The sequence below is a fragment of the Manis pentadactyla genome, chromosome 6 (assembly GCF_030020395.1).
Source record: "Manis pentadactyla isolate mManPen7 chromosome 6, mManPen7.hap1, whole genome shotgun sequence".
Lineage (NCBI taxonomy): Eukaryota > Metazoa > Chordata > Mammalia > Pholidota > Manidae > Manis > Manis pentadactyla.
In genome coordinates, this window is record NC_080024.1 from 132,026,214 (window position 1) to 132,170,392 (window position 144,179).

The following is a 144,179-nucleotide window of genomic DNA, read 5'->3' on the forward strand; positions in this document are numbered from 1 at the left end:
GGCCCTAAGGCTAGGGGCTAGGTCTTACTTGTGTCTGAATTCTCTGGAGTACTTAGCACAGTGCCTCAAAGGCTCCCATTAAGAAGTGAATTGAATTGAATTGAAATGAATTGAATTGGATTACTGGCAAAGAGGTCTGAACACAGGCCCCTTTACTCCTCTTCTTCGGAGTAAAATATTTGGAGAACCCCTTCTTGAGAAGAATCTGTGAATTAACATTTAGATTTGAACTGATATGGCCATCCTCTATTTCTAGTGGAAACTGACTTTGAAGATTTCTGGAAGTAGCTTTTCCTTTAAAACTCTGAGATACAGGTGATTCAGCAGAAGGTGTCTCGGACTGGACATCAGTTATCCTGAATTCTAAATTGTCCTTCCATATGCATCACATTTATGGGTGACATTTTACTGATGCCCTTTGGGAGGTAAAAAAAATTAGAATATGATATAGTTTCTGTTGTCAAGTTTAAGACCTTGATGGAACTCAGTGGTAGGAGGACTCAGGTATGTTTTCTTTGCCATAGATCCACAGACGATGAAAAGTATAAGTGCACAATACATTTTTATCAAGTGAATCTGGTGGAAGGATGATAGTTGACCAAAGGTCTGATTAAATTAAAATCCAAGGTAGCAAATGATCAAATAAAAAACAGGAGATAGAAAAATGGCTGCTTCCTATTAATCTTTGAATTCCCCACCTTACCCTCTCTGCTACTTAGAGCCTAACATGGTGCCTAGAACAACTCTGATGGACATGTTAGAGATGGGACAGCCACAGGTGTCATGGGATACATCTTGCACCGGCTACAGGATCTGCTCTCAAGGGTCCTTGACAAAATACCTTCCAGGTCCTGCTTAAATGCCCTCAAAAACAGTTAAGCTTGGTGACATCTACAGTGTTGGACAGCTCTCCCTGCTAAAAAGACAATTCCTATGTTGAGCCAAAGGCTGGCTTGTAAATTCCACCCACTGGTCCTAATTCTGTCTCCAAAGTGACATAATGAAGAAAGTCTATTTTCTCTTCCATGTGATGGCCTTTCCCATGGCTGAAAATAGCTATCATTTCTCCACCCTATGAACTATTCTGCAAGCTAACTGCCCCTGTCCCATTCTCTCCACCATCCTTCCTATGACCTGGTTTCAAAGCCATTCTTCTGCAAGTAACCACTGATCCTCTAACAAGTGATTCCCAGACCTGAGCAAAATGCCTTATTTATGCTTTATCTGAACTGTTACCTTCTAAAATCTGAGCCCCATGCACCTCTTAATGGGGCCTAAGAATACACTGAATGTGTTTTTATCAAAACTTCATTTTTATTTGCTTATACTAAATCTACGATTATGTTAACACTTCATGCCCATTTTAGATAAAATCCTGCCCCACCAAATCTCCCATCCTCTAATTTTGTAGTTATCACAGAACTTGACTATGGCCAGAAAGAATGCTGTGCATATACTCCATTTTACAGGTGGACTTGTAGGAGTAAATGGCAGATAAGGAGAGGAGCTCTCACAAACCAGCCAAGGGCACTTGGAAATCATTTGCCATCTCACCTGCCAAATGGCATGGTAATGCCTATCCCACTTCCTCACCAGGATAATATAAGGCTCAAATAATATATTTAGATTTGAATGGAGTTGGAAAAATTGAAATAGAGACTCAAATAGAGATTATTAAGATGATTCATTCTCCTTAAACCCCAGTGCCTTGCAGCTATCTTCTGGTGGCTGCTTCTATGCTCTCTGAGCCTTTCTTCTGTGGTGGCAATGAGAGTTAGCCTTTTCAGTAGCACAGAGTCTTAGAAAGTATAAGAGACTAGATACTACAAGACCAGCCCTTACTAACCATGTGACCATGGCAACCCATTTAACCTTATGTTAACTGTTCATATCATCCAGCCAAAGACCACAGGAGCATACCTATAGTTGAACGCGGTAGATTAATTACTCTTTGCAGAAAGGGAGAATGCGCTCCATGGGGAACCACAGATTGTCTTAGTAATAGGGTTGCTAAAAACACTATTATGGAGTTTGGGCCTTGGTTCGGTATTTGAGACAGGGTCTAATAAAATAAAAGTTTTCTCTAGATTGGATGCTATCAGAAATGGGGAAAAGTCTGTAATTGGAGATGTTAATAAATCTCATCTATAGTGAGAATGAGGACAAATCCGTAACTGGTAAAGAAGTAGAAGTCATTCGTTTTATTCAAGAGAGAGGCGGGTGTTTCACATTTGTGTATGGTATGGTGGCCTTATTTTTGTCTCTGTTTAGACAAAATTATGAAGTGACCTTGTGTTGCCTTATTTTATCATGGTCTCACAATAACCTTGTCTGAGGTTAGTATTCTTTGAAATTGTTTATGTCCAACAGGAGAATAACATGACCTAACTGTGAGTGCCCGGCCAGCTTTTAGATGTCAGTGACTGCTCTTTTTTCCTTCCTCAAAATTAATTTAACTCTTTGTTAACTTCTCAGTTACATCCTCTAGAAAACAGAAATAGCAGCTTCTAGCATTGTGGCCGGAGATCAGAAGTGGTAACATCTGTGGAAATGCGTAGTTGTTTGATAAATATGGGGCTAACTCGCTCAGCTCTGGTCTCCAGGATCTATAACCTATAGAAATTCTTGAGTTTTCCTGGGCCTTGTTAGACCATTACCCCTCAGAAGAAAGTAATCTTATGTACAGCTTTATAGCTTGAGTCCTCTAAGGCAGCTGCTCTTGAACTCTTCTGATAAACCTCTCCACAGGTACAGCTAGACAGTTTTCTGTACTTGTTAGACAGTGAATTATCTCCTCCACCAGGTGCGACTGAGCTCTCTGGTAGGGCAGAACCTAGCAGGCCTGAATCCATTTTTCCATGTAATGCAGTTGGATAGTGGTGTTTGGCATATATTTGGTTAATAAATAATTGTACTCTTCAAAACATAGTTGGACTAGACATATTCTTGACCCAGACGTCTTACTTTATAGTTGAGGAAATTAAGGATCAGAAAAGGAAAGACCTACTGAGTTTTATTTTCTGTGGTCTCTTGACCACAGTTATCCCAAACTGCAGAAGCCACAGAGATGCAGGACTGGATCTGTTATGTTCCCTTTGATTTTAGACACTGGCATGAGCCAATTGAGGCCTTCAATGCTTGAGGCAATATTTCACATTGTTTTCTTCTTCAGTGTGTCTTGGGCATAGCTCTTAGGGACTCCTTAAGGGATGGACTGGCTGGAGATAAAATGTTGATTTCAACTCAGTTCAAGTAACACTTGGGAGTAATACTTGTGCTAGCTGCTGGGAACATAGAAAAGAATTAAACACAAACTCTATCTTCAAAGAGCTTATGCTTTTACAGAAAAGATAACACAGGGTAGAATGTACTGAGCAGTGTAATGGTTGTCAGGACAGGGGGATTTCATTCTGCCTGAAGGCGTAGGCAAATACTTCATGCAAAACAGGCGTTTATGCCAGAGTTGGCCTGTATGACGCGGCCTACAACACACCTAAGCTACCACGTTATGTCTCTTAGATTCTCTACGGTACTCTCTCTGCCCCTCTTTGGCTACCTGGAGACTAAATAATTACCTACCCTGCATTATTAGAGAAAACCATATGCCATTATGGTTTCTTTAAGATATCAATAAGGTGGATGTTGGTAGATCTAGGACTTTGTCCTCCCCTGAGCCCTTAAACTTACAGTTAAGTCAGGTGTCATTAGCCCCTGAAATATTTTAGGCATCATCTTTATATAAAGAACTTATGAAAGTTCTAGGCACTTGGTAGGCACTTTTTAAATACTTCTAATGGATTAAATGACACCAACATTTTCAGAAGTCTTGTTTTAGGCTTCCTGTAGCTATTTTGAAAAGAGCTGCTCCCTACCCATTTGTTCCATGACTGTGGCAGTCTTGTGTAATACATGACAGAGGAAGAGTTTAGTTTAGAACTGCAAAAACTGTCTACTCCAGTGATGGCAAAGTTTTAATATCAAAAAAAAAAATTGTATTTAGTTGAGGCTGTTCAAATGCAGTTTTGAGAAGAATCCTGAGTCTAATTCTCTAGGAAAGAGCACCGTAATCTATTAGTACTATGTGCTATGGCCATAGGCTACCTGGCTTCATTAGTGCTACCCATTTGCCTTCCCTGATGCATTCCAATGTCTATATTTGACATTAAACCAAATTCAAAACTAGAGAAGGAAAATGACTTGCCCAAGATCATACAGTGGGTTAGTAAGAAAACTAGGACCAAGACCCAGGTCTCCTGATTCCAAGTATATCACTTTTCTTATAATCCCATGCAGCTTCCAAAACACACAAGTTCTATGCAGGCTATCTGTGGAAAATAGAGGAAATTGACCCTTTATATCCTAAAACATCTCAGCTCCAGGTGGAAAACCCAATAACCATATGGAAGCTCCTTTAGCCAAAGGGGCGTCAACCCTCCATCCAGCTCATAGAATCCCAGAGGCTTAGCAGCCATCCGGTACAACTATCCAGCTAGCACAGGAGGCTTTTCTATAGCTTCCCTGATGGTCTGAAACAAAATCTGACACTGGCAAGATTTATATTTGGTGCACTCCCACCTCCCTTGCCTTCTCTACTTTTCCCCATCCTTCCGTGAACCTCCAGGTATTCAACCCCTTGTGATGTTCCTGATCCTGTTTAGACCTACAGCTCAGGCTTAATCTTTCCCTGAATTGTTCCATAATTCAAAATGTCTACATTACATCCCTGCTGGATATTATAGAAGAGCAATCTGAAAAATATCCTTGGGTGGCTGCTCTGGGCCCTGCGTTCCCAGGCTTCTCTATTTCCTCTCCTTCTAGTCCCTCCCCTTTCTTCCCTGCAGCCCTCAAGGAGCCTCTGACAGTGAGCTGAGGTGAGAAGAAGGAGAGGCTAATCTGAGATTCGTTTGCAGGATGGGTTTGAGAAGGACCAATATCAAGAGTAAATCCCCAGAAAATGAACTAGTTTAGAGAACCAAAGAGAGCCTCAGAGTTGAATAGAGGGAGAAGAGAATTGCTCTTCTATTCAAGCCATAGGCACTACGCAGGGTAATAGAGATTGGACGTAAATTACATTTGTTTGAAAGTGGGAGAGTGAGACTAGAAGCCTTTGCACTTGCCCTTAAGCCTCTGGGCCCTAACCCACTGCGTGGAGAGCTGCTGTCTGTGACATGCTGGCTCCCCTTCCAGCAGCTGATTTTACCTTCAAAGTGAAGAGCAGCATGGAGCTCTCCCAACCAACCTGGAAAATGCATGAACAAATCCTCTTGCTGGACGGTGAATGGATCAGACCTTTGCCCTCTCAAGTGCTTCATGGCTCTAGAATGTTCTGTGTTCCTAAATCAGCCCACAAACTTCATAAAGGAAACATTCGCCTTTTCTTGGGGCTGCAGAGGATGCCCCCAAAGTCACCCCCAACCTGCCTTGGCCTCTCTCTAACACAGGATGAATTTAGGATCAACTGTTAGGCACTGCTGCCCTCTGCTGGGTGGCATGTAGCCATCTGCCCCCACAAGGTGCACTGTCAACCCCCCAGCTCCCCAGCAGCTAACCCTGTGTGCCCTGATGGTGACCTGTCTTGCATCTTGTATTCAAGTGAAAAGCCACAAGGAACCTGAGGACCCAGGAGGGTGTGTGTATGTGTGTATGTTGGGGGAGATGGGTGTGTGTGTGTAAACCCAAAGGGCCACTTGTCCTCAATTAGATGATAGCTCCCCTATGACTTGAGTGAGACCTTAACTGAGTCTCACTCAGCTGGAAACCACGCGCTGGTTACCAGCATGATGTCACCTTCAAGCAAAGATGACCAGCAGGCTTTCAAGCTTCGCCTACCTTTGTTATCAATGAGCTGAAGCACAGAAGCACAATGGGAATAATTGGATGGCAGGGGAACATCAGGATATTGTAATTGTTCTTCTCGGAGATGAAAAAGAAAGCTGAAAAACATCTGCACACTGAAATCTGCTCCGATGCGCTAAGTGGGCCAAGAAAACCTGCAACCACGAAATGGGGCTAATTTACTGCTCTAATCACCAGCATCCAATCTGAAGCCAGACATTATCTTAAAGTACACACCAGTTCCAGGTGGTGCACAGCAAATGTTTGATTAGTGCTACCAAACTCCCTGCAACTTGATACCGCTTCCAAGTGTGCAGGAATCACAGGGCTGCGTACACCGGTGATGGCTCCACAGCAAGCTGTCTGCCTTCGGGTCACCGCCTTCCTAAGGAACACAGCCCAGGGTGCTGAGATGCTGCGTTTAAACAGGCACACACAGAAAAAGAACTCAGCGGCAACAAGGGGAGGTGGACTTAGTAAATGAGGAAGAACCAGATTGTTTCCAGGGAGGTTTGCAAATGGAATGGAGGAGAGCGGGGTACTACAAACTCATAGTAGCTGCTATGTACCGGGTGCTGGATAGATTACATATCAATCATTCTCACATAATAGTCCATGATTCCCATCACTATCTTCCCATTTTTCAGATGAGATAATTGAGGTACAGACAACTTACGTGACTCACCCAAGATATCTTAGCTAGAAAATTATGGAGTCATAATTTGAACCCAGGACTGAATTAAAAGCCTTCAAAGTAAATGGCTCTGAAGGAATAGGGGTTCAAGTGAGGTAATATAGATGTTAGAGTGTCTTAGAGCTTACACGTTAAAGAGGAAGAATATGTCAGTCCACGGAGTCAGAAAAGATGGGAATAAAAAGGTGGGAGGCAGCCCCAGCAACTTCACGGAGCCCCTACCACGGCCAGAACGGCATGAAGGGCTGTGAGCGAAGCAGAAGCACAGTGCCTGCCCTCAAGGAGCTCAGGGTCTGTGGGAAGGAGATGAGGTTGTTTGGCCCAGAAAAGAGAGGCTCTGGAGGGTTCAGGGGCGAGTGCCGCACTGACAAAGAAGGATGATTTCAATCAGCAGAGAGAAGAACGTAAGCCAAATTGTGGAGGCGAAAGTGATGGTGGTGAGTTATTCTGGGGTAAATGAGGAGGCCCAGATGAGAAATTACATCTGTCTAGCTGGAGTTGGTTCAAAAATTGCAGCTGGAAACTACTTCTGGCTGGCTTTTAAAACCCAAACTGATGGGTCAAATGTCTCATGGAAATTTCATATCCAAAACCCATCGACGGGAGGCAAGATAGTGTTAAAACTGGAGGGAGGACCAGGGTAGAGTGAGGACTGGTGGCAGGGAACTCGGTTTTCATGACACCTGGAGTTGGAGCTGTTTCCTGCAATGTCTTCTAGAATTCAAAGACCTTAGGAGGGGCTGGGAAAACCAGGGCCAACCACAACCTGTAGTCTGAAGGCACACAGTGCCCCCTACTGGACCCAGACATTGCCTTTGTCCCTGGCTTCTCCCCGTTCTTCCTCCATTACAGCTCACCTCACTGGGTCCCATCCCAAGAAAGCTGGCTTCTTGCTCAGAGGCAATGGTCACAGCTGCATTAACAAACTGCATCTTGCTAACAGATACCCTAGACAACCCCTCCATTTCAACAACTGCTAAGATGACTTTCAGAAGCAGAACATCACTGTACTTGATAGCATGGACTCTGGGGTCAGGGTGGGATTTGAGTTTCTATAGCAATACCAACTGGCTGTGGGACCTTGAGCATGCTACTTGATCTCCTAATGCCTCAGTTTCCTCAACTGCAGAATCGGGATAATAATAGTACTCACCTCCCAGGGACATTGTGAAGGTTGGTGGCATAATGCATGCAAACCACTTAGCACATAACCAGGCACTTGGTGAGCATGTGCCACAACAGCGGCTTGTTATTAGTAGTATAATTGTGATTCAATCTGAATTATTCTCTGTGAATAGTCTGTGAGTGTTAACTCTCCCTCCAGACCTGGACTCAAACTGTTTCTGGAACGTTCTTGTCTGAATTATTATTTTTCTCTTAACTGGGCCTAGACCAGCTGCCACTTTTTCCTTTGGGGCTTCACTGATACTCTGCACATTCTTACAATTCCATAAGAGTGTTGCTCTATCACAGAGAAGACAGTAATGACACTATAGCATCTTACTACACTGATGGACAGTAACTGCAATGGGGTTGGGGGAGAGACTTAATAATATGGGTGAATGTTGGAACCACAATGTTGTTCATGTGAAACCTTCATAAGACTGCATGTCAATACCACCTTAATTTTTAAAAAATGACACCATCACAGAAATATTACAAAAAAAAAGGAGTGTTGCTCTATCTCCCTTACAACTTTCTTCCTTATATGGCAGTCATCTATGTACATATCTTGGTCCTGTCTTATAGGGATAAGTAAATCAGCCAAAATAGGCTAGGCTGTGCTGCAACATCAAATGATCCCCAGTCTCAAAGGTTTTCAACAAGAAAGGTGTTTGTCTCACTCATGCTCCTTGTCCATCAGCTGAGGGGCTCTGCCCATGGTAGTCACTCAGGGGCCAAGCTAATGGAGCAGCCACCATCTCACACTTGGATGGCAGCACTGAAATGCTCCAGCCTGGAAGTTACACATACAACTTCCTGCCACAACTCATTAGCAAACTAGTCATATGCTCTGCCCACAAGACAGGGAGGACCAAATGCAATCCTACCACATGCCGCCTCACCTGCGAGGTGCAGTGTCCTGGACATTGGAGAGAATGAGTGATTACCACACTTCTGGAAAGCAAAGTCACTTCCTCTAACTCCACTTCGCACCCCACATTTACCCAGCAGTGTGCCTTATACACAAAGAGTACACAGTAGAAAACTTTGAGTAAATAACTGAATGAATACATTCATTTGTAATTATGCTTTCTCTCCCAATAAAGATCAATGCTGTAGATCAAAAATCTCTTACTGACTGCTGGTAGAAATTTCAAGTATCCTCAGGACAAGTCCAAAGGGATGGTATTTGGGTACAGGACACAATTTTGTTTCCCCTTATCCACACCATGTGTTTTTAAATGTAAAAAGTTGTATGAATTATGATGACAGTCGGTAACTGATAAGGATTATTTGCCTTTAGTAAACTGATTCACACATGAACGCATGACATAACTAGAAGAACAGCCACAGCTTCATAGAAAATGTGTGAAAGCTGGAACATACAGTGTCCATAGAAGGGACTAAGATGCAACAAGTCCCTTGTGAGGTCAGGTTCTGTGGGAAGGAGGTTGTTCTTGACCTGAGTTTTAAAGGCAGTGTGCAGCTTAGGAGGGCTCAGGGGAGGACAAAGTCCTAGATCTACCAACATCCACCTTGTTGATATCTTAAAGAAACCATGAAGCAGAATTGAGGTCTTTATCACAGATGGAGAACAGTCTTACTCCTTAGCTCTTGAGGACAGAGCTGTTACAAATATTTAAGAGCTTCTTGCATTCTTTCCTGGCAGCTGGGGCCACTCTGGCAAGTTCCCTTCAGTGCCCCAAAGCTGGGAGTACCTGGGGTTGAAAATTTTTATACAGTGAGATACAGAATCTCTAACCCTTTATCTCCACCAGTCTCACACCATATTCCCCAAGATTGAAAAAATAGGAATTCTACCTGTGTTTTTCATTTCATATCCTAGCTTGAAAGAAAAGCAACTTGGCACTTGCATGGAGAAGAGATACAAATCACAAACTCCTCCATTGTAACCTGTGAATAGAGAGGGGATGTAGAGACCAGAGGTGCACACAGATATGAATTTGTGTGACAGAACTGGAAGGCCAAGGGATTCTTAGACATCCAAATGTGGGTTTGGCTCCTTCAAGAAGGCATGCTGATGTACGAGAAGCATCTAATGAAGATTTGGAAAAATTGAATAAATGATTAAGGGAAGAGAGAGGTAAAGTATTCACATACATGAATATGTGCTTATAAATAGACACACGGTAATCTGGCATGGATAAGAGAAAGAGTTAACCATTTGAGAGTTCAAAACTTTTGATTGCAAATTGTTTTGATGGAAATCTTTCTAAAACATGACACAAGTGTAGCTCCAGTATACAGAAGACACTGACCATCCTGAGGCTCTTTGCTGGTGGTAAAGATGGTCTTTCTGACCAGTTATTGGCTGGCTATAGAAGTTTGTAGCTTGAGTGATGGGATGGAATATGCACTAAGTCCAAGACAAACTTGCAACTTGTTTTCTTGACTAAATTTTGGTACTGGTCTGATGCTTTATAATTTTTCTTTCTCATAAATATGGGCAACAGATTCCATCTCTGTCATTTCCTGAACCATGGAACACAGCTCTCTGTCTCCAAAAGTAATTGTTAACCCAGTGGCCAAACTAAGCTTTTCCAACAGATTGTGTTATTATTCATTGTACCATACTAGTCCTCATAGTCAAGGACTGACCAGTTCTGCAGTACAGAGAGTACTGTTCTCACAGTCATTCCCAGGGTCTCAAAACAGCTTCAACAAGTGTTTTATCCCCCTTGGATTAAGTTAATGGGTAAGTATTACAAAACTGTGAACTCTTAGGGTTTTGCTATAAAAGATTCTCAAATAGTTCATCTACAGAACTGGAGCTGCTTTATATTTGAGGATATTTGCTTACAGGTGCTAGAGCGTACGATAGGCTTTAGGCAAAATAAGAGAATTGGCAAGGTTTGACATGCCTCGCCTGTGATTCTCTTCTTCTATTTCTCCTTTTTCCTGAGCCTAGTGTCCCACACTCACCCTCTTTCTGAAAGACCTCTAAGTTAGGTCCCACACTCACTCTAAGGAGTAAAAACAGCTGATCCTGCTAAAAGATCTTTGCACTTTGACAGACATCCAAACTTGAAGCTATAAGAAAATCACAGTAGCATGCAAAAGCCCATCATCATTTGTAGAGAATTTGAGAGGAGGAAAGGACTTTGCCATATGCCCTCGAGCTACAGGACAAAGGTTGTCACTTACTTATTCTCCTTACACCAGGCTGCAGACAGGATAAGTGTGACACATGCCCAGGAGAAAACTGAGTTCTGGGATGGGCCCTGGCACATCCATGTGGTCCTGAAGAGAGACCACCATTTGTCCTGCTTCCTCTCTTCCTGCGTGCCATCCTCTCGCTGGACTTCATGAGGCAAGAATGAGCGGCCTCAAGCAGCATCTCGTCATGGCTTCATGTGCTTGTAGGGCTTGAGCATGGGGCAGTCAGGATGGACTAAGTGACCTGCAGTTCACTAAAGTGCATGGTGGGCATGACCTTCTGCCGTGTGTCCAATGTGCTGTCCACCCCATATCCTCATCAGTGAATTCATTCATTCATCATTAAACAAATGTTCCCTGAGCATGGTAATGAACAAAGAGACAGAGATCCTACCCTAATAGAGCTTATATTTTATTATTGGAGAAAGATGGTTATAAAAAGATGCACAGATAAAATAAGGGGTATGATTTTAGCTGCAGTGGTCAGAGAAGGAAGTGATAATAATTGCTACCTGTCACACATGGCCACTGGGCCAGGCACTGAGAGGAGCACATTTCACACAGCTCATTGAATGCTCACAGTAACCAGGTGAGCCAGTCAATACTGTTATACCCATTTTACAGATGAGGTAAGCAGCATTCAGAGAAGCTGAATACATTGTTCCGAGACACCCAGAAAGGAGTGAAAGCAGGATCCAAATTCCAGAGTTAACTACTGTGTCACATCACCATCTTAGAATGGACAAAGCCCCCCAAGGCCACCTGGCTCCCCCAGGAACATCAGGACACGCCCTCAACAACCTTCCCGCCAACACGCATGTGCATTCCCCCTATACTCACTAGTTTTGTACTTTCTGTCTAAGGGTTTAATTTTGTTTGATCCGTATGAATCCTCATTGCTAAATGTTTAGGAGGATAATTGAAAGAACACTGGCCCCAGTAATACTTGGACCATTGAAAACCTCCTGGCTTCACAGTCCAGCATGAGAATCAGCATGTGTGATGTTGACCCGAATTTACAATAAAAGGTCAGAACACAGTCAATAGCTCCGTTTAAGATTGGCCAAAGTAGAATGATGTGTTTTTAAAAGACTTGGCACAAAATGGTTGGTGTGTATGGTACTTGCCTTAAATGGAACATACAACATAAAGAATCCACTTACCTAAAACGCTGAATAAGGTGTCATTCTGTGTACTATACACTTTATACCTGAACTTTTGAACAGATGTACACACATTTATATAGAAATATGTATGTATATAGTTCTTCCATCTCACTTCAAAATGAAAATACATAAACAATTAAAAAGTCCAACATTTATTTTAATTGTGGGATTAAACGTTTTTTTAAGAGCACATTTGCTTTCTCATAATGTGAATCAACTTTTTTACTTTGTAAGAAAACAGTAAATTCTTAATAAATGAAAATAGAATATGAAAGATTTTTCTTCATCAGCAACTCCAGTATTCTTTCTACAAAAACTTGACAGACATTCTCTCCTCTCTCCATATATCCCCTTATATCTAGGTGATAACATTGTTTAATATCAATTTTATATGCTAGTACATTTTTAGGGCAATTTTATATGCATATGATATCGACCTGTATTTGAAATAACTTGAAAGGATCCAGGAAGAGGAAGACCCAAACCCTAACGTGTCTGGCCCCTTTATACCCACTCACGCCTGAAATTTTGCAAGTAGTTGAGTCACTCCCTTGAATGCAGCCGTATCCTCTGCTGCACAAACACATAAAATGTGTGCACTCCTAGGAGAGATGGCTTATCAGTTGTTTGAACAGGAAAGCATGTGTCAGTTCATGTTTCTCTACAGAAAAGGGTGTGACGATAGGTTGTCCCTGTGCATCATGGAAACCCAAGGTCCAGAACAAGGCAACACACAGAAACTTTTAAAGGTTTACAAACCCAAGAGGGTAGAGGAGACAGCTTGAAGCTTTTGAGAGTAATGCCAGCACCAGGAGCGGACGCAGTTCGTCTACTCGGATTCAGCCTTCTCCTGGCTGTCTGAGGGAGCACTCAGCCCACTCTCTTCCCCACCCTTCCTGGCATGGCTCTCGCCTGCTTTGCAGGCTGCATGCAAAGCATTCACCATTTTTCTGCCAGTTATCCACCTCGGAGCAGTGCCTGACACTCGCTGAGTTCTCACTACAGGCCATGCAGTGAGAACTCAGCCATGACCCTCATTACAAGCGCCATGACCCTACCGAATCCTCCCCCAAAGCTCTCTTTGGTATCATCATCCCTGTTTGCAGAAGAAAAAATGGAGACCCAAGATCTCCCCATGAGTAATGGTGGACGTGGGGTCCAGACCCAGGTCTGAATGGCTCCAGGCCCTCAGCCCCAGCTCTCTGTCTCTAAGATAGTCTTGATTCATTCAAGTTTGCCTGCTTAGAACAACTCAGCATTTTATCGTTTGCCTTCTTAAAGAAATCAGAAATATTACTTACATTAAATACTTTGCTGTACTATATATAAAGCAATAATACTTTCACTGGTCCAGGTATTACATAGGTTCAATTGACTGTGAATTAAAAATTCCTGGGTCTACTCTCATTGTTCTGTTGGATACAGGCTGTTAAGTGTCACTTGCACTGTCATTAGCTCATGACTTTGGAAACCTCCATTCCTCTTCATTGATCCCACGTAATTTGTTAAGGTGCTGGAAGTCAAAGAATCATGCTCCTTAAAATTGTGTATAAATTGAAAGTAAAGAGACACTGAATCAAGTCCTCAAGCTTCATTACAAATAAAATATATATGAGTTTGGTAGCATCCTTTGCAATTCACAGAGTTTTAGTTACTTTATATTTAGAATCACAAACTGTAAATAATTGCTTTTAAAATACTATCTGCTTTTCTTTTTTGACAATGAGCATCATAAGAGTTGTGAAGTGATATCTCATTTTGGTTTTGATTTGCACTTCACTAGTGAGATTTGTGATGTTGAGCATCTTCTCATACACCCAGTGGCCATTGTATATCTCTTTGAGGAGATGGATATTCAAGTCCTTTGCCCATTTTTTAATTGAGCTGTTTGGGTTTTTATTCTTGAGTTGTAGGAGTTCCTTATATATTTTGGATATTAACTCCTTATCAGATACATAGTTCACAAATATTTTCTCCCATTTCACAGATTGCTGAGCAATGCTGCTCAGCATTGACTGTTTTCTTTGCTGAAGTTGGAACCCTGTGTACTATTGATGGGAATGTAAAATGGTACCAGTCTTCTGGAAATTAGTATGGTGGCTCCTCAAAAAGTTGAAAATAAAACTACTATGTGATCTGGAAGCACCACTTCTGGGTATTTATTTGAAAGAATTGAAATCAGAATCTCAAAGAGATATTTGCACTCCCATGTTTGTTGCAGCACTATTCACAGTAACCAAGAGATGGAAACAAACTAATTGTCAATTGATGGATGAATGGATATAGAAAATGGTATACACATATAATAGAATATTATTCAGCCTTAAAAAAGAAAGAAATCCTGTTATACGCTACAACATGGATGAAGCTTGAGTACATTGGGCTAAATGAAATTAGTCACAGGACATAAACTTCATGGTTCCACTTGCAGGAGGTATCTACAATAGTCAGACTCTTAGAAGCAGATGGTAGAATGGTGTTTGCCAGGGCTGGGGGGAGGGGGAAGAGAGGAGTTGCTCTTTAGAGGCCATAGAGTTTCAGTAATGCAGGATGAATGCATTCTAGAGAGCTACTGTATGACAATATGCAGAGTTAACAAAACTGTCCTGTACATGCAAAACTATGTTAAGAAGGTAGATTTCATGTTACATGCTTTTTACCACAATTTAAAATAGAGAGAGATTACCTAATCCAGCCTCCTCTTTTATGGATGAAAAATTGAGGCTTAGAAAGAATAGATGGCTTCTTCAAATCACAAAGCTAGCTGAGGAAAGGACCAGACTTGAACCCATGCACTCAGAGACGTGCCCCTGACTATGCCAGGATTGCCAACTTCCCTCACTCTCCTTTCCCCAGAGAAATGCTTGGGCCCCCCAGGAGAAACCCAAGAGCTGAGGCTCAGACTCGTCAGATCTGGAGTTGGAAAAGATATATCACCACAACCATTTGAATCCAACCTGCTGCCTGATGAAGAAATGTCATCTAAAACATCTCTGACAGCTAGTCCATCAACTTCTCCCTGAACAAAAAGATGAGCTGCTGGGCACTGGCAAGGAATTCATGCCATTGTTGAACACTAAATTTTTAGGAGATTATTTCTTTTATGAAATTTTACTCTGACCCTTACATCTTCCATTCATTTGCTGCGTTCTTTATGGATTAGGAAAACAAAATTATTCCTTTTATTCCATATAGGAGCCTTTCAAATATTTGGAGACAACTCTGTGATATCCCTAAAAGTCTTCTCCCCAAGTTGGGTTGGGTCCCTCAGGCCCCAGGTCACATGTAATGTGGCTTCCAGATCTCCCTCCCTAACCGTTCTGATCGCCCTCTTCCACATGAACACCAGTTTGTTCAGACCCATCTTCAGGTAGTTACTCCCAGCACTGAACACATTGTTTCAGATGTGATCAGACTGATGCAATGGTCTCTCTCCTCGTCTGGATGCCACACTACTAATCACAGGCCATAAGGGGACATTCTATGCTCCACAAGCATGTCCCACAACTGGCGCCTGAAGCCTTTCTGGCCACATAAGTCATTCTTCATATTTTTTCATTTAACTTCTGGCAAGTCAGTTCATCTACATTCCAGTTGTACAGTTGTTTTTTTTTAACCTAAGTTCAGATCTTTGTATTTATCCTTGTTAAAATGAATGTTGATTATTTTGCATCTATCTCATATACAGAAAACTTCTGTCATCCAGTAGCCAGCCTTCCTAGATCCATGTGATTTAATCCATGACTTCATGAAAGCCACTGATAAAATAAAACTGCTGATCCTGTCAAGGGAAGAGTCCTGTGGGACTCTACTAGACACTTTTCTCCATCTTTATACTAGTCCATTAACCGGTACCCTTGAGGTTAGTTATTGACTTAGATACATATTCATCCAACTATATTATCACCCACGTGGCTCTTCTTGCTGGTTCATGCATGCTCACAAAATGTCAGAATTCTTTTACTTTCTATTTTATTTTCTTTTAATCTTTGTCCATTTTGTTATTTGTAGGGGCAGTGGAGTGTGTAAATAAGAATACAGCTCCAGAGTTGACCTCCTTAATTTGAATCCCACTTACTAGTTGTGGGATCTTGAGCAAACCAGTGAATCCCTTTAAGCCAGTTTTCACATCTGTAAATTAGAGATAACAATGGAATTTACCTCTTCAAAGAGATATTTAAGGAATTGAATAAATTAGTCTCTCTCTCTCTCTCTCTCTGTCTATATATATATATATATATATAAGTTGGTTCGGTGCATGGTCCAGAGTAGGCCACTAGAATTAGCAATTATGATGAGAATGATACAAATAAATCACCTACCTGCCAGTGTATATTACTTTGGACATTAATAATAACAGGGGATTTAGGAATTAACATTTATTGAGGTTCTACTATATGCCAGGAGTTTACATAAATAATCTCAGTTAATTTTCATTCACACACAAAAAGAGGTAAATATTCTTTGCATAGATTTCATGTTATATATGGTAAAACTGAGGTTCATAGAGATTAAAATGACTAGGGCAAGGCCCACATAGATTTAAGATAACAGAGCAGGGTTCTAAAGGAGTTTTTACGAGCCCAAAGCCCTTAACGTCTCTATCAACCAATCACCTCCTGCCTCTCTGCATTGAGCTTGGAGCTGAGATCAAGCCTGCGTGTTAATTTCTGACCCAAATCAGATGATGAAGGCCAAGGTTCCTGAGGAAAATCAGGTGGTCGTGTTACTTCCAGCCTGTCTCAGGTATCAGGCCAGGTTCTTACCAGGACTGTGTGGGTAGACATTCAGCGGGAAATAATAGTACACTGAAAAGAATTGAAATGGGGACTCAAACCAACATTTTTAAACCAATGTTCATAGTAGGACTATTCACACTAGCCAAAAGGTGGAAGCAACCCACATGCTTATTGACATAGGAGTGGATGATATATATATAATAGAATATTTATTCAGCCTTTAAAAGGAATGAAATTCTGACACATGCTACTTGAGGACATTATGCTATGTGAACTAAGACACAAAAGGACAAACATTGCATAATTCCACTGATATGAGGTATAGAGTAGTCAACCTCGTAGATACAGAAAGTAGGGTGGTGGTTGCCAGGGGATGGGGGGAGCAGGGAGTGGACAGGGAGTGATTAATGGATACAGAGTCTCAGATGGGGATGATGAAAGTTCTGGGGATGGAAAGATGGTACAGCAGTGTGAGCACGGTTCATGCCACTGAACTCTACAAAATGGCTAAGCTTTTTGTCATGTATATCATAGCACAAAAAATATATATATTTAGATAGTCCAAAAAAATAATGCAATGACACTTACTAGGTATTAAGTCCCATTTCATTTAATCCTCACAACAATCTCAATAAGGAGGTCTTAACTATTGCTCTCAATTTGGAGATGAGCACACTGAAGCAGACAGAGGTGAAGAGACCTCACCGTGTTCACACGGCTGGGTTAAGGGCTGACGTCAGGATTTGAACCCAGGCAGTCTGGCTTCTGAGTTTATGCTCTTACCCTCTGTGCTTAAACTGACAGAGCAAACCTCCTTCCAGACTCTGAGGAGAAGCTCCAGCTTTAAGCAGCTGGGGGCACTGCCTGGGCTGAGGTCCCCTGGGAGGCAGGCATGCGCTCCCAAGCCCAGCAGCCCAGGTTGCGAGCACCTGAGCTGGCAGAAGGGGAGCTGGTGGACCCACAGCCCTTGAAAACACCACGCTTCTCTGAGGGGCAGGGTGAGGAGCTTATCTCCAGTTCTGAATGCATTCCCAGAGCCTCAGAAATATCCCAGACATTGGACACCCAGCTGGGGTCCATCATCAAGAAGGCCGAGCGGGTGAAATGCCACTTCCCTGGCATGGGCTCTTGTTGGCACAGAATAACAGGAGTTTTCTAGGGGTGGCTGATTGGTTTTTCTTTTCCTTTTGGTATCCCTTTTGATGGGTTAGTAGGAGAGGAGAAGAATATATGTTATGATAGGACTTATTTTCTCATTTACATCTATCTTTTTGCTACTTTTTCAGATCTTTCTTCTATTGGCTGCCCCCACACACTCCCAACCACACAGGAAGATAACGGGCAAGATTACCTTAGAGTTTGTGGAGTCCTGATTTTGCTCTACTCTGCAGAGGAATTTGCAAATGAGAGTTGGTGGCGAGAGCCACGTGACACACCTGCCCCATCAGCACCCTCTTCATTCTTTTCTTCCTCTTCATCCTCATCAGGGTTGGCTGCAGCCCCAAAGGTCCTGCAGACCTGAGGCAATAGACTGGCTTGTCAGCATTCTTGCCTGTATCTCAGTCACTTGCAATTTATGTTGCACGGAGCTTGTCACTAGCAATCGTTGAAGTATGGAAGTTTAGGGTAATTTTTTAAATGTGATATTATTTGAAATAAGTGAAGACTTACAAAAGAGTTGCAAGAATCGTACAAGGAGATTTCATTCGCTCTTCATCCTGTGACCCAGATCAAGTTACACCAAATGCTCCAATGATGGCCTTTATGAAGAAGGAGCCCATCTAGAAAGCTGGGTTACACCCAGTAGGCACATCTCTTTAGTTTCCCTCATTCTGGAACAGTCCTTCAGTATTCTTGAGTCTCATGCGCTCAACTTTCTGGCAGATTACAGGACAGTCATTTTGTAAAACCTGCCTTCACTTGGGTTAATGGGATCCTGTCTCATGATTAGACCCAGGTTCTGCATTTTGGGCAGGAAATCCCAGAATTAATGCTCCGTTCTTCTTATTGGCATGTCGTCAGGTGTGTGCCGTGTCAGTTTGTCCTGCTGCAAGTTGAAACTATGATCATGGTGTCTTCAGTATTCTCCAACATAAAGTTTCTCTTTCCCTTTTGTACTGAATAAGTTTTTTGCGTGGATACTCTGAGACAATGTAAAGATTTCTCATATTTTCACCCTTCCACCCACTAGCTTTAACGTCCATTGATGTTTCTTCCACCTGAGTTCCTGGTTACTCTAATCATCACCGAATGGCAATTTCCTAATTCCCTCATCCCTTGAACATGTATTAGTTAGCATTCTCCTCTAATGAAAGCTTTCATTTCTCCCCATGTTTTTATTCATTTGTTTTTTATATCAATGTTGACTCATGGATTTCTATTTTATTCAGTGGGTCATAATCCATTGCTGTAGTTAATTATTTTGATGCTCAGCTTTGTCCTGGATTTGGCCAACAGGAGTCCCTTTGAGCTGGTTCCCACATCCTTTTCATCTAGTTGTATCATTCTTTGAGAAATTCATTTGAATTGTATTTATCCTGCCCCAGCTCTGGATTCAGTATTTCTCCAAGGATTCCTCATTATTTTAGTAGATATGGTGGTTGGGCGCTAAGATTGGGTGCTAGGTGTGCTCAGATCTAGTAAGGTGTTGTTGGTCTGAGGATGTCTCAGTAGACAGAGCTCATTTCCCCGTCTCCCTCAGCTCTTTGCCCGGACATCCTCTCCATGGGGCTTGCCTGCCGACCCTATTTAAAATTGCAACCCCTGATGCCATGCCTAGCCAGTGTCCATCCTTCTCCCCTGCTTTAGTTTCTCCCTATTTCTTATCATAGTATAATACTATATTGTTAAGTATTTATTATGCTCCCCCACCCCAAATAAAATATTGGCTCCATGAGGGTAAGCACTATTATGGGTAACCAAAACACATGACAGTCCATGTCCTCATTAATGAAGGTGAAAGATATGTAGGAATTACCCAGGAAAAAATTTCAAAGCAGAGTATGTATACTGTCCCTAAGCACAGCTGTGTAAGAAATGGCAGGAGGCTAAGGCTGATGGCTGTAGGAAATGAGGGCAGGGCAGCCAGCTGAGCCCACACCAGCCAGGGCTGTGCAGTTCAGCAAAGGGATTTGGTGCATTTCCTTTTAAGTGCAACAAGGAGCCCCTGTAGGGTTTTCAGTGCAGGAGTGACCTAATTTACCTTATATTTTTCAAAGATCCCACTGATTACTTAATGGAGAAATAATTATACGGGGCCAAGATTCTTTTAGTAGAGATACTGATACAGAGGTTGTTGCAGTGCCCTGAAAGACATGATGGTCTAGGATGGTGGCAGTATACATAATGGAGGAAGGTTTACGGAATATTCTGGGGACAGACAGACTCCCTAAGACCACTGGTGATGTGTTAGATGTGATGGGTGAGGAAGAAAGAAGTGTAAGTAAGGATCCCCTGGTTATAGTTCAAAAGTAGGGAGTTGAATCTGGACCTGTCTGGCTCAAAGCCTGTTGTTGTACCTACCGTGATATCCCCAGAAGCCTAGAAACAGAGAACACTTTGCTGGTGAATGTTTGGATCCAGAGTTGCTTTATAAAATCTCTCCATACTTCCCTACCTACCAAGAAGCCAAATCCCCCTCTAGTTAAAGAAGTGATGATGTAGGCCCTCGACACCTATGGCAGAGGCCTACAATCCCTGTGAAGGTCTTAGAAGAGACCCAGGAGTTGGCAAAGGAACCCCAGTGAAAACCCAGGGACAAGGAGTCACATGCCAGCCTTCTTACCCAACACCCCTCCCTCCTTTCCTCCCACAAAAATGTTTCTCTTTGTAATTGTCTATAAAAGATTATTGTGTGCATTTTATTTAATTATTCCGTATAAAGTAATTATGAAAGAATAATCAGCCAGTTCGCTGATAATAGACGTTTCATAAAAGAACACAAAAGATGCTAATAAAGGCAGAGCCGGCCCTCATTGCTGTCATTATTAGTTTCTCTACATCTTTAATTCTCATATATTTTTATTGTTTGCCTGAAATTAATTGTCCATTTCTTTCCCCAATCAGGTTTACAGCAAGCAGGCCACTCCTCGATAGCTATAGCATTAGTGGGCTTATCTGATGAACATCCCAGTAGATCTTGTCAATATTGAAATATCTGTACAGGAGGCTAGAAGGAAAAGAATCATAAAATCATCATGTCTTGGTGTTCTAAAGGAAGCTGCAAGAATTTATCCACCCCACCCTCACCCAAACACCCTTCCCCTGCCTACCATCCTCATTTTACAAACCAGGAGTCTGAATCACTGAGAGAAATTTGCACAGCACATTACAGGCAGTGCTGAGACGAGAACCCAGACTTGGGTTAAATCTAGAATAAATCTTGGATAAATCTAGAAGAATCCTGTAGCAGGATTTAACCAACCTCAAGTGAAATTTAGCTTCACATCATAGGGATGAACCATTCCAGGGGACAGGGTCTGGGGCTTGACCACCCCTGTGCACACTGTTAGGAAGGGTCTTCCTCCAACTCTAATTTCCACAAAATTCTTTTTTTTTATTTTGGTATTATTAATATACAATTACATGAGCAACATTGTGGTTACTAGACTTCTCCCATTATCAAGTCCCAACCACATACCCCATTAGAGTCACTGCCCATCACTGTACTAAGATGCTATAGAGTTACAACTTGTCTTCTCTGTGCTATACTGCCTTCCTCATGACTCCCACATATTATGTGCATAATGTCTTTTATTCCCCTTATCTCTCCCTTCCCACCCACCCTCCCCAGTCCCTTTCCCCTTTGGTAACTGTTAGTCCATTCTTGGGTTCTGTGCGTCTGCTGCTGTTTTGTTCCTTCAGTTTTTTCTTTGTTATACTCCACATATGAGTGAAATCATTTGATACTTGTCTTTCTCCACCTGACTTATTTCACTGAACACAATACCTTCTAGCTCCATCCATGTTGTTGCAAATGGTAGGATTTGCTTTCTTCTTATGGCTGAATAACATTTCATTGTGTATAGGTACCACATCTTCTTTATCCATTCATCTACTGATGGACAATTAGGTTGCTTCCATTTCTTGGCTATTGTAAATAGTGCTGTGATAAACATAGGGGTGCATATGTCTTTTTCAAACTGGGCTGCTGCATTCTTAGGGTAAATTCCTAGGAGTGGAATTCCTGGGTCAAATGGTATTTCTACTTTTAGTTTTTTGAGGAACCTCCATATTGCTTTAAACAACTAAACAATGGCTGAACTAATTTACATTCCCACCAACAGTGTAGGAGGGTTCCCCTTTCTCCACATCCTTGCCAACATTTGTTGTTGTTTGTCTTTTGGATGGTGGCCATCCTAACTGGTATGAGGTGATATCTCATTGTGATTTTAATTTGCATTTCTCTGATAGTTAGCGATGTGGGGCATCTTTTCATGTGCCTGTTGGCCATTTGAATTTCTTCTTTGAAGGAGTATCTGTTCAGATCCTCTGCCCATTTTTTAATTGGCTTATTTGCTTTTTGTTTGTTGAGGTGTGTGAGCTCTTTGTATATTTTGGATGTCAACCCCTTATCAGATATGTCATTTATAAATATATTCTCTCATACTGTAGAATGCCTTTTTGTTCTACTGATGGTGTCATTTGCTATACAGAAGTCTTTTAATTTGATATAGTCCCACTTGTTCATTTTTGCTTTTGTTTCCCTTGCCCATGGACATTGTACATGAAGAAGTTGTTCATGTTTATATTCAAGAGAGTTTTGCCTAAGTTTTCTTTTAAGAGTTTTATGTTTTCATAACTTACATTCAGGTCTTTGATCCATTTTGAGTTTACTTTTGTGTATGGAGTTAGACAATAATCCAGTTTCATTCTCTTTCATGTAGCTCTCCAGTTTTGCCAACACCAGCTTTTGAAGACGCTGTAATTTCCCCATTGCATATCCATGGCTCCTTTATCATATATTAATTGACCATATATGCTTGACTTAATATATGAACTTTCTATTCTGTTCGACTGGTTTATGGGTCTGTTCTTGTGCCAGTACCAAATTGTCTTGATTACTGCAGTTTTGTAGTAGAGCTTGAAGTTGAGAGGCGAGATCCCCCTGCTTTATTCTTCCTCCTCAGGATTGCTTTGGCTATTCTGGGTCTTTTGTGGTTCCATATGAATTTTAGAACTATTTGTTCCAGTTTGTTGAAGAATGCTGTTGGTATTTTTATTAGGGATTGCATTCAATCTGTAGATTGCTTTAGGCAGGATGGCCATTTTGACAATATTAATTCTTCCTACTCAAGAGCATGACATGAATTTCCATTTATTAGTGTCCTCTTTAATTTCTCTTAAGAGTGTCTTGTAGTTTCAGGGTATAAGTCTTTCACTTCCTTGGTTAGGTTTATTCCTAGGTATTTTATTCTTTTTGAAACAATTGTGAATGGAATTGTTTTCCTGATTTCTCTTTCTGCTAGTTCATCATTAGTGTATAGGAATGCAACAGATTTCTGTGTATTAATTTTGTATACTGCAACTTTGCTGAATTCAGATATTAGTTCTAGGAGTTTTGGAATGATGTCTTCAGAGTTTTTTTATGTACAATATCATGTCATCTGCAAACAAGGACAGTTTGACTTCTTCCTTGCCAATCTGGATGCCTTTTATTTCTTTGTGTTGTCTGATTGCCATGGCTAGGACCTCCAGTACTATATTGAATAAAAGCAGGGAGAGTGGGCATCCTTGTCTTGTTCCTGATCTTATGGGAAAAGCTTTCAGCTTCTCGCTATTAAGTATAATGTTGGCTGTGAGTTTGTTGTATATGGCCTTTATTATGTTGAGGTACTTGCCCTCTATACACATTTGGTTGAGAGTTTTTATCATGAATGGATGTTGAATTTTGTTGAATGCTTTTTCACCATCTATGGAGATGATCATGTGGTTTTGTCATTCTTTTTGTTGATGTGGTGGATGATGTTGATGGATTTTCAAATGTTGTACCATCCTTGCATCCCTGGGATGAATCCCACTTGATCATGGTGTATGATCCTCTTGATGTGTTTTTTAATTTGGTTTGATAATATTTTGTTGAGTATTTTTGCTTCTATGTTCATCAGGGTTATTGTTCTATAGTTTTCTTTTTTTGTCATGTATTTGCCTGGTTTTGGTATTAGAGTGATGCTGGCCTCATAGAATGAGTTTGGGAGTATTCCCTCCTCTTCTATTTTTTGGAAAACTTTAAAGAGAATGAGTATTATGTCTTCTCTATATGTCTGATAATATTCAGTGGTGGATCCATCTGGTCTGGGGATTTTGTTCTTGGGTAGATTTTTGATTACTGATTCAATTTCATTGCTGGTAATTGGTCTGTTCAGATTTTCTGTTTCTTCTTGGGTCAGTCTTGGAAGGTTGTATTTCTCTAGAAAGTTGTCCATTTCTTCTAGGTTATTCAGTTTGTTAGAATATATATTTTCATAGTATTCTCTAATAAATATTTGTATTTCTGTGGTGACCATCATGATTTTTCCTTTCTCATTTCTGATTCTGTTTATGTGTGTAGATTCTCTTCTTTTCTTAATAAGTCTGGCTAGGGGGTTATCTATTTTGTTTATTTTCTCAACGAACCAGCTCTTGGTTTCATTAATTTTTTCTATTGTTTTATTCTTCTCAATGTTATTTATTTCTTCTCTGTTCTTTATTATGTCTCTCCTTCTGCTGACTTTGGGCCTCATCTGTTCCTTTTCCAGTTTCAATAATTGTGACTTTAGACTATTCATTTGGGATTGTTCTCCCTTCTTTAAATAGGCCTGGATCAGTATATACTTTCCTCTTAGAACTGCCTTCACTGCATCCCACAGAAGTTGGGGCATTGTGCTGTTGTTGTCATTTGTCTCCATATATTGCTTGATCCCTGTTTTAATTTGGTCATTGATCCATTTATTATTTAGGAGCATGTTGTTAAGCCTCCATGTGTTTGTGAGCCTTTTTGTTTTCTTTGTATAATTTATCTCTAGTTTTATGCCTTTGTGATATGAGAAGTTGGTTGGTACAATTTCAATCATTTTTAATTTACTGAGGCTCTTTTTGTGGCCTCATATGTGGTCTATTCTGGAAAATGTTCCATGTGCACTTGAAAAGAATGTGTACTCTGCTGCTTTTTGGTGTAGAGTTATGTAGATTTCTATTAGGTCCATCTGTTCTAATGTGTTGTTCAGTCCCTCTGTGTCCTTACTTATTTTCTGTCTGGTTGATCTGTCTTTTGGAGTGAGAGGTGTGTTGAAGTCTCCTAAAATGAATGCAGTGCATTCTCTTTCCTCCTTTAATTCTGTTAGTATTTGTTTCACATATGTCTGTACTCCTGTGTTGGGTGCATAGATATTTATAATGGTTATAGCCTCTTCTTGGCCTGACCCCTTTATCATTATGTAATGTCCTTCTTTATTTCTTGTTACATTTTTTGTTTTGAAGTCTATTTTGCCTGATGCAAGTACTGCAACACCTGCTTTTTTCTCCCTATTGTTTGCATGAAACATCTTTTTCCATCCCTTCACTTTTAGTCTGTGTATGTCTTTGGGTTTAAAGTGAGTCTCTTGTAGACAGCATATAGATGGGTCTTGCTTTTTTATCCATTCTATTACTCTGTGTCTTTTGATTAGTGCATTCAGTCCATTTACATTTAGGGTGATTATCGATAGATATGTACTTATTACTTTTGCAGGCTTTGGATTCATGGTTACCAAAGGTTCAAGGGCAGCTTCTTTACTATTTGACCATCTAACTTAACTCACTTATTACACTATTATAAACACAGTCTGATGATTCTTTATTTCTCTCCCTTCTTTTTCTTCCTCCTCCACTCCTTATATTCTAGGTGTTTTATTCAGTACTCTTTGTGTTTCCCTTGACTGATTTGGTGGATAGCTGATTTTATTTTGCCTTTAGTTAGTATTTGGTTGTTCTACTTTCTTTGCTGTGGTTTTATTTTCTCTAGTGACAGCTATTTAGCCTTAGGCATACTTCCATCTAGAGCAGTCCCTTTAAAATACACTGTAGAAATTGTTTGTGGGAGGTAAATTCCCTCAGCTTTTGCTTATCTGGGAATTGTTTAAAAAATCCCTCCTTCAAATGTAATGATAGTCTTGCTGGATACAGTATTCTTGGTTCAAGTTGCATTGCATTGAATATATCATGCCATTCCCTTCAGGCCTGTAAGGTTTCTGCTGAGAAGTCTGATGATGCCTGATGGTTTTCCTTTGTAAGTGTTTTTTTTTCTCTCTCTGGCTGCTTTTAATACTCTGTCCTTGTCTTTGATCTTTGCCATTTTAATTATCATATGTCTTGGTGTTGTCATCCTTGAGTGCCTTGTGTTGAGAGAACTGTGGATTTCCGTGGTCTGAGAGACTATTTCCTTCCCCAAACTGGGGGTGTTTTCAGCAATTATTTCTTCAAAGACACTTTCTATCCTTTTTTATCTCTCTTCTTTTTCTGGTACCCCTGTCATGAAAATATTGTTCCATTTGGATTGGTCACACAGTTCTCTTAATATTCTTTCATTCCTAGAGATCCTTTTTTCTCTCTCTGCCTCAGCTTCTCTGTATTCCTGTTCTCTGATTTTTATTCCATTAACAGTCTCTTCCCCTTCCTCCAGTCTGCTCTTAAATCCTTCCATTGTTTGTTTCATTTATGTTATCTCCCTACTAAATTCATCCCTTAGCTCTTGAGTATTTCTCCATAGCTCCAACAGCATGCTTATGACTTTTATTTCACTTTTTTTTTTTTTCAGGAAGATTGGTGATTTCAATCTCACCAAGCCCTCTCTCTAGTGTTTGAGGGATTTTGGGCTGAACAAGGTTCTGCTGCCTTTTCATGGTGATGGGAGTGGTCACTGGCGAATGGCATGTGTGTCAGCTGGGAGAACAAAGTCCCTTCCTGCTTACCAGTCACTTTCCCTGTCTCCTCTGTCTTTGCCAGTTAACCACACACAGGAAGCAGCCTCTGGGTTAATCCCCTGAGCTACCATGGGAGGGGCGGCCCTCAGGATGGCCTAGGGCACTGGCAGGGTTTGCAGTCACGTGGCATGTGTTCAGCCATGAGAACAGAGCCCCTTTGTGCTTCCCGGACTCTGCGCTGTCTGTGCTGGTCGACTGCACACAGGGAGAAGCCTCTGGGTTAAGCTGTGTGGTTGCTGTAGGTGAGGCTGCTACCAGGGTGTTCTGCAGCAATGGCAGGTCAGCCGGTTTGCTTGCAGTACCTGTGGGGTGGAAGGAACGGCAGGCTGTCTGTTGCCATGAGGGGGTTCAGAGCTGCGCTGCCCCCCATAGGGTTAGGGCGCCTAAAGTTCCTTAAAGTTCCCAGGCTGCTAGACTGAGTTTGCCAAGACGATTTTTTCCACCTGTTAAACCCTTGTCCCTTTAAGACTTTTAAAGCTCCTGCTTTTCTTTCATACCAGAGCAGCTGCCTGTGGTAACCTCTTTGCAATCTTAATCTCGGATTTTGCTTTTCTGCTCCTTTAATATCCAGTGCACCATGCAATGTGTGCCTGTGCTCCCAGTGCAGATTATTAGGGCTGATTATTTAGCAATCCTGTGCTTCCAACTCCCTCCCCACTCTGATTATTTTCCTCCCACCAGTGAGCTGGGGTCATGGAGTGCTCGGGTCCCGCCGGGTTACGGCTTTATATCTTACCCTTGTCCATGAGATATTGGGTTCTTGCTGATATAGCCTGGCTTGTGTACTGTATCTTCTGGTCACTCTTTTAGGAATAGTTGTATTTGCTGTGTTTTCAAACTATACAGAGATTCCGCCACCCTACTCACACCACCATCTTGAGAATCCCACAAAATTCTTATGAATAAGACACTTCACTACCACTTGACAGGGTGTATGAGTGGGCTAAGGCGACCGTAACCAAATACCACAGACTAGGTGGATTAAGCCACAGAAATGTATTTTCTCACAGCTCTGGAGGCTAGAATCTAAGATAGGGTGGCTGCGGGTTTGGTTTCTATGTGGCCTCTTTCCTTGCTGGCTGCCTTCTTGCTGTGTCCTCATGTGGCCTTGTCTGTGTGTGCACAGAGATCTTGGGTGTTTCTTCCTCTTCTCATAAGCACTTTAGTCCTATTCGATTACAGCCCCACCCTTATGACCTTACATAACCTTAATTACCTCTGTGAAGGCCCTATCTCCAAATACAGTTATTGGGGGTTGGCGCTTCCAACATATGGGGGAAAACGGGACACAATTCAGTCCATAACACAGGATAATAATTTAATGAGCACAAAATCTCATTTTTCAGATTTTTAAGATACTAATGGTAACAATTGCTTATAGAGGCAACAATCATGCTCCATAGCTGTGGGTCATGGACACAGTGGTGCTTCTCAGACCCTCGAGATGGGCTGCCCCTGAGCTCTCCTCAGTCCTTCTCAGCCCTCCTGGTGCAAGCTAGCTGGAGAGCTGTCCCACAGGTGCAGACTGGATGTGGAAGCAGGCAGGAGCTAATTGGACACCCCATGACCTAGTAGCCTCAGGCCTCAGCCTTGTTCACCCTGCACTCTGGGCAGGGAACTCATTTTATCTGTTCTCTTTGTATCCTCATATCAGAAATGACTTCTGGCACAGAGTCACCCCTCAACCAGAGATGAATGAATGAAGCCTGAATGAGTGAGTGGATGCTCTCTGTGAATCAGATTTGATCACCAAACTCCTCTGCTTAAAATGCTCCAGTAGCTCCCCAACACCCACAGGGCAAAGGCCAGTCAGGACCTTTTAAATCACACCACATCCACCCCTCCAGCCTCAGCATGTCACATTTTCTCCCTATACCTCCATCCATGCTAAGCTGCTTGCAGCTTTCAGAATTCGTGAAGCTCATCTTCCTTCTGTGTCTGCTCAAGCCATTCCTGCTACTTGGACAAGCCTCTTTTCTATCTGGCTGGCTGAGTTCAGGCCTCCCTCAGCCCCTCCCGGTTTGGGAGGTTCTCCCATTTTCTGGGCTTTCATTGCTTTCTATCTGAATCCAGAGTTGTATGTGTCCATTAACTTGTCTGCCTCCCTCCCTTAGGAATACCTCTTTTCTCTGTACAGTCTTACTTACACAATACCTTGTATATTAGGAATGAATTAGCCTATTATATTATGATATTATTATTTTTTGCATTATGTAGTAATGAGGCTATATTCCTAAGCCCTAAATCATATAGCTATGCAAGGAAGCTTATGATCTTTCCTGATTTCCCTCCCTTCTTTTTTTCTTCCCATCAGTGGGGTAGTATCTCCCTTGTGGCACTTCCTACCTGCTGCGGTGGGAGACTTGACAGACAGTGGGCATGACACAGTATTCCCAAACCTCTTTGAATCTCCTAAGAAATGTGATTACATGCTTCCAGGCCACACTCTCCATTTCTAGGGAATTGGTCTCTCCAGGAGAGACCTTGGATATTTCTTTGATCAGGCAGGTATAATGGAAGGGAAATTGAAGCTGGAGTTTCTGTCTGGTCTGCCCACTGATGAGTCTCCTTGGGAAGGTCATTCATCTCTGTAGATTTTAACTTTGTCTTCCATTCATGGAGAGTGTGCGACTGGATTAGCATTTGTCAGTATTGTTTTCTTAGCAAAGGAACAAAATCTTAAACCCAACACATAAAACAGAAAAAAAGCAGGGCCATAGTGGTTGAGGATAGAGAAGACTTCCCATTCAGCACCACTCTCAGGCCCACCAGCTTCTATGTGCCTCCACGTGGGGTTTCCAGAGCCAGATAAGCCCTCTGGTCACTTTCTAGAGAGAGTCTGGGAAGTTGCAGAACATCTCCCAGGACAGGCAAGCAGCCTAAGAATGTGCAGGGAGCAGCTCCAGGAACACAGACAGCAGACCACTTGCAAGCTGCCCTGGAGCCCTGAGATGCAAAGCCACCGGGAGAAGAACTTGTCAACCAGGAGAGATACAAGCAGAAAATGGTTGAAAGAGAAGAAGGATCCAGAAGAATCAAAGGCATCCAAAAAGAATGCCCATATATCTCAATAAGAAGTCAGGTAGTGCTTACTGCTGAAACAGAGGTCAATGCCAGGATTTGCCCTACCCAGTTCTCCACACAGAGGCAACTATAACCCAGTGAATCCTTAGGACCCATATGGTTCTGTTTCAGGGCAGTTACATACACAAAGAAATAAAATTTAATGGCCAAAGCCAATTTTTAAAATGGTATCTTTGAGATCCAAACCATAACACATGGCGATGCTTCTCTAAAACCCCCTTTTCTTGCCTCCACAGTTCTTTTCCATCCCTACTGTTAGTATCTTCTCATCTTGGACATTCCTCATTTCCCCCCACACTCTCCTGACTCCACCCCATACCCAGATGAAAACCTGTTTGTGTGGCCAGGATTTTGACCAGCTTTCAAACCTGGGTATCTCAACCTCATGATTCCACATTCATAGTTAATTCAGGCTCATTCCTGAAGTTCTCTCCTTTCAACGGAATTCCCCTCATAATGTTAACCCAGTTGCTGTTTAGAATGGGGTGTTTTTGAATGCTGTCCCCTAGCACAGACTTCTTTCTTGATGTTGAGCTTTGCTGTTGGACTCTGCTTGGTCTGGACCTAACCTCCTATCCACCACCCCTCTCTTCCTGTCCTGACAGTGAGCAAACCCTAGGATCTAGGTACCAGTGCCTCTTATTTCTCTCTCTGAGGACTCTTCTTATAAAGGTTGAGTCTCTACAGCACCTCTACCACTGGTTACAAAACAAAATGTTTGCCCTCACTTAAAACAACAGCAATTGTTCCTTGCCTGATCTCAACTTTTCTTTTATTTTGGTATCACTAATACACAATCACATGAGCAACATTGTGGTTACTAGATTCCCTCCATTATCAAGTCCCCACCACAAACCCCATTACAGTCACTACCTGATGTCAACTTTTCAAATCCTGAGTTCTTTCAGCTAGTGTGAGACACAGACTGGGCCCTGAGGTACAGCACCACTGTCCACTGACATCTCAGCCAACATGTCACATGCACCTGGTGGCCTTCCAAAGGGCACCTGCACCTCTGATCTGTGGGCCTGCTTGGAAGAACTGTGCCACAGAAACAAATATTACCATTTTAGCTCACATCATAAGCAATTGCAACTATGAAACTCCCCACATTGCTTGCTTAATTATTACCTAGGTCAGGTTGAAGTAACTTTGGTAGAAACCGAATGGCCTCTCTTCGAGCTAAGGCACAAATGCTTTACTCTTCAGTGTTAATATCATTGCTGGGGAAATCAAGCTGGCATATGTTTTCAGTAACCACCACTGAGATCATTTTTCTCTCTCTGGGGTAATTCTGAGAAAGAAAAACATTCAAAATATTATATTTGCCATCCCTAGCTCGTTCATGTCATGTAGCACCTACAATTAATGAGCGGTACTTGTGAGGATATGAGTCATTACAGCAAAGCATTTAATTCCATTCTTCTCCAATGCACTGATTTAATCCACTTTGAGTTAAACCAGAACTGTAATGCACCTTCCCTGAATAGGCTCCACGAGATAACATGGTGTGTCCGAATGACAGTAATTTTGCACATGTACATAGCAGCTTCCAGGCTAGGATATCCAATAGTTGCTTTGCACATGGTAATTGATGGCACCTCTAAGCGTTACATTAAACATTTAATTGAACAGTTAAATGTGGATTAATGAGGCCATTAATTAATACAGTGGGGAAGTCTGCAATTCTTATCTGCAAACCGCAGAGAGGATTTCCCCACACCATGTATTTGAAACTCCATCATGAACATTCAAAATTGTGAAACTGTGGGAGTGGAAAAAAAAGAGAGCAATGAGAATAGAATTAGCGTGAGGCTGGCAGGATGAAGACCCAGAATTTGGGGACATGAGTTCAAAACCAGGCTCTACTACTAACTAGCTGTTGACTTTGTATAAATCGCTGTACCTCTCTTGGACTCGGTTTCCTTATCTGAAAAATAAGGGATGAGCAACATTATCCCTAAGGTTTCTTTTATTTAACCAATGCTCTGTGTCTGTGAATTTAACAAGATGGATTTGAGAGTGGCCCAATAGCTGAGCTATTCAGGTATCTATTAACTTCTGCTCTTCAAACATTTGACTTAGAGCCCCAACCCCTCCAGTCACAGGCCACTGAGGGTAGGTGGAAAAGCAATGGGCTTCAATTCACAAGTCCCACTTTCTGCCGTGCTGCTAGGAACAAGATTCCAGAAGTCAATAAATGCACCGAGTTCTCCATTCCTTATCCTTTAAATATAGGTATAATGATCTACTTCAAGAAGTTGTTTTTAGGTCTAAGTGAGATATTTTATATGACAGGTCAAAAGCATAATGTTTATGTAAGCAAGTAATTTTGTTTTAATCACCATCACCAAGGCCACTGACAGCTGATTCAGGGAGTCCTGTCAGGGCCTAGGGCCCTCAATTTTCTTTCTGTATTTTTCTTCTTGTCTTCTCCTCCTACCTTAATATTCATTCTTGAGTTTTTATTTTTCTAAATATAGAGCAAGCTATTTGTTATCAAACCTTTTGGTATGCATAATTCTTCACCCAAAAAACTATTATTAAACCATTTTATGACTATAGTAGTGAAAATGAAGCAGAAAGAGAATCCTAAATTTCCATGTGGCAGCGTTGCCCCTCCCAAAGTAAGTGCACCCCACTGAGCTTCAAGGCAAACTCCCCTTCCATCCCCTCATTTTCCAGAGTACTGTTTTCAGAGCTCTTCTTAGATGAAAATAAAGAAGTGGAAGTAGTGAGTAAAGAATCATCTGTGCTATTTTTCCCCCCAAATCCACATGAGCTGTATATTCTAGAGGAGTTATTTAGCTTTAAGAGTGAACCTCATAATCTTTCATGGTCAGGTCCTTATATGAATCTATGAGGCACATGATCAGCAGCATTTTAGTACTATGTATTACCTCCTATGAAATATATGAATTCTCTCAACCAAAATGTTTTATTTTTCACTGTAAAAAATCTTACTCATTAATTCATTCAAAAAATGTTTATTAGGAACTGTATACCCAACAATGTGCTGAAGAATATACTTATGCATATCAATACATTTCTCTATATATGTCACATAGAACTTGGATCCTTATTCACAGATTCCACACTGAGCATCCGCCTACTCTCTAAGATGTATCTGTAGCCCTGAAATCAATACTCATAGTGTTTTCACAGTCATTCAAGGACATGTGCCGAGTGGTGAAAATTTTGAGTCACCTGAGTCACACATTGCCAGCTGAGGTTGAGTAAGTAGATGCTCTGCCTTCTTGTGTCGGCTCTTGTACTGCAAACAAGTGTCCTTTGTTTAGGGTCCCATGTCTTTTCCATGTATGTGCTTTTTGTTGGTGATTTTGCTGTTTAAAATGGCCCCTAGCACAGTGGTGAAGTACGGTCTTGAGTGCCTAAGTTCAAGAAGTCTGTGATGTGCCTTACAGAAAAAACATGTTAGATCAGCTTCCTTCAGGCCTGAGTTTTAATGCTGTTGACATGAAGTCAATGTTAATGAATTAACAATGTGTATTAAATAAGATGGCTTTAAACAGGAACACAAATAAAACAAGGTTATGTATTGATTGATTTTGTGTGTGATCACAAACAGAAATGTGACCAGAGACTCTCAGGAACCTAACCCTAGGTTTCCCCTAGGAGCAATAGCTCAGTATTCCTTATTCAGTGTATGCAACAACTTTATAGACTATAACTCCCACATATAATGAGAACTGACTGTGTATATATATACATATGTGTGTGTGTGTGTGTGTGTGTGTGTCTGCAACTGAGGTAAGTACTGGACACTGACTATATAAGAATATAATGAGTAAATTTATCAGTGCTTTTTTTCTATTTAGCCTGTTAATCTCACTGAAGTTGCTAATTTAAATGAGCACCTGTGCTTTCATTAGACTAAATGAAAACCGGTCAGATCAGTCTCAGGAAACAAAGGCATCAGGCTTTGAAACCAAACCTCACTGTGTTAAGAGCTCTGATCAAGGAAAATGTACAAGAGAAGCATAGTGAAGGAGGTGCTCAGGGTCCATCTTTGTCAGCATAAATCCAGGTTTGAGTCTTTTCCATAACACACAGATTCAGTTCCCCACACTCACAATGCCGACTATGTCATCTCTATTCTCACATAGGTCACCCATCCATCTGCAGCAGACATTCACCTTTAGGTGTATTAGGTCCTGGGTAACAGAGATAATGAGCTCCCATCTTATAATTATCACAATGTGATGGGCTGATAGGGAACTATGAGAAGATGCTGATGAGAATCCAGGCCAGGGTGGAGGGTAAATGTCAGTGACGGCTGCCCAGAGGATAAGATGCTTTAACAGAGAGATGGAGACCGTTAGCATGGTGGCCTTGGTGGAATCCACTGGTGCCAGGGTCACACCCTTACTCTGTGTGTGACACTCGGACAGGCATCATGGATGACCCAAGGATGACTGAATCTGCATCCTCAAAGGCTAGTTGCTCCAGGAAGCTTTCCCTGGAGACGCTGTCCCCTCCATGCACACATACCCCCCCACAACCAAGGCTAGGTTCTGGATCCTCCCCTAGGACTCCTTTCCCCTTTATCCTGTCACTCACTGCATTAACATCTGCCTCCACAGAACATGTGGCCCTGAAAGCAGGGGCCAGGCATTTTTGTTGTTCACTGTTGCATCTCCTTAAGCCTCACCTGCCACGGACTGCTCAACAACTGAATGGAAATTGCAGAGTAATCCAAGATCTCCTCCTCAGGGTGACAGCTTTGCTAGGCAAGAACAAAGTACTGGGGGCATTTTTCCTATAAGCAACAGTGTTCATCTTGGCAAGTAAGTGAATACCCCACAGATATTTCTCTTCATCGTGCCTTAAGCTTTATGTTGCTTAACTCTTTGACCTAATAATGAGTAAATTAGCAGTAACTAGAACTGAAAAGAGAGAAAATAGAAGGTTTCAGCTCCTCTGACCTACACTTCTAAATGCAACCTTTGGCCCCAGCAGTGTGGCTGGCCCATGTTATCAGAGCAGAGACTGCCCACATGGGCAGGGGGTTCACATGCCCACTTTTATAATCTCTTACTTCCAGATTTGAGGTTGACCATCAGCCCAGAATCCCATCCCCAGAGGCATTATTTGCTTGTGCTCAGTCCCTTTAAATTTTGTTGCCATAAAGACCCCTTCTTTCTGGATATGAGAAGTGAGATAAGAGCACATCCAAGTGGGACCAAAGTCACAGAATGTATCACAGGTGGTGATCAGGGTCAGGGTGACCAGGCCGGCCACCCTGAGCTGCTGGAAGAATGCCGTGAGGCTCTTGATCCAGGAGGCCTTCCCTTCTCCGGTTACTCATTTCTTCGTTGCAGGGTTCTTACACCCCGCTTCTCACGGGGCCGGACAGGTAATGGAAGTGGAGCTGGTCAGGTGCAGCCATGGCAAGACCTGTCTGAAGGGGTTAGGTGAAACTCAGCTCCATGCAAGAATTTGAGACCAGTGCTGCCAAACCTGATTTTTAAAGAAAAAGCAGAAATCTGGCTTTTTCCATCCTCAGCTTGTCGGATTTCATTGTTTTTTGGTGCTGTTTTTCTGGCGCGCCTTTGTCAGTCATGAGGGAGAAGATGAAAATAAATAGGCCCGTGTGCTCATCTAAAGGAGCTTAAGGTCCAGGGGGATGAGTAAGGCTCACACATAAAGAGATCATTACACACAGTAGTTTGTGTTATCTAATGTTACCTACAGAGAAAGAGCATCAGGAAGTTGTATTAGGCAATTTTGTTGGGGAGAATTTGCTCCATTTAGTAACAAGAAACTCAGTTGTTTCTGCCCCCAGAAAAGGAACACTTTTTTGCCAATAAGGCCTCTTTGCTGAGCTTGTAGAGTGGTAGGATTGCTTGTAGAGTTGCAGTACAGTAAGAAATAAGTGAAGGTGTTTGCATCAAATACATGCCTGTGTTAAAGTATGTTCAAACAGCTGTACCGTGCTAGCATTCTTCAGCAATCTTTGCTTTCTCTGCAAACTTGCCCCCTTCTTCTTCCTCATTTGGACTCAGACCCAAGTCTCTGACTTCCTGTAGGGCATTCTTTCCTTCCTTGCTTAAGAAGGAGCCTCAGAATTTTAAGGTATTGGCAACATTTAAGATTCAAAATTCCAATCCTTTGACAAATCATGGCTGCTTTTTCTCCAACATTGTCATACAGCAAGTTGATCAGAGATCCTGCACGTGCTGAGCCATAGTAGTTAACGTGTGGGGTTCTAGAGCAACCTTTCTGGATCCCAGTCCCACCATACTAACTGTGCCACTTTGGACAAGGTACTTAACTTGGTCCCAAAGTCACAGTTTTTCATCTACTTATAAGACAATAATAATATCTACTTCTGGGATGTTTTGTGAGGATCCAATGAGATCATACATGTAGCTTTATATGAGTGAAAAACCGTATAGGTAGCCTAACAGAATGCGTTAAGAAAGAAGATCATGTATAGGTCTGTATGTAAAGCACAGAGACCTGTGTCCCACACCCCCACCAAAAAAAAAAAAAGCTAAATTAAAGAGAGTCAATATCATAATTATCAAACAGGGGGGCATGGATACTTCCTTGTTGAGGAGTATTGTGAAAATCAGGATATATCTACATAATTTCAAATTCACTGCAGATGGAGCCAGTCAGTCTAGGCAGATCCACACTTCGGTATTATGTGCGTGGTGGAAGAGCTTTGGCCCAGCCATTGGTTTCGGGCACAGCACCCAGCATGTAGCAGTACAAAATGAACTGAACTACAGTACATGGAGTCCAACCCCAGAGCCCCCGATGGAGAGTTCTCAGTTGAAAAGTGACTCTAGTTAAATAACAAACTCAGAATTTTCCAAGAATTTTGAAATTCTAGAATAATGACTGGATGGAGGAGACTTCTGAGAAAACCCAACAGTTTAAGGAGAAGGAAATTCCTTCTTCTCTCTTCCTCTCATCACTCTCTTCTCTCTTCCTACATATGCACCCATGTTTCCAATGGGAAATGAATCAGAACATTTAAACACATATGAAATTCACTTCTTCAGAGGAAAGTTCATCCTCTGCAAAATCACATAATTGCATCAATTCCTCAAGAATGCAGTGGTCCTTTCCAGGTGCCAGGCACTGTGTAGGCATTGAAGATACAGGGATTGGAAAATACAGTCTGTATCTTCAAGACTCCCATTGTCTTGGAGACAAGGTTATCTTTGTAAAGTTCCAGTCTCCCCTTTTCTCCTTCTAGAATTCTTCCCTTCCTTAGTGCCCAGGATGACACTTGCTCTCAGAAGAGAACAACTTCTTTTGCACTAAAGTCTTCATATTTAACCTCTTCGATCACAAGGATGTCTGCTTTTTAAAAAGAGATGACGTATCTTAAGTCAAACGGGTTATCTCAAATGATAGAATTTTAGGCATTCTTGAAAAGGTAGGTGAGTAAATTTTTATAAGCTGGGTATATACATACTGGCTCTGAAGTGAACCAGCTGTGTGACGACCAAATACATCTTGGTTGGGATCCTCCTTTGCCTACTATGTAGTCTTCTAAACCCCATGTGCTGTAGGTACTCTTATCACAGAATAGTGGACAGACTTAAGCTCTGGCTCAGAATTGAGGCCCAGGGGCAGAGGATGTGTTTCTATCATCATTCTCCCCAGTTCTATATAACTGAGCCCCTCTGGTGTTGCCCAGACAAATGTGTAGTTTCTTGCACTCTTGGGAATGTCCCAATATGTGTGTATAAAAAAGGCACTTGTTCACATACTGAATTTGCCCATCAAAGCTCTCTAATGAGCCATCTCCACTGTGAGATGGCATAAGTCAAATATTAGTCTTAATTTGAACTAGACCATTAATTAACATATTAGACTTCTCTGTCATTCTAAGTAACTTTAGAGCCAATGGCTCTAAGGTTTCCAAGTGTTAAAGAATTGCCACTTCAGAGAGTTCAATTCTTCCCCAATTTTTATTTAGAAAACTGATAATAGTTGAAATAAGCCACAGGGGGTCAAAGAGCCAGGTGGCCAGGGAGTTTATCCCTGAGATGAGAAAAGCTGTGCCGCCTGCTGGTGTTATAGGCTGCCCTTCTTTCTAATGGGGCTTGAGTGGAGCTGAAATCAAGGCCAAGAGCCCATATCAGAGCGATCTTAACATCGAACCACCTGACATTGGGTCTGTGGGGGATATTTCATCATTGTCGGCTTGACCTTTGGCCTCTTAGACTCATAGCCCATCATTTCTGGGAAGCAGCAACTAAAAAAGCCATTTGTTTCCCATCAAATGTACCTGTCCTGATGCGCTGTCAACAGCTGTTTGCATTGCTAACTATGCGGAGGGAAAACAATTGATGCCGGCAAACTCGAATTTCTAACCACCTCTTTTATTTTTGTCACTCCTGGTGCTAATGATGACCTATATTCTCTGCCATAATGATTATCTTAAAAGTCTTTTTGGCTTTGAAGAGAGCATTTGAGTCCTAAGTGCCCATATTGTGAAAGAATATAATATGGAGGGGTCTATTATCTTAAAATTCATTTGCCCATTTTTTCTTTTTTTGAGGCAGCACTGTAAATTAAACCGCTTGAGTTGGCTTTGTGGATTTCTTTTTTCTTCCCTTTTTTTTTTTTTGCATACACAGCAAGGATAACTACACCTCAGATTTATGAGCATTGTGCACAGGTTGCCATAGCAACCACTCTGGCTGCTCTACACCAAATAACCTTGTCATGTGAGCATTTATCACAGGAACATCAAGGACTGGATTGCACTGTACGCTCTTTGGCTAAACAGCAGGATTTTTCTGAATAATAATTGGTCATGGCCTTTTATTCCACCAGTCAGAGTTAATCATCCTCGGAATCTGAAATTAACCATAATGCATTCAAGGTGCAGAGGGCAGCCATTCAAAAATTCCTCTTCAGAGGAAGAAAACTTTCCAATGAGCTTTGCTCTTTGTTGTATATGACCATTGTTGTTATTGGTATTGTCATTATTATTATTATTAGGAAGTCTTAACGAGAGAAGGATGATGATTGGGGAATGGCATACAGAATTCATTACCGTGATATAAGTAATACGGGCATTTTAGCTAGCCTATTATTTATGAGAAATAAAAGATATTTTAAACTGCCATTAGAACCAGTAGGTTTTTTTTCCTCTCAAATTACCTTCACAAGACATTTGATCATTTGAGTGGATTTTACTAGGTTAATTTATTTTCCATAGATTCATGTTTTACTACACACCCAGAAATTTCAGTGTGCTTCTGATATATTGTATTAGGTGGGAAAATGAATGGAGTGTAAAGGATCAGTGAGTTGTCTCTATGCCTACACAGCAAGCACGTGTGTGCACACACACACGGGCGCTTCTGTGCGTGCACACAAACCCACAAGATGGACCCAGAAAGATAATGATAACGTCAGAGGATAGAGCCGGCTCTGTGCCACAAGCAATTATGTTAGAGCTGGGGTGGGTGGGTTAAAAAAAATGCCAGGATTGCGGTTATTCATCAGCAGAGAGGTTTTCTGGTGCATGAAGAGCTGCCACATAAAATCCTACAAGGGACAGGTCTAAACTTCAGCACATTCACCAAATTCTAGTTTTCTTGGGCACTTTAACACTTCGCATTTTCAGGGACCCTCTCACCTTTCCCTTCTTTTTATACTTCCTTAGTCCCATAGTCTAACTCTTACAGCTCCTCTGTCATCATCATTGATAAAAATCCTCCCATCTTATGTGTGACTTCTCTCTAGGATGATTACATTAAAAAATACATTGAATCTCAAATGGAAGAATTTAAGAAACCAGTAAAGAATAGTTATTTAAAGGATGGATTAAAGAACGAAAGGAAATTTTTTAAATTCCTCTGAAATTATACCTTCTGGGAAGCCATATACTCCACCACCTGCTACAGCTCTCTTTTATGAGAAAGACCTGCAGTTGGTACAATCACATGAAGTCAGACAATCTGAAGATGAAAAATAGCTAAGTGAGCAAATTTTGGATAAATAGATTTTTCCTATTCAGGGAAATGGCACTGTCCATCCCATGGCACATCCCCACTCTTGTCTTTGTGCAATTTTCCCTTGGAAATAAATGTGAACATGGGAGAGCAGTAAGCTGAGTTTTAGAAAAGCAAGATACAGAGCAGGAGCGGAAACACAGTAATTTGTTTAATTATCAGCTACATATGAAAGTGCTTGTAAGTTCTGGCGATACAGCCAGGTGCTGTGGGGAAAACAGCAATGAATGAGACATGATTCCCATCCTCTAGGCACTTGCCAGCTCAGAGGGGAGATAGGCTATGTACCTAGATAGCAGCTGTACTATTGAATGAGAAACCAATCTCTTACAGTAAGTGGCATAAAAGTCTGGAGCTGGCAACAGTCACTGGCATTGCCATGGGAGGGCTCTTGTTTGTGCTGTTGGAACTACTGGACTCCAGTGATGTGCAGAAGGCTGGTGCTTGGGAAGAGAACATTCTATGGAATGAAGATGGCAGGAGTAAAAGTAAGAGGCACACAAGTGTTTGGGGTGTTGTGAGAATGGTCAGCATTTACTGGGGCTCCAGGGTAGCATCAGTGAGTTGTGGGCAGAACATGAGCTGTGGATAGTATCTTCAGGCTAGACTGGAAGTGTGGATACCAAGTTCACTTAAGTGTTCTGAGATGCTTGGACATTTATTTGGGTGACATTAGAGAGTCATTTTAAATTCTTAAGCAGAACAGAGATCTGATCAAGGCTGAAGGAAAATTTAAATGAGACTTGGGTGAGAAAGAGGAAGAAGGAATTCAGCTTAGAAAGTGTCATTGACATTTTAGAAATGGAGAGGTGAATTTATATCTCAAGTCTCTATTAACAAGCCTTTTCTTCTTATTTTACTTCTGGAGAAAAAGAAGGGGCCTATATCCCTTTGGATGGTGGTTTTGAGGTGCAGGGTTAGATGTTGGCAGAGGATCCCTTGGGCTGCAAGCATCAAAGACATGGCTTAGCAATTCGGGAGAAGAGTTAGGAAAACACAACTGGTCATATTGGGCCAGTCAGGCTAAGGCAACAAACACTCAGCCAGAGTCTTATCATTTGATTTCTGAGGTTGTAACAGGACTTTTGTGAAGAGGAAGGAAGTGATCACTATTGTTGACTGGGCCTCAGTAAGCTGTGACCCACCTGCCAATGGGCATTGCTGCCGTTAGACCCAGGGTGCTGCCTTTAGATGCGAACAGGGGCAACACACTCACAGTGTGCAGGGCACAGTCATGCAGGATTGTGTCTGAAACCCAGGGTTCATGAAGCACACCCTGACCCGGATGATTCCTGCTCCCTTCACTCCCTCTGACTGTTCAGGGGCTACGGCACAGGAGGGTGAAATTTAAAGTGCAAATAGAAGGGCAATCACTTCTCTCTCTGGTGCCTCTTCACTCTGCCTTGCTCCTGACGATCAAACTGTTGAGCAAATTTGCTTAGTGTTGTGGTTCTGTCCTAAGAGTGGTTCAAAATCAAGTTTTCATCCTTTCTCCTTTTTCATTTCATAAGATGCATGAGGACAAAATGCAATGTGTCCTCTGTACTCTCAATAGAGTAGGCATTCTTGCCTTTCGTATTTATTACCAGGTTCTCACTGGTTAGAAATAGAATCTCTGTTTGGCAAAAGGTATGTTATCTAAAGATGCATGACAAATCTTTCCAAAACATAATGTCTTAAAGCAATAGTAATAATTTAGTGCCTCTCACAGTTCCTGAGGGTCTAAATTCAGGAGCAGCTCGGCTGGGCAGTTCTGAGTAGGGGTTTCTCATGAGGCGTCAGTCAAATGCCAGCAAGGGCTACCGTCATCTGCAGATCTGACGAGGGCTACAAGACGCGTCTGCAGGGGCTCGCTCACATGCCTGCCAAGCTGTCATTGACTGTTGTCCAGAGTCTTCAGTTCTTCACCACGAGGGTGTCTCCACAAGCTTCTGACTGTCCTCACAGCATGGTGGGTGGTCAGCTTCCCCGGTGTGAATAAGATAAGATACTAAGCTCAAAGCCCTTACGGCCCCATCTCGGAAGTCATACACCATCACCTCTGATATATTCTATTGGTCACATAGGACGGCCTGATCGAATGAGGAAGGGAATCATCATACAAGGTGGGAACTCCAGGAGGTAAAGATAGGTTTTTGGAGGCCATTTAGCCCAGAAGTGCCAGATCTTTGCACCTTGTAAGTGGATGCATGAACTTCTGGTATTCAGAAGAGAAACTGCCCTGTTTCTGCACAAAAACTCTGGGAAATTTTTACCTGTGCTGAGGCTGAACTCATTGGAGAAGAACTGCTTTCATCTAACATAATCTAGAATAATGGTTGCTAATGGGTCAAATTATGTTAAACATATAAAAAATACACAAGAAACTTTTTATTTAGCTTAAGCTTACAAACGTGTATTCATTCACCAATGTTTTCATATAGGACCAATGATTACTCTTTGAGTATGGGCCTTCTAGTTAAAGTTCTGCATCATCTTTTCCCATCAACCATTCCCAGAATACATACTTTACATAATCTAGTTTCAGTTTCTTTAAAGTAAAGCAAGAACCTAAAATGTATTTTCCTAGCAATGTGAATACTGACTTCATTAAGACCTTTATGGTTTGGAGCTAATCTCTTAGAACTATCTCACCCATACTCAATTCAACATCAATTCTTTTTTTTTTTTTTAAGCCAACTTCCATTTATTGACTCCTTCCAAAGAAATCAACTTGTTTTTTAATCAAAGAAACAACTCTCTTTGCACTCATATTTCACAGTTTTGCATAATATTTAAATAAACACATACATATAACTACAACCAGCATAGAAAGGTTTGAGAACCAGCACAGTTCATGCTTGGAAAGCATACAGCCTAACAGGTAGGAGTAGAGAGCGCTGGCCTCCTAAGAGGAGAGTGCCAGCCCCCGAGGTTCATCAGAACATCCTCAGGATAAAATGTACAGCATCAGTTAAGTGGACATGTGTTAAGGCAGTATTTATGGTCAGTATTTGTACTTACTTGTATCTCCCCAAAAATAGGCATTGAAATGACTAGTCCTTGTGCTTCTTCCTTAAAAACCAAATCTGTACAAATAATTGAACTGATCAGATAATCGTAGACTATCAATGAACCCCCAATGCTTTGCTTACCAAACCTGCAGGAGAGGCCTGGAGAAGACCTCAAGGGATGGGAAGATGAACGCTTACAAGTTAACTATGTTTGGTCCCATACTTCAGGGTGGCTATGTGGATCAGCTTCTAATCTAATAGTGAATGCCAATATCCAGGCATAAGTGCATCAGCACTAGCTCAGTAGTCAGGGTAGGCTTCCTGCAGGAGGAGGTCTTGAATAGGATATGAAACATCCAATGGGACAGGAGGTTATAGTACAAAAGTGAGTATGAGTGGGAAAGATAGGAATGTTAGTGGAATTGCAAGAACACGAAGAGAAGTTGAAAATGTGATCTCTCAAAGAAGGTAGGGTCTAAGAGGTCCAGGGGTTTTGATTTGCTTTTGGAAAAAGGGAGCCATGGCAGGTTCCTGAGCAGAGGAATAGTGTGACTAATGGGGCATTTGAGGAGTATCAGGCAGCAAGAGGACACTTGGTAGATTCATCTGGGAAGAAGCTGGAATGAGGGCCAGTGTGCAAGAGCTTATAGAGTAGTTTGGAAGTAATGTGTGAGAGGGTCCTGATAAATGTCAAGTTGTAGGTGTAGAGATTTCACTAGGAAAAAATAATTGAATTTGGGAGCCAAAAATCAGGGGAGGTAAGTAGAGGAAGTGCAAGTTTGAGTCTAGGGAGATATGAGAAATGGTTGGTGCCACTGCCATTGTATGAAAATTTGGGAAGAGGAGCCAGTGTAGGTGTTGAATGCAGATTTAGGCTGAGTGCAAGGTTGGGGGGCCAGTGTGAAGGGAACTAATAGGTTAGAGACACAAAGGACTGACCCAGGGACAGAGGAAGGTACCCAAGGGGTAGATTTGGAAGTCAGGCACAGAGTAGTCTATAAGAGACCCCAAAAGTGAACAGGTCAAACCCTCTGGGGAGGGTCCTGCAGAGAGGGAAGGCCAGTGTCAACACTGAGCCTTGACCAACACTCCTGCACCATCCAGAACCAAGCTCTTCATGGCACAAAATATGTGGCTAGAGGTGCTGCCGTCCAAGATTTTAAAGCCGAAGCTTTGCATTTCCCCATGCTTCACACCTTGGGAGTCTCATCCTCTTGTCTCCCTTGGGCAACAGGCAATCAGACTTTGTATAAGCGTGTGCTTAGTTTCAGTCCAATTTTTATTTTCCTGTCATGTAGACTCAGCCTGGCTCCCTTGGTCTTATTTCTGCCCTTTCTCTGCTTCCCCTCCTAACTTTTCTACTCATTCCATTACCTAAAATTTCTCCCTTATTAAGGATGGGAAGCCCTCCATTAGGATCCACACTCCATTGTGTCACACATCATTTAAATATCTTTATCACTTTCCCGCTGGGAAAAACAGTAATTGATGATATTTCCATTTATCTTCACTTTCCCTGCTCCATTTGGGGAAAAGATGATGGTTTTGAACAGCTCATTATTTATTTTCCACGCAGGCTCAAGTTGGATTCCAGCACCATCCTTACAAGGACCCAGACTTCCCGCAATCCCATAATGTTTTATGAGCAGTTTTACAATCCAGACACTGTATTATCATGTCCTTTTGAAGGGTGGTTATGTGAATTATCGGGAAACAGGAGCTGAAAGACAGAGTAACCCGCCACTGCTTGACGGCTGGTTCACAGTCTGCCCCGGTGAGAGCCCTTTGCTCCGAGCTCCTGTGTGGAGGAGCCACTGCAGCAGAGCACAGCGACCACTGATGTTGCGAAGGCTCACGTGTTCAACGACAGCATGCATAAGCCGAGGGGCCGCCCTGGAAAATTTTTGCCGGAAAATTCCTTAGTGAGCATCTAGGCTATCTCACCCATTTTATGGATGAAGAACTGGAGCTTAGATAGGAGATGTGATTATCCAGGGACACACATACAATGACAACCTCAGGACTGAAAACCAATCTTTCTAACAGTTAGAAAGATTGTTTTGTTAAATGCATCACAAATATGGCATCCAGCATGTCTAGTCAACTGTCCTAAGAACCTACAAAACCCCACGGATGAAGACATGCAGTAATTCTAACTTGATATTTTACATTAAGAAAACAAAGTGAGCAGAAGTGCTGGTAATCAGCACACCTGCATCTTACCCCGAGTTGGTGCTCAGGTGCTCTATTTCTTATTTACATTGTCAGACTGCACCAAGATTTACTGAGTTGAGGTGGAGTTTTTATCATCTCTTATTCATCTCTCTTTTGCTTTTCTACAAGAGAGAGAGAAATAACTGGAGCTGGGTAGAGTAGCATCAATCCCTATTGCATTTGGGATATGCCGACCAGTGCAACTCGTGGGGCTGGCTATCAGAGAGCTGCCTGAGATGGGTCAAGGGAGCGAGGGCACAGATGCACAGATTTCACATAACAGCATCAATTACGAATCCCAGCTCAACCCTGGGCAGATGGGATTTCCCCTAATAAAACGGGGCTGGGAAGTACAATGTTTAAAAGGCCTGAGGTGACATGCAGTAAAAAGAACACTAGACTTGGACTCCGGTTCTGTTTCTGACTTTGCAACCAAACTTGCATGCCCCTTCTGAGCCTCCATATTCTCACATGTAAGTTGGGGAGGGGGGTGGTTTTGTTGACTCGGAAACCCGGTCCAGCTTTAACATTCTGGGATTCTATGGAGACGCTACATCCGGGCGATGGTGAGCAATGATCACAAAGAACACAGGCCGGAAGGGGAACGCAAAGGAAAGACTAATGGGAAACACATGGTGTGGATGGCTAGAGGCAGGAAGAAAGGGAGTAGGATCCGCAGGCCTGGGAGCTCCCTATAAAGGCTTCACTTCCCCAGGGGCAAACCGTTTCCAAAATTGCAACCGAGCACAGGCATGTGGAATTAGACACCCATCACTTAACATTTTCATTGCTCATCAGAGAAGAGCAATTCATAATCATCTCCGGTGACTTTCAAACACCCCTGTGAAGTAAACAGATTCTATTATCCTGCGTTAACATTTGAGATAACTAGAGCCCCAGGAAGGTAAGACTTCCCAAGATTTATTGTTTATGGGCTGACTTGGACTATACCCAGAGTTCCTTAGGTCCTACTCACAGGCCTTTCCCCACTGTTTGCTATAGCAACCATTTGTATTTGTACAGAACTTTTTACTTTTAAAGTGTGTTAAAAAAAAAAAACACTACCTTATTGACACTCAGATGGGGATACAAGTTTTTCTCCTGTTTTAGAGATGAGGAAACCGAGGCCCAGGGAAATGAACTGGTTTTTCCTGAGTTTCCTGCTCATTCAACCTTCATGGAGTGCTTGCGATCCACTAAACACATCCCATCCCAGACAGAGCTCCCTACCAGCAAGGCCGATTTTGATCTCACAGTGTCTTGACTGCATATCCAGTGCCCTTTCAGAGCTGTGATTTTTTTAAATGTGAAAATAAAAACCCTCAAAAGAAGCTTCCAAATACGGCATCAACAGAAGGGCCCTGCAGTGGTCATATCCCATCCAAATGCTGGTCCTCCTCTCCCACTCCAGAGCTAATGACTTAGGAGATGCATAATACTTCTTAGAGGTACGGCAGGCAATAGTAAGAGTTAATGAGGACACCAGACCTGGGCTTCAACTTTGATTTGAAATAAGGAAATCATGTGCCAATTCCAACCTCCCATGTACTGTCTCCTCTCTGCCTTCTGAGCACCATGATTTCACAGCCCCCTCCACCCTAGAAATGTATCCTTGTTTCAGTCCTGCTAATACCTACTGAAAGGCTGCCAGTGCATCAATAGAATAAGCCATTGCAAGAACACAGACTAGATGGCCAGCTCTTAGAGACAGCTGGGAGAGGGCACAGATTCTCGCCACCTGTAAGAACACATGACACTCGCCAAAAGTACTACAACTACCTTCTAATTACTTGCCTCTCAGTCAGGCCCTCTCGTGTGTGTATGTGTATGTGTGTGTGTGCACGTGCATGTGTGCACATATGTAAAACTTTCTAGTTGACAGATGTTGTATTAACCTTCTATAGATCCTCAGAGAATCCCACTTTTCACATTTCCATTCAAATCTTTTCTATAGGTAGTTAGCACAGCTTGGGTGCATTTTTTTAAAGTTGGGAGTGGAGGTTATTTATCTGAAAAACTGTGTGATGCCTCTCCACTTTAAAAACAGTGCTTCTTACCCATTATCGCTCAGAGTGATCTGTGAGCTTCTGGAAGCAGAGGCAAGTTTATCCTGAGGCACCCACACTCCCTTGTGTAGTTCTTTGTGTTGACAAGGGAACAAGTCCCTGGGCACAGAAGGGAAGTCTGTGCCCAGGAAAGTGAGCCAAGCTGACTTTTCCGCTTCCTCCTGCCTCCATCTCTCTTCTTACCTCTGGCACCAGCTCCCTGACCACCCGTCCTGTCCAGCAGCAGTCCAGCAGTGCACACTCAGCTCACACTCCTCCTCTGATTCTCTGTGGCCAGCCCATCTGCCATGGACCTCTCCCTTTCCTGCGCTACCACAGCCAATCTTTCTATTCTTTTCCAAGTGCCATTCATCGGTATTATCCTCGAATTGCTCACTAACTAGTCAACTGTGTAATCATGACTTTTCAGCTACTGTGTAGGCTCCTAGAAGGCAGAAGACATGCTTCCTTCATCTCTGTCACATGGAAGATGTTAGTTGGTTTAAAAAATGACTTCTAAGTGGAACACACCATGACTTTAGCCCTGATAACACAAAGCAGAGTGGAGTGGGTGAGTGAAGTATATATCTACATATAGTCAGTGGAATAAAGGCTCCTGAACAAGAAGGGAAGCACAGCGCTGTCCCAGGGTCCAGCTCTGCCCCAGAGCACTTGCGCTGGTCCCACGTGTCTATCTGAGGAAGCCCCTTCTTTGCTGATTCTGGACCACCCATCACAGCAGCAGGAAGTCTGGCCATCTGCTGTCCTCCCTCAGGGAGTGACTGCACTGCAGCCATCTCCTTTCACCTCTTAAGGTGCCAAATGTGTTCATTCTTTCTTCAACACTGATTTAGGAAAATATTAGTATTGGCTGAGTTGAAACTGTGGGTCATTTTACCCAGTTAATAGTGACCGAGTCATTCCCAAATACCTACTGAAGAACATAAGTGGCATGGGATGGACACTCCACCCCCTTCCTCTGGAAGATTGTGGGAGTGAGTCTTTATATTTGTCATGTGGGAAACCAAACCCCTGATCTGACACTCACTTAATTTTTCTTCAAGGTAAAAGCTGTTGACCTCTCCTATTAGTGGGATTAGAAAAACAGCACCAGCCTGGAAACAGGAGGGCTGGCTTCTCACCCTGGCTCTGTGCCCAAGACCTCTTCTCCCTGGTTCTCTCCATGGGACCACCTCACTTGCACACCTGCCTGTCACTTAGTACCAAGTGATGGGTTCATGTGGGTGGCACGTTTCCTTTGAAGGCCACCCAGAAGTTCCTGCTGACACTTATGCTTTCTACTTGAAATTATTGGCACCAGGGAGACCAACCTCTGAGGCACACGGTGTGTGTGCAGAAAGGTGTCAAAGTCCTACCTGGAGGGTGTGGGATCCGAACTCTCTCCCACCTCATCCACTGATCCATGTGAGACCAGGAAAAGCCCTTAAGTCTCCGTGTTTGTTTCTCTGTAAATTGGAAATAGTGATGCAGCTAACCCCCACCTAAGAGTTTCTCCCAGGACTCTTGTGAGAATTAACAGGATTAGAAATAGGACCATATTTTAGAAGCAAAATTATGTGGAGAAACAGACAGTTGTCAGAGCATCATCATGAGTCTTTCCAAGAGGATGGTCCAAACAAGAGACATGGCATCTGGTTCTAGCCTGGCCACTGTCTAATATTAAGTAAATCATAAGATCTCCCTGACCCTCACTTTCTTCATACAACAAATAGAGATTAAAATAACTGCCCTACCTTTCACACGAGAGTGCAATGAAGATCTGAAATAGGTATAGAAGTTCACTGACAACTATACATCACTGTAGTCAAGTAAGAAAGAGTTCACTGTTCTTAGGAAGTCTGTCTGGATGGAAGTCCATTCATTCCATGAAAGAAGTCTACTCTCTTCAGAGGGAGTTCAGAGGGAGAGAGTATATATAAATTTCTCAGCCTTATAGCACCTGCATTACTTCTGGAAGATGAGTCATTCAACACAAGGAGCACCAGCCTGGGAATTAAAGATGGAAGCTAGACATTTACAAGGAAAACTCACAACACAACCAGTCCCTGGGGACAGCATGTATCTTAGTGGTATTATATCCAACTCAAATAAAACAACACCTTTCAAGGGCACAGTGTCACTTTTACAGATTGTTGGATAGAAATGATCCATGTTTAAGAAGCTATAAAATGGCGACCACAGACCATAACTTTAAAATAAAAAACACGCCTTGCAAAATTGCAGCTGAAGAAATTGTGCACAATATTGGAAAAGTATGGAGAAGAGATGGTGCTACCATAAATATGAAACAGGGAACAGCACCAAGAGTGGGTGCCACAGAAATGTGGAAGAAGGAAATCCCTGGGGGCTGGAGCGGGAGCTGTCCCAAAGAGCTGGGGGCAGGGGGCCCACAGGGTACCTAAGGTGGTCCTGAAATAAGGATTATCATTGGAAAAAGGGCTAAGAGTGGGGAACCATACAAAGGTGCCATGGTGGGTGTGGGTAGGGTGGTGAGAGGCAGGGACCAGCAGGTTTAATGATCGAAAGGACCAGTCCTTGAAATGACACTTACAGAAGACCCTGCCCCACAGACCGCCCCAATTCAAAAGAAGAACTAAATAAAGCTTCTTTTTAGTAAATACAAGACACATAAAAATTGAGTTTCTCTGACGTCATTTAGGATGATGACATGACTAGTGGTTCTTGATGAGTAGTAGCTCATCACTGGTGATGAACTGTTGATGAATGGTGGCTCTTGAGCCTCCAATTTGTGCCCTACTGTTGGCTCTAGATTTCTGGGAAGAGATGGACACTGTTGCTCCTCCGGGAGGAGTCCCTGTGTTTTTCCTCTAAGCACTGACGCCACCCCCTCACAAGTGCCTAATGGACAAGAGGCCTGAGTAGCACGTACATAACTGAAAAGGGATGAGAGAGCCCAGGTACAGAAGGCAAAATTTAATTGTCTGTATATTTGGATGAAGATAGGCCCTGACCGTGAATGAAGTTATTCAATGGAGGGCAAGGAAGATAAGGATAAAGATAGTGGAGTTCTGAATCCATTGGCATGAAGACATGTTTACCATGTATCATTAAATTAAAAATTACCTTATAAAACAAGGCATACTGTATGTTTTCATGTTTTGCAAAAAGATAAACACTTACTAGATGAATAAACACAGTTACACCTTTTAAGGCTAAATCCATCGAGTGAGAACTTGCCTGTGACAGCAGGCTGGTGGAGGCTAAGCACAGGAGGTCACTCTGCGCAGTACGACTGGAGAGGCGTGGACCTGTCAGAGCTGTGGGGACCTGGGGAGGTCCACCTCACCTGCCCACTCTCAGGGCATTCCAGAGGAGCACTGAGAAAGCCTTGAGGGAGAAAACCTAGCTCGACACTTGATTCCCTCCTGCCAGAGCTCTGTGATGTGGGCAGCCAGATCTAGAGCAGCCTCGAAGCCCCTAGGACCCCCACTCATAGTCAGAGAGGCCCCCCTAGCCCAGTCAGCCTTAGAAGGGAATGAACTCATGTTTTTGCATACATTTCAGCCTCACAAATAGAGTCTGGTCTTTGACGAGAGTCCAGAGGGGAAGGTAGACAGAATGCTTGAGTTTGATTCTCGCAGTCACGCTCCCTCTCTGGCTCCTCTGAGGTTGCTCTCTGACCCTGCAGCGGGAGGACCTGCCATTGCAGCAGGTATAGTAAAGGTCTATGATTGAGGAGCCTGGTCCTCTTCACTCCAAAGGTGCTTTTAGTCGCTTAAAGAGAACCAGGTTGTTGAGGCCCAGTAATTTTTTTTTAAGCCCTCATGGAAATGCAGTAATCTGCCTCAATGAACTGGCTGTGCGAGCTCTTGCTCCTCCATTCATGTTAAGTTCTACTCAGCTTCCATTCTCAGAACACACGTATGTTAAACAATTCGGGTTTGCAATGGCGCTCTCTCTGGTTGCCCTTGCCCAGTGTGAGCTCTGTGTTGAATGAGATTTATCTGACTGGGTGTGCATGACCTTTTAGAAAGGGGAGGAAATAGGGAGGGAGTTTAGGACCCAGGCATGGGCTCTGCAGGCTTTGGAGAAGGGTGAAGAAGGGGGTAGAAGATCTTACAAAATTGACTTTAGATCTCTTACCTTGTACTTGGAAACAGCCATATAACTTCAGGTTGATAATTAGACAAGGCTTAATGCTGACTAGGCAGAGGGATTAGCTCTCTCTATTGTAAAAGTTGTGCTAAGTCTGACAGTGACCATTAGACTCTCTTTTCAAGGCATTTCTGGAGATGGTATACTTTGAAACAAATTAGATGTTATAGATATATAAATATATGTATTAAATAATATAATATAAATTACATGCCTAACAAGTGAATGAGTATTTAGTGTGTGCATATGTGTGTGTGCAGCATATGATTAAGAAATGAATCCTGGCCCATCACTTACTAGTTCAGTGATCTAGGGTAATTTACTAAACCTCTCTGTGCCTTAGTTTCTTTACAGTGAAATAAAGAAAATAACACCCTGCAGGATTACCAAAAGAAGTAAATCAGATAAAAACACCCTCCCCAGCACCTAGCACCCAGATACATTAGTTCCCTTCCCTCTTTCCTGTGTACAGTCACTGAGCAAAGAGTAGCACTGTGGGGGTAGTTGAGGGACATGGCAGGGCATGCAGAGGAACAGTGATGTGTGTACCATGTGCTTTAGGCAGAGGAAGCAAGCAGTACCCAAGACAGGTGAGTATGTACTAGAGCCGATGGCCTGCCGTGGTCACTCACCCCACGGGGCCCAGGACTGGGCTTCATAGGTGCCCAGAGAGATCCGTGTGAGGGAATGATTCATTCCATAGGTAAAGGAAAGGGGAAGTCTGACGCTGGGGAGAGGGAGAAACAAAGTGCCCTGGATAGAGCCCTTGACCCTTGGAGCATTCTTGTCCTTCCAAGAGTCTGTTTTGTTGGGTGGCTTCATGAGGCTGGCAAGCACAGTGTTGTGAATGAGCCCACACAGCCCCTGGTTTATGTAGTCACGGGGAGACAGAATGAGCACAAAGCTTCCATGGTGAATACCATTTCCCCAGCAAGACAAAGCCTCATTTGAATATTTGTTCTTAGTCACTATTTGTTTTTATTCTGAGAAGCCATTAACCTCCTACTATGTCTCCATCTTTAATAATAAAAATAGCAGTGTTAGAAAGAATAATAACATTCCCCAGCAAGGCACCCTCCCCATGCATCATTCTTCATGGCTAGAAAAGACAGAAAATGACATTCCTGTGCCGGAACATAAGGCCACAAGGGCAGGTGGGGACCCAGGTGACTGAGAGAAGCTTCAAGTGTGACTTTTTGGAAATTGTCATTTCATCCAAAGAAAGTAGCTACAAGAATAAAGAGGTAATTAATTAACAAGTGACCTGGAATACTGAGTCCCTGGTCAGACCCTCATTCAAGGTACACAGATTTTTGCGACCCAGAGAGTCAGCTTAGCAACATGCATCCTAACCCAGGGGGCCAGCTTCTGTGCTGCTAAACAGCCAGCATGACTTAGAGGAGGCAGAGCTCGAAGGAAGTCGCCAGCTCCCGTTTCTCTTCTACACTCCAACCAACACCCATGCCACCTTTGATTCTGACTTTGGCCTTGTAAGTCAGTTGTGATGTGTTCATGATTCTCACACTGTTCCCTGCAAAAGCCCAGACTGCATCTACCCAGCATTTTAGTCTCCTCAGCACAGGGTCTTGTGGGTGCTGGGGACAGTCTGGAGGCAGGTGTCTGATTTCAAGATGGGATTTGATGACCACATAGATGCAGCCTCAGTCACCAAGTGTCTACTGGGTTGACCTTGAGCCATGAAATCCAACCATAGGGGCAAAAGTTTGGGATTTTGATTCCCTTGTAGCAAATAAATCCCTGTTGCACATTTCCCAAAAGTTCTCATTTGTCACCACAGCAGATTTTCTCACTAATCTCTCTTCTTCTTCTACTCAGGAAATGTGCTCCACCAACTTTTCTCTTTTGCTTTCTCAAAATAAATATTTATCTGCCCTGAATTATATCCTTCTCAATATGGGTGAGCTGGACATGGACATGAGTGCTTGCCTCAACACTTAATAGATAAGGAATTGCAGGCAGAAGCCTTCACTTGAGCCTCAGTCTCCCCATGTGTGCAGTACCCCCCACAAGCTGATGTGTGAGGGTTAAATGAAAATAATGCCTATAAAGAAAATAATGTGGTGACTGTAACAGAAAGCATGCTGTAGATATTATGCTATAACTAATAAAATTGTGTCATCAATATAGTTTGTTGTAAACAGAATGATTTACTTTTCCATGAATGTAATCTCAGCTTGCTGATGTCCATGCCTTTGTCTCCACTATTCCTTTATCTTCTTCGGTCTTTTTTTTAAAACTCCTCTCAAATGCATCTAACTTTCTCTGATTCTTCAAAAGATGTGTTCTCTCAGAGAACTCCCTACTATTCTTTTCACACTTAGCCTTATTCTGTCATGCTTCTCCACCCTGTACTTCTACTGGGTTAGAAGTATCTGGAAGGCTAGGGTATGCCATGTCCATCCCCTGTGAGAGCAATAAACTTTTGTTGAGTTGCATTATCTTAAAGTTTCCTGACATCTGTATTTGGGTTTGGGAAGAAGTTTAACTTGATCTGATTCAACCCAAGAGGATGTGATGTTGTTTTAGGCCACAGGGCATTCAAACCCCAGGGAACAATGAGACCAAGGCTTCAGAATGGGCATGGAGGTCCTGAGTGGTCGTTGTGGATGACCATGGTTTACAAAAGAAAGGAAAGTGTGGCATTTCCTCCTCTGAGAGGGGAAGATGAAGAGGATGGGATCACTCTGGCCAACTTCTCACAGCCTTCTGTTCACCCCATGTTCATAATTCTACCTAGTTCCTCAACATCAGATGGTCCTCTCCACCTAACATCCTCCTCTCCATCTCTGAGGGACCTTCCTAGGTATTTGGGAACACTCCTGTACCTCCTTACTCTTTCCCTCTCTGAATCACAGGTGACCCCATAGAACCTTTCCTATGACTTTGTAAATTGTCTCATATATTCTCCCTCTAAAGCATGGGCCCTCAGGGACAGGCGTGGTGGCTCTGCTTCCTTTACTTGATTGATGGCCAGCTGAGGATGAGTGCTCAGGAAGTGTTTGTCCCAAGACTGATGGACTGAGAGCCCCCTTCCCCCTTTTGAGGTTGTCCTCAATGATAGAGAGACTTTTTAGATGTCAGCTGTTAACAAAGGAGAAAGTTTTAAGACCTATTTTATATTATATGGACTAAAAAGGTTGAGCGTTAACTCAGTTTAACCATGAAATTTTGTTGTTTGTACACTTTTAAATAAATCTAACCCATTAAACTGTTTTGTACAAGTAGTAGCAACGATGGAAATCTGAAGTTTCTTGGACAGAACCAAGAGCAAGGGAAACCCACAAGCCAGGGCGGTCCCTGGAATTGCTGCATTGTTAGTGGGTTTACTAACTGACAGCCTGGAGGCAATCTATTTTATTAAGAGATTGAAAAATAGTTTAAAAAACCAGCATGTGAAGATTTCAATCAGAAATAGATGGGCACTTTTTAAACTGCAATTGGTTTCTAAAGAATGGGCAAGATAAGAATTGATAGAGGTGAATAGCTATCAAAACGTGGGGTAAAAAAAAAAGCAAATTGCCACCTACGTGAAGTGAATAGCTCTTGTAATGTAATGGGTTTTAAACTTTGAAATTGTTTTGGACTATGACATACATAACAGTAGAAGTCTGGATTGAGAGTGTTTATTGGTTTTTTCCAGTGGAAGATTGCCTGTTTGGTATTTGAATAATAATCTCCATATAAAAATATGGTAATGTAATTATGCTAACTAGTATTTTCTATAATTCAAGACTCTGTTTATAATAATATATCATATTTTACAGTCAGGTAGGAATCCATTTGTCCCCTCCACCTGAGCCTGGAGATAGGAAGAGGAACTTCAATATACAGTTCTCTGCAATCTGCTCCTCTCTGGAGTTAGCATTTCCTGGAAGGCGATACAATAAATCTTACCAGAATTACCTCCATTTACCACATGCTGCAAAGTGGAGATGAAGCAGATTCTTTGAAATTTTGCAGATAAACTTGCTTTGACCAAACTCACAGACGGAAACATACTAGTGTGAGAATATTAGCCAAACTCACAGGCAAAAGAAATAGGAGTTGTAAATTACTTTAGTGAAAGGAAGTAGAACAGGTCAGTTATATCTGTTATTATCCAGTGTGCTATTGAGAAATTTCTATGTGTAAAGTGAGTATGTCATCAGCTAGTATTATCCTGTCACCCATACAAGAGAACACGGATTGTGAAGTTGTGGATGGGTCTATACTGGACTATGTCCTCTTCTAAGTTGGCATTGTACTGAGACAGTTTTGACAAGGCTAGTCTGTTGTTCTTATTTTTATACTAAGAACATTAGCAATGGCGGAGCCTCAGGGACCTTCCAGTGCAAGAGTTTGCATTTGACTGGGAGACTAACCCTGAAAATAGTGATTAATGGAGGAACAGCAGCCTATCAGGTAGTGTCCAGTAGCTTGTCCAAGGGTTCTGTATCAATCCCACTCAGGTCTGTAGCCATAATAATAAGGATGAAGATACAGAAAACCAAAGTTTAAGTAAAAGTGGTATATACATTGGGAGGTATGTGGCAATCCAAACTGGTCTCCATGGCTAGTATATGGGCCAAATTTAACCTATTAAAATTTATAAGGCTAAATATAAATTCCTGTGTATAGGTTTCTCAACTCACCACCAAGGAAGCGCATAATTGGGAAGATATAGCTAAACAGTAGCCTATGGCAGGCCATAGGAGCTTAAAATGAATTGGGGCTCTATTAATAGTAATAGCATGCCCAGAGAGAGGGAGGTGGTTACCCCTCACTAAACATAACACAATTGGAGTTTGTGTTAAATTTGAGGGCACCATCTTTTAATAATGAAGTTGATACATTGAGTAAAATTCCCAGAATGGTGAATGATAAATTGAAAGAAATAAGGCTATCTATGAGAGAAGAAAAAAAGCAGTTTGTTTTCAAACACGTTCAGAAACAATCAAGTAAATGAGAGAATGGGTTTATTCTGGGTGACTCCAGAACACAGGCACAGTTCCGGTAAGTGCTGAGAACATAGACCACCTTCCCTTTCCTCAGATGACCCGCAAGCCCTTTGTTCTGGTTGTTTTTGAGCTTTCCTGCAGTATTATTGACAAATAAAAATGGACCCACGAGCCTATGCATCTCTTTGCATGTCCTCACAGCATGTGTGTGGAGGACATAGTGAGGGTGACAGTGATGGTGCCCCCTCTACAGAGGGGACAGATGAGGAGGAGGGAAACTTAGGAAAACATCACGTAAGCAGTACAGAGACAAAACCCTTCCAGTTTTGATTCCTTTTTCTCCATCCCGTCTTTTCTCCTCCCCTGCAATAGCTTCCCTAGTTTTTTCTTTGAATATAGGAGCCTTGAAAATAATGAACTGACCAGAAGGAGTGTGTTGATTCAAACCTCTTGCAGCATCCTGGTTATCTTTCTGTTTTTGTTCAACCACAGTGACAGGTGATTTGAGGTGATGATAAATCCATGCATTTAAAGCCTTGATTGCCTGAATAAATAGGTTGGATAGCTTCAGTAATTGGATAATTAAAGCAAAATGGAGATGCCAGTGGGGCCAGAAGCTGAAAAATTAGGGTGGCTGGAGAATTCATGTTGGGAAATTCAAAGCCCAAAACTATAGAAGTAGAGCAGGTAAAACCAAAAGGCACATATTCACAGCAGAAAAGTATGCAAAGGAGGAGACTTGTTGTAATTGAACTGAGATGCAAATGGACAGGAAAGACACACTTCAACTCCTTGCTTATTTTTTCCCAAAGCAAGTGATCCCTTGCTCAGGATTCCAGGGTTGGACTAGGGAAAAGACAACAGAGGGCAGAGTCCCTTTCTGAATAAGTACTTCCAACTACAGGACCCTTCCTTCCCCTCCATGATCTGTTGCACAAGCATGCATGCACACACACACACACACACACACACACATGCATTCTTTGGCACTGTCCTGTCTTTTCCTCTTCTTTTCATTTCCCTCCTGTTCTTGTTGCCTGTTAAGCAGGTCCTTAAGAACTGCAGTTGAACTCCAAAATCTGTAAAAGCCACCAGAGAGAGCACCCAGAAGATACAGCCGACACCAGCAGACTCCAAAGGAGCAGCAGAGAGAGCAGGGCCGTGGGGATGGTGCCTCCGTGTTTCCAATGGTGGAAACCCACCTCAGGGAGTGTCTTGCCAGTGGGTTTCAGCCCCGGACAAGTTCACTATGGATTTGGTGTGACCAAAGAAATGACAGTAGAACGTTCTTGGGGTGAAAGGATTATACCCAACTTTATTTCCATAGTGGCAGGTCAGTCACTAAAATCCCGTTCACTCAGAGTGAGTGCATGCAGCAAGCCGGTCTCTGCCTCTGGGCCTTTCTGCCCACACAGCCATCCTCTGGGCCTCTGTCCTTGGCATTGCCACCATCCAGCCTCTGCTCTGGTCTCCTGCAGCCCTGCCACGGTGTCACCCAGAGCACTGGGAAGGGTTCTTTATATAGAGTCAATAATGACGCATTGCCCACAAGTGTGCAGTGAAATAGCCAACCAGGGCCAGGTGAGAATCCTGGCCACAGGAACCTTCATTTTATCCACAGGGAGATAGTCATTCATCCAGGACCCGTTGCCAAACAACAAAGTTATTTTCTCCTCCTGCTGATAGATGTGCTTCCTGCAAAGAGTCTTCTCATCTGGGAGCTGGCACATCTGCTCCAGTCCTGAACCACCCCATCTCTTGAGGTCCCTGTCTGTCATCTCCCCATGCACACCAACCTGCGCTGAGATGATGAAATGCTCAGCATGCAGAAAGAACCCGACCACGGGCCTCCCAGCCTCCCCAGCACCAGCAGGCCAGCTGCCATCATGTGCTCAGCACTCGCTGTGCCAGACACTGTGCTGAGCACATCATCAGTAGCTTAACCCTCAAAATCACCCATTTTCTCCATTTTATTGATGAGGAGATTGAGACTTGAGAAGGATGATTAACTTCCTGGAGGGTTAATAGCTCCCAGAAGGAAAATTCACACTCCCACAGAGAATAAAAGCTGTGCTCTGAATGTCTGTGATGCCCTGCTGCCCTCCAGGGCTTGGGGATTGCAGGTTATAAATATCCCCACACCTTTGACTTCCTATTGCCCCTCTGTCATCAGTCATACATCCAACAAAACACTTATTGGGCACTTATTATGTATGAGGGCCCGTGTCAGGCACGCCAGCTATAGAAGTGAGTGGCAGCATGGTGCCCTCAAGAACAAGGAGCAACTAAAGGACGTTGAGCACATATAAAATGTACTCAATTCTTTGCCTATGGTAGGTGCTCAGTGCGTATTTGGTCAAATAAAATCACTGCAATTAAACCTCCAAGATCATTCTTTGGAGACTAGGCAGCAAATCAGCATTTCACTGCACAACTGGCTGAGGCAGGTCCAGGGGAGGCATGGGTTTGGGGTCAGGGGGCAGTTATTACTTTTATTACTATTGAAACCACAAGCCTGCCTGGAAAAAAAAAATTCTTGACCCCACAGTTAAGAAGATTCACCTCCTCTTATCTGGATCTACACATACAAACTAGTTTGACAGATTTCAGGTGCAAGTTTAAAGAAAGGCTCTGTGTGTGCCTGCACACATGTGTTCATGCATGTGTGTGTGCAAGAGAGATTTTTGTATAAGACTCTGATTGTTTAAGGAGATTGATAACAGACGAAGCAACCGCTTAAAGGAAACCTGTCCTGCCAAAGGCTAAACAATACTATTTCCCTTGGATGACATACTGCAGACTGAAAACCAAGAGTATGTATCTTAGTGATCTAGCAAGTTAAGTTAAAGATTCATGCCTGTCCTGTGAGAGCAAAATGGACAGGAACACCAATGTCCTGATGCCTAGAAGGCAATCTAGTACCAACGAATTTACCTGGCTAAGAACTTAGCCTGGGGCTCTGAGGGACACACGTGCAGTTCATTACTGCCCCATGCTAGGCACAGGGCACTTTCCATACTATATCTCCTTTAATTTTCCCAATGACCCTACGTAACCCCAATGTTAGCTGGCAGCTTTAGCATCTCAAGATCAGGTGAAAACATTGCAGACCTGGTATTGAAACAGCAAAGGTGCCTGGTTTGCTTGTCAGATTCCAGCATGTCATTACTTTGAATTAGAATAAGGGATTTAGTGTTCAAAGTGTTCTGTAAAGAAACTACTTAGTCTCATGCTGTCTGTATTTTCCGGGATATTTTCCTTTGCTTTTCTCTTTGAAAAAATGCCAATGAGCAGCTATTCCTGGAGCATCTTGGATGTGTTTGGCACCGTGGTAGGTGCTGGGATGCGGGGTTGAACACGGTCAACCTGGTTCTTGCTCCTGTGATGCTTAGAGTCTGGTGAGGGAGAGATGCCAGGTAAATCATTCTGTCTAATTAGCTAAATCATTATAGACTGGTCTCTGCTCTGCTGGGCTAAGAAAAAACAGAGCAGAGTTCTGCCTACACCTGGTAGAGTTTTAAAGGAGATGGCACCATATCCACACCGGCAAGTGTTGTGGGATGGGGGAGTGCCCAGGAATCATGGTGTGGGGGAACCCAAAAGAGAAGAGACCACTCTGGGAGAAATGTGGTGCCAGCTCCCTTTATTCCTGGAGAGCCTCCCCCAGGCTCTGCCTGGCACAGAGCAGTCCTTGGACACTCGGTGCTTTGTTCATAAGCAAGACTATTCCCTTACAAGGGAGTCATTCAGCTTTGGACAGCTAGTTTCAGTGCCCGGCAACTGGTTTAACTGAATCATTCACTTCTCGATGAATTACTTTGGCATTATTTAAGCCCAGTCATAATATTTGGGTTCACAGGAAGCTAAAGAGTGACCTTTGTAAGTTGATCAAATCATAAAACAAATGAAAATGGATGGCTAGGGCTTCCAAAGGGGCATGAAGATAGGCCTCCTCTAGGCAGCTCAGCCTGAGCTTCTTCCCATGCAAACACAGTGTGGATGAAATGAAAACTCCTGTGGCCAGGATTCTCACCTGGCCCTGATTGGCTAGCTCACTACATACGTGTGGCAATACGTTGCTATGGACTCTATATAAGAGCTCTGCCCAGTGCTCTGGGCAGCACTGTGGCATGGCTGCAAGGCTGCAGGAAAGCAGAGCAGAGGCTGGAGTGGTGGCAGCGCCGAGGACAGAGGCCCAGAGGAGGGCTGTGAGGACAGAGGGGCCCAGAGACAGAGACCGGCTTGCTGCGTGAGACTCACTCTGAGTGAACGGGATTTTAGTGATTGACCTGCCACTATGGAAATAAAGTTGGATATAGCCCTTTTACCCCAAGAACATTCTATTATCATTCCTTGGTCTCACTGAATCCATAGTGAACTTGCTCGTGGCTGAAACCCACTGGCAAGACACACAGTTTTCAATAATTTTTTTTCCAAGTCTTTTCTTTCTGTCAGCCATCATTTCATGCCAGTCTGGATTAAGTCCAAAAGTGTTGCTCTATAGCTTTTGCTGACACATACATTCACTGAATCCCAATGGCTGTCCCCTGACACTGTCTGCCCCCAGCCCCCACGCCCAGCCAGGCCCACCCATGGGCTCTCACTCAGGTCAATAAGAGCTGAGAAGGTAGGTGTCTGGGATTCCAGCGTCAGACCCGGGTTTCCTTTCCTCCTCACCAGCTGAGCTGTTGCAGCTTACTGGAAATGAAAAGGGTTCTCTGAGCATCAGACCATGTGGTCCCTTCAACAATTCAGTGGGAGGTGAACTTGGTAAGCCTAGTAAATGGGACATGACCCTACAAGAAGGCAGGGTCGGGAGACCACAGCCTTCAAAGTACTTTCCCTCTGTGGGAAACAGAATTCTAAGGGTGAATTCTCTTAGTGTCTGACACTGTCACTTACTAATTGTGTGACATTTGGCAAATTAGCCTCTGGAAGCCTTCACTTTGTCATCTGTAAAGCCCTTGGATCAACCCAGGACACAGAGACATTGTGCAATACAGGACAACAGTTGTGGTCATTGTTACTTAGAGTCTTAACCGAGAGTGTGCCACAATTGGAGGACCATGGCCACTTCGAGTCCTTAGGTCTCGGGCCGACAATGCCCTGGGGCTCAGGGATGGATTCCTATCTGTCTGGGAGAATAAAGAACTTCCTTTCTGAGGAATGTCAAGACGGCCTCGTTGGTGCCGCACTGTTTCAGTCTGGCACAGCCCCCCTCCCTGTTTCTGGTCTGCTTTGCCCGGCCTTTTGGCTGTACTCATGGTCTGCTACCACTTACCCGCTTTTGCCTGCCCCTGGACTGTCCCTTCTGAGGGACAGCCATGCCTCCTCCTCTTTCACTTCAGCTTTCTTCATCTGCAGCCTAGTCACACCAGTGTTGTAGCCCAGTGGTTTGGAGAAATAACAGGATATAGTTTTACATAATTTCTCAGCTTGGGAAATGCTGAGAAGAGGCCCCTTCTTGCAGAGACCCCAAGGATAAGGGTGCAAGTCCCCTTCTGCTGAGGGCCACTAGATCCAAGTGGTTCCGAAATGGAAACACATGCAAGCTGGCTGCCCTGGGGCTCCTCTTCTCCCTGCCCGCTCAAAACCCTGAGGCAGGGATGCTGTAGCTGCTGAGGCAGGGCCACCATGGATCTTGGCTTCAGGACAAATGGTGGATAAGGCTTCTGAGGCTTGGACCACTAGTGCTTAGTGCTGGGTGGATGGTAAGATGAGGAGGCCCTGAAGGAATCTGGTCTGTTTGGCTTTGGCAAAAGAGCCAAGTTTAACTTTCAGAAGCATGTGTGTGTTTGAAGGCTGCATGGATGGATGCCAGGTGGCAGGAGAGCCCTCTGACCACAGAGACCAGGGCTGAGGGAGCATTTTGGATTTAAACCTGACTTCCCTTCCCATTCCTGGTGAATTTTAAAATTCACCTTTGAAGGCTGTGGTCTCCAGACACTGCCTTCTTGTAGGGTCATGTCCCATTTAATAGTATGAAAGCATACACTGTATTTTGGGGCCTCAAATGCACTGCCAAGGTGAAACAAAAATAATAAAGTTAAAATTAAGATCAAAATGAGAAAATTTATTTTTCTGATGCTAGCCCTAGGCATTTGATTTGAGGATGTGCTAATTGCTGAAGGAGGAGAAATGTGGGGCGAAGAAAAGGTGCACCTCAGGGTTCTGAGTTAGTGATGGGGGTGTAGACTGAGAGATTTGGCTCCCAGGCTGAGAGAGAAAGAAGGTCCATTACATCTGGCTTGAAATGAAGAGAAAATCAATGCTTTTTATCCTTTACCACCACAGACTCCCAAATAAAAGCAGCAGAGCACACTAAGTTTGAATCCTAGCTCTGCCCCTTATCAGGCATGTGATGTTAGGCAAGTTACTGAACCTCTCTGAGCCTCAGCTTCCTTGTCCATAACATGAAGAAAATCATGTGCTAAGGCTTTGTATTGGTTTGCTCGGGCTGCCATAACAAAATGCCGTTGACTGGGTGGCTTACAGATATTTACTGTCCTATGGTTCTGGGAGCTAGAAGCCTGAGATCAAGGCATCAGCTGGGTTGGTTCCTTCTGAGGCTGTGAAGGAGAAGCTGGCCCATGTCTCTCCCCGAGCTGCTGGAGGTGTGGTGCCATTCTTCGGTAGTCCTTGGTTATGCAGAAGCTTCACCAGATCTCTTATTTTCATCTTCACATGGCAACATCTCCGTGTGTGTGTCTCTATGTCCAAATTTCCCCTTTTCATGAGGACAGTAGTCATATTGGACTGGAAGGTCCACCTATTTCAGTTTGACCTCATCTTAACTGATCATTTTGTCAATAACCATATTTCCAAATGAGTCACATTATGAGGTATTAGGAGTTAGGACTTCATCTGAATTGGTGGAGATCAGCAGGGACACAATTCAACCCATAACAGAATTGTTATAAAAATAAAAAACTATGACATGTACATAATGTTCTTAACAGAGTCCCCAATACAACGTAAATAAATGTTCAATAACGGAAGCTGTGGCTATTGTTATTTTTTGCTAAACCTTCATTCACTAAAGATTTATCTTCAGCTAGGCCAGATCACTGGGAATAAAATCATGTCCTATATACATCAGAACATCATCTAAGTTACCCAGGATGAGTATGTCCATGGAAGGTGGGGATGCTAGGTTGTAGGAAATTTTAGGCTATGTGCACACCTTGTTAATACATGGGCCAGCCATACTGGCAGACATATGGTTATATATGTGTATGTCTTTAAACTATATAGAAAGATCTTTGCTCCAAAATCTAAACCCCCTGAAATTTAGCCATGAGATTCATCTAGATTAGTTGCTAGTGATTTAGATATCATTTTGAATGAAGGTATAAGGCATTCTCCTCTTTGCTTTGAATATGGGTCTAGGAAGAAAGATGAGGTCTTTCCAGGGCCTGGCCCTCTGGGGAGAAAGTAGGTCTGAGTATCAGTATGAGACTCCTGGGAGCACACCCAGTGAGTGGGTCACCCAGAAAAAGCACAGTGACCCATACGGAGGAAGTGAAAGGACAATAAGGTGACTGTCATCAACTTTGCAAACTTGCCTCTATTTTAAACAAAGGAGGTATGGTTCCTCTGTGAAACGATCAGCAGGCTTTTGTGCATGTTCTGTAGACCCCAAGCCCCTGTTCCAGGGTTTTCTGTGGTGCCAGCAGTAGTCATGATGAAAAGATGAGTCAAGAGCATTGGACTAGGAATCCGAAGGCTGGCATGCTGCCCCTTTCTCCACAGCAACTTCGCTGTGTGACCTTGGACAAGATTCTTCCCCTCTCTGGGCCTCGGTGGCTTCATCTGTAAAGTGAGTGGCTGGACTGCCTTCTCTCTGTGGACTCTGCTGGCCTGACAGTCTTTGATATACTGATCTTGACTCAGGGCCTGCTCCAAAGTCAATTAGAAAGAAATTCTCCTGAGTTATGAGTGTGGTGAGCGTAGGTTTCTTCTGCTGGACTGCAGCTCTGCTGAGGTTGTGTCTCCATATCAGTCATCTCTGGAAGGGAGGAAAAAGAAAGAAAGATCATCTGCCTGTATTAAAACAGGAAAGAGAGCAAAGTGCCATCTGAAGGGAAGTGCGGAGCAGGCTGGCTCATGCCCGTGTTTGAAGCATGGAAAGGCACTTTCCCTGGAATGTGTGAGTGAATATGATGAGCAAGCCTATTTGATTAAGCAGCATGAAACTGGCAAGCCAGCATTCTCTATGTTTTGTTTTGCCTAATGGCTGTAATCAGAAATCACGCCATCTCGTCAAAAGTGGGAGTGGGAGCCAGTGATGAGGCCGGCAGGTAGTTGTGCCTCTGCAGCTCTTTTGAAGACCCCTCCTCACATCTCCCCAGAACCTACAGGATTTGAGAATGTGAAGGGGTCTCTGATGAAGTCTCCACCAATGGGAAAGTAATTGGATCACTTTGTCAAGTCAGTTAACAGCTCATCGGTTCCATTTCCTTTCGTGAATTTGGATTAGATAGCCAGAACCTAGTAGAGTGGCTGGCACCAAGATACATGCTTCAAAAATATTCATTAAATGAATTAATCAGTGGGTGAATGGAACAAGTGAATGCATGAATAATGGATGCAAACCTGACAGGTAAGGGGGAATGTACAGATGAAATTTTAGCTCTTTGTGTCAGATTGACATAATTTTTGAGAGGACATTAGTGATGTGGGACCCAACTGTTGGTTCCTCAGTGATAAAAGATAAAGATGCCTACTTTGGAGCCCTAGGTCTTTTCCTCACTTGCTGTGCAGTTAAGGAAGTTGCTCAACCTATCTGTGCTTGGTTTTCATCTCTAATGTGTGGATACTACTAGTACCAACCCAGGTCAGAGGAGTGGTGGGTCCACCTAGAGAATATGTGTGAGCACTAACTGGACTTTGTAGCACAACAAACTACTGATTAGGCTGGATGAGAATGGAGTTGGCCCTGTGTGTGTACCACTTGGCAGTTGCCTTTGTGGCATGATTTCTAAAGGTGGATGAGGCTCTTTGCCCCAACTATCATCCCCCTGACCTCTAGTGTGCTTAAAATTTCTACTCTTAGAATTCCATTTTATCCAAATTAATGCCTAGAGAAGTTCCTTTGGCAGCATAAGTTGCATGAGAAGGTGAACACATTCACCCATGAGCCACTAGTTATTCCCCAAACTTCAGTCTACCTTCAAAACCCAGGGCAATATCATAGCCATTAATGCCTAGGCTCTGTAGTCACTCATTTAAAATCTAAGCTATGCTATTTACTAGCTGTGTGACCTTTGGCAAGTCACTTAACTTTGCTGAATCTCAGTGTTCTCAATTGTAAATGGTTAATGATATTTGCTTCTTGATGTTATCATGGGGTTAAGATGAGATAATGTACATGATCTCTTTGCATATATCACTCATACTCAGTTAAAGGGAGTGATTATTATAATACAATTTTTGTCCCATTGAGGGAGTTCATAAGAACATTGTTATGAACTAAATGCTTGTGTCCTCCCAAAATTATGTGTTGAAGCCCTAATCCTCAGTGTGATGGTATCAGGAGGTAGGGCCACTGGGAGGTAATTAGCCACAGAAGAGGTCATGATGGTGGAACCCGCATGATGCATTTAGTGTCCTTAAAAGAAGAGGAAGAGACCAGAGTTCTCTTTCTGCCATGTGAGGACACAGCAAGAATGAGCCTGTCTGCAAGCCAGGAAGGGAGCCCTCACCAAGAACCGGATCTCAGACTTCAGTCCCCTAGAACTGTGAGAAATAAAGTCTATAGTCCGAGCCACCAAGTCTGTGATATTTTGTTACGTCATCCCAAGCTGATTAAAGAAACCATGAACAGCAATTCTCAAAGATTTCCAACAATAGCAGCATCACTGAAACAAGTTGCAGCTCCTAAAATGACCACTGGCAGGACACCCCTCACCCTCCCCACCTTCCACAGACCAGTGGCCTTTGATGGGCCTGCGCTGCAAGTGCACACTGCTGGAGTGAGGAGAGTCCGGGAAGGTCCCTTGAAAGAGATGGTCTCTAAATGGGGTTCAGAAAGATGAATGGGATGGGATGGGAAATGGGGAGAGAGGTCATTCCTGCTTCCCTGTGATTGCTGCCATTTTTATGAGCCTCTCGCCTCCTGTTTACCCCACTACTGTCCTGCTCCCCACCCCCCACCCAACCTTGTGCCAAAGGGAGCCTCCTTCTTTGGAAACATCTGTCTTCAATTCACTCCTTTGCCCTGAGCATTTTGTTGTTCAGAATGCTGGGAGGCTGTGCCCTGCGTCTTGTCCCCTGGTCTGTCATGTCCCCTGGGAGATTCCTCAAGGAGGACACACCAAGCTAGACGATGCAAGAGCATGTGAATCCTAGTCATTTGCTGGTTTTAGAGATCATCTCTCTCTTTTGACTAGAACTTAGTCTTGCCTCTTTGCCCCAAGGTAAATTTGAGGATACTGCAAAACCAGATATTCACCTTCGCTTCTCCAGGGGAAGGTGGGGTCCAAGAAGAGCCAAGAAACAGACACACACAACAGCTAAATGCAGTACCGTATCTGGGTTGCAGCACAGAAAAGGGTTAAACAGATTTTCTTCTCATATCTTTTTGAGATCGTTTTATAGCTCCAATCTCAAGGGAAATGAGCAGTTTGCACATTTACCGTTTCCTATCATTCGACCATCTGTAGGCACCACCTTTCACAAAGAGCTTATACGTTAACTGGTCACTTTATCATTGGAATATATTTGGAATATCAAAAACCAGCTGTTACAAAGCTATAAACTGGAGACTTTATTACATATTGTTGATCATTACTCTAGTATTTGGAGATTCATAATGCACGGACTTTGAGATCTATCTGTATTGCCAAGGAGGCCAAAGTTTATTTCCCTAATAATATGCAAATGGGGCCTTTATACCAGATAATGAATAATCACTTTAGATTAAAGGCTGAATTTTCTTTTAGTGGTACTGGCAGTGCAGCCTTTTGCATGCAGTTAATAATTAATTTAAAGAATTACCACTTCAGTGAGCCCTGCTTACATTATTTATTAAGTGTAATTAAAGTATTTATTAGTCAAGTAATAAATGAGGGACAACCCCCAGCACCTTAACAGTGTTGTAAAATAATCACAGACCATGTTTATCTGCAAAGCAAGACTGAGTGTGGCTGGAGTGTGTTAACAGATTATTTGTGATCCTTTGGTGTGTTACCAGTATACCTCAACAATGGGTACGTGTCTGGCATGCCCACCTGCTTCCAGGGCTTGGTTCATTCTATAGCAAACGAGTGCCTTGGCTTTTTATCATTAATCTGTGTTTGTTTATTGAGAAACAAAATAAAGGGGATTTATTGGTTCAAGCAAACACCTCCTGTCTACCACGTTCATTGCAACTCAAAATGGCTGATCCAGCATTGCCATTTTGGAATTTCTTGAAGGACTGCTGAAAGCATTACCTATAATTAAGATGATTATACAAATTGTCTGAACCAGGGCAGTTTTGAGAATGAAATAATAGGTAAATTGAGAAGGTCCTAGGCAAACCAAGACTGAACCTTGGGTTGCTTTCACCAGGCTATGGAAATTAGAATCACCTTCTACCCCTAAATGCCACTCCCCATATAAGGTTCTAGATAAAACCCTGGACCCCGGCCTTCCCTCAATTTCAGGCATCTTTGGGCTGCCTGCAGTCTTCCCCAGGAAATCTTTCCTGGTCCCTCCAATCAGACGTGATCACTCCTTCCTCTAACTCCCAGCACGCTGCTCACACCTCTGCTGGTATATAATTCAGAGGCTTGTGGTATCTTCATATGTGCATTTATTTTTAACTTCACTCCATGAAAAGATTGCAAACTTTTTGAGGAAAGAGATCATACCTGCATATTTTTGGTTCTTCCATTATTCTTATCTTGGTGCCTCACTGAAAGCATGTACATAGTAAACATTTACTAAGTAGATTTTATACTTGGGAAGCACCATCCCTTGTCTTCCTACTCAGGAGAGAGGGTAAAATTTCAGTCCAAGATCACTGACCAGAATCCATAACTGAGCAGATGGTCCTGTGGAGTGGACATAAGCAGTGGAAGGGGCCACCAGCAGGCAGCCAAGCCAAGGCCATTCACTTCTGCCATGGAAGTCACCTGAGAGTCAGAGTACTTGCATGTCAATGAACAAAGTCTCAAGGCCCACTCCAGTCAGACCAGTGACTTGTTGGCCCTAGAGAATCATGCTCAGCCTTTGCTCTCTGAGTCCTTGATCTGGAAAGTTCTCCATCCTATGTGCTCTGAAAAACAAGGATAAAATCTACCAAAGTGTATACAGGTTAAGAGACTCTCCTAAGATTATTGAGATAATTGGCACATTTCTGCAAATCCTACCTCCTCATCTAGGTGAGACCCGCCTACCTTATGTTCCACCTCTCCTCAGAAGCCTTTTCCTGACCTCCTCTCTGACTGTTTAAAAATCAACACTATCCAACCTTCTCATTTCAACCCTTGTGCCCATGGGCTGCACTGCTTCATATACACAAACTTCCAACTCTCCAGGAAGGATGATGCCGTCTCTTCTTCTACTTTCCCCACAGTGCTGGGTGCACAGAAAGTGCTCAGCGAGTGAAGGAAGGGGGCCAGACCTCACGTGGTTTTCCCTGAATGCCTCCCTCCCCTGTCTGCCTGCCTCCACCTTCACTCACTTCCCAGGATCCCACCTGAAAAGCACTGTCACTTATCAAAAGACACTGCGGTATTAAAAAGGAAAGGAAGTGATGTGGGGTCAAAGCCAAAGGGGCTGAGTGGCAGTAGTAGAAGCAAACCCAAAGAGTCAGACTTCATGTTTTAATCATAGCCAACACTGCTGAGCCCAAACTTGTGGGCTTATAAATTGATTTGTCTTTGGACCCCTTTACAGAGCTGTTCCTAGGCGACCGACAGGCTGGCCATATATCATATGTGCTGGGGCCTCGTGCTGTGGCAGCCTGCTCCTGACCTCTTAATCAAGCCGACTGCTGGGGCACCGAGAGGAGATGGGCGATCACTTATGGAAACACCCGCTGGCATCGGTCCCACAACCATCTGCCTGTCTCCCTCTGGTCAGACTGACTGTCTGCTAATGCCCCCTTCTCCTGTGGGCCATTTATATATTTCCCCACCCTTTTTCTTTTTTTAAGTGGAAAACAAATAGCATTATTGCACGTGCTCTGCTTGGCTACAGCCGTGAATCACAAAGTTGGAAATCAGTCCAAGACAAGACATTCTCTGCTTGGCTGCAGAGAGGTCCAAACTGCTGATCGAGCCTCCTCTGATCTTTGGTATTTTATTTATCTATAAATTTGTCATGGCCCTTTTAGGAAACGTCTTGCTGTTGTGCATTTTCCCCACTCTTTTTGTTTCCAAAGGGAAGGGGCCTTTGCTGTAGTCGTAACCTGGGGTCAACAGTTCTTCTTGGCCTTGACAGAGATAATCAGTGTAAAGACAATATGTGAGAATTGCATGCAGCTGGCAGCAGCAGGGATGGGAGACAGGTAATAGAGGTTTGACATAATTCGCCTTGGCTCTTCACTGCTTACCAAAGTCAGTGATAGATCACAGGTAATGAGCAGAAGTGGATGATCCTGGGGTGGCACCCTTGTTCCACCATCATCATTGTGCTGCTCAACTAGGACTGAATGAGTGCCATTGGGGAGGATAGCACCATGCCCTCTCAATAGGAAACACATAATCCCTAGATCTGCCATCCCTCTATCTGTTTCTGCATAGCTAGATCTGTCCCTATATCTAACATTCTGACAGTCAGTTAAGCATCCAATCAACAAGTCAATATTGACAGTATCCTTTATGCCTTTCTTAGTTTCAGTTCCCCCAGAACCAGACCCTGAGATAAGGATGTGTGTACAAATTGTCTAGTTGGGAGTTACAGTTAATGCCAGGAAAGAAGTGAGGAAAGTCATACAGGGAGGAAAAGACGGTGAATAAAGGTGCATCATTTATTTTACCAGCTACTGCTGTGGGCCACTGGAGCCTAACTCTCGAGGAAACTCTGGGAAATTATGTAAACCACATGGCTCAGAATCATTGCAAGGAGTGAGGGAGCTGGGTGTTTATACAGCAACTCCCCAGAGTCCTTGGTTTGAGGGCTTTTGCTGGAGGGTAACTCTGAAACTCCGGCCTGCCATGTATAAATACAGCAAGCTTTCTCCTACTGAAGGTAGAGGAGGGAGAGCCCTCAGCCCCAGAAGTGCAGATTCTGGTAGTTGTAAGGTGGCTGGAGCCCACTGAAGGGTCCAGGGGATAAGGGTGGAGCCCTGGAAGCACCTCCTACAAAAACAAAAAGCTCCTCCCCAAATGAGGAGCTTCTGGGGAAGCCAGAAGCTAGCTGAAGGTACCCATTCTATGTTCTCCATGCAATCAGTCTGGAAGGATAAAACTTCCAAAGCAATCCAATAACTAAGCACTAAGTGCCATAGTAAACACTGAGAAAAATAGAAGTTCAGGGGAAGGAAAAATAACTATCCAGCCAATAGGAAAGTTCAATTTAGGATTAAATTAGGACCGGGAGAATGGGTAAGATTTAAATTATGAAAAGGAGGGAAAGGAAGATTGGAATAAAATTATTCATTCCCAAAATAGGGTATATAATTCAAATTGAAAAATAAATAATCAAATTAAACCCAGGGAACTCTTCCCTCCTATTCCTGTTCACATTATCACCTTAGAGATAGTTTACCTGTACCCACAATTGCACTACAGTAAGCCATTTTTAGTTTCTTGGCATCTCAATCCAATGGTCAAAGATTTGGATCAGTTGACTTCTAAATTCCTTTCCTATCAGAGATTTTAAGAACCATGGGTTATCAATAAATTATACAAAAGACCAATGACATTCTATTTTGAAAAATCATTTTGCTGATGTGAATATATGCCTTCTGATTTATCTACCCATTCAGCAAACCACACCTCATTTAACCAGAACCCTTTAGGATTGGTGGGGGTTCATTATTTGAAGGGTGGGGACAGCTGGGGAGATGTCTGATGACATGTCCCTTTGACAGAGGGCAGCATACAAGTATAAGAGATATTCTTGGCTGCTGGTTTGACCCTCAGTGGGAGACAAGACAGTACTTGTGTTCAGTGGAGAGCTTGGACTCAGAGAAGCCTGGGTTTGAACACCAGGTCTGCCATTTACCAACTTTGTGACTTTGGCAACTTGACCCCTGGAGGCTTCAATTTGCTCATCTCTAAAATGGAGGTGTTATTTCCACTATCAGAGTTGTTACAGGAATTAAAGTTAACAAGGACAGTGTCTGTAAAGTATGTAGCCCCGAGTTTGAAACACTTCAGAATCCAATATACAATGATAATGAAAATAAGTGTTTTAAAACAAAATACCTAGCATATTATCTGCAGTCATCAAAGTGTGCCTACCCTTCTGGTTTTAGCACTTCTTATCGCTTAATTTTATATACTACATACTAAACCATTGGATTATTCATATCATGTATGCATGAGATGGGAATTTGATTTCTGGCTGGAGACCTTGCATTTTAGTCTATACATACATTTTAAGTTCAGGAAAACAGTGCAACAGATAAGGAATCAAAGTTTAGGTTAAAACCATAAAAATGAGAGTTCTGGGTTTTTTTTAAATCTGACATTAATTTTATGAATGGTTTATTTTTCTTTTCATTTCATTTTCTCTCCAACCCCATCAACTAGGAAAAAAAAGCCGTCTTTGTGAGTACTGCTCCAAAGTAGCTACTCTGCAGTACCAGCAGGAGGTCACAATTCAAGGCCATGAGGGGCTAAGAGTCTGGCCAGACAAGGGCAAGGTTGGACTATGAAAAATGGCTACAGGGCAAGGAGTAGGAGCTATGAAGCATAGCTGTGGTCTGCAATGGGCCTGGGGAATTCTTCCAGCAGCATCAGACACCATCAGAGAGTAGGGCATAAGCGTCTTCCTCCTTTGCAGTGGTCAGGAGAGGCCCACTGCTGCAATTGCTTGGGTGTTGGCCCAACCCAGGGCTCATATACTAACAGCCTCTCCTTGGCTGTGTTAGAGAGTGAGAGGAGGAATTACAGATCATGGCTCTGGGACAACTGCTACAACCAGGACTGTCCCAGGCAACTCAGGACCTGCAGCCATGAAGCCCTGGTGGTCTCTTTCCTTTTCACTTAGAGTCAGACCCAATCTCTCAGCCCCACTCTGCCTGGGAAGTCGAGCCAGCGGTCTCCAAAGCTCCCTCCCACCCTATTTCTCTTCCTTAGGGACGGATGTCCAGAGCTCCTCTCTGCCTCTAGATGTGTCCATTGCTCTCCAGCACCTCCATCCCAGTGCTGGGCCAAGGCGGAGGAGAGAGGGCACTCACTTAGGGCCCAAAATTGAAGGCAGTGCCGAAAAGCTCAGTAATCAAGATGGATCATATTTCAATACAATGGTTTTAAAAAATCAAAATTTGTGCAAAAAAAATCCATTATGAGCAAAATATCCAGATTTTAAATAAAAGCAGGATCAGTAGCAGTGCCGTGCCAAGCCATACTGGAGCCCAAAGCAAAAGGAAAACCAGTTATACTAACCTTGTCTTTAGTTAAGGTCTTGGTGTTTCATTCCTTATGGATCTTGGCATTCATTTTCATTTTTTAAGGTATTGCATTAAATTATTGTTTAGCTTGCTGCAGGAGTTTTTGGCACCTCCTTTGATTTTGTACCTGAGGTTAGCACTTCACTCTCTTCACCCTAATCTAGGCCCTGAATTCTGCATAAATAACAGTAGCTGCCACTCCCCCAAGCACTTGGTGGGAAACTGGCCCTGGGCTAAGTGCTATGCTTGTTTGATCTGTACAGTATCCATGTGTGGTAGAGACTCCATCACACACGCTCTGCCTTCACAGTACTTCCTTACAGAAATCTGCCCTCTTGGTGATCCAAAACTCCCAAGTCAAATTCCACTTTCATATAGAATTTTAAAAGCTTAAAACTGAAAAGACCCCTTGAAACATTCTCATCGTCAGTTTTTATTTTTCCCTTGGGAATCCTAATGCATATCAGCGTGGTTAAGTGACTGGCCCAGGGTCACACAGCTGCTGATACTAGCATCCATTCATTCATGAACTCAAAAAGTGTTGACTGAGTATCTCCTATGTCCTCTGTTGTAGACACTGAAGAAAAAGAACAGAAGAGGCAATGTTCCTGCTCTCATGGAGTTTATATTCTAGTGTAGGAAAGCAGTTAGTAAACAAATACAGACCCACATGTACTCATATCAGACAAGAATAACAGCTATGAAAAAATTGAAGAGGAGGGCAGGGAAAGAGTGAGTGAGAAATGGGTCTTATTTTATGTAAGATGGTCATGAAGGGTAGGTGGCTTTGAGCAAATTCCTAGAGAAGCTGAAGGAAAGAGGATGCTATTGTGGATGGAATGAGGGTGGTAAAAGCTAGTTCTAGGACTAGGTTTCTCCACTTCATCACTATTGATTTATGAGACTGGAAAATTCTTCACTGGAAGCCGAGGGGGGTGCCCTGTGCTTAAGATGCTTAGCAGCATCTCTGGCCTCTACCCCTGATGCCAGTAGCACCTCCCTTCTGGTGTGACAACCAAAAATGTTTCTGAACATTGCCAAATGTCCCCTAGAGGGTAGATTTATCCCAGTTAGAACTATGGGTCTAGGCAAAGTAAGAGCCAAGTTCAAAGGCTCTGAATGTCAGACTCCCCGCAACTCAAAGCAGCGCGCTCTGCACCCCGATCATCCACCTCCTACAGAGAAGGCGCCTGCTCCCCAGACACGCACTTATCTCTAATCCATTTCATCACGGCCATTGGCTTCCTTTTATCCACAAGAGCAAAAGCTCCCTGAGGGCAGGTGTCCAGCCTTCATTTCTCTGCATGCTACAGAGCCCTGGGCTCCATGTATAGTGGCAGTGTGTCTGCATACTCCCACCCGCTCTCCCATGGTGGATCCCGGATCCCAAGACCCGGGGATCTCGGGGCCAGCTCTGGAGAACATCGTGTCCCTGAGCTGTGGCCCAGCCCGTGTTCCCTGGTGAAGTGCCCTCTCCACGTACTAAGGCTATGCAGCTTTCAAAGAGGGATGACATGTGATAAAAGTTCACCTTCCACTCAATTAACCTTGAGAGAGAAGGATTTTTTTTTCCTTTTCTCCCCCAAGAGACTTTTTTTTTTGATGACCTTTCTGAAGCATCTTATTTTCTGGGCAAAAAGCCAAATGATACAGTGTCTTCCCAACTGCAGAGCTGCTGCAGATTTTCAAAGCTGAGGCAAAGACAGCCTTTGGAATAAATGCAAGGTGGGCGGTGGGGGTGGGGGACTGTGAGGAAATGCCTTATTATTCCAGCCAGCATGTGCCTGGAGGGACGGGGTCTTCATGGGGCGTGAGTCCACAGGACCCACAAGATGCAGGGACCTGGAGACCTCAGGGCTGCCAGGCATTCCCCCCAATTAGAGAGCATGCATAAATATGAATTTTGAAAAATCATTTCCACTTCGGGTGAAAGTCGAATATTAATAAGTCATAACCAAGCATAATCTTGCATAGTATTTTGTAGTATATGAGGATTTTTTTCATATATTTCATCTCTTTGAGTCTCAGATTCCATTATCAAATAAGATTGAATCTTATGTAGGGCTGGCTCAGCAGGATAGGATAGCAAAGCATGTTTTCATTGAATTTGTTGGACAGTGGTCCCCAAAAGACCCCTCCCCATCCCAGATGTGCAGTGTCCCTGGTGGTAGATTTAGAGGTGAACCACAGATGCCTCCTTCCTCCCTCACCCTATATGGGGAGCTCCGAAACCAGTTCATATAGGGCCTCACCATTGGCAGCTCTGGTGGCAAAGGGAGTTTCATGAAGTGGCCAGGTTGCTAAGCATCATGATTTTGCCCCTATCTCTCTGAGGCCCCGAGGTAGTTGGGGTACTTCTAAGAATCCTAGGACCGCTGTTTGAACACAACAGGTCAGAGTCACCAGGTAGTGGTTTATTTCATGGAGACCAGGATGCTGTGATGAGGAGTCAGGAAGGTTGCATAGATGAGAAAAGGCAGAAAGAAGAGCCACACGGTCAAGAGCACAGTCCCAGGAGCTGCACTGCCTGGGTCCCTGTTCTGGCTTTGACACTTACCTTCTGCATGACCTTGGCCGAGTCACTTTGCCTCATTGTGCCTCCATTTCCCCACCTGTAAAATGGAGCTAATAAGAGTAGCTGCCTTCTGGATGGGGTAAGAAGGAGGGGTATCCTGGACTCAGATGCCCTCCAATGAGAGCTGAGTGTCAAGAAACACCAGTCACCGAGAGAGGTGACAGGGAAGTCGAGGACATGCCTGTGTGAGCTCTCTTAGGACAAGCACATTGAAAGACATGCCCAAAGGCCAGGGCCACATTAGGGGTTTGCTCTGGTTGTGAGGGAGCCAGAAAGAGCCTGGACTGTGGATTTCAGGCTCCACTCACCAAGGGAGATAGATGCAGAAGAGATGCCTGCCCCCAGGGAGACACTGCTGCCTAACATGGGCCATCCAACAGCACCCAGGGTGAAGCCCTGAGGCAAGTAATCCAACAGCACAAAGGAGCTTTCTGGAACAAGTTTGCAGCAATGGGCACTAAAGTAATGGCATCTCTTAAGTCCCAGTTCCAATCATTAGTCTCCATTTGCTGTCAAAAGGATGAAGGACTAGTGATTTGTGTTCCGTGAAAATGTTCTTCCCGGAACATTAGGAAAGGAGAATTGGCATCATTGCAAAGCCCAGAGTGGCCTGCAGCTTCTGGGCAGGGAACCCCCACTCAGTGGGGGACACTCAGTAGGAGAATCCCTTCCCTTTGGGCAGAGGGGCCCCCACCCCCAAATCTCTCCACACACACACACACCCCTGGCTAAAAAGTTTTGTTTTCTTCCCAACATTGTGCTTGAAATGATCACTCACCATGCACTGATTTCAACAGCACATCTGCTAAGTTTAGCCATTCACATGCAGTGAATTACGTTCGAATTGGAAGAAGACTTGGACTGTTTGTAGTCCAGGCCTTCTTTTTGCAGAGGAGCAAGCTGGGACCCAGCAACATTTTGACTTACCCAGGAGCACATTAATTAGCCATGTGCCAGTCTCAGAGCTCCAGGGACCTCATGGGTTTGGGGAGCTGTGGCAGAGTCACATCGCAGAGAGGTATGTGAAGTCACCCTGCCTCATAACCTGTCACAGTTCTGGTAAAGTTAGAAAACTTAGCAAATGTTGGGGCACGTGAATATGCTGATGTACAGAAAGGTATACCTTGGGGCACAATGACAGTAGAATAGGATAGTTCTTAAGAGGTGCTCTTTATATAGCAGGAAACCGAACAAGATGGGAGAACCACGTATGGCTGTCTGTTCTGGGCTAGGGTAGGTGTTGGAGATCTCTAGCTGTCTGTGCAGCACCCCCACTGAGTGATTCCATAACTTCAAATCCAAACTCCCTCCGGCAATGGAAGAAACAAGCACCAGCTCGGGGAGGAGAGGCTAACCTGCCCTTCATCTCGCTCCCTGCAACCTTCTCTACCTAAGGCCTCTCCCAGTGCCTGGTACCCAGGCTGCTCTGAAGACACTCAGGAATCCGGGGAATATACAGTCACTTCCAGTTCCAACATTTAGGGATTTGGAAGCCAGAAGCTCTAGTGCTGTGACTGCTCTGATTTCAGTGGGTGGCTTGGATCATGGCTTTGAGGGAGGAGCTTCCCTTTAGAGAACATATAAATGCCTGGTGAAGGCCTGCCCTGACCAGCCATAAGATGACGGAACTGGGGGAACCTCAGCAGAGACCTGGAGATGGCTGCATTCAGCCCCAGCCTCCTCAGCCTCCTCATCCCCATTTTTCCTTCTTCTCCTTCTTCTCCTCTCAGCCCTTTCCTACTAGGCACCCTGAGCCCTCATATATACTCACCCAAGTCTGCCCTCTTTGGTCAGCAACCCTGGACTCTATATTCTGGACTCTTCTGTCTTCCTTTAATACTCAAAACTGCTCTCTAAGACAGAGCCATTGGCTTCTGAAGGATCTGAGAAGCAAGAGGTCATTTCCATGAAGACGGGGGCAGCCTTTTACCTTCTCCAGCATATTCTCATCTAACAGGAAATAATGCTGCCTTAAACTGATGATGGTTCCACCATGGCACGTTTCAGGCAGCCCCCAAAGTCGGGTTAGGAAGAGGAGACAGAGGCTGAGCACCCTCACTGCCAGCGCTCCACGGATCCCACACTGGCTCTCCACCTGCTCTGCACACCAAACATCTCCATGCTGCGCCCTCCCCCCAGTGCCTTCCCACTGGGCTGCTGTCTCCATGTGTGCACACGGGGGTTTCTTGCTCCACCTTGCAGTGGGGCCAGCCCAGAATTTGTGATTTAGGGGAACTTCCTGACTGTTCCTGAAAACCCTCCACACCAAGAGAATTTTTCTTTGTGAAAATTCCAGTGGGAAATAAGTTTGGTAGATCTAGGCTGTGAAAAAAACTAAGAAAATCCTAATGAAGTTTACTCAAACTAACAAGAGACCATTCACTAAATAAAGAAAATATCAATAACATTACACATATCTTAAATTAGAAAGAATGGGCATTCTGTGTTCTGTGCTATTAATTCCATTTACCATCCTGCCCTCCCTGGAAACTTTTCACGTTGTCCCTCCCCTGCAGCTTTAATGAGATACTTGTAAATTCATTGTGCTTTGTTGCAGAAAATACCCACCCTAAGAAGTATTTGGAATGTGTGGGCCTGGTCCTTGGGTGTCTTTAAGATTTTATTGGCTCCTTCCTCTTGGGTCTCACTGTGTGACTGGAAGCTGGAGAGAATAAAAGTCTTTGGCTTGCCTTTATTTAACTTATCCAAATGGCTATTTCTTAAGCCCCTTCCCAGTACCTAGTGCCACCTGCCCCAATCCTTCCTATGAATTTCATGTCCCACCTCCTTCACAAAGGCCATTTAAGGCCAATGTTATTTTCCCCAGTTCCTCTTTACTGCCCCCAAAAGCTCACCCCTTTCTTCTACCCACTTTACCCCTTTTTTCTATTTCCTATCCTTCCCAAGTACTTCTGTTTCTAATTATTACTGACACTGACAACCTGCTGGTCCAAGAGGCCCTTAGTTGCTTCGCAGACTTGCAGAGGTAAATCAGTTTGCTAGAAGGTTTGATTGTAGGGGGGGTACCTGCATGGGAGAGAACATTACTGTGGTCACTCCTCACAGATGCTCCTTTGCATTAAGGGACATTAGAGAATGTGAGGATGAGCCTAAGTAACAGGGTTCTCTCCAGCAGCCACCTAGCTAGGTGTAATTGAGTGATTTGCTAACGAAAATTGCATTTCTTTTTCTTTCTCCTCTGCTAGGAGCAGCGTTCTGAGCCATCCTTTGGTAGCACAAACTAATCTCCCTTTCTGAGGACCTGTTCTGTTTTTGACCATGGGTCAGCCCTATCCCTCAACCCTCCCAAGAAGCCTTGCACTGATATTTGAGATCAAAATGTCTAGAATCATTTTGGCTCTGAAAAGAGCTGGTTCTGAAGCCAGCCAAAACCCTGTTCAGAGTCAGAGCCAGCCTTGCATTTCAGAAGAACCTGCCGCTGCTTATGGGATATAACATGAAGAGCCATGAAAAGACCTTCAGATTCCACCCAAACTTATTTCTCTCACAAGTGCCTAGAATTACATCATTGGAGTCTAAGAATATATTTTGGTTAGGAAGCATTACTCATCATTAGCAATTTTTAAAAGGCAGAAATCCAACAGGAATTGTGACCCATCAGTTCTTCATAATTGCTGTGAATTCATGCTGAATTGTTGTCCCCCCTGGAAAGGTTTGAGGTGACATGGGACACTAGAATCATTGCAGATGGGAATTAAAAGGGGAACATGAGGTGGGAAGGAGGCACAAGGTGAAGTAGACAGTGTAAGAAATGAATGTCACAATTCCCCCAGGCACCAATCTTACCTGTGGGAAACTTGGCTCTCTTAAAGCACCCAGAAACATCAATTTTTCATTGAATAAATGACAAACCCTGAGCAAAACAAATCAATGTTTCTGTTTTCATAAATCCATAGAAAACAATATTTCCCTCTTCAGCAGTTTCAAGCATAGGGCAAATATTTTCCTACTACATAAATCTAGAGTCTGTTGAACTATAGGGAATTTCCTCTTCAACTGTCCCCCATAACAGCATCGAAAGGGAAAATAAAATCTCAGTACCAAAGGCGTAGATCTTTAGCGCCAGCTGACTCACTGGAGCCGGGTCCTCGGAGTCTTTGGCCAGTCGGAGTCCTGCATTCCAAGCATGCGAGGGCCTTGGTGGTCTAGCAGGGCTTGTAAATTCCCCAGTTTTAGGGTCCCCTCATGAAGCTGCCAGGCAGGAGGTATATACTGTCCACTAGAGCCTGAGGGTTCCAAGATATATGATTCGAAACAGAGCCAAGGAGTAGTATAGTCAAAGGGGCTGTTCTTCCTCAGTGACTGTTCCAGGTAGTTGAAACATATCTCTTTAAGGGCCATTCGCCAGTTTTAATTATTTAGTAGGAAAGCTTTCTAATGGTAGTGTGTACTTCATGAGAGCAGTGTGGTGGGAAAGCTCTGGAAGCAGGCAGCTTGACATTTGAACCCCAGTCCTTTGAATAAATCTGCAGAGGTTTTGTTCGGGGGGGGGTGTTTTTAACATTTTGGACTTGAATTTCCTTACTTGCAAAACAGGATAGTATCTAATTCACAGGTTTTTGTGAAATATAAATGAGGCATATCAAACTGCTTGTCACCTACTCAGTATATGGGCTGTATAACATTGACCTAGTGATTATTCCTCCCTTAATAGGTGATGTGATAAGAGCTATTAGAAAGTACAAGAAAAGTTTTGCAGAAAGTTAGGTTAAATAGACAGTCCTTAACAAGCAGAGATAATATTTGCAGGGTATAGAGTCACAAACTCAGTGGCAATGTAGTACCTGGTAAAAGTCGCCAGTGACCTAATGGCTGAATCTACTTGCTTCTTTTTAGTCCTTCTTTCTCTTCACTGAGGTGAGTTGACACTTAGCAAGCACTCTCTTTCTCTTGGAAATTCTCTTCTGTGACAGGTTTCTTTTCCTGCTTTTAAGACTTATCTTTCTGTCTCATTTTCCTGTCCCCTACCAGTTCTAGACATTCTGTCAATGTCTGTGTCTGTATTCCAAAGGCTTCAATGTCTCCAGGAAGATGATTCTCAAATCTTTGACCTGAGCTTTCACATTAGCCTGAACTCCAGATCCTTACTTACTGCTGCTTTGATTATCTGGAAAATGAATTACAAAGCTGAGCCCTTTAATTCTCATCTTCTAAATAAGCTCTTCCTGTGTTCAGAAGTCTGTCACCAGTCTCTCCATTCTTATCACTGCAGAGTATCTTTGACTCATCTTTCTTCTTTATGTTTATTTTTCATTTGCTCTCTTTATATTTCCATTGTCTAACCCTAATTTAGGCCCTCATTAATTCATTTCCAGCTCATGAGTGGCATTTCACATGCTTTCCTGCCTCTGGTATTTCCTTTATGGGTCTATCCTATGCACAGGTGCCAGTTTCATCTAAAGCTGGTGCATTTATATTCTCATGGTTTTCTCTGGTGCAAAGTTCTATTATCAGTTAACGTAGCTTTCTCCTACTCCACTGTGATTTCCTCAAGGGCAGGACCTGTACCTTACTCCTTTTTCATATCCTCAGTACCAAGTTTACTGTCTGGCACATAATAGGCACTCAGTAGTTGAGTGAATGAGCTAGGACTTGTTTTGTTTCTAAGGTGTATTATATTTTTTTATTAAGGTATCGATATACAATCTTATGAAGGTTTCACATGAGCAGCATTGTGGTTACAACATTCACTCATGTTATCGGATCCCCCCCTTAACCCATTGCTGTCACTGTCTGTCCATCAGCGTAGTCAGATGCTGTAGAGTCACTACTTGTCTTCTCCATGCTGTTCTGCCTTCCTTTGACCCACCTACATTATGTGTGCTAATTGCAGTGTCCCTTATCGCTCCCTACATACCCACCCTCCCCAATCCCTTCCCTTTGGTAACTTCTAGTCCCTTCTTGGAGTCTGTGAGTCTGCTGCTGTTTTGTTCCTTCAGTTTTGCTTTGTTGTTATACTCCACAAATGAGGGAAATTATTTGGTACTTGTCTTTCTTCTCCTGGCTTATTTCACTGAGCATAATAGTCTCCAGCTCCATCCATGTTGTTGCAAATGATAGGATTTGTCTTCTTCTTATGGCTGAATAATATTCCATTGTGTATATGTATCACCTCTTCTTTATTCATTCACCTACAGATGGACACTTAGGCTGCTTCCATATCTTGGCTATAGTATATAGTGCTGTGATAAACATAGGGATACATATGTCTTTTTGAATTTGGGATCTTGTTTTCTTTGGGTAAATTCTTAGGAGTGGAATTCCTGGGTCAAATGATATTTCTATTTTTAGTTTTTTTGAGGAACCTCTACATTGCTTTCCACAAAATGGTTGAATTAATTTACATTCCCACCAACAGTGTAGGAACTTAAGACAAAGCACGCTGATGTGCCTTAACTTTGTTTCCCTCAGGGTGATCATATTTGATAAATGTTCATTTTTATAATGTGCTGTGATACAGAATGCCTTGGGAGCCCAGGAAGCATAGGCGCAGGCTCAGCTCCCAGCCTTCCAAAGAAGCAGCCCCTCTGCTCCGACTTACACCGTGTCTCTGCTGTCCCTTCCTGTGAGCCATGAGTTGTGGAGTCACTGCCAAAAGCCTCTAATCGGGTTCCCTGCGAATTGAGAAACTAGGAGGCTGCCCACAGTGGGGAGAAACGGGGGTGGGCCTTGGGGTTAGAAAGTCAAGATTCAGCACCCCGCTTCCTCTGTGTGGCCCTGGTTCAGCATGCTGACCTCCTGGGGTGGTGGTGAGGATTAAGGGAGACAGTGCGTGGAGCCTCTCACGCAGTGTCCGGTTCACAGTAGATGCCTAGTGAATGGCGGCGTTAGTATTAACAAAGGCCACAGGGGGACACCCAAGGCTGGTCAGCGCGCAGCTTTACCCTTGACCCAGTAGGGAGCCGTGATGTGGTCACAGACAGGTATATAGGGCTTCCATAACCTTTCACTCGCCCTTTCCGCATCCTCCCATGTCCACGTGGGGTTTTCCATGTGTCAAGTGAGGTAGCACCACAGCACAGACAGGTAAATCCCTACCACGAGGCCAGTGGCCAGTGAGCCACCGACCTGGACACGATGGTCTCCGAGTGAGACCACGAGCGGGATGCAGCACCAGGCATACAACAGGTGTGGGGTGCCCTGCCACGTAGTGAACCCAGGGCACACGGCCGCCCTATGGAGAAAGGCTCGTTGTACACAATTAAGCACTTTCTGACAGGCCTTTGCCTCGGTGGTGGTGAAAAGAGCCTCCAGGCCCAGAGCCAGCAGAAAAGGCCAAACCAACCCAAGGTGATTAGCCTGTGCCATGTCTCTCATTACCAGCTGCTCCAGGAAGTTGGTGGGTTGGTTGGAAGGAACTATTTTTTTAAAAAATATCAGGAGATATTAGGACTCTAGCACCTAATAATGGAGAGACCTGGGCAGGATCATTTGTCTTCCCAGAAGTTCAGTACCCCCTTACTGAAAGCGTGGGCGTGCACAGTGAGAAGGGCACTTTGTCCAGAGCCTGAAACCTGGGGTTCCTGTCTTGCCTTTGCTACCAACTAGCTGACTGACTTTGGGTAACTTTCTCAGCCTCTCTAGACTGCAGATCTCTCAGCTCCAAACTGAGGGGCTTGGCATAAAAAGCCTCACACATCCTTGTCAGCTCTGAAACCCCACCAACTTCTGAGAGAGAGTATGTCAGGACAGGTTGTAAATATCAGACTCAGTTTACAGAATTTTCCAGCATCCTAGAAATGTAAGGTCACCTTCCAGCCTGGGAGTACCAGGGACACTGCCAGCTCTCAGTGAAGTTTGATGGTGAGTTAGTTATTATAGCTCAAACAAGATAGATTCAAAAGCCACACTTTAAAGAAACAAATATAAAATGTGGATATATGGCAGTGTTATACTGTGTGTGTGTGTGTGTGTGTGTGTGTGTGTGTGTGTGTGTGTGTGTGTATGTGCATGTGTGTATTGGGGGCACTGTGTGCAATTTATAATTTCTATTTTTTGCTCTTCATTCTTCACTTCTGTGAAACACTGCAAAGTCTAGAGGGACACTTGCAGATCTGCCCAATGTCAGTTCCCCTCCTAGAGCAGTCCATCTTCTTTGGCGTGTGTGTGACCTTTGCAGGTTGTCACATCCTGGGCACAGCACCAAGCAGTCCTCCGAGGGGGCCGGCTTGGAGGAGCAGCCCTGAGCCGCAGGGCGGTGCACGCGGCAGTTTCCGGGCCCTGTGCCAACCTCCAGATAATTGGCAGCAGTGGGAGAGCAGTGGTCGAGGTCGGCAGAGCTTGTCTCTGACAGATAGATTGTCCCCTCCTCACCACTGCAGCATCATGGCTGTGAGAGGAGAGAGCAGGGGAGCTGAAAGTATGCGGGCAGGCGGGGAGCAGGAGAGCACAGGAACAAAGAAGGGGAAGCCAGAAGGGGAGACACGCGGAAACAGACGATGACGGATAGTTAGAGAAATGACAGAAAGGCAGGAGATGGGATCACAGAGGACAGCCAAAGAGGGAAAAACCCAGAATGAGGCAGAGGGAGGGAGACAGAGAGAAGTTCCCGAAACAAAAGGAGAGGACACAAATGTACTTTGTCGGAGAGCTTCATCCATTGTAGCCTCAGGAGCTATCTGGGGGGTTGGCAAGAGAGGCGAAGCCTCCAGTCAGTGCATATATGTGCAGAGGCGCAAAGCCAAGGAAGCCGGCGGCACGTCCTCAGGGGACTTCCTTGTCGGCAGCCCAGCAGCCAAGGGGTTTCCTGAAAGTGCCCAGGCTGGTGCTGTGTGCGCCTCTCGGGCCCAGGCAGGGCAGTGAGTGGGTGGGGGTTCATGCCGCGGCCGAGCTCCCCTTCCCGTTTCTCCTCCTCTGGCCCAGGAGGCAGACTCCAACTAGACTGGGGAGAAGCTGCCTGGTAGCTGGTTGGGAGGCAGCCGCACAGAGCGGACCTGTGAAAGGGTAGACGTGTGGGAGGCCACACTGTGAGGGATGAAATGGAGGTAATTGTCAGGTTGTAAATCAGAGTCCTCAACTAGATGGGAAATAGAGAGAAAAATATCCTCTTGGCTTTCTAGGTACCTAATGCTTATCAATAACAAAAGCAACATTGATCGAGCACCTGTGTATGTGTCAGACTAAGCATCATGAATAAACCAAGTATTTATCAGCCATACCCCAGAAAAGTCTGTAGTTTAATGAACCCACTTTGCAGATAAGCCATGCAGCCTGATACCAAGGGCTCGTCCCAGTCAGGCCAGAGTTGATTTGCACCAGTGTACAGATTTACTTGTGTATGTTGGACCGCCACAGAGTATGAGAATGTGCTAGGACCTGGATGGTGGAAAAGTGTGGTGGTAGGTAGTGGAGGAGAGGGGACACAAGGAAAAGATGGTGGACAAGAGAGACACGGAAGCTCTGCACCCCAGGGGGCTGGAGGTGGCCTGGAGAGAGGCCATGTGCACCAAGCAGAGGGTGAAGGCTAAACGGACACACTCCGAGGGCCCAGCAGAGCACAAGATCCTTTCTGAAAGGGAGAGATAGGGCCAGCCACATGGCAGGAATTCCTTCTGAGGCAGGCCCTAAGGCATGAGTGCAAAGTGTAAGATTGTGAAGCACAGAGGGAAGGTGCTTTATGGATGGACAGAATTGCCCAAGCAGACACGGAGGCTGCGGAATAGGCTGCAGACAGGTTAACTTGTCCACTTCACACATGGAGGCCCTTTGAACAGTAGGGGAGCAGGGAAAGATGAAACCAGGCAGGTCAGTTGAGGTTGGACTGAGGAGAGAGTTAAATCTGGGGTGCAGTGGGCAGTGACTGAAGATAATGGATCAGAATAAGAGAGGCACCCCAGCCTCTGCATGGCCCTGTGAATGAATGAATGAATGAATGGCCACATGTGCCTGGCCCTCTCTAGACAGATGGGCACCTCAGTGGATGGGCATCTCAGAGGCAGAATGCCCTGCCTCACAGAACTCTAACTCTTGCAGGAAGACATGCATTGATCCTACGGATGCCTTGTCTATCCATGATGGACAGTGTCTTTGTGGGCAGGAGTTTTCAGCTTTATAAACAGGCAAGAATCAACCCCTTAGGAGCCCTTTGTGCTGCTGTATAAGGACACCTGGTCTTGGGCAACTGAGGGGTGGTACAAGGGCATCTGGGCCCCATGATGGGAAAAGTCACAGACAGAAGGGTTTATATAACTAGGATTCTCCTGGTTGCAATTAACAAATTAAACTGGCTTAAGCAATAAAAGGTGATTTATAGGCTCATGTATCCAAACTCCTGAAAAATCAAGGATAAGAGCTGGCCTCATAAATATCTAGAATTGGAGATTTTAATATGCCACCCATCCCTCGTTCTCCATTTATATTTCTCTGGGGATGTGTAACACTTCCTCAAATTGGCTGATGTTGAGAATTTGGCATCAGCGCCTATAGCTTCATATCCTCACAATTTAATAGCCAGACAGAAAAGTTGTCTTCCTTGTCCAGCTCAACTTTGAAACCTCTAGGGAAGAACCCTGGCTGGCCTAGATTGGATCACATGCTCACCCCTCAGGACAAATCTGATGGCCAAGTAGAGATAAAAGGGGGAACAAAAATAATAGATACCTGCTTCTAGGATTGTGACAACTTACACCCACTTTACTTAATGGACAGTTACACTGCGGGGTGCCCCCAGCATCTCTCCAAAGCCCGGAATGAAAGTCACTCCCACCCAGTTAGTCCGGGACATAAATGTTACTCTCCTCACTTTACCTCCAGATTATAGGGGTACCATCATACGATTTGGAAGTAAAAACACAGTGGGAACAAGCTGGGAAGTACAGTGAATCATTCTAAAGATACACCGTGGGGGATGTGGGGAGAGTGGGGTCATTCCAAACAAAACCAGGTACCAGAAAGTTCCCGGGCTCAGCAGGGCTGCGTTAGCAGAGCCTCCGGCCTGGGAGTCAGAATACCAAGGCGGACTGCCACCCCCACTCTCCCAGCAGGACTGGGGAACTTGGTCAGGAACAGTGCCTCCAGCTAGAGGCTCTTCATTAGCTGAGAAGGCCAGCCCTGCAGGAAACCCCTAGCTGAGGAACAAGAACAATTTGAAAGGTTGCAGGAGGCATTTAGCCAGAATGGTTCTCCAGGGGGTGGCGAGGCTAAGTGGAAACTCAGGCTAAGAGAACTAAAGGGGGGCCAAGTAGGGCCACCGTTCAGGAAAGAAAAAGAATCTTACCATCAGGGGAGAGGGAAGTTTCTTCACTAGGAAGGAAAAATCAAAAGCAAACTAAAGAGACAGTTTAGCAAAAAACTCAATGTTTTAAAAACACACATTCATGCTTCCAGAGAGAAGTTCTAGAAATTCAGGGAAAAAACACAGATTGCTCTGACATAAAGAATAGTGAACTAGAAGCAGAAGCCAGGGAATGGCCTCACCAATACCAGGGATGCTCTGACTTTATTTTCCCATTTATAAAATGAGCTGACAGTCCCCGCCTTGCATACAAATACAGTATCATGTGAGGGTCCCCTGAGAGGGTGGATAGGGGAGCAATTTTAAAAATATTAAGGAACTCTATTGTAATTAATTAGGCTAGGTGAATAATTCGAAAATGACAGTTAGAAATTGGGTCACTATAACCTGGAAGGGAGGGGGCAGTTGAGGTTCTGTGAGGCTTAGGACTCAGGTGAGCTGCCATCCTGCTAAATGACATGGATGGAAGCAGCAGTCTAAATATTTTTTCAAAGCATGTATGCTTGCTGAGCACCTATTATATTCTCGATTGCAAGATGTCAAGGATAGTACAAGAAGCGTAAGATGTTATCCCTGAGGCTATGTCATCAAATGAAGTAAAAATACACAAGTCCAACTCATAGCATGAATTACAATAAAAGCCCAGCTGGGGTGTTGATAATAAAAGTTAAAAGAGCTCTGGAGTAGAGATCCATAGGCTGGTGGGCCAGGGAGTGGTGCCCCTGAAATTGCTCTTGAAGTAGGATTTAAATAGGTAGGCAGAGAAACGGGCAGCGAACATGAAGAACGCAATTAAGGTGCAGGTCAGGCAGGCTACAGTAATGGCATGTGTTGGAGCGACTGTTGGTGTGGATGGAACAGTGCATAACACGGGAGTGATGGGCAAACATTTTGGAAAAGGCAGCATGTGATGAAGGAAATGATTGTGAAGAAAAGGAAGCCCATTGTTGACCCTGGAACAAAAGGGCTGGCTTGACTAAGTGGTGCTTTAGGAAGATGGATTGCAGGCACAGAATGCTGAATCAACAGGACAGGGTGAGGCTGGGGGCAAAATACTCAGAGAAGGGGAGCTCAGGAGTACAGGTGGTGATGAGCAGGCAGCTGCAGAAGGAATAAAAAATATTAGGGGAAGAGATGGCAGGACCTAGCACCTAACTGCATGTGGAAAAATGAGAGATATTGTGAAGTAAAGACACCATATTTGCCTCAATCCTAAAGTACTGGGTTAATCAGAGGGAGGTGTGTGTATTGACTGTATCCTGTTCCTGGTGGGACTGGAGGCAAAGAAGTCTTTCCAGAAAAGTGACATGCTCATGAAGGCTTAAAGGTTATACCCACCTGTTGTCAGAGAGAGTAAAGAGCATCTGGAGAGAGAAAACAGCATGGGCCAGAGGCAAGGAGGTGTGGAAAAGAGAAGCCCCAGTTACGGGGATGTCTCTGAGCACATCAAGACTAAGACAAGGTTGGAGAACCATCAGAGGCCAGAGTATGAAGGAACCTGAACTTTATGCAGCAGGTATGGGGAGCTCTGGAAGGCTTGACAGCCAGGGAGAGATACTGTCAGATTTTCAACAGGGAACTGAAAGTATAGATAATCCCAAAATGAAGTGTCTTGTGACTCTGAAAGCCATTTTTGATTACTTTAATTGGAGGGAATTGTAGTACTCTCTTCCCGTTCATATGTCTCTGCCTTTGTTTTTATACGTACTGCCTTTCAGCTTACTAAATGTTACTGCTGTGTTTTTTGGTACATAAATGCTCATAACATTTAGAGCATTATTGTAGCTTGCAATAAAGTCCCTGTCTTCGAGATTTACTGTTTTGTGCCCTGAACTCAACCTTGTCTGATGCCTATCTGACATTACAATTGGGATCTCTACTTTTTGGGGGTTTTGTTGCGTTTGCTTGTTGGCCTTTGCCCATCCTCTTCTCTTCAGCTTCCCAGTCACTTGTGTTAACTGTGTCTCTTGCACACAGCATATGATTGTGGGGGTTTTGGCTTTCTAATTTTGATTGAGAATCTATTTCTTTCGATTGATGCATTTTTACTTTTATATGTTGATTTATATACTTACATATGTATTTTATATATATACACTTTTATACCCTATTTATATACTTACATATGTATTTTATATTATACACTTTTATATCCTATTTATATACTTAACATATGTACTTTATATATATACACTTTAAGTGTATATACTCTAAGTGTGTGTATATATATACACTTTTATATCCTATTTATATACATACATATGTATTTCATATATATATACTTTAAGTGTATATATATATTTTTATATCCTATTTGTATCCTTATATATGAAAATACATATGTAAGTATATAAATTAATACATATATTTTATATATAATATACTTTTATAGTATATAAATTTGTATTTGTATATAAGATATATAAAGTATATATGTATATATATACTTTTCATGTATATGTATATACTTTATGTATTGATACTTATACATATATATTGATTTGATAGATATGAGTGGACTTAGCCTTGACATCATATGCTTTCTCTTTTTATTTCACTTTATGGTCTGCATTTTGTTTTGCTTTCTAAGTTGGTATATATGTGGGTTCATAGTGGTAGTTTAGGAAGTGTTAATATGTTTCATTCTTTAAGTGATTATCTTTATAATATTAAATATAGTAGACTTAACCCTCTACATGGTTAGTAGCAATTGACTGTCAGCTCTGCAAGATGCTGAAATTTACACACTTACTCTTCTGCCTCTCATTTTCCTACCATACCTAATTTTAGTTAATGGGGATAATGATGATGCCAACAATAATGACAATATTTCAGCTAATACTAATTACATTAATTTTAATATATGTTTCTGTCTTTTACTTGACTCATTAACCCTGAGTGGTAACTTTGAACTCTTGGCTTACCTCCCACCTTCTCTCTCCCATCACCTCCTGAGTTTTGTTAGTTTAAGGGTTTCCATGTTGTTATAATTCATTAAAATTTACACTGTTTTCTCTAACCTTAATTGCCACATGTTTTTTCATCTTAATCCTAAACTGAGTTGTGAAAAATTCAGCACCAGTCTCTCTCCCATAGTTTCTCCATTCTCTACTGGTTGGTGAAAGTTTAGCCTCAGTTTATTCCAGACAAGACCCTGGTAAACACATATTCCAGGTTATTAGAATTTAGTGCCGCTTTTGTACTTGAACAATACTGTGAGCAAAAAACTTCTCTATTTCATTCTTACTGAGGTTTTGTAAGCATGTTTCCACTGTCATCTAACATGACATGTTGCTGTGGAAAATTCTGAAACCAGCTAAATTTTCCCCCCTTAGAAAAGAAATTTTGGTTTTGGTTTATATTATTTGTTTGACTTTTTGTTTGTTTGTATTAATGGAGAAAGAGTCTTCCTTTACCTTTTGGGTTGATAATTCTGTATCAACGTTTTCTGAAATGGTTTGTATTTAAGTTTGAGTTTGGTTTGGTTTTGCTTTGTATGTAGACTTAAATATCTCATTTCTGAAAAAAGTTTTGCAATTATATTTCTCCAAATACATTTTCTATTTTTTTCAATACTCTCTGTCAAGTCCTGCTTGGTCTTTGTATGCATACCCGAAGGTCTGCTGGATCTACTTCATCTTCCATAGCTATCACGTTCTTTTTCCAGTTCTCAAGTATTCATTTCCATTTTGTTTGCTCGCTTTGCTAGTCCTGTTTGTAAGCCCATTTTTTTCTTCTGAGCAGTATCTGTTGCCTCCATGGGCTCCCTAATTCTCATGATGATGTTATGTTTCTCCTCCAGCTCTTCCCAGAGCTCTAATGGCTCATTTTTGTCTTTTTCAGTTGTCTTGACATTTCTTCCTTGAGCTCTTATTTTATTGAAGTGATGATTTTTCATTAGGGTTTGGAAGTTTTGTTGTTATTGGCTTGTTTGTTTGACTATGTCCATTTGCTCAGCACAGCTTCCATTAGCTCTATGGCTACACAATTTGATACATGTTCTTTGTATGTCTGTTTTCTCTAATCATTACCTTCATTTCTTGCAGTATCTTTGTAGAGCTCTTCTCATGGCTGCTTTTTTATTCTGACTAATATTGACTGAGATTAGGTCTTTCTTAATGAACTATTTCTCAGGAAGATTATGGGGCAGGGTCATCCAGGGGAGTCTTTTTTATTTACAGGGATGCACCTTATGACACGGTTGTGCATATGCCTGTGTGATTTATCCTTTATTATTTCACAGAAAGAAAGAAGAGATAGGTAATTGCAAAACTGATTAGTAAATCTATCTTATCCAATCTGCCTTCCCAACAGACAGCTTCCCGCAAAGATGGCATGCCTAGGTGTTTTCTTGTTTATACCACATCCCCTGTTTCTCAGTGGGACCAGACAGAGTCCAGGGATGGCCCTCACAGACAGCTCACCCACCATAGATGGGGTGGTTTCACCCTCTCATGAACACCATGCTCTGCCAACCTCATTTCAGGTCTTTGGCAACAGACATTTTTTGGAATCTACCTGCTCCTTGTTGAAACTTTATTGCACTTGATAGCACTTCCTCAACAAAGGTGAAGTTTGCCCTTCTGTTTCGCATTTTCCCTGTTGTTTTGGAATAATTTCAGAAAGCAGTAGGCAGGGCTGTCTTAACACCTCCATCTTAAAAGTAGAAGTCCTTTTTAAAAAACCATAAACACCTGTCTTGCTCTCTCTGAATCTCCAACACCAAATTCTATATCTGGGAAAGAGAAGATGTTCAAAAATTACTTGTTAAATGGAATGAATAAATAAAAGAATGAGCAAACAATTCTCAAATATAATAGTTGAGACAAAACTGCATTTAAGGTCTCTCTTCAAAAGAACCTCAGCAACTAATTCTCCTGGTTCCTCCTTGAAACAGCATAACAAGGCATATTTCCCAGGATGTTGTCCATGGTTCAGAAGTCTCCTGCCCACTTTTCTTTCATCTTTCATATTTCCTTAGCATCCTGCTGTCAGGGCCAAGTCAGAGTACCTAGGGTACTCTGAAACAGTGGATTATGTAGGAACACTTCATATAGTGGGTTTTTTTTTCTTTCTAGTCTGGTATCTAGCTTCAGTTTTTATTATTGCATTTTGAATTTCTTTCTCCTTGGGTCATTTCTGAAATTGGAAAGCTCTGTATCTTCTTTACCATAAATCATGATTCCATTCTGTACCTTGTTTTGGTAATGAATGGAGGTAATCATTCACATTTCTTACAGCAGTAGGCCCCCAAGTCTCACAAAGGTCTGGACTCGGTCCAGATGTAGCCACGGAGGAAGGAGCCTTTGAGAAATGGAGCACCACGGGATGTGGACACTCGTTGCTAGCCCTTGTGAACTCCTTGGGGGTCTTCAGATCAGCCTGGCTCAGTCCATAGAGCTGCCAAGTCCAGGCTTCTCTCTGGTTTCCCTTTCAAACTAGAGGAGCCTTTTGCTCAAGGAATCTACTTCTTAAGAATAAGACATATGTCTCAGACTGCCTTCTGTATGGCATATAATAGGCATTTGAGAAATATATATGTTGATTTCTGATTTTCTTTGAGTCTGCAGGTAAAACCAAAACCTGTCCTACCTGCTCCAAACTTCTCAGTATCTAACCTCTGGCCAGATTCCTCATTCTTTCTGCAGACCCTCAGTGGATGATTTCTTTTCTTCTCTGCTTTTGTCTTGAGTCACTCAAACTCCTCCAAACTGCTAATGTCCAGAGACATGTTGACTGCCTGTGGAGTGTCCATGGCAGCCTGCAGGACTAAGATGGGCAGCACAGCAGGAGAGGGAGGGCTTGGGAGATGCACACTCACCATCCATGTTAGCATTTCTAACAAAAGCATAGTGACCAGCCACCTGTGCCCAAAGCCAGGTGTACCAATGCCCTGTCCTTCCAGACATTCATTGATATCATGCCTACAGCCCACATCTCCAAAGCAGAACTCCCTCTTACCTGACTGAAAACCTATGTCCAGCCATGCTGTACCTTTGCCCTATGGACCTGGAAGGGTTTCCATTAGGGGCACCAAGCATCCTTGTTTGTCTGGAACAGTCCCAGTTTATGTCTTCTGTCCTATCTAATTAAGCATATGTCACAGTCAAAAGTGATTTTGTATGACAAATTATATGCTCTCCCTAGTTTAAATTAATGCTTAGTTTCCCAAAGGCAGCATGAGTCAGAATGCCTCTGGTTATAAGAAAAATTCTTCTCTTCTCCCCACCTTTGTAGAAGACTGCTAAGAGAACAAGGCAGACAGGGGCTTGAAATCCAGGCACACAAATGACTTGGGACAGGTGATTGGGGGAAAAATTGACACTAGTGGAGTAGTCAGATAGGCTCAGAAAGGTTTCACATGGGGCTCGAGAAAAGAACCTATCCCAAAGATTAGGAAGGTTTCCAGGCCCAGGGGGAATTTAGGATAATCACTCCCCAAGTCAGAAAGAAGGACATTTATGGAGGACCAGCAATTTGTGTGGTCGTCTTTTCTCCCTCTTGGTTCCTGCACACTTTGGCCAATAATGCACCAGTGATTTCTTTCAGTTACTTCATTTATGTCAATAACTTCAGGTCTTGAATCTGGTCATAATGGTGAACTATGCATGCCATTTACATTGGGCATAGATAATGAATCCTACTTTATTTCTTAATTAAGAATTTGAAAGTACCCCCAAATTACTGCAATTAACATGGATTTTTTCCTCATTTCTTTACTTATTTAGATGCCTGAAATTGCACCCTTAGCTTAAACCAATTGCAGAATGCAGGGCCTGTTAAAATATATAGTATTCATTAAAATATTTATTCTTCCCCAACAGTGAAGGTACAATTTGGAAATGGTGGTGGCATGTATGTATGCAAAAGGCTTCCAAAAAATATGTATCTATTGAATTTAGTCCATCCAGCTTGGTAATTTAAAAAGTTGAATTTATTGACAATCCTATGTGTGAGTGAAACAAAATAAGATTTTCAAAATAGTCCATTGTTATATTGACCTCAATCAGTATTATTGTTTTTCTTCCCAAACTTCTTGGGAAGATGAGCATCATCATATTTTCATAAGTTCAGCACATATGAAAGATAAGCCTAACAATGTGAGGATGGTTGAAATCTGGTTTCAAAACAATAGTACTTTGAATAAACTACTTAGCATCAAATTTGAAGATTCAATCTTAGTCTTCATTACTGGGGTTTTATATTTGGTTTTGGTTTTGTTTCTAACTGGTTTGCTTGGAGATGCAGCTCAAGACAGAGTGGTTGAAATTAACCAAAAATTTGCTTCAGAAACATCAACCTGTTGTTGTGGGCCAGCAGCCACTCCAAACTACAACCCACAGGGGTGTAAGTAGGTACAGAAAGCAACAGGGAAATAACATCTCAAAAGCCTTAAAAGATACAAACCCTTTGAAATTCAGCTATTCCACTTCAAGGAATTTATCCTGAGGAAAGAAGAATGTGCAGCAAGATGTAGCTACACTGACATTCATTGCAGTCCTGTTTATAATAGCAAAATAAATAAAATAACCACTGAGCAATAAAAGATTGACTTAACTTTAAATGGAATAATAAACAACTATTAAAAACTATGTGGTTTGTATTAGTTAGCTGTGGCTGAATTACCAACAGAACTTAGCAGCTAAAAACAAGCATGTATTATCTCCCGGTGTCTATGGGTCAGGAATCCGGTCATAACTGGGTCCTCTGACTCAAGGCCTCTCGCAAGGATGCAGTCAAGGGGTCTGAATCACCTCAAGGTATTTGATGGGTTCTGTTTATGTGTCAAGGCTTAACTTGGAAAGGATCCACTTCCAACTTCACTCAAGTAGTTGCTGGAAGGGCTTGGCTCCTCCAGGCCTGTTGGTTGGAGGTCTCCCTCAGTCCTTCTGCCCTCCTTTCCATAGGGCAGTTCACAACAGAGCAGTTGGCTTCATGACAGCAGGCAACCAAGGAGCAGGAGAAGGTGAACAAGACAGCAGCTGGAGTCTTTTTGTGACCTAATCTCAGAATTTACATCCCATCACACTTGCTCTACTCTATTGGTCAGAAGTACGAGTTCCAACCCCCATGCCAAGGGAGTGCGTTACGCATTGGTGAAGATGCAAGAGGATGAAGATCATTGGAAACCATCTTCGAAGCTGTCTGCCACACAGTTGAAGTTTATTTATTGGCAAAAAATATTCGTAATATTCAATGAAAGAAAAGCAGTATGTGCAATGAAAGAAAAACAGTATGTGCAGTGTGACCTCAGTTTTGTAAACTAAAAACAATAGAAAAATATATATCCATATATATGTGAATATTCATGAAACAATCTATAACTGTTCCATGGGTCAACTGTGGGTCTATATGAATAGTGGGATGACAGATGAGTTTTATGTTTTGTTTCCTAATATGTATTTTCTGTATTTTCTAAAATGAACGTGTATTGTTTACAATTTTTAAAAGAGTAAATGTTATTAAATTCAAAAACACAGCAATTTAAATTCTCTAGACTTCTAATGTCTGACCTCCACTGTCTGTCTTTACAGGACTGGTTCTCATTTACTACTTGAAATCATCTAAACAGAAGTTCACAAGACCCTTTAAAAGAACCCATTCATCCCACTGTGACAAAGCAAATTGTGAGTACATTCTAGAATTTATTGCTGCATTTGTTTTCTAAAGCAACTGTTACCACCAATAATGCTGCCATGGAAAACTAAAAATGTTTCCCCTCTGAGGTCTCTAGGACCACATGGGAACTACGATTGACCTGAGAGCGTCGAGTCCCAAGGAGATCTTCCCCTTGAGCCAGTGTCTTTCTCCCCAGCTCCATTCTGGTTGCTTCCAGACATGAGCTAGCATCAGCACATGGTGCCCATCCAGTCTGCAAAATTCCAAAGGGGTGGGTTCTATTTATATGTCAAAATAGACAAACAAATCTGATACTGCTGAACATATCTGCAGGTCTGTAAAAGGAGAGGGGATGGGTGAGTGAGAAGATAAAGTCATTAATAATCCCCACACTTCATTAGTTTTCCTGCCTCACACCACCAGGAGCTGCCTGAGCTGGGATGCCGCTGGTTCAGGGTTGGAGTGATTTGTCTAGTAATGAAAATGTTATCTTAAAGTCACTTACTGATGAAAACACTGTTTTGCCAAGTGTAGATTTATTGGTTGTTTGACAAGCAGACCAGCTGCTCTACACCTATTTAGGACTCGAAGGAAAACACTTAGGATGGGTGATGTCATATCCATGGATAAGGAAGGCAATGGTTTCCAAGGTGGCAGGGTATTAGTACTAGGTCTGAAATACTGATGGGTCTCTTTTCATTGGGGTCAATAATACAATAGCTTGTATAACAGATTACTTATATCTCAGTGGTCTAACAAAATAGGCCATTTCCTGCATATAAGGCAAAATGGGTGTTTGTCAAAGTGGTGATTCAGAAACCGGGTGCCTCCTATCTTGTGGCTTTACCATCTTCTAGAGCTTTTGAGTTTTATGCTGCATCTTCTGCATCTACCTGGTTGACAGGCAAGAATAAAGTGAAGAAGGCACACCCACCTCCTGCCCACCTTGATCTACAACTGGCACATATCCCATCCCATTGCTGGGAATGAGTCACATGGGCCTCACCTTGATGAAAGAGCCCTTGGGTTAGTCCCTGGCAGGCAAACCCTTCCCAAAGACTCTAGTCTTTGGTAGGAGAACACACATCATGGGGTCTGTCAGGAAAAAGTCATAGTGTTAGAGAGTTCTAGGCAAGGAAATTCTTAGCAGGCTTTCAGATATTAATCACAGAGCATGGATTAGTTGACTTATTAGTGACTCACTGAATTGTAAATCATTCTGCCCTACATGAAGGAACTTCTAATACCAACCATATAACTCTTTCTTGTACTTAGAGCAACAAGCCACTGGTAATAAGGCTCTAAAGATTCAAGTTGCTCTACCCTAGAAGGGCTAGGCATGCTTCCCAGTACTGGAAATCTGCAGACGCCACTGGGACCTCATGATATCAGCTTTAAAACCACATCTCTCTCTCTCTTTCTTTCTTCATTTTCTTGTTGTATAAAATAACAATAATAGGTTCTACCTTTTAAAGTTATTGTAAAGCCCCAAGTAAGTAATTCAAGAAAAGGCACAATGCACATCTCAACACTAGTGATTTCTCTGGCAAGATCCATGTACGATGAATAATCTCAAAAGTGCCTTACCAGCACTACCACAAGTGCTTATTCTTAGACTATTATTATTACCCCTAGACTACAATTACAGTGATTAGCACCAGCACCAATAATATAATCATAACATTTCTCCAGTGCTTTATATTTACATATTTGACTGACATGACAACCTTATAAAGTAGAAAGGAGACTCGCTGTTACCACACCCATTGCATAGGTGAGAGGGCTGAGCTTCACGGAGGTGAAGTGGTAATGACTCAGGTCACATGACAGCCCACATAGAGTCACCTCTTGGCTCTCAATCACAAGTCTTTTAAGTGGGAATAACACTACTACCCCAAATGTAGAATGGGATCTTCTTGGAATAAATGGAATCATTGAGGAAACCTAGTCTCACCCTCTCAGTGTTCACGTGAACTGGGGTGTATTTGAGGGTTGTTCTATTTGTGCTCCTGGCCTTAGCTTGTCATTTCTCCTTCAAGGTTGGTTGTCGATTGCACCTGGGTCAGGGATTGGGATACTAATGGCGGCCTTGGTGATGTCATTTTACAGGGGCCATAATGTAGAGGGCTATTGGAATTTTCTCCAAGGAGCGTGTGTGGAGCCCCAGAAAGGAGGAAAGGGGGGCACTTCTTCTCCACTCTGGCACATTTGAAGACATCACTGGCCAGCATCGCCAACCTAGTGACAGACCAGAATACATTTCTAGGTTTCTTAAGGTTTACTTTCTTTCACTGAACTCTTTGGCCTCTTCTCAGCTAACTAATGATTAACTCTTTAGTGACTCTTTTGTCACTAAAATAGAATTTTTTTTCTATTGAGAGCAGAAAAAGAACTGTTTCCTTTGCCCCAGGTTTGCAGTGTAAGATCTCTGGAGAGCGTTTGACCATGCATTGAGTGGCTCCAGCTGCCAGGAGCAGAGAGCTATAGTGGACACGGGTCTCCCTGTAGAGAGCAGCCTCCGGCCCAGACCTGCAGGCTGTGATGCCGTCATCTGTCAAATCAGTGGATGACACCCACCCTCTCCGCCTCCCCCCCTTTATTATAGAAATACTGAGAACTTGGGGCTCAAACAAGTATAGAGCAAGTGCTTTGAAAAGCGTAACATGCTACGCTTGTAGATAAATGTAGCAGAGAATTGTCATTATCACTGTGCTTTTGCCATTCTTACTTTGTGGTCGGCTCAGCTTTTCTTAGCACAGAACAGTTAATGAAGTGGCAACTGTATTGGTTCCCCAATAGGAGGGTGAAGGGGCCAAATGAGGCTCTATTATTTTTACCCCATTTTAGTGTCCGGTTTGTCTTTTTTTCACAACAGCTATGTCTAGGGGGTTTATGAGTATTTTAATTATAGTTGCATTTTATTATACTTACTCCTAAAAAATCAGACTAAGATCAGTATTTTAAAATCCTAAAATGGTGAATTTCCCTAAAAGCTGCACTAACTTTCACACAGCAAGAACACTGGTACCTTTGATTCCATCTCTTATCTTGGCATCTATAACTTTTAACAAATTATTTTCGGCATAACCAAAAAAATGTTTTAAATTGTACCTGCAGGTCCACTAGTAGAGAGAAAAGTGACAAAGTCTATTATTCATCAGGCTTTAGTTCATAAATTGTTCACCAGCAGAGATGCATTTTTCTTGTGATCATGAGGAGTTATAGGGAGTAGGAGATTTAGAAATGGATGCAAAGACAGACTTGAAGAGCCAGAGAGATGAGAAAGAAATTCTCACTCCTGACACGGTGCACGGTGGTTCTGCTGCTTCCTGCAGCATCTCAGATAGTCTTGCCTCTGTATCATCATCAAAAATACAAGCCAACACTTGCCTCATTGGAAGGAAAAGATAAATGTTGCAAAGTAGGGAATGTAGCCCATCAGGGCCATAAAATGTCAACTTGAAAGGGGTTTTGCAAGCATATGGCCTGAAATAACCACTTTATAGATGAGATAACTAGGTGAAGAGTACACACAGTACTTCACACAGGTGAAGTACACATTCAAGGTCACACAAAAAGTATTAAGATGACCCCTAAAGGGAGTATATTAGCTTCCTATTGCTGTTGAAACAAACTACCACAAATTCAGTAGCAACACAAATTTATTATCTATGGTTCTGTAAGTCAGAGATCTTACACTAGTCTCATTGGGCTAAAATCAAGGTGGAGGCAATGCTGCGTGTCTTTCTGGAGACTCAGGGAAGAATCCATTTCTTTGCCATGTCCAGCTTCTAGAGGCTGTCTGCATTCCTTAGCTGTGACACGTTTCTCCGTTTTCCTAGCCAGCAATGTTGACTCTCACTGATCTTTTTTCTGTAGTCACATCTTTGGCCACAGCTAGGAAAAGTTCTCTGCTTTCAAAGACTCAAGTGATTAGACTGGGTCTACTTGATTAATCCAATATAACCTCCCCATCTTCACATCAGTAACCTTATGCACATCTGTGCAGACTCTTTTACCATACAGAAGGTAACACATTCAAAGATTCTGGGGAATTAGGATGTGGACATCTTTGGGTGGGGATGGGCATTATTCTGTGCATGGGGTAGGGATGAAGTTACTGAGAAAGAAGATGGTGACTCAACAGACAGTTGGTTGATTGAGCGAGAAAATCTGTTGCAATTTACAGTCTCGAGGCATCCAACTCTAAGTGAAGACTTACATGGTGGAAGGACGAGTGTTCTCAGAACCACCCCAGAGTAGCTGGGCTGCAGGTTTGCCACCAAGCCTCAGCTGACCCATGGGCATCCTTAGAATGGGATGGCCCTTCAGAGTTGTCATGAGGGGCCGGGACTTTAAACTCTTTTCCCTCTGATTGCTATGACCACAACAAGCAGTCACAGGATATGGGCTGCCCCAAGGAGGGGTTGTGACTTGGGCACATTCTCTCTTCTGATGAGAAGGACTCCCAGCAGCTGGGGGAATGTGTCCTTCATTCATGAAGGAGGATCTAAATAGATAATCACAGCTTCTTCTAAAGCACCAATTAATAGATGTCAGGTCCATATTTGAAAAAATAATAATAAAGTCAGCTATGATCTGTTTGGGTGCTACCTGATTGAAAGATTTCACAAAGTGGTCCTAGACTCAGAACTTAAATTTCAGAAGGAAAAGAGTCATGTGCTTCATCTACAGTGTAAAGCTAAAGACAAGATCTAAAAGGAGAGTTGAACCCTTGGCATTAATGAACATGGATCAAGAGCAGGCAGGGACCACATAGGGATTGGAGGGTGAAAATGGGTCGAAAATGGGTCAAAAATCATATGGACCCCAGAGGGAAGGACATGCAGATCATGAGTTCTGGGGACTAAGATCCAAATCCAGGTCAAAATCCAGAACTGTCCAAACCACGGCAGAGAAGTGGACCTTGGGAGAGGCTAAGAGCAGGGGTGTGAGTGCTGATAGTGGCTTAGCAGGATCCCAGCAACTTCTAGCTGAAATTGGTGGTCAAAACAGTAGAGTCCAGCATTAGCTGCAGAGGTGGTCTGAGAATAAATATGAATCCTGTTTCAATAGAACTGAGGAAAGGGCAAGATCCTAATTACCAGGGAAAAGGGTACCCTGTATTAGATGAAGCAGGTGGGCTACAGTCTCATGTCATCTGGCCCAGAATGTCATTTGGCCCAAGCCCAAGTCTGATTTTGGCACAAGAACAAAAGATGCTCCAGTTGTCTGAGTAGCAAGGGTTAGAAAGATGCCCGGGCATTGCCATCTGGTTGCTCCTAGGGAAGTCCTTCCGTGGAACATCACGGCTGACCTTAATGATCATTTTAACTGAATAGTATCTGTAAGGAAGGCACAAAGACTGGTTGGCTCCTGCCCTAGAACCCCCAAGGCTCTCCCTCTGTCTGGTCACTGCTGAGTCCAGCACCTGCCTGTTTGTCCAGACAGACATCAGGGACTCCCCACCACCTCCATTTCTCCACAGCCAGGCTGCAAGGCCCAAACAAGCTGGTATCTAAGAAAAGGACTGCCTGCATTTCTAGAAGACTGTAGAAACTGTATTAGGAGACAAAAGAGGTGTGGCTCTCCTATATGCCTTTGTTCATGTGGCAAAGTACTTTAACCCAGTAAAGTTCATTGTCTTCATGTAAGTTAGTTCTTTTACACCTCTAAGTATCAGCAAGGACACAAATAATGCGTTACGATTCTTACCAGGCTTCACATTTTACTAAATACTTTCATCCAAGGTAATAGATGAATTTCACAATACTACTTGGAGGATGGGATTATTCTGCCTCCTGAAAAGATGAAAAAAATAGAGATTCAAAAAGTCTGAGTGATTTACATTAAGTCACAAAGTTAGAGTCTGAAACTAGACCCAGGCCTTATGAATCCAAGTTGCCTCTGATACACTATCATGAAAACTCTACCCCAGCAGAAGACCTTTGTATCTTGCAACCCTGGAAGTTTGGGAGAAAAGAGAGTCAGGGAAGGGAAAGAAAGCAAAAGTTGAAGAAAAAATCATCTGACCTTCACACTTCATTAGAGGCCAGTCCTGAGGGTATTGTTTTGAACTCTCGACTTTACCTCAATGTTTTTGACTCTACAGAGCATTCTCACACCCTTCCCTCACTTGATCAGCTCAGCAAACCAGCAAGGCAGGCCGAACAGCTCTGACAGATGAGGAAACCTCATCCCAGAGAGGTTGGATGGCTCACCTAAGAAAAGATGGCCATTTGGTGGCAGAGTTGGAGCTGGAGCCCAGATCTGTGGAATGGGAACGGGATAGGAGAAAAGCACCTGCCGAAAGAGGTCGGAAGGAAGCATCTCATTAGATTAATCAAAATTCACATACATTTCACAGTATATATGCCAGACCAGTATGCTATATACCTTAAACTAATACAGTAATGCATGCCAATTACGTCTCAATAAAAAAACTGGAAAAAAATAAATTAAAAAATTCATATGAAAGTTAACAAGGACCAAGAACAACGAAAAGGATTTTGAGAAAGAACACAAAGAAGAACGGTTTATATCACAGATATCAAAACACATGGCAAAACAGCGTGATAGAGGTATAGATACAGAAACTAATGGAATAAACTAGAAAGTCCAGAAAGAGACCCATGCATTTTTGGAAATTTGGTACATTAATAGGGGTGGTTGCAAATAAGTAGGCAAAGTGTGGACTGTTTGATATTTTTGTTACAACAGATGGCTCTCCGTTACTGGAAAATTAACAATACAGCTCCATTTCATACACAAAATAACACAAAATATTGCAGATAAACTCCGGATGGATATAAGGCTAAAAGTTGAAAAAAAAAAAAACTTTTAAACTATTAGAAAACTCAGCAAGATTTTTTATATCAAATCAGGGAAGGATTTCTTAACATTGAAAAAAAAGCACAAAAGAAAAGGTAAATACATTGGATAATGTTAAGAGTTAAAACTTCTCTGTGACTAAAAACACTATGAACAAGGCCAAAGGACCCGTGAGATAGAAGAACATTTGTAACACATTTGATCAAGAAAGGACTGCTATCAAAATAGGCGGGGCAAACATTATAATAAGTAAAAAACAAACAGCCCAATAGGAAAATGGGCAAAATACATAAATATAGGCAATTCACAGAAATGTAAATAGAAATGACCTATAAAAATATGAAAAGATGCGCTACTTTACTAATAATCAGGGAAGTACCAATTAAAGCAGAGATAACATTTCACACCCCTCCAACTGTGAAATATTGCATAGTTTGATGTGCCCCGTTTTCGTGGGAAATGGGCACTGTCATGCTGGAGGGGGTGCACATTGTTTTAACCCCTTCAGACAATAATTTGGAAGTACCTTGTAAAAGTGAAGATGCACATCTTCATGACAAGTTTTATGTCTAGCTATATACCCTGGAAAAACTTACTCCTATGTGTAATATGACATGTAAAAGGATGTTTGTTATTGTGCTCTTCACAATACTGGAAATCTGGAAACAATCTAAATGCTTATCAATTGGGCAATGGAAAAGCAGCATACATTTCAGAGCAGTGAGCCTCAGTGTGCTAGAAGCATGATTTTGGAAAATCCAAGTTGAGTGAAAAGTATCAAATCATATTAACATCCCCTTTACATGCATGTTTAAAACATAAAACAACGTTGTCTATTACATATGGATTTAAACCTGTCTGTAGTAAAAGCATAAAAACACAGAAAAAGACCCATGTAAGTTCAAGAGAATGATTTCTGGGACAAAGAAGGAGGATCATAGCTTCACAGTACAGAAAGGGTTCAGCTGAAACTATGTTTTATTTCGTAAATTAAAAAAAACTAAAATTCAGCAAGATGTTAACATCATAACATTTTGTGCTGTGGATATTAAGTGTTTGATACTAACCAATTCAGGAAAGAAGATAGTTATTCACCACCAGCCTTTCTTACCTCTGGTGGAAATGAGAAGGCAGTGGGGAGCAGAAGTCAGTGGGAAACAGAACTGACAGCTTTGAAAATTATTTTGGCTTTGGGTTTCTGCTCGTGCACACACACAGAGACAGTTCCGCACACGGGAGCGGTGGGGTCATGCAAGAAGCGCTGCCAAACAAAAGAGTCAAGGCACGCGGGGAGCCCCCACCAGCCCCAGCTCTGCCCAGGAATCAAGAACAACATTCTGTAGTTAGGCACAGGGCCCAGGAATGACAATGGCTTAAATACAATAGGAGAATATTTGTCTGAACTTAGAAGAATTCAGAGGTAGGCAGTCCAGGGCAAATGTGACGGCCACACCATGTCCCCAGGACTCAGATTCTTTCCATCTTTCTGCTCTGCCATCCTTAGACACATGAGCTCCATCTCCAGTGTCATTTCACGGCCTGAGATGGTGCTGCAGCTCAATGCCCTCCAGGTGAGAAGCAGGAAGAAGTGGGGGTGGAAAGGGCAAAATGGTTCTTATTGGCTGTCTCTAAAAATTCTTGCCTGGAAGTCCTTAACTAGCATGGACATTTTATTGGGCATCTCTCACTCCAAAGGAAGCTAGGAAATATTTTCTTAAATTCAGTCAGCAATGTGCCCAGCTAAAAAGTGGGAGCTCTATTGCAAAGGAGGAAGGGGAAAGGCTAGTTGGTTACAGCTAGAATACCTGCCACAGTCAATAGTAACTCATTGTGTGTCCGTGGACAAGGGTTGGACTCTGGATGTTGCTTACCTGTCCGTGCAAGAAAAAGCATCGACGAGGTGGTTTCCACAATGGAGCCAATCATCTTTGCTGTTCACCACTCCCGACTTTGGTTAGTCTCTACTTGGGACAAATATTCTTGAAGCCCTGGTCTACCCATTCAGCTTCACCAGGGATAGGACTGAATAATCTGGTAACCTGTTTCTCCCCCCATAGTTTGGTTCTGCCCTTCTGCTTCGCACTTCCCATTCTGTAGGACTTGCATTTCTCTTCCAGGTTTATCAACTGCTAGGAGCCCCCTGGCTTGTGGCAGGTCCTCGGAGACCACTTCATCTCCCTGCCCACTATCAAGAGCGCCTTTCACGCAGAGAATCAAGTGCTTTTATTGAGGACAGGCCTGAGACCATTTGTCCAATGATTCACAGCTTTCTATTTTCAGAACCCTTTCTTCAAGTGAAAACTTTGTGAAAACCCAAGATAATAAATAAAATGAATAAAATGATGGGGTAGGTGAAGGAGCCCCAGGTCTTTTCAGAACACACTCTGCTAAGAGAGCATCTTGCACTTATTTAATGAATGAAGACATTGCTACCTCAAGACTAATTCAATGCTCCCTGGTCATACAGCCCGTTGCAACAGTTACATTAATAACAACAGCATTAGCTAGCACTCACCTCTGTGCAAGCACAGCTCTGAGTGGTTTACATAGTTTAATTAAACCTTGCAATAATCCAGTCAGTTAGTCAAGGGCAGAGCCAGGATTTGAACTAGATGTTCCAACTCTAGAGACGTTGCTTGGAACTACTACAATATAAGCAGTGAACCACAGAGCTTAGTAAGAATTCTAGTCTTTTACTCTGGGCCAAAATTCTCTTCTGTGAATCACTTTATACTGGTTACATAGTTATCGATTCTGGGTATATCTCTTAATTTCACTTTCCTCTGTGCCTCATATCTATTTTTTCCATGTACGCATTAGGCATTTGATAAAGACTTGATAAAATAGCTGAGCTTAGGGAATAGGGACCAGCTTCCCTCACATAAGGCTTGATGGGATTTGACTTGGCGCAGAAAGGCTGCTGCCTAAGAACTAAATGGAAACATCAAGCCACATCCTTGATCCTCTAAATGGAAAGCGATGTTCTCGCCAAACTGTGTCTGCAGAGAGCAGCTCAAATGTTCTGGGTACTGTCACCTTTCAAGTGAGTCCCTGACAGGGCAGAAAGTGAAAGTGCCTTGTCAGTGTACTGCACTTCTTTCCCTAGACGGGTGGCTTCGGAAGGGCTATCCACAGACCAGGAAGGAGAGAGCTGGGTGACCACTTATAAAACTAAAGTTGGCTCTCCAGGTCCACTGTCCCATCAGGCAGTTGAGCTCTGCAGGAGGAGTTGTGTACTCCAAGTTGATGCCACTGTACTTTCATGCTCCCACCCTTAGCTCTGTTTGCTGTCCTTCCTCATGTCCACAGTCACTCATCATCAACCCTGCCAAAACACACACTGCTCCTTGTTCCTCACTGTTTCACCAACATCATCTATTCATCTGACCAAGCCAACGCTTGGGGTCCTCTCTGACTCCTCTTCCTCCCTCCCCACCATCACAGACACAGTCACTAAGCCCCATTGCTCTTGTTTCCACAAGTCTCTCGAAACTATCCTTTGCCCTCCTTAGTCTTAGCTTTAATTTGTTTCCAAACAAACACCCTCCAATCCATTCTTGGCTTAACAGAGCCAGAGCTTTCTAAAACAGAATTGGATCATGTCATACAAACATCCTCTTTCTTAATGGTTCTCTGTCTACCCTTTGGGATAAAGGCAAAACTCCTAAAATAGCAGGCCAGGTCCTTCAGTATCTGACCACTGCTGGACTCCCAACTTCACTTTTAGTTTCTTGGATTGCATATTCCAGCTGCCAATGCATCATGAGCTCCCTAAGTTGTGGTCCTTTGTGTGTGCTGCTTCCTCTGCCCAGTGCCCTCCCTGTCCCCACCTCTCCACCAGGATTTGCCATGCGTGAGTGAGTTTGGGTGCAGGGGAGCAGGAAGGAAGAGTGACAGAAGAAGGAGGAATGAAAGTGACAAAAAGAGAAGCCAGGCATGTGGAAGGAGGAAGAAAGTTAAGACAAAGTAGGAAAATTGGGGGGGGGGAACAAAAGCAGAAGTCTTAAAATATTGTTTCTAAGACCCTGGTGGCCCTTTTCTATTTAAACCAAACTGAAGGGTACAAACTTCACTTGACTGACCCCACTAACCACTGCAGAACTCGCACCACCACCAGGTGACCCTACAGAGCAGCATGGGGAGCCGGAGCCTTGAGGTCAGGTTGGAGAAGGGAGTAAAGCCAAGGCCGAGACTGAGCCCTGACCTTGGGCTTCCGCCAGTGTACATCTGCTGGGGCAGAGCCCACCTTGCCTTGTTACCGAAGTGAGTCATTCCCACTTCTTCCCTGGTCCTCTGCACAACACCCAGGAAAGACACCCTCATTAATAACCTGGCTCCCGCTCTTGAGCAATTTCAATGGCTTACATATGATGACTCATAAGAGATACCAACCAAATTCAGGACTCAACTGGTAGAATCATTAATATCTTCAATTTGGCAGCCAGTGCTTCATGGAGAAGACTGGAAAGGACACGCAATGCCTACGATGTGAGACCAAGCCCCACTCTCCCAGAACCTGGGAGAGCTCCAGCTCACAAGTCTGCAGCTTGCTGAGATCTTGAGGCCACCCAAAGGCTTTAGTAGCTGATAGGAGCAAAGGCCCAGAGAAGCTCCGTGTGACAGCACCAGTTTCCTGAGAGGCAGTGCTTCAAGTCCATTAGCATGGTAATCTGTTTCCAAACCAGACAGTTGAAGTGGAAAAGATGAATAGCAGAGGCCATTCCCACCCCCAAGGACAGCGTGACTCCTGAAACCAACAGCAGATGATAAGCACAATTCTTCGTACATGTCATTTATTTGATGCTCACAACACTGTATGGGAGAAGTATTACCCTTGTTATACAAAAGGATTGGAAAGTCAGAGAAGTGACATTCCCAAGGTCACCACATTAGTGGCAGAGCCAGAATACAAACCAAGCTGAATATCAACAGAGCCCACGTCCTTTCCTGCACTACACCTCCCTTCCTCTCAAGCACCCGAAGGGTGTCAGTCCTGTAAGGTGCGTCAGGGCTAGTCCGCCTGACAAGTGGCGGAGTGAGATGCACGTGGAAGATGAGCCTGAGCTCCTTGGCTCCCAGTTTGACTCTTTCCTCACTATGTCTCATTGCTTCCTGGACTCATTTGACAATCTACTTAGCAAAAAAATTTATAGATATATGTATATGTATATATATATACACACACATGTATATGTATATATATACGTACTGAGTCCTTACAAACAGCCCAGCACCATGTAAGGCCAGTGGGGATACAGCAGGCTGAAAACAGAAGGGTCTCTGTCCCATGGAGCTCGCATTCAACTGAGAAGACAAACATACACACAGACAATCTACCAGGTGGAGAGCAGTACAGCCTATGTGGGATGAGAAAGCAGGGGGAAGGAGAAAAAGAACAGTGGGGCAAGAGAAAGGGATATTATTTCTAAAAGGATGGTCAGAGAAGGCCTTTCTGTTGACACCCGGCTGTGAGCATCCCCAACAAGATCCATTTCCACTTGGCCTACATCTTGCTCGTTCCCACCATGTGGAACTGGACCGACAATGAGCACGTTAGACACACAGAGACCAGGCAGAGGGTCCCCAGAGAAGGCAGGATTCAGAAGTAAGCCCTAGTCTGCCACAGTCCTGCCATGGGAAGGTCCTCACAAGTAGGGTAGGTGTGTGCCAGCTGGGTTGAGGAGCAGAAAGGACTTTACAGAGTGGACTGTCCCCAGAGAACATGGTCCCATGGCCCAGGATCTCAAGGAAGATGTGATCACGGTCTGGCTCACGGCCAGCCTTGGAAAGCCCTCTGAATACCTTCTGTTAGAAAGGGAAATTGGGGCTGAATGTGACACTTGGAGGATTCTAGCAGAAGGCTTTTCAGTGTGCATCGGCATCTCATTGAGCATGTTTCCTTCAGAGACAGGAGGTTTATGTACCTGGGAAAGGTACTAAAAGTAAAACAGTAAGAAGATTCTGTGCCTTAGAAACAACACAGAAGTCCATTCCTGTCTGAGGTCCAGAAAAAAGCTTTATACAGAAATTGCCAGATGTAATCCATTTTATAACTGTAAAGCAATACACCTGTCCAGTGTGTGGTGCAAGTTTTCTAAAAGGTTCAGCAGTCAAAGAAATCAACAATAAAGAAGACTGCTGCCCAAATGCATTTCTGTATTTTACTACTGAAATCATCCCAGGAGAATTCTGTGGGGCTGGGGGCTCAAGGAAAGGACAGAGTCAGTGCCAGATGCCGGGAAATGGGGGGACTCAAATGGACTGGGAAGGGTGGCAAGAAGCCATCAGACATCAGAGCCAAGAGGCCTCGTGCCCAGAGGTGACAGAGCAGCTCTGGGTGGTGTCGCTTGCCACTTGCTTCAAGCGCCACAAGCAGTACTCCAGATGAAACTGGCAGGAAATGTGTGCAAAGCTAACACTGTGCATCCTCACCTCTCCCTCCCATCACTAAACCCTGCTTCAGGAGACTCTCAGGTGTCTGAAGTCTAAAGGTGACCCTCCGTCTCAGCTCAGGATTCACCCCTCCTGCCTCCTAATTAGGCTCCTTCCTCTCAAGGCATCTCCCCCTTTCAATTAGATTCTTCCTCCTCAAACACATCATCTCCTGTGTTTAAGGCCAATAGAGAGAGAGAGAGAGAGAGAGAGAGAGAGAGAGAGAGAGAACTTTACTTGGCCCTGATTCCCCCAGGCTGGCATTCCATCCCCCCTCTCTCCTTAATTGCCAGATTTTAAACCAGTTCTTCCATTCACACTGCCTTCCCTTCCTCATCTCCACCTTCTTGAGCACCTCACTGTCTGCTTTCTGGTCCCACAATTCTATAAAATCTTCTCTAACTGCCAGACATGCCAACTTGTGCAAGTCTTCAGTCCCAACAGTATTTGTCACTGTTACCATCTCCTGGATTCAACATCTTCAAATATATGCTTCCTTTGGCCGCCATGCCCCTGTCCCCTGGTTTCTTCTGCGCCTCACCTTCCCAGTCCTGAGACCCCCAACCCCACCACCGCCTGAGTCCTCCACTGGTGGAAAAGAGACCAGAATCATCTAACTCCCTGGTTGGTCTGATGTCACTCACTCTTCAGAAAACCGATGGAAGTTTTAAAGAATCTCTCCAACTATGATTTATATATACATCTACATGCATATGCAGTTACATATACATATATAAACATTATTTCAGGGGTGGCTCGCGGACTCCCCGAATTAAGAGCCCCTGTCACAGAGAATAGCCTTTGGTACAATGTGCGATGATGATGTCACGTAGCTGTTCCATGTTGCTTTTAAACCACGTGTTTGTAGTAAATTCTTGGCTTCTAGGGGAGCTGGAGTGGAGTAAAGCACTTCATCAGAAGGCAGGAGTCCAGGGATTCATCCTAGTTTTCACACCTTCTCGGCTTGAATAAGTTACCTCTCCAAACCAAAGTTAACTCCTCTATAAAAATGGATATTATAATTTCCTCTCTGCTGCTCAGGATGGTTATAAAGATCAAATGAGATCAGGAATTTGAAAACATTTTGCAAATTTCAAAGCACTACAGAAATGCTTACCATTGAAATTACCTTCGAGATGCGCCAGAAGGGTGTCAGTATGGGTTTTAATCTTATCTTGGACACCATGTTAGGATTTGACCTGGCTCCATTTCCCAGTTTGTAAACTGGAGATGATAATAACTATTCTGGCTACCTCATAGAGCTAGTGTGCATCAAATGATATAATGAATGTGGAGAGACTTTGCAACTCAGCAAGACTGAGGCGCCTGCCGTTTCTCATCCTCCTCTTTGTCCCTCTCCATGTGCATTAATTTGAGTTCTATGAGCCCAACAGAGGGAAGCTGGGCTCACAAGAGTCCCTCCGTGCCCAGCGATGGAGCATTCCTCTGAAATGCCTCTAGAGTCGAATTAGGCTCCAGTGAGTTAATCATGGATAATGTAATTATAAAAAGCAGCAAATAAATTGATAATAATTGGCTACTTATTATTTTTTTAAAGGAAGCATGGAGAGAAAGAATATAGTGTGTGAGAAAGATTATCCTTTGCAGAAATAATTGCTCCACCTGGCCACTTGGCCCATATACAAACCCATCCCAAGGAGTGCTAGTTTCTCATGGCACACTGGTTTGCTGTAAAATATTTTCTGACCTGAAATTCTGGCTTTACCCTGAGGCATGGGTGTTTATAGCACCTAGTACGTGTCCAGGTTTCCAGATCCCCAAGAAAGAGCATGGCAGCTGCTCTACCCTTTTTCCTGGGCTCCACTGTGCCTGGCTGAGGTTCAGAGTGGTAGAGATGAGAGACAAACCAGCCAGCTCAAAGTGGATGCCTCTCTGCCTTTTCACCAGGTTTTATCTAGTTTTCAGAAAGGGAAGGGATTTCCATGGTGCTGTGGGAAGGGGGAATAGACTGTGATCTGGGGAAAGACAAGCAAGGTCGCTGTCAGAGTCAGAAAACACAGCAAGAAGCCTTTCTCAACCGTCTGTAGGACCTGGAAGCTATGATGCTGGCACTTCCTTGGAGAAGAAAGGAACAATGGGTGAGCATCTTGCACTCCATGTGCAGGAGAAGAAGAATAAGAAAATGGGAGGGAGGCTAACATTTACAGAGCTGAAGAGATTATCTACCTTATTTCATTCAATCCACTTAACAGTACCTTCTGGCATGGGTTTATTGTCCCATTTTACCAAAAACAAACCTGAAGGTCAGAAAGGCTAAAACCTGCACAAGATCATACACAAAGTAAGGGAACACCAGAACTCCAAATGCCAGGCTATTTCCACTCTAGCAAACTGGTTTACCAAAAGTATCAGAGGCCATTCCAAGTACTAGATACACCCAGGAGAAGATCAAAAGTGACTCTCCAGTTGTGTCCTATCCACAGGCATTACCCTTGATAAAGCACGTTTGATCATTATGTGACAGACACGTACTACAGTTGAGTAAGAAGATTCCAATCTGAGACTTGCATCTGCTACTTACCAGCTTTATAAACTTAACTAAGTCTCTTAAATTTATCTATAAAATCAACATAACATTATTTCTCTGGGAAATGTATAAATTGGGTGTAGCTCAAGTACAACAATATTTGTGAAAACGCTTAGTCGCTGCTTTGTCATCACCAGGTAGAGAAAGTAGCATTGCCTCCATCCACAGGGCTGCAGGTGAAGGCCATGTCCCTGGCGAGGGCCAGAGAAGTCCTGACACATTGGATAAGGATGAAACAGAAGCCCAGAAGGCAGCCAAAAATCTGAAAATTAGCTACAAGGTCACAACAGGACTGGCTGTGACAAGGCACCCCGCACAGACTGCTTAATACCATCCTAGGATCATAGGGGTCCCAGAGTCTTGGGCAGAGCTAAATGTCCCTGTGGTATGTCAAGTGGCTTCTGCCCTGGGGCAAGGAGCGTCATGGGGGAGGAAACTGGCACGCCATTTCAGCTGGCTAGTACAAGAATATCCTGAAGCATGAGCTCCAGGTCTGCTGCTTTTTTTCCCTTATCTTTGGATACGATATCCTGGTTTTATGGCTCTAGAGAAATGTATAGGTTATAAGAGCCTAGAGGGAAAGAATTCTTGTATGTTATTGGGTTTCTCATAAAATCTAGAAGGGCATGGGGCTCAGATAAGTGGTCCATAAGGGCAGGAGGCTGTGCCGTCCTTCTGTGAGTTCCCACAGCTGACTTTGCCCATAATGAACTGTTCATCAGGCAGAAGACACAAGAGTGCTTATTATACAGGCAGATTCCCAAATTCCTCTCCTAGAGATTCTAATTCATGAGGCAGGGGTGGGACAGAAAGCACCTTTAAGAAACTTCCCATTGTTTCCAGTGCAGGTGAGACTTGGAGAAAAAGCTTTGAGAAACTCTTTGATCATTCATTGTTTCACATTCCATCTTGTACTGAAATGACCTGTTTATGGTTCTAACTCCCCTAGCAGAGTGTAAGCTCCTGCAGGCCAGGGCCTGTACCCTCTCATCCTCATACCTTACAGCCTAGCAGAGCACCTTGCACAGTGTAGGGGTTTTGATGGGCTTACTAGGTCTGGATGATGAGCCCTAAAATACTTCCCATTCCCACAGGAACACGTTTCACATCTAGAGTCTGTGCCGTTGACAAGGGCCACTGAATCCCCATTATCATAAATATGGAAACAATACCAACTCATGGGATGCCAGAGTAATAGAGCTCAAAGTACCCAAATCCATTCTTCAACATCCATAAAGCAAAGGCCCAACTCTGATCTTTGCAATCATCTGGATCTGTAAGATCATGCTCTGAGAAACATCTTATTAAAGGTCACCTAATAAATACTACAGTGTGCTTTGCAGCCACTTTGTAAATAAGAGGACTAAAGCCTAAAGAAGTTAATTGACATGGTCAAGGTTGTACCATGAATCAGTGTCAGATCCAGAACTCAGACCCAGGGCTCTGGATTTTCTGGGCAGTGCTTCCTTAAAATCACAAAGTTGTGAGAAGGACCTATGTTTTGGTTCTTTTTTTTTTTAAAGAATGATCAATAAAATCTCCTCTTTTTTTAAATGCCTCTACTGCTTGCAACAGGAACATTTATCACAAGCAGAAGAAGCATTTTAAAATTCCCTGGACTGCTCTAACCAGGGACCTGGGCCATGGTAAGTCTTCCCCAGAGCCCCTTGGAATTCTAAGAAGGAAACTCAATTGGAGTTAATTAAATGTGTAATTACTGTTGATCGTGGCAAGTGTGCTGCTTGTAGGTCCAGATTTATGTGCAGGAGCGTGATAGTGTTTGTGACACATCAGAGTGTGGTATATGTTTTGAGGATCCTGGGATCCTTGACTCGGCCCTGGATTATTTCATAGAGGCAGGTTTTACAGGATTGGGGCATGGCTGCACCTGGCTGCAGTGGGTTCACAGAACAAGCTCTACAAAGGGTATCCACCTCCGAGTGATGCACAAAATGGAGCCGTCCTGGGCCTGCACTCACTGAGGGGGCTTCCCTTCTGCAGGGTCACATCCTTTCTTTCTGGCTACATGCTTAGTCAGTCATGTTAATGTGATTCAGTGCCTGGTGTTCATGCATCCACCTTCCCCTTTACACTCTTGGTTTTGGAGGTTTGTCCCTCTAACACTTTCTGACTCTAAGTGTTCCTGCTACTGTGTCAGGCTCCCTGCGAGATGCATTCCTCTAAGTCAGTACTCAGGCCTCATCTCCACTTTTTTTCTTTATGCAAAGCCCCCTTTGCTCCTTCTTGGCAACGCTAGTTAAAATGCTGAATCGCAGAGGTGGGCGGATCCCATTAGCAGTGGATCCAATGGGAGAGGCAGTGCCCTTTCCTCCTTGCCCACCCACAGATGCTAACGATTTGAAAATAAACCTCTCTGATCCCTGGCGGGTTGATCAGCTGCAGGGCAGTGAGTGATGCGGATTCAAAGTGAATTTCCCTGTCAACTGTGCTCCTCCCGTGATGCTCCCCATACCACAGGAAGTGGTGAGGCAGGAAGGATTGCGAGAGGATGGTGTCCATCTTGCAGGTTTTGAAGCTAAGGATCAAAGCTGAAGCTGACTTACCCCAAGTTAGTTAGTAATAGAGCCCCTTCCAGATCCCACGACTTCCCGTGCCTGGTCTCCTGGTCCTTAGTCCTTACTCTCTCTGATCACGTCCTCATTGTAGCTAAAGAGTACTCACAAGGTTGGCTGATGTGTCCTCAGTAGGGCGGAAAAGAAGGAGGAGGAAATCTTTGTTTTCATCTCCTGGAATGTTCCAGTGTTTCCAGCTGTGGCTACAGTTCATGACTGCAGGGATTTTTTGCTTGTTTATTTTCTTTTGAAAGATTGTATCTCAATTCCAGCAAACTTTCCAGCAAACAGTACTTTGAGGCAGCTGGGGAAGGGAGGGCTGTTCCTTCCCTGTCATATGTCCTTAAAATAACACAACAGGGGAGGCATGCCCTCAGGGTCCCCTTGAGGTACCAAGGATAACATAATGAATTGGCTAATCATAAACCATTGGCTCCTGAGTTCCAAGCGATATGGTAATGAATTGCCAACAAGCCATTCGCCAGACTGCAGCCATATGGTGAGGGATGGGACCCTGGCACATTGTAGCCATACTGTGGGTTTGTCTGTGTAATTGTTCCCATCCAGGACCTTCCCATCTCTACGGCTGCTAATTAACATCCTGCTTAAGCTTCTGTTGTCAAAACTAATCATTTGTTTGTTTTATGCAGATAGGTCTTGCTCTTATCTGCTTAGTGATAGTGACCATTAAGAAATGAAAATGTGTTTGAGTTCATTTAAAAATATTTGAGTTTCACACCTTGCCTCACCCTGTGGGTACCAGGGTCCAGCAGCACTTGCCTATGGTAGCAGCTCAATCCAGGAGCTTTTTAAAACCAACAAATTACATCTTTCCCAACAGAAACACAAATGAGGAGTCAGTTCATTAATTTCCCCTTTGTTCTTCCTGTCTGTGGCCATTACTCTAGTTGGATCTTGAGCTATAAAATGTGGAATTTATGGTAATAAAAATAATCAAGAAGGCAATTCATTTATCAGAATAGGGCACCTTTCAAAAACACACTCCCTGCTGGTTGGAGGAGACGGTGAGGTTCTGGAAAGAATGACATCAGTTTCCTCTCTGCTCCTCCACTGTTCTGTTCCCTCGCCTCTCTCCTTGTTTTCCTTAGTCATTAACCAACTGGGACTAGGGAGTTTAGGGAAAAACAAAACAAAATAAAGTGAAGCTACCCTGGGAAGAAAGGGGAATGAAGACCCGCTCCCAGTAAACAGCAAGGCCAATTTGAAAGGAATAGTTTGATCAAGGATTTCAGAGAACAGTGGGGTGGAAGGGACAGGACCCTGTATGCTGCTTACGTCCTCCAGTGCGTGTCCAGTGTCATGTCCCCGAGCATCACCACTAAGGCACAGAAAGGGGATTGACCCTTTATCTCCCACACATCCTCTGACAGCCTTCCCCCAGTTATGACTGCCTCTTATTCCTAATTAGCAATTTTCCTTTCATAACAGTGTTGAGGAATATAAGGAAAGTAGGCAAAAGGGAAGAAGCTGGAGGTGAGGAAGCCCACAGAATAATAATCCCTTAGAATGCTCCTCAGCCCCTCGCTTCCAACAGGACTCAGGGGGAGCAATCACTGTCTCGCAGCTTTCTGGTCTTTCCCTGCATCCGCATACCACACCCTAGAAACAGCCAACATGCTAATTGCAAGGTCAGGCCAGTGTCTTACGTGGCAGCTGGGACGTGGTACAATGCAAACAGATTTCCGTATGTGGTCCCTTCCAGCAGTCCTCGGCCCCAAGCACCCACACCACGTGAGAACACGGCTTCTCGGGAGACGCTGACATTTTAATTGGAAGCATCTGTTGCCTTTTCTGTTATTTTTGGCCAGGTTTGGTTTATTTGTCTGAGCCGATATTTGTGTACAGACCCGCCTACACATTTCACAGGAGGCGGGAAGCAAAGCCGAGCATTGCCTCCTCTCTCGTTCTCTTCTCATAGCCGTATGAGACATGTGGCAGGGCCTCTTGCCTTCACCCAGGTCTGTTCTCTGCTGGGGTTCTCTCAGCAGAACTGGGGGCCAAGCTGAGACCAGAAAATTACTCTCCTTGGAGAACAGAGGTGTGGGGGAGATGCCCACGTCTTCCGACTCCCAGGAAAGGAGGGTCTGTCAGCTTCAAAGCAGGAGCCCCAGGCCATGGTGGGGCCTCTCCCCCACCAGCCCCATCCAGGCGATCCTCGCAGCTCTGACTCACACACTAGCTGAGACTGCTGTCCACAAGACTGCCACAAGTTTGTTCCCACCCTGTGACCCTGCCCTTCCCTCAGCCTGCCCTTCTCTCCGTCAGATCCCAGTCACCTCCTTGGAGCATCCGTATAGTGGGCCAATGGGCCCGTTCAGACACTGGGCAGTGCTAGCATCCTTTAGTGATCAGTGTGCACTGTGCGTTTGCTATACTTCAAGCTATAGTGGGTTTCAATCCACCCCTCCAAAAAAAAAATATGTCTACCGGAAGCCAAAGAATGTGAACATATTTGGAATGCAGACCTTTGCAAATATAATTAAGGTGAAGATCCTGAAAGGAAATAATCTGGACTAGGGTAAACCCTAAATCTGATGGTGGAGGAGACAGAAAAGTAAATGACAGAGACAAGGCCATGTAAAGACACAGGCCAAGACTGGAGTCATGCCGCACAAGCCACAGAATGCCCGGAGCCACTGGATGATGGAGGAGGCACGAAAAGATTCTTCCCTTGGAGGCTTTGAGGGAGCATGACCCTGCCAGCACCTTGATTTTGGACTTCTAGCTTCCAGACTGTGAAGGAATAAGTTTCTGTTGTCTTAAAGCACCAAGTTCATGGAAATTTGTTAAAGCAGCCATGGGCAAAACTGACATGCTGTACAAAATTCTAAGAATGAAAGGGAGTTGGAATCGGCCCTGGACCTGAAGCAAAGGAACATGGCCTGATGTGTCCCCTCGGGGAGTTCACATAAGCCCCAGGCCTCAATATCCTCGCCTGCACCTGGCAGGAGGCAGACAGGAGGATATGCCAGTGGTCCTCTGCAGCTCTAGTATTGCATGTTTTATGCAAGAGAGAGAGGCCATAACTACACAGGACAATGACACCATAAGCCTGAGTCCCCACTGTGAAAAGCAGACTAAAGCGGCCATGATGGGTCAGAGGAGGGGAAGTTCAAGTGCTGTGGGGTCAGGCAGGGCCCACAGAGGACCACAGGAGCACCACATCCCCACTCACCCTGAGGCAGCCTGTGGGAGCCTCTGCCCACAGCCAGCGTGCCAGCACCAAAGAATGTGCTTTGCTGCATGGGAGAGACTGGGCTGCCCCTCAACTCACACACACTGTGCATTAAGTAACCACATATCGCCCACTCACCACACACCCGGCAGTGTCCCAGGCTCTGAAACGTCAGAGGTAAGTGCAGCCTCTGTCCTCTGACCTCAGTGAGCGCACCGTCAGATGGAGTCAACCCCTCGAGCGTGTTACTGTGCTCAGGGTGATAAGTATTCTATTCAAGAATTTCCACAGAGGGGCTCCTACGTCAGTTTGGAGGGCTTGAAAATCTTCCCAGAAGAAGCAGCTTTTAAGCTACCTGAGAAACCAGTAAAAGTTGGCTAGGTGACTGGAATGATAAGAGCATCCCCATCGCACTCCTGCATTTGAGTATGTGTAAAACAAGGAAGCAGAAACATTCAACAGGAATAAATCAGAACAGCACAGGAAAAGCAAGAATAATCCATTAGAAAAACATGTCAATCTGGTGCCACCTGGCACGGGGCGAACAGCCATGAGCAAACGAGGGCCTCCCAGGTACAGCTCTGAACCTGTACACAAGCTTGCAGTCGCTTCGGTGTGCCCGGCTGTTCTCAAAGTCAAGAAAGACGAGAATATTTTTCAGAAACTCAGTCATCCAAAGTCATCAACGGAGGCATTTCATTTCTCTGGAAAACTGATTGGGGTAGGTCTGTTTCTGTAAGGGGCTGACCGCTGCAGTCCCCCTGAGCTGCCCACGGGCAGGCTGTCATCTGTGCTCTTGGTGTGACTTTCCTCTCTCTTTCTCAGGCTCTTGAAGAGGATCCTAAGCTCCTCAAAGGCGGGGCCTTTATCTTTTCCTTTGTACTTGCCACCTACTCATGAGTGCCTAACCATCTACAAGTTTTCCTCTAGAAATAGCCAGTGTTCGTTTGCCAAGTCCCCTCCAACCTTCTGGCATCTGTCCATTCATCTGGACCCTTGAAAGCTGTCTGAAAATACAGGCCCAGTGATTCACCAAGACTTTATTAAGGGCCCTGAGGTTCAAGGCATGAGGCTCATTCAAAGCCACCTGTCCTCGAAGAATTTACAGTCTGATTGTGGAAACAGGACATAAACATGTACAAATGTTAACAGAATCACAAAATATGAAGATATTTGGGGAGCCCAGATGACCTCTGAGTTAACTTCATGGGCAGAATGCCAGAGTCCCCCAAATTGTCTTCAGGTGCATCTGAGGCAAGGTGCTGGAGTGGGGTACACTCCGCCTGGGCCTGGGCACTGCACGCCGTGCCCATTCTCTCCTGGAGCCTCCTCCATCCAGTGATATCAAGGCCATAATATCACTTTGAAAAAGCAAGAAAGAAGAAAAACGAGGACTCCACACACCCTTCCTGGAGTACCTTCCCCGGTCTTTCCCAACTCCTCCGTGAGCTTGGCTCTTCCCATCCCCTCCCCTGTGTGGACAGGAACAGAGGAGATGGGCCAATCCCCTGTCTCTGCCTAAATTCATCTCTGCCATCTCTCTCTCTCTCTTTTTCTTTCAAGAACTGTCTCTCTCTCTCTCAAATTCTCCACAAGCTTCCTTTTTGTGTTTTTCTCTCTCGCTATCTTGCTGTTTCTGTGCCTCAGTCTTTATCTCTTGCTGTTCCGTACACATAATTATATTTTGGGGGTAAACCCACTACCCTTGTCACAGTAAGCCTTAGTTCTAGTTTATTAGCATAGAGGAGATCAAGGTTCAGAAGAAGAACAGACATTTATAACAAGGCCAAGATAAGGTTGTGACTGCATTTCAGGTCACTGAGGGGACATGAGAGAAAAAAATTAATCAGACAGAATGAAAAAGTCAAGCCTGGGAAGGCCAGGTTGCACTATGTTGGCAATCTGCTGCTCTAATGGCCACAGCTCTGCATTCTGTGGACCTTTACCTTGAATTGTTCTCACAGGAGATGTTGGGTCCCAAAGCCTGTGAATTAGGTTAAGGTAAATTCTCTTTGTAGAGCTGTCAGACTCAGGAGCCACGTGGTTGCTTTTCCTGGAACGCAGAGAATTGTGGGTCACAGGCCGGGTCTCTGATGCACAGAGGGATGTGATGCTCCTTCAGTGTCAGGACTGGAGGAGGCCTGAGAGAGGATCTGATCCATCCTCTGTGTCACGGAGAGGAAAACAGTAGCCTGACATATGGAGCTGCCCAAAATCCCACAGCTAGTAAGGAGCAGGGCCAAGCCCAGAGCATTTCTCCCCAACCTCCTCACTGTACCTCCCAGGTTCCTGCCTCACCTCTATCTTTGATGGTGACTTTGGGTGAGCCCCTTAACCTCTCTGAGCCTCAGGATTCTTATCTGTAAACTTAGGGAGCAGGAAAGAGAGCCTTTCTGAGGGCTTCTTACAGAGTACCAAATGCTGTTATTATTCTCATACTTATTCTGACCTTGGTCTGCATTTTATGGTAGTCATTAAAGTTCCCTGCATAGGCTGAATGCAGAGTCGGAACTGATGGCCAAGCTCCCCTACGCACCCAGGCCCTTTCACGCTGCTCCTGCCAGTGCGGGCCGGGAGCTGCCCTCCACCCTAAGACCCCACCGCCGAAGGAGTGCAGAAGCAGGTTGTCCTGCCTGCAGGAGAGCAGCTTGGCCTACTCTTGCATGGAATATCATGTCACATTCCCTTCACCTGCTGGTCAGGGTCCTGCCTCCAGAAAGTGTCCCTGGCCATTGCTCCAACCAGATGCAGAATGAAGAGGCTCTCACCATGCTCCTCACACTCAGGTGTCTGCCCCACCCAGAGAGCCACTGAGACGCCCAAAGCTGCTCTCCAAAGGGCCCCATGAGCCCCTGAAGTCTAAGAAGAAACTTGTCTGGGAAGATGACAGCCCACTGGCTGGTTCTCATCCTCTGTGCACAGCACAGCAGCATTTCCAACTGGCATTTGCAAAGGCTGTTCTCCCCACTTTGGATTCAGGACACTTCTCCAGCCCATGCTCAGAGCTAGCTGCACTGTTAGACATTTCTTTGGACACACACTCACACACATGCACACCAAGTCCTGTTCTTTTTAATAAGACTTGTTTTTTTCCCATTCTCTCCTAGAAAACCAGTAGAGTCCTCTGTAGGGCAGAGGCCAAGAAGACAGTTACCTACACCATATGATTCCACCGACAGCTAAAAGGTCCCTATTCCCAGCTCATGTATTAACTCCCCTTGAGTTCACTGAGTCACTCCAAACCAACAGCCTTGCTCTTTCTCCTGGGCTTTGCAGGGGGCATCACCTGGGCCATGTAGCTTGGTATTCATTTACATCCAAAGCAGCATTCCAATACGTAGAGTCTCATATTCTCATTTAACTATTTATGACGTGAAGAACTTTTCTCAATTAGAATATAACCCCTGTGGAGCAGGAACTGTATTTGAGGCAGTGGACCTCTGAAATTCAGGATTTATATAGTAGTTTAGAACTTCTTTTTCAGATTCTCAGATATCACCCAGAGCAGACGTAACTTTTCCCCAGAAGATCCTCATCCACCAAATCAGCCCTTATCTCTCTTTTAAGGTCCACCTCAAGTATTTTCCTGGTGACATCCCTAACCCCATCCCTTACCCCGAGTGGATAAGGTATCTGGAAACCTCTCTCACTCCTGAACTGCACTCCAACACGTTTCTCTTGACTGTTTTTTTGCCCCCTTCCTTGTGCTCACTCCCATGACCCTCTGTCCACACCTTTATTACTACCTGATCAAAGTGGTTCATTTTTATCTGTTAAGTATCTAGATGTCGCCCCATCCAGGTGAGCTCCAGGTGGGTAGCTTGCAGGACAAGCTGAGATCTCAAGTACATGTGTTTGAGGGAAAAGGGAGCTGGAATTACATGGGAAGGAAGGGGGAGTTATCTGAGGATCCCAAATTCTCCCAGGAAAAATTCTCCCATTTGTATCAAGTACTGCCCCGAAAGGGATCTCATGAAAATCACTCTTGGAAGAAGAACACAGAACCCAAGAGGCAAGACTATATCACACAGGAACCGGGCCTCCCTCTGCATATCAAGGGGTTCACTTCTGCAGCAAGGCACCTCTGCAGGAAATGCCCATGGGAAGTGCACTATTTGAAGACTGGGGGGCTGTGGCATCAAGGCTGTTCATGGCAGGGCCTTCCTAGAGGAAGAGGGAGGTAGAAAAATGAGCTCTTCTCTCAGGGAAAGAAGAGCTAATCTCAGGGAAGGAGCCTAGCAGAATGAAGTTTGAGATGCTGTTTCAAGCCCAAAGAGGAATTAGAGGCTGGGCATGTAAACTGAGGCAGGACTGTGGCTGCATATCCAGGATCACATGTCAGAGTAAAGAGAAATGCTTGGAGACTATACACCAGTGCCCATGAAGTGCCTCTGGGCAACAGAGTAACTCCAGTCCCTGTCAGGTGACAGAGGCGAGGCACCCAAATGAGTTCTTGTCCTCATCAGCTGTAGCTTAGGAATCGGGGTGACCTGGGCCTGTATGGAAGGAGTAGGGAACAGGGAAGTAAAGCCATATCGGGGGGAGTCCCAGGCCAGGAGAAAGGGTCCTTTCTCAATTTTATACCTCCCACACCCAGCAAACTGCCTGATCCATACATACCAAACAGTCAAGAGAAATTTGTTGCAGTGTAGTTCAGGTGTGAGAGAGGTTTCCAGACACCTTTCCATCATTTTGGCAGGTAACTTCCAGCTTTCCTGGCCAGGCTCTGCTTACTGGAACCCTTCGTCCAATGCCATGGAGAAAGTACAGTTCCCCCTTGCGCTATTGCTCATTACCAAGAAAAATGACGGCTTGATAATCTTCCAGCAAGAGAGAGAGATCTATTTCATTTGGAAGTTTGGTAATTGATTAGTGCAATAGATTTTCTTCAGGGCAGCCTCTCTGGGAGAGTCTGGCTCAGGCACAAGATTTACATACATCAGGCGCACTCTGCCTTCAGTTTGTCTCAGAGGATGAGATCACAAGGCCATTACTGGAGAGGGTGGTGGGCTGGAAGGACGGGGGAGGCAGTGGGGAATTCCCAGACATCATTTCTCAACAATGAGGGCTGTGTCTAGTTCAGAACATTTTCAAGTAGTTTTCTGTCAGTAACTTTTAGGTAAATGTATAACTAAGGGTCTGTCTACTCTGGGCTGTGATCAGAGCAAGTGCTTCTTTGAGGGTCTCTGCAGACCACCAGTCACTGTCGATAGGCCCCAGAAACTTATCATTAGCCTTGTGCCCAATCGGAAAAGTGCCACAGCCTCAGTGAAGTGATATCCTGACAGTTCATATCCTGGGGCCACTGTAGAGGTCTTCAGCAAGCACATGGTCTCTATTAAAAACATAGTCTCAGACACATCCTAATATGATTTGCCACCCAACCTTTACTTCTAACTCTGTGTGTGTGTGTCTCTGAGTCAAAACTGCTCTAGGAAAAAACTTTCAAACCTGTCGTTTACCTCCCAGTGTAAACACAAATCATTATGTTATCTTTCCCGGGGAAGTCTCCACTTTAAGCCTTGTCATAACTCTGATAAAGAAATTCCCAGTATCATTGCATTAATAAAATTGCAGAGCGGCAGGGGAGGGGTAGCTACACAGGGAAGATATGTATATATGGACAAAGCATTTGTAATGCCATTGTGTAATGGTACTGCTTTTGTTTGAGTCACAACACCATTCTTACCTTAGTCAGGGCCTGTCGGACTCAAATACAAAGTTGACTGTGATACATTTAATTCTAGTACCAGCGACTTGATTTTAGCCCCAAATGCAAAAGTTGAAGAGTAAAAGTATTTAGATCTTACCTACATCATGTAAAGAATTGAAGGGTGACTTGGGCCTACATTAACTGATCCCAAATGTCTGAACATTCTGAATACAAGGAAGGTCTGTACCGTTGGGCATGAGGCCCCACAGATAGTAAGGACACAGAGACATGTCTCTGGGGTGGTCTGAAAACACGAGACACTAATCTGGTCTGTGCCACTCTCACTGCATCTACTCAGACACATGATGGAAGGAGTTTTTCCCCTGACCGGCTGAGGATGGTTCCGATTTCCATGGGGACCCAACAGAGTAAAAGAACATCTCCACCTCCCTTCTCTGCCCAGCACACACAATGGTCTGCCGGGAGTGGTGGAAACCTGTCCCTCTGTGGGCAGGCATCCCCTTCAACCTTACAGCTCCTCATTTCATCTCCAAAACTAAAAAGTTGGTCCTAATCAGACTAATAGCATCAGTCACAGATGGAACAAAAGATTTTCCCCAAGAATGATACCATAGAGCTAAACATCTACTCTGACAAAATGTAAATCTGGCCTTGTAGACAAACTTGCCTCATTAGAAAATCTGTGTAAATGCTTTAGGTGAGAGTTCTAAGGTGCATCTGACCTGTACTACTAGTTAAGCAAATGGTGAATTGGGAAGTGTACTGGTCAGTTAGCAAATTCTGTTGCACGTCTATGAATGTGTGTGCAAGGTTAGGTTCTGTGAGGGATGCAAAGATGAATAAACCCCAACCCATGCCATCGAGATTTACGGAAATCTACCCATGAAGTCACGACGACAAATAACTGCTTACATGGAACTGAGGTAGTTCCTAATATATTCATTAATACCCATTAAAATGTTAGTTGACATATTAATAAAGGGATTTATTCCTATCCATTATGGCCACCTTCTTTCCTCTGTTCCCCAGTTTATCAAAAATAGAATTCAAGGACCAGCTTCAGTGATTCTCTGGAAACCCGATAAGAAAACAATGAGAACCCCATTAAGCATTATGACAGCTTTCTCCCAGGATAGGTTGAGACATGCTGGCCGAGCAGGATTAACACTCCATTCACAAGGGTGTTCAAGTAACCAGTGGTGTGTGCCCTGCACCACAGTAGTGTCTGGCTCTGAGTAATTAGTCAATAAATATTTGTTCAATGAATGAATGAGTGATTGAAAATGGAAGAGTTATCAAGTGCTCTTAATACAACTACAGATTCTGAACATTGTGGTTTTAAAGTAACTGCCTTGTCATACTAACTGTAGCATCACTGAGTTAAAATCAATTTTAAGGAGCAATTACGGAGAGTGTGGACAGAGTGCAAATTCGGTATGCAAAGGCCTGGGTGCTAAGCTTGATGAATACTAACTAGCCGGGTTGGGTCCTTTAATCTTTTGAGGCTTTCCTCCTTATGAAGTAGACTGAGAAATGGAGGACAAGCAGAATCCAGAAGGGCCACAGAGAAAGAAACAAAGCAGGAACATCCCAGTCCACAACTGGGTGCCCTTGAAGCTCACTCCACCATTGGTGGCAGACTCATGGAGCTGGGAGGGCAGGCCTGGGCAGAGCCACACGTGGGTGACATGATTAGGGTCAAAGAACTGCCCATCGCAGGAGACAGGCCCCAGAGGAAGGACTTAAGGCCCACTGTTCTCGGAAAGGAAGCAGGGCATGCTGTGCATTCCTCTCCTTTAAGCCCTCTAAGGATGAGCAGCTTTGCACCCAAGCTACCCTAGTAACTATAGGAATTCCTCACTATAAAAATGCAAAGCTGACAGTGTAAAATCTTGGTATTAATAAGGAATTGAGTTAATCATTGGTATTTTCCCAGAAGTCCCCTTTTTGAATATTCTCTTTACAAAACTTAACATTTGGACTTCTGGGGATTCAGAGGTCTGCTATACCAAATATGAGGCTGTGTTGATGCTGGGATCAGTGAAGAGAACATTAAATTAAACTCATCCCAAATGCAACGAATTTCCATTTTTTTCTTTATTTCTCTTCCCTCTTCCAACTACTTCCCTTCCTTCCTCTTTCAGCCAAAACTCGGGCAGTATTATAAAACACAAAGTCACCCAGGCACTACTTTGGAGACCTTGGTTCGCCTCCCAAATTTGCCACTAAAATAAGTGTGATCCTGGTGAGGTCACTTTATTTCTGTGGCCCATTTTCATTCATAAAAGGAAAGGTCTGAAAAGGTCAGCAATTTTTTAAACATTGCCTCTGGGAGCTACATGGAAGAAAGAAACATCAGAGCTGGGGTTTCAAACCCTCTGTACTCCTCCATCAAGGGGGCTCGGTTCTTATCTGTTTTACACAAAGGAGACTCCATAATAGTTTGAAAATAACAAAGTGTCCTCTTTGCTTTTTAAAAACAAAATGTTAGAAACCTACCGGGCTAGTGAATCTCATAGGTTCTTTCCCACCCTGGGGTTGTAGGTTTCCACTGTTTACTGAGTTTCTGTCATGTAAAAGACACTGTGCTCTGATGCTACAGGAAAAAAAACTGGAGAATATAAGACACAGTCCGTGGCTCCAAGGAGCTCACACAGCTCTGAGATTAACCATGGTGTTCAATGAGTATTAGGGAGACTGACACATCAGGGAGGGCTGTTTTGAGCAGACAAAGCTTCACAGAGGGTGGAACTTGAATTAAATTTTGAAAAACGGGCAGTATCTAGAAGAAGGGATGGGAGAGCACATTGCAGACAGGGAGGGCTACCGCTTCCCTGCACAGTCCTCAGGTGTGCCATCTATGCACTACCTCAGGGACACATAGGAGAGCAAGACAGGCTGGTTCCTGCTGTCCTGGAACTTACTGTCTGCTGAGATGCAGACAACGCACCAAAGGACACAGTGAGCGCAGAGCCCAGCTCCGTTTGGTGGGCTTGATGGTGACGACAGAGTTTTTCCCACGAATTCATGTGACTCTGGTTAGCTTGAGAAAGGCTGCCTGAGTCAGCAGCAGGGCAGACAAAATGACCTCCCAAAGTACCCTCTCATGAGACATAGCCCTGGCTGATCCGGTTTGGCTGGGATTCTGGGACATTCCAATAACTGCACAAAGGGCAGGCCCTCACCCCAGCCAGACTGACCTCAGCCTTGCCTCTCCCAACAGATAATTACATTTTGAGGTCTCGAAAGCCAGCCCCTTCGTGGCTAACCCTTGGATGCTGTTTTCAGATGGGAATTAAAGGATCTGGAGAAGCCAAAAGGCTTCTCAGCAGGAGGGTTTGTTATTCTTTAATTGCGGCATTAAACTTCAGGCTAGCATTTCATAAACATTCACGCTGCTATCTAACTTGCCAAATTAGCTTCTTTTGACAGGCTTTATCATGGCCAACACCAGTCTCACCCAGAGGTAAAAACAGCCACCAGTTCTTGGCTAGGAGTTATAAATCCAGGACCTTGAAGAACTCTGTACACCCTAGCCTTCCTTCCCGAAGCTCTCTCACCTTTGACTGATGCCTGAAATTCTGCCTTTGGGATTTGGGTCACTCTGCTGAACACTAATCCCTATTTTCTCTGGGAGAGAATGTGTTAGGTTCATAGGGGTACAAGAAATAGAAGTTCACTGGTAACAGATCAATTAGAAAACAAGTGGCTGGCCCAGTAAGGCAGCTGCTATAAGAGTAATGTGCTTTATTGCAACTACTGTAGAAGATCTTTGAATGGGAACGTCCAGATTAATACTGTATCTTAACTTTAACATCTTCCATTAGCTGTCTTAACTCCAAAATAGTAATAATAAGCACAATGTCTAGATTCAATCTGCTTTCTGTTCCATCACATAAAATAAGGAATAGGATGTACAGTACATTTCCCCAATTGCAACCCCATGCTTTAAGAGAGATGTTAGCTGCCAAAGCATGGATCACAGCTCTGCGTGACCAAAGAATTTCTGAAACATCTTTAAGAGAGCCCACTTCACTTCACAGCTGATTCAAATAGGATCCCTGTTCACCATGCACTGTGCAAATTAGCTTTCATACTTTATTAAATACTGTGATTTTTAAGAAATAGATAACAATCTTTTTTAAAATAATACAGCCATTGTTTGCATGTACCCAGTGTATAATTCCAATATAGCCCCCCTGTGATGGTATTTGTGTTCAGCCATTTGTCATTTGTTTAACCTATTTAGCAACTGTCAAGTACAGTTCTAGACACCAGGATTACTGGTGGAAAGAAAAGATCCCAACCCACTTTTGAAATCTGAAAGCGAAATAGACATAGTAGTAAGTAAACAGCCCTATAACTGTTACTGGAGATGGGTCCTTGGTCTCCTGGACGAGAAAGAATTTAAGAATGTACACAGAAAAGCTGTTGGGCATCAAGATTTTATTTGTAGAATTAGAGTTTAAAGAAAGGAGAGAGTACTGCCCATCAGTTGGGGTGTGCGCAGACCCAGAGGGAATTGTGCTAAGAGAACAATAGGGAACCTTTTTTATTTGAAGGAAGATGAATATTCACTAAGTGGGGTTAGGTTTCAAAGGGAACAGGTGGAGCTCGGACTTGCTCCACCCTCATCTCGGGCTGGGAGAGTTTTGGCTCTTCTCAGAACTGTCAAGCGTCCGGAGGCGTGAATTTTACTATGTTAATAGATGTGTAATATATTTGGAGGTGAAGTCAGGGTCAACTTCTCCTCCATGTTGGAACCAGCCAGTTTTGGCCATTCTACTATCTATACTCCTACTCCCCATGCAGTGGGAACAGTTTGTACAGAATGCGTAGCGTGTAAAGCAAGCATCCGATGGAGGTGGTCCCCTCCCCTTTCCCTGCCCATGTCTGGCTATCTACCTATTCTAATGTAAGTGCTGTTATGGAATAGAGATAGAGAGAAACCAGAGCAAGGAACTCTTGACTTTTCTGGATCCCTAGGAAAAGCTTCACAGAGGAGAGGTTCAAATTGGTGTTGTCTGAACGTAGCCCCTGATGGTCAAGGAATTAAGAAATTATGACCAGGCCTCACCTTCCTTTGTGTTTTTACAGAAAGATGGATAGTCTAGGAGACTAAAGTTGACATTTTTTTCTAGTCCTTTTCTGAGAAAGGAAAAAAGAGGCAGATCTCAGGTTTTTGGACACTTCTTCAATAGAATACCCCCTTAACTCCTTCTCCCTGGAGAGCAAAGCCAAGGGCAAGCAAGCTGGTTGGTACAGGTGTCAGTGAAGACAAGACGCATCCACTGTGCTCTGGCAAGCTGAGAGCCCAACTGGCAGGGGGCCAGCCTGGTGGCATGCAAGTAATATAATACACAATCTAAATGCAAACGTTTGAAATCTGTTTGGGGAATCAATTAACAATAAGCATATACATCCATTTACAAAATAGCAGTGTGCTAGACTATACCCACATTGTAATTGGAAACTAAAATAATACCAGGAGGAATAATCATTAAAAACTCTTCTCCAAAAAGCCAAGAATAATATTAAGAAAATAAAAAATGTCATCCATCTGCAGAGTTATATCCTCAGGGAGGCACCACAGAGCACACTAACAAGCAACTGAATCCATGTATAAATGAACCGAAATCCACACAGGCAGGGAAAGGCAAGATGGGGCTCAGACTGAAAAAAATCTCCCTTGCAGATTAGCTAGCTCTGAACCAGGCCTAGTTCCATTTGATCGCTTCTTGCAGAGGATGGAATGCTCTGAGGCTGGACACGAGCCTCTGGGGAAATTATCTGCCTGTTCACAGAGTCCCCAGTGTTAGTTCTGAACTTGGATCATCCTCTCCAATATCCACATCCTCACGCCCACACATGAGCACCTGTGCAAGCACACACCCTCCCCCTCAAAGGCTCACCTCCCAGGGTGAGCTGATTCATTGTTAGCTGCTAGCTGGTGAAGGCGAACAGAAGAGGCTGCCGCAAAATATGTCTCCTTGGCTTAAGGATTATCTTTAGCTGACTATTTATAAGAAACTGCAAACATAGGAGAAGCTTTGAAACCTGGTGAAAGTTACCTTTTTGGAAGAGACATTTACATTTTTAAGGGAAATCTCCATTTATAAGGGTGTCCTCTCCCTGTTCCTTGAAGTGAAGAAGGAGTCTACATCTCTAGAAACTCCTTATCAATGGAGAAGGCAAAGACTTACATCTGGGTAACAACCTTACCGTTGTTTCCTGGGTCTTTCCTGGTAACCTCCCGTAACTCTCCCTCTTCCTCCTCCCAGCATCATCTTTTGTCTTTAGCTGGAGATGGTATTTAAGGTGATTAGCTTGGGCCATTTCCAAGAGTTACTCAGTTTTCCTGGGTGTCTCCCATATATACAGGAGGTATACATGTTATTAAACTTCTGTTTGTTTTTCTCCAGTTAATCTGTCTTTTATTACAAAGGTGCCTCAGCAGGAACCTAGAAGGGTAGAGGGAAAATTACTTTCTTCCCCTACCCTGGAGAAGAGTCCCTGGCAGAGAACTAATCAGGGTAAGGGGCAGAGGTGAGGACAAAGAAGAAGAGAGCTTATAAACCACAACCCAAGTGCTTGGCAGTCAAACGGTACCAAGCCAAGTGCCTCCTGACTAATGACAGCTTCAGAGAAACCCCACTCTTGTTCTGGGACCTGCTGCCCTTGTGGTTCTGTGGTCTGGAAGCCCTGCAGCTGTGAGAACACTTTGGGCTCTGCCCTAGGTGAGATGGCAGAGTGAAGCCAGAGTCAGGTGGAGTCCTGAAGTAGGAGCGAACAGGGTGGTGCCACCAGGCACCTGGCAGTGGCACCAAGCTCCTCTGGGCTTCAGTAGACCTTCGCATACATGGATAGGAGCTGGCAGCTGCTGCTCCTTTGCACACTGGAAACCACACCTGTGGTGTGCTTAGAGCTCTTTGGGCCAATGGGCATGCTTTGTACACACCTCGGTTTAAGTTCCTAGGGGGAGGGAACCATAATTATTATATCTGTGAAGCCAAAAAAATGCTTTAACCATAATCTTGGAATGGGCCATTCAACCCTGCTAGACTACTCCATCCATCAGTATGGAAAATTGAGCTATGGTTGTTTCAGAGGCAAAGCCCATTATCAAATTGGCAGTGAATCCCTACCGAGTATAAAGCCCCAACTAAAATCTCAAAACTCCCTTAAAAAATGTGAGCATACTACACTTGATTATTAACAGATCACCCAAAAGAAAATGATGGTGGCAAGTGGTGCAGTTTTGGGCCCGTGGGCATGCCTCGAGCTTACCCTTGTGTCACCAACAGTGCCTGGCACAATACTTTCATGAAGTACTAAGGACTACATGAATATCTTTTGAATAATTGATTAAATATATTTAAGATTGCACTTCTTTCCATTCTTTCTGATTAAAATTTATGGAATAAACTGAATGTAAAATGAGTTAGATATTTATGAAAAAGTGTTTCTCTGGGAGTTTACACCCAAAAGAGGTATAGCCCGCAGACAAGAAGCAGTGTGGTACCCTGGGGAGGGTATGACTTTTCAACAGCAAGAAACTTGGTGTGTGATCACAAGTCCACACCCAAGTGGCCAAGTGTCAACAGGAAAGCACTCAGGAGACTGAAGGAAAGACCCAGAGGCAGTGTACAGGACATGAGGGTTTATTGGGACTTATGTACAGGTGCCTGGCTGGATGAGGTTGCACACTGCTGTCCTGGCCAGGGAAGTGCTTATTGGGGTGAGGGCACAGAGTCCTGTGTGACCAGCATCCCAAGGAACAAAACCTTGGTCACAGGGGTCTGCATCCTATAGGGAAAATAGAAGTTCCATGCCAGGATCCTCACCTGACCCTAATCTACTAACCCACTGTGTACATGCAATGATGTAATACTTAGCCTACTGTGCAGGAGCATGCTTGCATTCCCATTGGTAATAAGCCATTATTGACTACAAAGATTGTAGGCAATTCAATCTGTGGCTGTACAAAGAGCTCTGCCCAGTGCTAAGAGCAGAGGAAGGCAGAGGCTGGAGGCAAGAGCAGAGCCTGGAGCAGAGGCAGAGACAGAGATGGACTTGCTACTTTCAAACTGCCCCAGAGGCAGATGGGATTCTAGTGCTTGACCTGCCACTGTAAGAATAAAACTTGGTATAAGCTCCTTTTCACCCACAATGTTCTATTGTCATTTTTTGGTCTCATCAAATCCAGAGTGAACTTGCCTGAGCTGAAACCCCATTCAACCTGGAACTATACCTCCAAATAAGATGTTTCCATAGATAAGGCAGGCCTGGATTTGGTCAGTCCCAAGCCATGATACCATATGCCTAGCATAGGACCCAAAGGAGAGGTCCATGTGGACACATGGTTATTCTGGGACAAAAGGTCACCAGCATATGTGCGGGTCCCACACTGGGGTTCTAACAGATCAGCTGTGTGACCTGAACAGTTAACCTCTGAGATCATCCATTTCCTCCTCCACAAACCTCCAGGTAACAATTTACCTAATTTATAGGTGACTGTGAAAAATCAGGAAGAACTTTTAGTAAACAGCACAGCTCCAAGCAAATATAAACTGTTATTATCATGATTACCACTGTAGCAGGAGGCTATTGAATGGCATGGGTGATTTCCTGAGCTCCACATGAGTAGGGCCCGAGTCTTTCAGTGCTTCCTCCAACATCGGTGATTCTGTGCACACCTTCTCCCTCTCTCCTCTGAGATCCTTGGGACAGCTGGCCCAAGCAAGAGTGATGTCCGTGATCAACTCCCAGGCCATGGGCTGGCCCCACCTACCCCACCCTGGTTCTTTATCAGCAATCATCTTTAGTATAACCGTATTTGTGAGTCCCCATATTTTTGAAGGGAGTTTTAGAGATTATAATCTAGGCTTTATACCTGCCTCCGGCTTGGCTTCTGCAGTAACCATATCTGGACTGTCTACACTGATGGGGGGAGTAGTGCTAAGCAGCAGCATCCAACAGAGTTCAGTGGCTCCTTCCAAGAGTGTGGTTAAAGCATCTTTTTAGTGTCCCATGTCATGCCAAGGACTCTTGGGGATACAGAGGACACCCTCAGAGTTAGACAGCCCCAGGTAGGGACGGAGAACCATACAGGCAGACCCACAGTGACTACACAGCAAGGTAAGTGTGATACAGCTCAGGGGGCAGACAGACTAGCACACAGACAGGATCGGAGAAGTTTGGAGGGTCGGGGAAGAAGGAAAGGGAAGAGGGGACATTTAAGTCATGGACAGTAACCTTGGAAAAGGCTGCCATAGAGAAAACATGTTTCTTTCTTTCCTTTTCTCCTCTCCTTTTCTTTATCTTTTTCTTTTTTTTTAACTTACCTTTCAAGGGAACAGATTTACATGTTTTATTGAAATTATTTCTGGCTCAAGTGATCTTGTGTTCCATGAACCAGCAAGTTACAAAGTTTAAGATGCATAGGAATCACTTGGTGAGTGTGTCAGGAATGCAGATGGCTACAGAATCGGAGTCTCTGGGCCCCAAAACTGTATTTGTAGGAAACTGCCAGGTGATTCTGAGGACCCAAGCTGAGGGACGCAGGTTGGGGGTTGGGGTGGGGGGCCTCATGCTGCCAACGAGTGGGAGTGAGTGTCACCAAAAGGCAAGAGGCGTCTTCCCAGAGCCCGACAGGGCCATTGGCCTTAAGCATTGTGTCCACTCATTGAGCATTCGTCCCCTTTGGGACAGCTTGTCATGGAGGAAAGAGTGCTGGGCTGGGAGTCAGGAGGGATGCGTTCCAGTCTGCCTTGCCTCTGTGCCTCCTGAGTAATGTGAAAACAATCAAGTTCCTCTTCTGCTCTCAGTTTGAACATCAGGAGAGATAACCATCCCCCTCGCTGGGTTATTGTGGATTTCAAATGGGAGTATAAAAGCTGAAACACCTTCAGAAATATGAAGTGCTGCAGAAACACTAGCATCCTATTATGGGTGTGATGCACTCTGAAAAGAAAGCTTTTCTTAGTGTTTGCCTGGCTAGCTAAGCCCTAGAAGCATAAACACTGTGAGCCCACGAGAAACGTCTAGCTTGCCGTGATAACCTCTAGAAGGTAGCCCCAGCAGGCTTGCTCTTAACATTTCAGATCGGGGTGCAGCTGACCCCTGCCTCCGCAGGTGCAGCAGCTTGCTGGCAGCATCCCTCAATCCCTGTTGCTCGTTCTGCCCAGGATGGCACCAGTCAGGGAGGGGACATTCCTACATGACTGGCTGCCCAGAAATAGAAATGCCACCGAGCACACTTAATTCTGCACTGACAGTTCCCGGGAAATGGGCCTAGTTCTCCAGCATCCTCTAAAAGAAGCTGATGGTTTTGGTAACTGGACTTTCTTCAGGAAATTCCATTCATGTACTCATTCATTCACTTTAGACCACAAATATTTATTGATTGTTTTCAGCAGTCTCGCTGCTGCTATTTGCTGCACATGGATTTTTGTTTACTTGCTTGCTGGCTTTCCTCCGGCTCTCATCTGACTTCCCGGTTCTCACTGACGCATGGGTCACTGGAAAATCATATTACCAACAGCTACACCCCATTGCTTTGGGAAACAGAAGTCAGAGAACATTTTTAAGGACACCTGGTTCAGACTATCTGGATTGCTTGGGATTCCCATCACTGCTAAATTCCAGTGCAGAATACACCACAGCTTTGCATACATGCAGCCAAAAAGCTGGCCCTTTCAGGGTTCAAGTCAGGAGCAATCAAGTTTTTTTTTATCACAATCCCATAGATGATCTGCAGCAGACTGTGGTCCACACAGTTCACTAAGGTAACGGGAACTCAGTGATCTCCACTTTCCAAGCTGATGAAGACTGTAGTTGATACTCCTTTGGAAGGGATTAAATAAATAAAGGGAGGAAATGCCCAGAAGGTCCCTCCAGCCTCCACTACTACAGTGGCTAACCCAGCCCAGACACCCTGGGGTACAGAGCAGGATCACAGACAGGCCACTCAGGACAGCAGCAGCCTTAACCCCGTGGTGGCCACCATGCTCTACTGCCCACCACATCCTCCACCTTTAGAGACCTGGCTCAGAGGACACACCTGCCTGTGAGCTGCCCCGGGCCTGCCCAGGCCAGTTGCCTGTACCTCCAGCGACAGCTTCCTTCGCAGATGTTGTTCCTCTCTTCCTAGAGTATCTGGGCCTCGGGTCACATTGGTCAAGCACTTTCCCAGCATTAGGCCCTTTATGTGCATTTTTCATTTAATCCTCACATCCATCCTATGAAAGTTTTGCTACCCTGGTTTTGCAGATGAGAGATGCAGAGAAGCTAAGGAACTTGCCCAAAGACACATAATTTGTAAGGGGTGAAGTTGGAATTTTAGCCCCAGCAGATCACACAACTGGAGCTCTTTTGAATGCGCTGAGCTGCATCTAACACCCCTCTCTCCTGGCTGCTGCAAAGATGGGCAGTTACAAATATAAAGTGCCTGGGTTGAAATCCTGTAACTTGTGGGTACTCAGTAAATGATCATTATTACTAGAACTCTCAGCCTTGGGCTTATAGGTCTTCATCGTTTACAGATCTGTCTTCCCCTTGAGCCTTGAACAAAGTGTGTTTTATTCACTTAGTGTCCACAGCACCCCCAGTAAGTAAGTGTCTGGCTACACAATGCCTTGAATTCATGAGGTCTTAAATAAATGTGTGTTGAATCGCACCACATTGCACTGAATTCACCTGGGCCTTGAAGACCCAGCTCAGTAGGGTGGGAAGAGAAGGCAAAGGAATTATGAGAAATGTGTGTTTGACCAGTGTGGGACCAGCCCAGCTAAAATCAAAGTGAATTGAGAGGTGGGGCAGGACCTCAAGGAAGCTCAGAGCAGCCTCATCACCCCTAGGCAAGGCACCCTGACCAAGTTCCTCATCCAGCCCACGGAGGGTCAGCAGGTATATGAGACTTCAGCACTCCATACTTAGTTCAGGGCTTACGTGAAGAGTAGGTGAGTGACGTCTTGCCATGCAGGATGGGGCCCCACCAGGGTCTCCCAGAGAGATGCCAGAACTTGACCCCAGGTTATGATTGGTGAGGGCCAGGTGGCTCATGGGCCAAGGGAGATGAATGACTCCCCATGGTTCTCTCTGAAGGCATTTGCCCTGGTCCCAGTCCTTCCTGCATCGAAAGGTGCCCATCTGACTGGCTTTCTGGCTGGTTCTTTCAGGATGGCAAAGGCACGCCCTGCCCAGAGCTATCTTGAAGGCTGATTTTCTTAGATGGCCACTTCAGGGACAGGCTTCCACATCTGTGGATTCTGTCTCCAGTCTCACCTATCAAAATGTTCCTGGCAGTGTAAGGGCTAGTTTCTGAAATTCAGTGGGAACCGCTCAGTGCCAGCCATTTCACCTGAGCTGGGACAACCCTTCAGATACTTTCTGCCTCTAGTCTCCCCTCCTCCCACACCTTGCACTCCATGCTTCTGCTAGATACCAGATCCCTCCAGTTCTGTTTTTCTCCTCTCAGAGCCCCTGTCACACCTGCCATGATGGCCTGCCACTCCTCTGTCTCCCCTAGTTTTAGCATAGTGCCTGGCCATGGGTGGAACTCAGTAAATTAATTGGTGGGAAGTTTAGTAAATAAATGAGTGAATGCATCTAGAATATTCAAACAGATGGGGCAGATGCCTGCGGAGGTCAGGGGCTGTGTCCAGCTTTGCCGTATCACCAGAGAGCTCTGGGTCCTCTCTGCCCCACCCCGGTCCCCTCCCAGCTTGCTCCAGACTTCAGATACTTATGTCAAAACACCAAACAGCTCCTCTTATATTAGAGTAACTTTCCATACATCCGAAGAGCTACTACAACCCTTTCCCATTGAATAGAGTGAAAATAGCATAAGACCTGGGTTGGAATCCGAGCTCCTGCCACTGAGCAAACCTCATACCTTGAGCAAGTTACTTAACCTCTTTGAGTTCCAGTCCCACATGTATAAAACAGGGATAATATTTACTTCAAAGTGCTATTGCTAGAATCAAATGGGAGAAGCATTCTGGTGCTTGTCCCAGAAATAAGTGCCCACAGACCCTCGCACCTTCCCTAGGAGTCAAGGGTGGGCACAACTGCCCCCACTCCGTCACCACTCCCAGGTAACAGGTAGGACATCCCGAGCTGAAAGATCCAGTGAACGCCATGTGCAAGCAGGTGACAGAATCAGGAAAAAACCCAGTTTCAGATCCTGCCTACTTAACACATCTGGTTTCCTAGACACCCCCAGGGCGGCAGCACATGCCATGGGGTCATGCTGTCTGGTATCAAAGAAGCAGTTTCTGGTACAAGGGCTGCCACCCACAAGATGTATTTGGGCAAACAACCTGATCCTTCCATTTCATTCTATCTGAATTTCAGAATTTTATATTTTTCAGATAGCAATGAATCCAGACCTAGCATACAGGATGTTTTCTATGATCCAGTTAGAATATCTATGTAAAATGCCTTCAATTAGATAAAATACTAGGAGTCTGTGCAGTGTAGTTAATATCTTTTCTCTTTCTCTTGAAGCTGAAAGGCTTTCTCCCTTATTCAGCCCAGCCCAGCTCCCCCAGCGCAGCCTTGAGATGAGAGACCTCTGCCCTTTTTTTGTATCCTGTTACTAGGAGTTCAAGGAAAGCTTTCTTTAGAATTCAGTGAAATTTCTGATGGGACTAATTCTGGAGACTTACAGAATTCCACCCATCTTCTAACTACACATAGTCTCCAAAGATGGAATAATTTGGAAATTTTAAGGATGATGACTGTGTGCATGTGAGAGAGAGAGAGAGAGAGAGAGAGACAGAAACAAAGGGAGAACGGCTCCTTATTAGCAGGTGAAATGCCATAAAGTATCCACCCTCTGCCCTTCCTTTAGACTCTCCCTCCCACCTACCTGGTGCTCTTTAGGTATGGCTTCAGTGGAACGAAGCAAACAGAGTAACTTGCAGTTAATCATGGGAATTAGCAAATGAAGCAAGGACTCCTCAGGATTAACCCTGGTCTCAGGTCTCACTATCTCCCTCAAGGGTCGGGGGGACAGGGTTTGCCATGACTGAATGATCGTAGTGGCACTGGTGCTGTCCACCCCTCATGTCTTGAGGAATGTCCCTTCTCCTATCACTTCCAAGCTCCCTGGGGATATACAGCTGAGCTATTCCTTGGCTCTGTTTCCCTTTATTACCGGTTATTAACTCCTCTGACTGGCACTGAACATGTGCCAAAGTCCTTGGCCCAAACACAGAAGTGGCTTGTATTAAACACTAGTGATAAAAATATGCTTATATCACCCATGATAATTTCAAAATGCTCACAAACTTAACTGACCTATTTGCTGTGCATTCCAATTAGCATTTTGTAAATCTGCTTGATAATTACTTTCACGTTTTAGATGAGACTCTTAAGACCAAGTATGTGTCCTAGATGAACTCTGGCCCATGAATACACTCAATACAAAAGCAACTCCAAATTTCCAACTGTACAAATTTAAATTGATGGCAGATGTGCTGTTTTTAATGCAGTTGGTGGCAGCCCTTTTGTTTCTAAGTGTTTGTTGAGACGCGATGGAATTCAGGGTGCATCTTGGGGCTCTTTAATAGAGTAGCAAGTCTCATCGGGATCAACCCACTAGTTCAAAGGATATTTGTAAGCAAAAAAGGAAATTTAAAATGCTAAATGGACAATAAAAGCATCATATTACTTGGTTAAATACAGAAAGAAGGCACAAGGTGTAGAGACTTCCTTCATATGAGATATAACTTCATGGAAAATAATGCTGTGGCTGTTAGTATTTGGGCTAAGCAGTGGGGGGTCTTTGGTGTAGCATATTTTAGCCTATATAATCATTCTCTTCCCAACAGTGACCCCTCATGGTTTATAGTCACTGGGATTCTCTGTCCAGTTGAAGGGAAAAAAAAGTCCCCTTTGCTGGTGTAATCTGAGAGAAGCATGTGTGACATGGCCCGCAGTCATTGTCAGGATGCTTTGATATGGCAGAGGAATCCTCATTCCTAGTTGTGCTGTCTAACTTGGAGGTGGGCTCTTCTAACCACTAGGTTGATGCTGTCAGACATCCGCACCGATCAACAGACTCAGATTATGCGCGGCGCTGTGGGGACACAGAAGGAACAATCACACGTGTCTGAGCCAAGTAGCCTGTGATTTACTTGGAAAGATAAAGAAACTAACCAGAAAATCCCGTAAATGGAAAGCAGTAGAGCCAAACTAGTGCTTCAGATAAGAAGCAATATTGGAGTGAACTTGAGAGGTCAGTGAGGAGTCACAGGGTGTGTAATACTAGAGAAACCGAGCCATAAAGGAGGGGAGGTGGGTAGACTGCCTGACCTAACTGCAAAAGAAAGTTCGTGTAGGAGAGAAAGGGAATATATTGTAGATGGGCAGCATGGGGCAAGACTGCGAACGCCTTATTGGCCAGACTAAGGAGGGTGGATTTTAGCTATCTCAATCGATTATGATAATCTGAAGCAGGGACTGTATAGGCAGGGAGGAAGCTGCTATGAAATTCACCATGACCCCACACAAAGCACAAATAGAAGAAATTTAATTAAAGGAGGAGGAATTAGACAGGAAGATTCTTTCAAATCAGAGTAACAGATACTGGGTGGATAACAATGAAAAGTTATAAACATCAAATGTCAGCACTGAAAGGATCTCAGGAATAATCTATCAAAGCCTTTATTTTATTGGTCAGGAAATGAAGGCCCAGAGAGGGGCATGTCTTGCTCAAGGTCACACAGCTGGTGAATGACAGAGCTTTGATCTTTCAGTATCTTTTTCCCAAGAATCCTCCAAGAAAAGAAGTCTTGGCTTTCTGTCCTGGGGTGGGAGATGTATCAAGGTTCTGTTGAATAACAGGGTCCTGAATGCTTAGATGGCACCTCTTAGCTAAGGAGATAATTCTGGCAAATCCAAAACTTGAGATGACTAGGAGTAAAGTCACCTTTATAATTCCATTTTTCATCTTGAGACCTTAGCAGCACATCCCCTGAGAAGTATTCTTTGTTGTAGCTGATGTTGGTGAAGTAGAAAATAGATTAAGATAAAAATAAGAAAACAAGGCTCCCCAAAAACTAGTAGTAGCAATAGAGTCACATAAATTATCCAATTCTTACCTTAATCTATTCAACTTTCTCACAAAACAAAAGACACCATTTAAAGACAAAAGAATAAATCTAAGTATTTCCTACAGAACTATGATACAGAAAAGACATGGCATTTGGCATCCAAAGCTCCAAGTTCATTTCTAGCAACTGTGTCCATATGGGCAAGTCACTTATTCTAAGTCATTTTTTTTCACCTTTAAAATGGAGTAACCAATATCTGTATCATAAGATTGTGAGGGTTAAGGGCAGTAATACATTTGAAAGTGCTTTGAAAACCTGAAAACTGATAAACAAATGTGAATGATAACAGTTCATGACTTCTCTACCGCCCACAACTTCTCTCCTAGAAAGCTATTATTGTGGCCAAACCAATGGCTCTTTCCAAGAAAAGAAGATTTACTTATTGAAGTAGAGGCTTGACACTACCTCCAGGAAACATTGTCCTGTAATTAAAGCTGAAAACTCTGTGTGTGTGTGTGTGTGTGTGTGTGTGTGTGTATGCAGACACACTTCTTCAGTCTATATCTATATGCAAACACATTCTGATTTCAAGACATTCTGAATTCAGAAACATCTCAGGAATTCCTCCCAAAATGTACTTTTTTATCTGAAAGGAACAGAATTGCTTTAGATTTCAGCAGGGAGGTAGCCATTGGAACCTGCCGTTAAGCTTTCAGTATCATCTCCATAGTTTCAGATTTGACTCCAAAATCCACATTGTTGAAAAAGGCCCACCGACATCCTACTCCTTAGCATCACACCAGTCACCTTACCTGGGCTGAGAACCTGTAGCTTCTACACCGTCGAGGAGGGTTTACCATCCAAGGCCAAAAATCACATACTGTTGCATTCTTTCTCATGTTCTTCATTAATGAACTGATCACCTAGCCAATAGGAACCCCATCCTTCCACTCCCAATTAGAGCTCAAACACACATGCACACTCACCCCATCAAAACTTTTGGTTCCATCAAAACTTGATTAGTTCAGTCTGAACCAGAGCCATAGAAGATACTGGAGATACAAAGATGAGCAAACCCTGGTCCTGGCACTCAAATTACTTAGAGCCTCAAATCTATTCAATTAATTAATTCAAATCTAGTCAAAAAACAAAGAATCAAATTGTGCTAGAAGTCATCCAAGGATGGCTACCATCAATTCTTCCTTTCCTTATATGCTTCTTCCGTCAAGAAGTAGAGACAATTTTACCTCCTCTGGAACTGGCCTGCTGACTTCCTTTGACCAATACACTGAGGTGGACATGACCCTGTGCCAATCCAAGCCTAGAGTAGAAGCTTCTACTTTTCTGCTTTCTGGGGAAGCCAGCCACCATGCTATAAAGAACCTTAGTCTAGACTTCTGAGTGACCAGAGACCACTCATCACTAATGACTGTCTCATGGAGGGAAAGAGGCCGCCTGAAGGAGATCAAAGACCCCAAACCTGAGAGCAAAGCTTTCTCACTCCTTCCAATCTTGCCATCAGCTGGATGCAGCTGGGTGATGCCAGCTGACTTCAGGAAACAGAGAAGCTGCCCAGCCACCCTGCTCAGATTCCATACCCACAGAAACATGAAAAATAATAAATCTTTGTGTTGTTTGTTAGGCAGCAATAGATAACTGAACAACATCAGTGGTGGGAGGATGAACATAGTCAAAACAGTTACTTAGCCTTGTGTGGCAAATGATCTTTTGAAAAAGCAAATTTATCACTATGATCCACTTCTCGTTGGTTATTTGGTCATATACTGACACAGATATTGAGTATAGACCCCTAAATGAGGAACCATAGGGGTGAATCCCAGAGGTAGAAACTATGGCCCCTACAACCCAACCTGGTACTTTCTTAGAATTTAGAGCGTTTTCTGTTAGGGAAAGTCTAGTTCTTCATTTCTTTGGCCCCCTTCCTAGTAAATTGGTACCTTTTATGTACCAATAAATAAGAATGGATTGGTTTTCTAAAGTTTAACCTAAATGTCAATCCCTAACTTATTCCACCCTCTCTCTCTGAGGCCAAGACTTAAGACTGAATTGGAATTAATCAGCCAGCAAGAGAAAAGTAGTTTTGATATAATAAAAGATCCCAAGGTGTGGGAGGGTACAGTGAAATAACCACTTCATGTGTCTTCTTCAGCACACCAGTCCTGCAAGGGATTCCCTCTCTGAAGCTCTGGGATGGGGGGCTGTCTTGTATCTGAAGGTTTAAAATAAAAAGGTGTCAGGAATGGACTTCTCTATGGCCTTCAGTTTCTCCAAATAGTCATAGAACCTTGCAAGCATCCCAAAGTATGCCCAGCCTTCAGAGCCAAGCATGAAGATGGTCCACCCTTACTATTGCAAGGGACTGGCATGGACCCAGCATCATTCCCTGAGAAGGAAAACCCTGTCTGCCCACTTGGTAGGTATTCCATTATAGAATTTTGTTCAGTGAATTGTGGGAAAACAGATATTATACATAAATGAGTTTTCCAGATATTAAAAAAGCATTACCCTTCAAAACCTGCCTTTTTTCCATTCCTCAAGTGTTTTTTTTTTTTGAGCATCTCGTGTATATTAGGTAATGTGCTAGATCCTGGGGGCAGAGATACAAATCAAAGTCCCTGAGCTCAAATGAATCTCAGCAGTAATAATCTTTTTTGGTGAGGTGGAGAGGGGTGGCAGTTTTTGTTGGCAATCTTCTGACAAAGATTATTTCCCCCCTACTTTCTTAAAAAACTAAAGCTAAAATTGAATGCAGCCTGTTCTCCATGATCATAATTAAGCAGTGCAAAAATCTCATGGGTTACTGGGTTACACGAGGCCATCTGCCCTTATATAAAAATGTCCCTCCTTTGTTGTGTTCCTGGGGGTCTAAACAGTTTTTCATTTTCATCCCACACTATCAATTTTTATTTCTTTCTAATGGCAATGCTTCTCATAACCTGCTTTTAATGCTGATTCTCCACACCTAATCTTCTGTAAGCCTTGACAACCATCTAGGATTAAATGTGTTAGAACTATTCGTTGAACAAGAATCAATGAAGTGCTGCATGACAGCCGAAGCAGAGAGGGGTCCTTGGCTTTACTTCTTGCAGAATTCCTGTGGGAATCTATTTCAGTTGTTTGGAACGTGTTTGTACTTGCGCATGGGGTCCAATGTCTGAGTTGCTACCAGCCTGGCCTCTGAATAAAATTGTGTGGCATTATTCTTGGTAAGATAAAGCATTCAGGTTAACTGCAACCAGAGGGGCCCCCAAGTATTCTGCTATACATAGAAGTTTTTACAAAATTGAAACCATTCAAGTTCAGATGTGTCCTTTGAAAACTGGTGGCTCCATCATTTTATGTGATCAATTTCAAAGTCTATGTGAACTAATGTGTTTAATTGTTGCATCATCCTTGGTTGGAGAGCAGTCCTTAGAAATCACCTTCTTTTTCTTTAGAGACCAGAAGCCAAGGTCAGAGACTGGTGTGGGGAGAGGTCAGTGGTGTCAACTAGCAAGCTGGAGCAGAGAACTAATCTCACCCAGGGGTTTGCCTTTGAGCCCCACTTCTCCTCATGACTAAGTCTGACTCAGCAGGTCTTATAAAGCCTAACATGCCAAAGTCAAGAATCCAAGTCAGGTACGGGCAGGAAAGAAGGAAGTACCTTTGTTCAGGTTCCTGACCATCATGGCTCCTGGGTTCACATGAAGGGAAGAGAGAGGTGTGGGGGACCTGTGACTTTGCTCAGGAAGGCACTTTGAGTCTGAGGAAGCAAAGCTGCAACTTCAGAGCTGGAAGAGACTTGATAAGCTCACTTTGCAGAAATTCCACTTCCTACTCCTCGTCTTATTTCCCCATGAGACCTTGCTGAGGTGGAGGTGTCATTCTAAAGCACAGTGACAAGCCTCAGAAACAAGATTCTAGGAGAGGCCAAAGACCAACTAGATCAAGCATCTAAATTTATAGAACGCAGAAAAGGTCCCGAGAGGCGCGTTGACTTACCCGGAGGGCAAAGCTGGTTAGCAGCTGGGCCAGAACTCAGACTTGAGCCCAGTGGTTTTCCAGCACGCCGTGTTTGTCTAAGTTCAGGCTGCTGTAGCAGAATACCATAGAGTGGGTACGGTATAAATAATAAACACTTATTTCTAATGGTTCTGAAAGCTGGAAGCCGAACATGAGGGTGGTTGGGTGCTTGGTGGAAGCCCTCTTCCTGGTGGATGAATGGTGTCTTCTCGTTGTGTCCACATGTGGCAGAGAGAATGATCATCTCTCTTCTGTCTCTTCTTACAAGAACACTAATCCCATTCATGAGGGCTCTGCCTTATGACCTAATCACCTCCCGAAGGCCCCAACTCCTCATATGGGTTAGTATCTCAACTTAGGCATTTTGGGGAGGCACAAGCATGCAGTCTATAGCATCATGTAGGGCAGCTTTATGAATGTCTTCATTTTATTTCAACACAAACACTTGAGATGAAGGCCTTATAAATTGAATTCCTTAATGAATGATAATAAGAGTAAAGAAGTGTACCCATAAAACAATGGCATGTCAAGTCTCAAAGGAACTTTAAAGTTTATCTCTCACATTTTACAGATGCTTCTTTAAAGTCAGCCAGGGATGAGTTGGGCCTTCATGGAGGAAGGGGGACCCAGACAAAGGGTTGAAAGTGAAGCAGGAATATATAAAATTTTATACTTGGAAACCTCAGAGAGCATTAGTCCTACCTTGCATTAGATGAAGGGTGACCTTGAGATTAGACAAGGGGACTGGTTAGTTCATTGTCATAGAGCTGGCTTCCTGGCACCATTATTCTCAGCCCTATATGCTATTTACTGCATCACAGGACATCTTTGCAGCCACTAATGGGAAGAGAAAATATATCCTTCAAACATTAACATATTGTAAAATCTCAGTTTACTAAGATTCTCAGGAAATGAGGCATTCTGGTTAAGTGAATTAGCTGGTTAATGAGACCTAAGGCCTGTTCCATGTCTGTAATTCTTTCCCACTTTTCCCATCTGCTGTGACATCTGATCCTTCAAAAAGAGGCAACAGAAAGCTCTCTCTGTTTCTGCTCTGTTTTTTGGAGCTATTTCCAAAATATCAAGTTCCTATTTTCCTTTTATACTCAGTTGAGTCTAGTGCTCATCACTGGGCCTTTGTTTGCTGATGAAGGATCTTGCTATAGCACCATGTAACACCTGCTGTTAATGACAAGGTTGGGATAGGCTCTTTTACACACTGCCATTACTTCTGACAACTTTTCCAACTTGAGCTGAATGTAGAAAATAGACAAAGATTTGTTGAAAATGAAATTTGTTTCCACCTTTTTCTAGGGTGGCATTTGTGTGGTGGGAATAAAAGTTAAGATACTAAGGTGTGTTGAGTTCCCACAGTGCACAGCTCAGTTCCTCCAGGACATTCTAATTAAAGCCCCTCCCTACCCTGCGAGGTCCTTGTTTCCATCCTCAGGTCTCAGATAAGGAATCTGAGGCTTGGAGAGGTTAAATAACTTGCCCGGGATTGCATGAATAAAGAGCAACGGGGCTGGGATTTGAACCTGGCTGGCTCCAAGTCCCTGGTTAGCAATGTTGGTGCATGAGACTGAGCTTATATTTCTGTCTGACTTTGAGCAAAAGCCCCAGTGTTTTCAATCCAATATGAAGGCAAAATGGAAGTGTTTGGTGGTTCTTAATCTTTTGGGGGTCA

The 144,179-nt window shown here is 43.8% G+C and overlaps 2 long non-coding RNA genes across 3 annotated transcripts; both read right to left on the bottom strand.

Annotated features, from left to right (window-relative positions):
- Positions 1-75,296: 75,296 nt before the first annotated feature.
- Positions 75,297-82,157, bottom strand: LOC118928986 (uncharacterized). The gene is made up of 6 exons (XR_008998435.1): positions 81,844-82,157; positions 79,344-79,528; positions 79,089-79,155; positions 77,850-77,943; positions 77,053-77,164; positions 75,297-75,405 (listed from the first exon to the last, which is right to left on the bottom strand). It is a non-coding gene; the product is annotated as an uncharacterized LOC118928986 (long non-coding RNA).
- Positions 82,158-89,356: 7,199 nt separating this feature from the next.
- LOC130684147 (uncharacterized) lies at positions 89,357-113,897 on the bottom strand. Of its 2 annotated transcripts, XR_008998337.1 has the most exons (4): positions 113,530-113,897; positions 96,161-96,249; positions 92,497-92,620; positions 89,357-91,270 (listed from the first exon to the last, which is right to left on the bottom strand). It is a non-coding gene; the product is annotated as an uncharacterized LOC130684147 (long non-coding RNA). The 2 variants fall into 2 exon arrangements; XR_008998336.1 differs by lacking the exon at positions 96,161-96,249.
- Positions 113,898-144,179: the final 30,282 nt, after the last annotated feature.